This window comes from Cheilinus undulatus, linkage group 10 (genome assembly GCF_018320785.1).
Source record: "Cheilinus undulatus linkage group 10, ASM1832078v1, whole genome shotgun sequence".
Lineage (NCBI taxonomy): Eukaryota > Metazoa > Chordata > Actinopteri > Labriformes > Labridae > Cheilinus > Cheilinus undulatus.
Window position 1 is genome coordinate 33,286,230 of NC_054874.1, and position 122,370 is coordinate 33,408,599.

General features: G+C 39.2%; 4 protein-coding genes across 5 annotated transcripts; 2 read left to right on the forward strand and 2 right to left on the reverse strand.

The window, feature by feature from the left end:
* The first annotated feature begins 2,563 nt into the window (after positions 1–2,563).
* Positions 2,564–48,568, forward strand: gpc4 (glypican 4). 2 transcript variants are annotated; one of them, XM_041797533.1, is made up of 10 exons: positions 2,564–2,799; positions 2,977–3,342; positions 34,710–34,868; positions 42,943–43,340; positions 43,699–43,864; positions 44,202–44,332; positions 44,422–44,568; positions 45,151–45,275; positions 45,377–45,549; positions 45,629–48,568. In XM_041797533.1, the coding sequence occupies exons 2-10, from the start codon at positions 3,186–3,188 to the stop codon at positions 45,844–45,846; spliced, it is 1,674 nt and encodes a 557-aa protein (XP_041653467.1). In that variant the 5' UTR covers positions 2,564–2,799; positions 2,977–3,185; the 3' UTR covers positions 45,847–48,568. The 2 variants fall into 2 exon arrangements, with proteins under 2 accessions (XP_041653467.1, XP_041653466.1); XM_041797532.1 differs by having other exon boundaries at positions 2,564–3,342.
* A 9,227-nt stretch (positions 48,569–57,795) lies between these two features.
* Positions 57,796–92,088, forward strand: brd8b (bromodomain containing 8b). Its single transcript, XM_041797523.1, has 18 exons — positions 57,796–57,898; positions 58,638–58,734; positions 66,363–66,432; positions 66,523–66,572; positions 66,667–66,789; positions 66,875–66,955; positions 68,846–68,910; positions 70,294–70,460; positions 70,822–71,007; positions 71,294–71,387; positions 74,304–74,446; positions 74,602–75,040; positions 75,127–75,164; positions 75,253–75,446; positions 77,966–78,058; positions 78,343–78,411; positions 78,527–78,812; positions 89,480–92,088. The coding sequence occupies exons 1-18, from the start codon at positions 57,880–57,882 to the stop codon at positions 89,537–89,539; spliced, it is 2,274 nt and encodes a 757-aa protein (XP_041653457.1). The 5' UTR covers positions 57,796–57,879; the 3' UTR covers positions 89,540–92,088.
* A 313-nt stretch (positions 92,089–92,401) lies between these two features.
* Positions 92,402–94,074, reverse strand: si:ch211-39i2.2 (uncharacterized protein LOC449866 homolog). The gene is made up of 2 exons (XM_041797662.1): positions 93,699–94,074; positions 92,402–93,239 (listed from the first exon to the last, which is right to left on the reverse strand). Exons 1-2 carry the CDS (start codon positions 93,874–93,876, stop codon positions 92,803–92,805), a joined length of 615 nt encoding a protein of 204 aa, XP_041653596.1. The 5' UTR covers positions 93,877–94,074; the 3' UTR covers positions 92,402–92,802.
* Positions 94,075–108,637: 14,563 nt separating this feature from the next.
* On the reverse strand, positions 108,638–119,765 carry sting1 (stimulator of interferon response cGAMP interactor 1). The gene is made up of 6 exons (XM_041798245.1): positions 119,539–119,765; positions 119,205–119,397; positions 118,702–118,810; positions 115,527–115,768; positions 110,769–110,955; positions 108,638–108,921 (listed from the first exon to the last, which is right to left on the reverse strand). The coding sequence occupies exons 1-6, from the start codon at positions 119,763–119,765 to the stop codon at positions 108,659–108,661; spliced, it is 1,221 nt and encodes a 406-aa protein (XP_041654179.1). The 3' UTR covers positions 108,638–108,658.
* Between the last annotated feature and the right edge of the window lie 2,605 nt (positions 119,766–122,370).

Sequence of the window (122,370 nt, forward strand, 5' to 3'; positions counted from 1 at the left end):
CTGTGACTATTACACACCTTTACCAAGTAACAGATGCTCATCCACAAGTATACAACAAAATGTTCTTCAGTTCCCTTGTGTTTAGTCTCTATTTCTAAAGTCAGCCTGCTTTCTTAACAAGGTCAATTACTCACAGGCCTATACATAACACCTCTGTCAGTGAAAACACACTTCTAAATCCCATTTCTGTGTCCCAGCACTTTGCTGTAACTTTTCACACCCACGCACCTTCAGCTCCCCAGATCCAGAAAAAATGCCATTGTTATCCAGCTGTGCCTTTCTCTCCTGAACTAAATTACATCTTTTAAAATGGAAAGAGGGGCTGATTAGGAAACTAGCAAACGCTGGCTGCAGAGAGAGCAGCAACACACCAAGGATGGGGGGGTGGTTATACTCTGAATGCTAATGCATGGCTGGAGAAAGGGCAAACAGGCCCATTGAAATGCAGAGTTCACATGTTTTCTTAGGGTAATATTGGGGCAATGTTGAAACAGCTTGCATTATTAAAATGAAAGGTCAATTTGATGTTAGTCAGCAGGAAGAGAGAGAAGAGCTGACTATCAGGAATTGTTGCATTTTCTGCCTGAGTGATTGACCCCCTTATGAATATGTATTTCAGCACTATCTCATTGTAACTCCAAAATGTTTGGGCTAGGGTATCTTTGAGAAGTCATCAAACTGTGCATTAGAATTAAAATAGCAATATAATTCAAGCACTTGAGTATGGTCTCCCCATTCCAGTCCAATTTTTAACCAAGCTGAATGTTGAAATTCCTCTGCCAGAAAGAGAAGCCTAAGACATGTCACATCGTTCAATGCTCATTCATGTCTAATTACCATGGCACTGGACCATTTTCTTACCTTTTGTTTGCCCATTGAGTGGAGCACCAGGCCCACGCTCTCCCAGGCACACAACTCCAGCATCCTCCTCCTGCTCCTCGGCAACCCCTGGCTTCCCCTGCAGCAGCCGCAGTCACACGGAATGAATGGAGCCGCCTGAAGAATGTGAATACAAAAGAAGGAATGTCATTCTGCTGAGTGCTACCCCCCAAACTAATGGACGTGTGCACATACAGGGCACACACACAGAAGTGCCCCACATGTCCAGTCATGTTTAAATGTGAAGGAGGTGGGGGGTGTGTGTTAAAAAGTCTTATTTTGACTACTTCAATAAAGGAATTTTTGTACAACATTGGTGTAGTTTGATCAAATCATCTAGATTTATCCCACAGTTATAACTGTGCAAAATGTCACATGCAAAACACACATGAAATGGTTTGAAAGGTTTCTTGTGTTTAACATCATTTCTTTTGCACACTACAACATCAAGATGCCAGCATTGTTCACATGTCAAAAACAGTAACATTTCGACTTTTCAGTTCAGTTCATTAAACTTCACACATTTTTTCGTGGTTGTTAGCTGAATATCTCAACAACCTAAATAGTTTACTGTTTTTACACAAAGGCTCTAGAAATATTGGACCAATCTGTGGCATTCTGTCTCAAACTAAATATACTTACATAAACCCAAATGGACAAGTTAATTAAAAAATTCACTCCCCATAAAGTGTGTAAAGACATCCTTATTCTGTGCAGAACGATATGTCAGTATTTTAACTGTCATATTAACACGGTGTTTATGTGACTTATGGTGTTCTAAGCCAGCCTCAAGAGGACACTCAGGGAACTGCATTTTATTTATTTATTTATTTATTTATTTATTTTTGCACTTTTGCATTGGCCCCATGTAGCACACAGGGTTGCAGCTTCATTTTTCAACTCTGGCTACATGAGCAGCAGCTGCATAGACACAAACTGCCTTGTTGCTAACAACTCACAGCCAAACCTGTGTTTGTGTAAGGAACAGGCCTGTAATTTTGACTCCATGGTTACTGTTACAGTAGGCATGCTTAATCCAAGGGTTTGACACAAACTCTGCAGGCTCGACAGAAATACATTTAGAGAAATTGTGTCTATATATGCCCTCTTTTAAAAGTAATTATCAAGTTTAATAAAATCATAAAGTGATATAAATAACACCATGGCTTAAAAATGTTGTCATTAGTTTAGCATTTCCCAATATGTACCATGAAAATACGTCACTGATGTGGTTTACAAAAAAGGATTAACAGTTTATGGTGTTAAGGAGGTTTTGGAGTGGTCCAACTGCAAAGACAGAGACCTAAAGCATCACTTTATTTTTATTAGCAACCAGAAAGAAGCCTGTTTTTTGAATCTCGTCTGTTATTTCTATAATAACAGTACACAAAAGAAAAAGACCCCTGAAGCTCAGTAGTTTTGTAGTTTGGTGAAAAAAAAAGCCTGTCTTTTCCTGGTGTCATATAAACTGGTAATGAGTCCTAGTTATGCCACAGTGCAGCTCCACCCGTAATTCCAGTCCTGATTTTCAACCAGGGTTCCAGGAGTGGCTGTAGGCATTGCTTGGAAAGAGAGAGAAGGAAAACGAGAGTTGTTTTGAAGTCCCTGCTCCATGCTCCACTCCTGGTGTTCTTGTTTTCCCCGTCTTTGTCCCCGGAACTTGCAATCACTCCTAGGTGTCCACTAGGGTTTTCTGGTCGCATCTGGATCCCAATACAACTAGCTTACAGTTTAATGTCCTGTCGTTGAGAAAACACGGCTAACCTAAGTTTGGAGAGAAAGCAAGACTAGAAAGAAAGAAGAAAACGCGTATTCGGCAACCCCTTACCTCATACTTCTGGCTTACTCTTTGGTTTAAGTTACATGTTCGTCGAAGAGGTGAAGCAGTGACTTTGTGTGGTTCTGAGATTCTTGCTCGGGGTAGGAAAAAGTTTTTCTTCGGTTTTTAAACTGCTTTATGATCCTTCTCATCGTGTTCGACTTAATCGGGACCCTAATATTTAGGTTGAATTTATTAAACCAGAGTATATGCTCGACGTTAAAGAGTTGTTTTTTTTCCATGACCATTTTCGCTGCATTTTTTTTTCCTTGGACTAGACTCTGATGTGGACTCTGAGCCGCTGTGAATGAAGTTTCTGTTGAGCTGAAGAAATCAGCGCGTCTCCATGAGGAAACTCGGCGTGGGAGTCACTGAAACTTTGTCCTAATTATTGACTCATAAACACCTGAGCGAGTCTCGTCTCTCTTTTTTTACTTCGTGCTGATTAATTTTTTTATTTTTATTTTTTTACTTTAACTGACTCAAAATGAAGACGCTATTGGTGCTGTATTTAGCTTGCACTCTGGTTGTTTTGTCTGTGTCGGGGACTGCGGAGCAAAAGTTGAAAAACTGCAACGATGTTCGTGTCGCTTACAGCTCCAAAGGCTTTAACGTTAACGATGTTCCAAACAAAGGAGTCAATGGTGAGTTTTTAAATGTTGACTTTAAATCACGTTTGTTTCCCCTCTCTTCTCTTCATTTGTTTTACCTTAAACACAATAAGCCTCTGGTATCACAAGCGAAGGCCGGGGACGACACAAGGGTCCTGAAAAAGGTCTCTCGGTGGACCGAAGCTAATAGCCTAGTATAAGAAATGTATGAAGTTAGCAACCTAAACACAGCACAGGGCTGTGGCATGGTCAGTTGGACGGGAACTTCTACGTTAGTTATCCGAATGTTTGGCTCTGTAATACAGCAAAGATAGCCAGCCATCTGTGTCAAAAGTCATTTCTGAAAGTTTTCCCTTATGGTATTTAGAAGGTAACACTCTCCTCAAACTTAATTAGACTAAATGTTAAAGCTTTTAGCATGAAAAAAAAAAATGTATAAAAGGCCTTCAACTCACAGTGAAACAGGTAATTACCAAATGAAGAATATGTGCCTCTGACAAAGTTCAGCTATAGGAGGACAGGATCATCATCATACTACCTCGAGGCTAATTCATGTGTTAAAAGTTACAGTGGGCCTACATTTAGTTGGAGGAAAGTAGCAATAAAACGTTGGGTTGATTTTTTAATTCCAACGTGTTACTGGCAATACTCCATAACTGCTCGAGGTAAATAAAGTCCTCATAGGAAATTGTTGTAGGTAATTCATAACAATAAAGAGGTATAATAAACACACACTGGTTCCCCGACTGAAAGAGGCCAGGCCTGTGTTTATATCCAGGCTTCCTTCACATAGACTCCTATGGCTGTGAACTGCAGGCAGCCCACAGTGGTTTAGTACACTGCTGTCATTGCGAGTAAGTCTAAAGGATGTCTTTTTTTTTTTTTTTTTTTAACTTTCTGGAACAGTCTGATTTGCTTGATGTGACACATGCTATGTTAGCACATGTTGCCTTTACACCATTGCTGGAACAGTTGCATTGTACTAATGAAGCCTGTTTTGTAGCAAATAAGAACAGAGGTGAGCAGGCAAATCAATTAAGCTAATGATTAGTTAAACACAAGCAATGGAAACATACAAAGGAGGATTTACAGTGGAGGCTTGTGGGAAAGGAGGAGGGGGTTGGGATTTGAAATTCCACTGTGCCTTGCATACTTTAACCCCCCCCCCCCCTTCAATTTAGTTTTTATGGTGGTTAGAATAAATATGAACACATATATTAAGACCCCTAAATCCACTCAGCTTTAGTATCCAGTTTTCATTTATTTATTTATTTTTTGTCATGGTACTGTTCTGGTATATTACAGAAGTAGGTTCTTCCTAAGATGTTCATTGGCATGTTGTATGTCTGTGTGCTAAATTTTCATGTGATTTCCAAATGCAACTTTATCTTAGTAGACTGAATCATTAGCTTTGCTTTTTTTCTCATCATGAGACTGCAAGTCTTAAGTTAGATAGCCAGAAAGTTAAATTTTGGCTGTGTGTTCAAGGTAGTTCTTGGTCTGACATGGGTGGTCAGTTTGTCAGTGTCCTGTTTTTATTTAACTGATATTCCTTTGTAATGTTCTTGTTGCTCTTATGAACTCTAGAATGTCTATTTCTGTCAAAGCTATAGTCACTTGATTTTGATTTGGATGGACTTTTGCTGTCATAAAGATAGAACATCTGTTCTGACATACCTTTTAGTCCTTTGGTTTCTGTTTATGTATTCATGATACTTAGCTAGACCCTGTTAACATTTTACATTAACATCCATGGTGGATAATCTGAGGCTAAATTGACTGCACATGAATACATGTATTTAACATTGCGATAACGGTAGGTCTCATACAGCTCTACAATCAGAACTCAGTTGCCTGCCCTGTATACACATACGGCTCTCAGGCTTAATGTGGGTTATTAACATTTGTGGAGTCATTTCAATCTAACTATCACCCTGCAAGGTTCACTAACTAAACAGTGTATTTGGATGCATGTTTATGACAAAATAGGAGAGAAAAGCAGTTGAAGGCACCATTAGCTTATTAGCCAATGGCTAGGCGCTCCTGCATGCAGTGTGCACTGAATTCACATGCAGTACAAATGAATGGGGACAAATTAGCCACAAGCTAAGAGGCTATCAGTGTCATTTTAACAGCATTTCTCTCTTGTTTTGTGGCAAACATGCTTTGAAAAGAAATTTGGATATACGTTTTGCAAATGAACTTTTTGGGGCACTGGGGCTCAGTTTAAGATGACAAATGGCAGATGAGGCTGTATAGATGTAGGCAAAACATGCTTTTTGCTTCTGGGGGACTACAGAAGATTAGATCATATGTGCCAGTACCGTTATAATGCCTATGATACCATGCATCTCTTAGTGATTCCTGGTATTTTTGCAAACATTGAGCAGGGTTCTCCTCAATGAACAGCTCTCTTTTTTTTTAAGAGACTGGGTTGGTTCATAGAAAGCAGCCAGGTCTACTGGCATTAGAGTAGACAGTCAGATAGAAAAGCCCTGAACTCTTAAATACTTGATATTGCTGGGAAGGACTTGCTCCAGTTATGTCTTACAGTTCAGTCATGTGTGTCAGAACTCTTTCTGCAATTTGAAATGGGCCAGACTCATACAACATAATGTCTTTTTTAACAATGCAATAGTCAAAACGAATAGGATGTTTCAAAAGTGTTGGACCAGTTATTAACTGAATATATTTCACCGTACAAGTGTTTTTGATCAGAAAATATAAAAATAGCCTAATTATGACCCTTGTGTTCAAGAAGGACTTATTTCACAAATGATTCAGTGCCTTTGTTATGTCTGAGAGGGAGGTTTTTTTAGTTTAACCCTTTTTTGATCTAGGTATCATAGTTAAAGACAGGTGAAATGTGTGTCCTATATTAGAGACACAGGGTTCTGAACCTGCCTTATATCTCTTGACTTGATATTGTCATCAGCCACATGGTGGTAAGATTGTTTGTTACCATTCACATCACAGAAAGACTCATCTGAAGCCAAACGTGAGATTCAGTAAAGATGTTTTAATACAAACCCTGTTTGTTTCACATAGACGGCATAAATTCATGCAGGGGAAGAACAGGCTCAGTGGGCAGATTCCATGTTGATCCCATGGTATCAATCTTTTACTGCTCACGTGGAAGCATTTCAGGATCTCATATCCTCTTCCATGTCTGCTTGAGGATGATTTGTTTCGGGCCTGTGGTTGATAACCACACTTTAACTGGAAAATAAACAATCTTATTAATGACAGCAGCTAAATAATTTCAGTCATCTAATTTTCATATCAGAGTTGGATTTACATTGTAAATCCTTCTGCTAACAGTAGGGAGTGAATATTTTTCTTAATAGTTGCAAGGGGCAACATGATACATGTCGAGTGATGCCTGCTGTGTACTATTGCAGTATCGTCATGGACAAGTATTTCAAACCTAGGCAATAAACAGAGGCAGATCAGTATAAGCCTTATCAGAGGCTTCTGCAAGGGTGGACAAATGCAGTGCTTCCCTTTTTGCAACACACTCAAGATAAATCTGTTTTAGTGTACTTTGGTTGGCTTGATGTCATGCTTCAGGTATGAGACAATAGAAAAGATCAAAGAAATGGGGGTGCCCCCCCCTCCCTTTTAGCTCAAGGAGCATCCCCTGCTCATCATCAGTTCAGTGCATTATTGCTGAAACCCAAAGCTTGCATGACCTCAGCTCATTGGCCTCTGGGTGAGCTTGAGACGATCCGCAGTCTCACACCATGAGAGCTCCTTTCCTTTAAACCAGGCTGCATGCCCTGCATCATTATGGTTTGGAAGATAACAGGTTGTGTTATTGCAATGACAATCAGTAGATAAGATAAGAGCAGGGAACTGGGGCACTTATGGTGGGAAAGAGCTTTTATAGCTCAAAGACTCAAGAACATTTGAGTGGCAGAGGAACTCTGTCCTGGTAATTTAGAAACCTTTAATAATTAACGAATAAACTGGCACTAAAGTGTCTTACTTACCTTTCCAGGTCATTCCCATAAAACTCAAACAGACCTTTCTGCTTTATCTGAAACAATGTGCCACCCCAGCCTTAAAGAATCACTGAGGTGTAACACATGGTGAGGGAATTTCCATTCTTCGTTTTATTTTGGTAAAGAAAATTCTACACATTCACCTCTACATTTTCGGGAAAGGGCCACACCAAGTACAACGTACTTGGTACAACAGTACAACGTAGGCATTTAAACCAGTGATGACGGTGTTGCAGAAATCCATTCATGGCAAAAATTTTACTGGTGACGGTATTAATACCGGTTTACCGCCCACCTCTAGAACAGACTCATGGCCATTACAAACTGCTGATGGAAAATGAAATACTATAATTTTACTTCTCTTCACTGCCACAGGGGGTTTGAAATAAAATAACCAAAATGTGACTGAAGTGTGGACTTCCAGCTCTAATGAAAACACAACCTCCAACTTTAAGGAATTACTGCCATTGTATTCAGAGTACCTCCATTATCAGGAGCTCAAATGTATCTGGAAAAACTAATATAACTGCTAATGTAATGTAATGTAGTTTGTAATACTTTGATGGATATTCCTTTATTGTCAATGACTGGCTGAAGTCTAGAACCCAGTGACATTATCAAACTGAGTTTCCTCCTTGGAGATGTGTTGCCAGACCTTTACTGCAGCAGCCTTTGGTTGCTGCCTGTCTCTGTATCTTTCCACCTTCAGTTTGATCTTTTTATAACTAAAGGTGTCCTATCAGTTCTGCAGTATTTGGCTCAGTGTAAGCAGGGAGAGAATAGCCCTATACACTTCATCATCAATAAACACGAGTGAAACTGTTTCATTGCCAGCAACACATGCCCAGCACTGCTTCTGCTATGTTTGACAGATGATGTGGTATGCTTTGGATCATGAGTTGCTCCTTACCTTTGCCACACAATACCCATCTTTCCTTCACAAGTGTATCTATGTTTCATCAGTGTAAAGAACCTGATTCCAGAACTTGGGGGGTCTTTTACGGATGATTTTTGGTTAAGCAACTATCTGTGGTGTGGATTTGTTCAACTGTTTTAAAAATAAACTCCAAGAAAGGGAAAAATCAGTTGAAGAAGCAGAAATTTTATAGAATATATACTACTTTTAATATGCATTAAGAAGAGGAGAGATTGTGGAAACTTGTGAGATATATTTATTTATTTTCCCCGGTGTTAGAAGGTGTTAGGTTGTGGCTCTTCTCTCTGGAAGTATCCTTAGGCTGAGATAATGGGACTGTTCCTGTTGCTGTCAGCCTTCAATATATGACATCCACTCCCTGCTTGGTGAACCTTCAGGAAAATTAAGTTTAGGTATCATGAGGCTGAGGTCTTACAGACCCAGAGGGAGTCTGGCTGTGGCTTGCAGAGGCCAGATGGAGCCAGATGAGGGAAGGAGGGAGGGAAGGAGGACTGCTACACGTGCACTGCCACTGTAATCAGCTTCCTGCAATCGCAGTGTGGTGACTTTGAGATCATTGGCTCTGTTGGAGTCCTATTCTGCTATGCAATGTCTTTATAGAAAAAGATATCAGTTTGTCTGTTTATTTAGGCTGAAATTTAAAGAATGTCAACAACTGTTTAGTTGCTGATCATCTGTAATCCATCTTTCTGCATTCTTTTATTTGCTTGCCTCCTTAAAAATTGCTAAGTGCGCTGCAGATCAGTGGGGGGTGGATACTGTGTGTGGGAACAATACAGGACCCCTCTTTAAGCTGGCCAGCCCCCCACTCCGCACAACATTCCATACCAGACCAGCAAGACTGCAACAAGGAACCCTAGAGCTGGGAACACATGGCAACAAAGCACGCTAGAGGGAATTACTGAGTCACAGGAGAAAAAAGAGGGGATTTGACTGACAGGAAAGAGTTTTGTATCCAATAGAGCAGATATCTTTGAGAAATAGTCAGGCTGGAACTAGAGAACAACTATGTGTGTCTTTTTTTTTGGGGGGGGGGGGAGGGGTCCAGGGAGGTAACTGCAAGCATGCACTGTGACTCATCATTGCTCAGTCATGCAGGCATGTCCATACAGCCAGCTCTCGCAAGCATACATGTCTGACACAGTACGAGGTTTGAAAGCAGCTGAGCACATTGAGGTAGATCTGTGGTAGGGATGCACTGAGTGGAATTTTGTTGACTGATTCTGGTTTCTGATTTTACCCAGTTTTGACCTGCCAACACAGATTGTGGCTGATTCTGATTTCGGCTGATTGCAGTTTTTCCTTAAAACAAACAAACAAAAAAAATTGGATAGCAGAAAAGGTTCATTTCCTTTAATGGATTTATACAATTTATTTTCATAACAAAATGCTGATTGTTAATTAATTAAATCTTTCTTCAACAAAATGTACAAGAATGCACAACTACTTAAATTGTCCATTTTCATGCAGTAATTTATGGATGAAGTGTTTTTATATGTTAGATATGGTTGTCAACAGTTAACAAATTTTAATTGCAATTAGTTTCATAATTTCTGTTGTTAATCATGATTAAACACATTGTTTATATTAGAGGTTGCATGACTGGAGAATTTTAAAGTTGAGTTTCATGTGATAAACGTCGACTCCGACTAGTCGTCGATGAAATCATGAATGAATCTACAGGAGAAGGGAATAGTTTAAAATAAACAACAATATATATTTATTGCAAATCATAACCCATATACTCCTAACAACAGGCAGCTTACAAACATTTTTTGGTAGAAATGCAAACAAAAGGTTTATATAGTATATAATGTTGAATTTACAAAAAAAAAAAAAACCTGATGCACTGTCTAGAGTGGCACATTATATGTCTTACCTGCCATCTTCTTGGGTCCATTTTTTTCATTTTATGTTACTTTGGCCTTTATTTAACCCATCTAGAGTCAAGGCCACCTCTAAAAGGCCCAAAGTATTGCTCAGATCACTAAGACACACAGATATTTATGGTATTGAGACTGGTTCAGGAGGTCAGCCTTGTGTAGTTAAAAATGATTGGATGTTCCCTGGTATCTTGTATTTGAACTTATTTTGACCATGAGTTTGGTTTTATCAGCATTTAAGAACAAGTTAAGTTTCTGCAGACAAGACTGAAAATCAATTAAAGCAGATTAAAAACTCAAAGGTCTGCTAAATTTATTGACGACAAAAAAATTATGGTGTCACCTGCTTACAATAAAAGAAGCATTTGAAAAGTTTTCACACAGATTTTTGACATAAATAGAGAATAACATAGGTCCTAAGACTGAATCTTAAGGCACACCTTTAGGACCTCCAGAAAAGAAGAGGTGGATCCAGCCATCTGAACACATTGCAAATCAAATAGTTGGCAAACCAAGATGCTGCTTGGTTTGACATGCCAATGTGATGAAGCACATTTATCTGTAAACTGTCTACAGTGTCAAAAACTTAAAATAAATCAATATAAAGAGCTGCACATAGGGCATTGTAAATGCCTAATCTTGTTATGAGTGACTAGTCGACTTCAAGCAAAAGGAGTCATCACACACCAGTATAGACTAGTCTATGCAGCCCTATATTCCATATTAGGATTCCACTATCATGCATTCAAAACTGATTTTATGTCATTGTGGATATCTCTACTGTTTTGCACTATAACAGACTTCCTGTTTGGATACACACCTACTATTATAGGTAGAGCCACAATTTTTACACGAACTTAACCACAGAAAAAGGAAAATGTAATGGATTGAAAGAGCTATAAGGGAACGGTAAGAGGATATGCCTAAAAACACAAGGTGAAGAGGATTTTTGACTTGTCCACTGAGCTGTTTATAGATTTTTTTAAAGTGAATTGAGACATTAAGGAGCAGTGTTAGACTTATTTTACATCACTGTAGCTGCAGGGAGACGCTGACACAGCTTAACAAAAGTATGCTGAAAGGAACAATCACTTAGGGCATTTATTGCAGTTAAAAAAATACTGCACTACTTGTTGAATATTTATCTTGTATAATCTCAATTAATGCAAATAATCCTGACACCCCTAATGTAACGTAAAACTTAAAAAATATATATATTGGATTTTTTTGTCCCAAGCCATCTGGCACTCAGCACACAAGAAAAGATGAGACCAAACAAAATGAGACAAGATTATACACAATTGCATTTTGTATCTAAAAACCATAAAGACAGAGGCAAGCTTGACAAAAGAAAGGCCATATGCAAGATGTGCCAAATGGAGGTAAAATAGTCACGTCGGTACTGATGTGGGGTCATTTTTTAATTAAAACCCTAATCATTTTCAATAATGTGCCTGGTTGGAACGTGTTATTTCCAACTTTTGTTCTCTGAGACTCTCTTAATGTTGAAGCAAAATAGGTTTTGTAAGTAAAACATCCCTATATGACTCGATATCAAATCAAGACAAATTGAAACAAATCAGGACCTTGTCATACAGAATAGAATCAATTCAGGCAATCAGTGGTAATACCAAGCCCTGATTGTTTCACTAATAACTCTTTCTCATCCACTACCAAGATCATCATTACAAATATTTCATTACAAACAATTGCTGGAATCTACAGAATTTATTTTAAATCATATCGTGGTCCTTTTTTCCACATTTGAACTTTGACAGTGTTGTCATGTAATGTGTACAGATCTCATTTATTTAATGCTGTGTGTGTGTGTCTGCTCTGTCTTCAGCAGTGTGTGACAGAAAACAAATAGATTGAATGTATAGATTATATCTCCAGTTTTAGGGATGAACAGAGCACTTTACAGCGTTGTTTTACCAAGTTTACCACTGCAGTGTACAACAGGATGCTATAATACTTCTGATTGATGTCACATGCAGTCCACACCTGTGGGACTGTCAGGCATGATGAGATGAATGAGGAAAAGTCGATCAGCTTTTGAATAAAGTAACAAATATCAAAACTTAATGAGCTATCTCTGTGAAAAATTTTGTGCACATGCATGTACTCATTGAACACTATTCTTCTCACTCTGCACAGGTTTATTAATTTTACAACATGATGTTTAATTTGATGCTGCTTCATGGGCCACATTTATTTAGCTTGTACCGGTGCACCTAAGGGGGCTATGGTTATCCCTTATGCTGGTGCACCTTTTCCTACCACACTTTTTCCTTCCACTCAACTTTCTATGAATTTGCTTGGATACAGCACTCTGTGAACAACCAGCTTCTTTAGCTATGACCTTTTGTGGCTTACCCTCCTTGTGGAGGGTGCCAATGACTGTCTTCTGGACATCTGTCAAGTCTGCAGTCTCCACCATGATTGTGTAGCCTACTGACCCAGACCGAGAGACCATTTAAAGGCTCAGGAAACCTTTGCAGGTGTTTTGAGTTAATCGGGGTGTGACACCATGCCTTTCCAATATTGAACATTTTCACAATATTCTAATTTTCTGAGACACTGAATTTTGGGTTTGCATTATCTGTGAGCCATAATCATCAAGAAGTAAAGGCTTGAAATATTTCAGTCCATGTGTAATGAGTCTGTATAATATAACCTGAGGGTTTCACTTTCTGAAATGAGTGACAAAAAATATTGAACTTTTTCATGATATTCTAATTTTTGAGCTGTACCTGTATATGCCAAAAAGACAAGTATCCTCATTATTCAAAAATCAAAATGGTTTGGAGGAACTACTAGCGTTTTCTCTGATATATATTCCCATCTATTTCCTCAACTGCTCTCCATGGTTAAGCTTTTTTGGCAGGTGAACTCCTTTTTATTATAGTAAGAGCTTGGCTGTAGTTTTTTTTTTGTTCTTAAGATATTTGAGCCTCTGTGTGTCTCCTTTGTGTTGATCACCCTGGTGTTAGTGTCACTCGGCCAGCTGTGAGGAGTGTGGCCGAGAGCCACAGGCTCTGACCCCAACTGCAGGGGTGTAGCTTGAAACCCATCACAGACACAGCAAGGCCTTTATGAACCACTGGAGTAATTTAAGCATGTAGCTGCTCAAGTAAGGTTAATTGCTTTCCAATTAACTTTGTGTCTGTGATGATCGTCCAGATCATCCTCAGGGTTTGTGCAACTCACAAGGGGAACTTATGACTACAGAGAGCTGTAAGGGAGTCAAGCCAGGGACTTGCCTAGGTGTTTGGGGTGAAACCCCAGTTCTGGGTGTAGGCCAAGATGAGTTGTAATCCCTGCTAATTTCTCCCAAGGCCTACATCAATTCTTCCATTGTTGAGGGAGTCACTTTACTTAGCCAACTTTTCTAAACTGCAGTTGGTAAAATTTAGTTTCCTTATATTTATATGCGCTGCTCAGTCTTGGACTTCTTTTCACGCAAGTTCTAATGTTTGATATCAAACCACTGTTTTTTCTTCTTTGCTTTTCATAAATCCTTTTTTCTATCAAACAAAAGCAAACTGCAGATCTTTGGCTGCTTTTACATGCCTTCTGATTTAACACACATGCCATGATAAATGCAGGTGATAAAAACTAGAGCTGCATTATATTATCAGCATGATTTCAGTATCTACAGATATTAGTCTAAAAGTTGATTATAGTATCAGCAGGTATTTGCAACCAATATATTGTAAATATCAGCTGTTTGATGGAGTTGTAAGCAGGACCAACAGACTTGCAACAGCGTCTTACACTAAGCGATTTTAAGCCTTATTTAAGGTCAGATTTGCCTCCCCTGGCGATCATGGGGGCATATTATTATTTTTTATTGTAACAATTATTTGTCAGAATAATCCTTGTGTGTGGTGTCAATATGATTATTTTACTGCATCAATTCACGTGGTAGCCTCCCAGACATTGAATTGATTCTAGGTCGTAAGGCCTCTGAAGGAATACCCACAATGACCAATAAAAACAACTTTACCTTCATTGCAGCTAGGGTGTCCTCCATATTTTTTCCTTGTTTTATGATTTTTGCTGCAGCTGTAGCATATGCTAGGAAAGCCTGTCCATGGTACTGATCATCATCCATGATTGTTTTTATTCTGAAGTCACATTCAGTTACAAAAGTGCAAAAGTCTGGGAAATCCTGTGTTTGGAGAATCTTCACTGTGAAGTTGTTGACATCCCCTGGTGTGTGGTCTCCAGTGGTAAGAAAGCCGGGCTTAGGCCGGCCACACACTAGACGATTTTTTGATCTGAAACCATTTTAAAACCGTGAGAGACCACAGACTTAAAGTGGGGGTATTATGCCTTTTTTCAAAGCTTTACACCATCTCTCTGATACCCACGTAGTAGCTGTACATGGTTTACAGCTCAAAAAACTCCTCATGTTTCTCACACTGGCGTCCTGAAAACCCCTTATTTTAACCTCCATCTGAAATGCTTCGTTCTCGCTGCTGTCTCTTTAACACCCCCCTCCACGGACCTGCTTTCCTGATTGGCTGATTTTCTGGAGGCTGGCTGGCAGCAGGACTCAGTGTTTTGTGCCCGCCCCCTCCAATGTAGCTATATTGCTATGCTAGTAATTGTAAACACTGAATGAACCAGTCCGACTGAGTAAAATATGGCGAATTTTGATATACGTCCATACGCGTTAGACCCAGAGTCTGACCCTGATAGTTTGGAGAGAGAGGGGGAAGAAAACCAGCAGCAGCGAAGGATAGAGCAGGATGTATCTATTTGGTAAGTGTTTAACTACTGTGATACTAAATGGCTAAAAGGCCTTGTGGGAGCGGTCTGTACCGCTTTGCCGGCAGCATGGATGAACCAGTCAGGAGACCCTATTGCGAAGACCTCATCAGTTTGCTCCATCGAAATCTCGTCCTGGGAAGATCTCGGGAAAGATTCCCAAAGAACCGTTTTCATCAGTTTACACTCTAATTCCAAGATAACTGCCACATACGTTTATCTTGCGGTTTGAAAATTTGCATACGTGAAGTATGCACACCCAACATTTTATGTTTTAAAAATCGGAAAAGTATAATAGCCCCTCTTTAAGGACAATATCCAAAGATTTTTGATCTTTAATACTCTGAATGCACACACTAGACGACTCAGCAAGACTGTCAGATCACTGGAGACTACACCTGCCTACAACCTCGCGTGATCACGTGACTTCAGAAATAAAAACAAAACACGGATGTCTGTTGACACCGTCTTGCTGTTTCTCCACAACAGGCTGCCCTGGCATGCGTTACAGGTGCAGCAAAAATCATAAAACATGGGAAAGACTCGGGATGAAATCATGGCTGAAATTAAGGTACAGTTGTGTTTATGGTTGTGAGAGGTAAAAGTACATATGATCCAGCTGTGACGCTACCCCATCTGCTCGCTCTCATTGGTTGTTGTGGGTGCTCCGCCAGCGGCACTATGACCTAGAATTGTAAATATCAAATGTGTTTGATATTTATGATTCAGGAATTTGGAGACTATGACACGATTTGGAGCAGTAAAACAATCATGTTGACACCACACACATGAGGATTATTCAGACAAATAGTCTTTGCAACGAGGCTCCTCTCGGGATACACCCCCACAATCGTCGGGGAAGGCAAATCTTGACCTGAATCGGGCTTAAAATCCTGTTGTGTGTGGCCGGCCTTAGTCATCTAGTGTGTGTGCTCAGAGGATTTTTGAGATGAAAAATAATTTGAAATTGTCTTTATGTCTGTGGTCTCTGATGTTTCAAAAAAAAGTTTAAAACTAGGGATGCAATGATTAAAAATTTTTGGTGTCATGATTATAGTCTAAGAAATAAGCTCTGGTTCACAATTATCACGATTATTTAACATTCCTTTATGAAATTTTATGATTAGAATCACATGAACATTCTTTACAATTTTTACCTTTCTTTATTGCTTCCTTTTTAAATGGAAGTAACAGAATCTAGTGCAAATAATCCAGTGTAAAATAATGGCAATTAGTAGTAGAAGATCTGTCTCTCCTTTTGAGTTGGAGGATTTCTATCTTGAACTTAAGCAGTATAGCTGCTTTCGAAAAATAAGTATTACAGCTACTGTAGTAAAAAGAATTAAAATGAAACATGGTCAACATCACTGGTATTAAATAGAGGCTATTTATTTCACTTATTAAAAACAAGATTGACAGCCTGCAGGAACTGACCTAGGACATTAAGTCACTGCCAAAAACTCTTTACAGTGATTTAAATGCCCCTTATGTGGGGCATAACTGAAGTTTTGTTGACATTAAAATGTCATGCCTATTTTTCTATAATCCATTATTATTGTTGCTTTTGATTACTTTAAGTGTAAAAATATCAGGCAGAGCTTTTATTTTACAGTTTCATTAATTCAGTATTAATACAACATGATGGTCTTCCTTAGTGAACATGCAGCATTTTTGTTGTTTTATTATTTTGTAGTAAAATACTGAATTGTAACTGTAAAAGTAATTGTAATTGACACGTTTCTGTAGTATTCCCCAGCTTGACGTGTAAACATACCATTTAGAAAAATGCCATTCAATGAGTGTGTATTACCTTTACTTCAAAGTATTGTTGTGGATGGTGATCACGTGATCACAGAGATACTGGAACAAGTTTGAGCCTGTCGGGGTAACTTTTTACAGCAGGTTCTGCAGACGGGGGCTCCATCGTCCTGTTTATTTCCCTGGTCATCCTTGGTAGAGCCGTATTGCTCCCACACTGGATACAAACTTTAGCTGCTGTGTCCCTCTAACACAGTAAAACCATGCAGCATTAGCATTACAGCAACGAGCACATTTAGCTGACGCACCAGCTTGTGTCACATTGTTTTGATTCCGTGTGGGTTTTGCCAAAAGAAGTGTTCTGCCCCCAGTATTGGCATACGGGCAGAATTAGGCAGATTTACTTATAAGTCAATCCATCTTTGGCAAGTTCTCATTAAGCTATCATACTGAAAAGACTTTTGAGTCCCTTTAAAATTAGTGCTTTTCTCCCTTCCACCGATGTTGGTGTCCAGTTGCATAAGGTGCAACAGGCACACCATAATTTTGTTGCTCTTTTGTAGCTTTGAACTCCAAGAAACCTGATCATGTACCTGACCTCATTCTGCCTGGGGGGCTTCACTGGGCCATGTCCTGCCTTAACATCTGGTGGGCTTGAGCTGCTTTTGGGTGTCTTTTATGAACATTGTCAGGAAGCTCCCTGTCCTTGAGAGGGTTTTGCTGGCTTTTACTGACAACAGTGTAAATAATTGTGTGAATTGTCTTCTAAAAGCAGTGTTGATTTTGTCGACTGAACCCACAACTTAACATTTTAGTTGGCTTCCCTTTTTTAAGAGAAAGACAGAGACCAAGACTAGCTAAAAACGGATCAGTGTCACAATCCTCACTTCTCTAGTAGGCTTGTGTAATGCACAGATCAAAGTTACAACAAAGGCTAACCAGTTTAGATGTTATTTGCACTTCTTATACCAACAACTTCCAACTACAAGCAACTTATTCCCAGCTCATGCTTTGAGGGTTGGCTGGTATTGACTATGATTCCAAACAAAAGTGAAACTTAACCAAACAGTTAAACATTTAACTTGTCAGATTGCAAAGACAGATGAAATTTCTAGTAATGTGTTTAAAGGGACAAAACACTTTGGCACAGTTTTTCAGTGCATAAATTCTTTCTTAAAGTGTTAGTAGATGTAAGCAATGAGTTTCACTACAGATAGCTGCAGCTACAGCAGAGCAACAGACTTAAAACTTCCACTGATCACAAACCAGCTACACTATTCCAGCTGCCATCAAGGAGATACATTGAAAGTCTGCTAAAGTGCATGACTTTTTCAGAGACTTTGTTAGAAGCCATGGACAACAAAGGAGCCACAGTTTTGGCTGTTTTGCACATACGGGGCAGAGGGTGGGTGATGGTATCAAAATGGTACACAGTGGATCAGAGTTTAAAAACAGTTTCACTGGATGTGTATTTATCTATTCAGAATTGTTTTACAAAGTTAGAGAAGGGTGATGCTGCATAGAAATGGCTCCCAGTCTCATCCTCACAATGAGCTTTGTAGGTCATTAATTCAACACTAGTATTGTATTGGATAGTTATCATCAGATACCTGAAACAGGTATAGGATCGGCATCCTGGTTTATAAAGCTGGTTGGGTGCATCATAAACTCACTGTGGGGGCCAGGATGGCTATAGATGGCCCTGCACCTTAGGTTGAGTTTAAGCCAGGAGAAAAACCCTGCAGTGTTCGTATGGTCCCCCAGTAAAGCACATGACCTTATGTAGAGTGTATTTCATCTTCTCCTTCAAAGTCTGTTTTCATTTGTATGCCATGAGTCAGTGGAAAGATGGGGCTAAAGAAGAGGGACAAGCAAGGAAAGTCTTTTGTGCTTCCTTTTTTCTCCTCCTTGTCTCGTCCCTTTTGATAATCACGCTGTGCTGTAACTTGTCCTTACTGTTTGTTAGATAAACCTCTGCCTGTCTCTACAAATCTCAAACATAACAGGCTTGCTCTGTCTTTCACTACCTCACATTTCCTCACTCTCTCTCTCTCACTCATGAACTCAGATCTGGAATCTGAATTACAAGCACTAGATTTAACTCAGCCACCCTGAGGCACATCAGAAGGGGCTAAAACCTAAGAGAAAGCTGATGAAGCATTGAAATAACTGGCTAGTTCATGTAAATCAATGCTGCCAACTTCCTCTGATAGAAACCACTATTGCAGAGAAAACAATTTTAAGGGTCTTTCAGATCAAACATGATTTAACAACATTTCTTAAAAGTTGTGTTCTTTATGTCTCATATAACTGCACTAAATGATTGAGACAGAATACAAACAAGCCAGACACTGGGGTCTGAAGCTACTGGTGTCAAAATATTTAAACAAGTCTGCCTATTCCTGGTTTAAAGCTCTGTTTTCAGTTATCTTTACTCAAAGGCACACTATTTCTGCTTTTCCCTGACTTTTCCTGTCAGCTGCTGACTCCTTCTGCACTCATGCACCCTTCGCCTTCACTCACAGAGCCTGGTCTGAGTAAAGGTTTGGAGTAAACTGTAGGCTGAATTCGTTGATCTATTACCCACCTGGCAGCTGAAACAGCTACCTTTAATTCAAGAGGTGTGGTTTAGACAGGACTAATCTAGAAATATTAAAAAACGGTGCTATTTACATTAGAAGCACTCATTAATATAAGCCTGGGGTCTGGACTTGGACTGCAGTCTGCCATTGGTGATGCTCAGTGTAAAGACTTTTTAGTTTGTCCTTTATGCTTTCGACAGTTAAAACAGGCATTTGTGTTTAAGCTGAATGGTTAGTTTTTTTTTCTTCAGTCCAAGTGGCTTAAGGGAAAAACACTACTAGTTGTGTTTTCCAGGTGGGAGTAAAGCAAATTCTAGAGTCTGTGAAACATTGTCCAATTTGATCATTTCTCACTCAAATTTAAAATATTATTGCAGCCTTGTTTACTTAAGTCCAGCATCCAGTTTCTCATAGTTAAGAGACCAAAGCTGCACGAATGTTTGGATTGATCTTTCAATTCTATCATCCTGTTTCTAATCTGCTCTTTGCTTATTTCCAACTTCTTCCTGACCACAACTCGTACTGTGTTTAATTTTGTTGTTTTCTAAGATTGTTCAATGGCCACTATTAGAGGTGCTGGGTGTTTTTGCACTGTTTGAGATTTGCAGAATTTCTTAGGCTGTAGCTGTATGCAAGTATCTGATGTTCATATGTGGGATGATATCAGTGAATTTACTTTTGTTTTGTTTAGAAATGGGTAAGAATGGCAGAAAATGCAAATGTATTTATTGATTGATCATTTATTGATGGAAACAGAGCAGTGACATTAGTAAACTCATACCTGCCTGCTACAGATTGAACAAGGGGAGAGAGGACTGCAGACTGAACGTACTTGAGCAGCATGTGTGAAAAATGCATGGAAATAAAGGATTATTCTTGTACATTTAAAAATTAAGACCGAGGTTTAGTACTCATTGACACTGGTGCTGCACTAAAACAAACTTTTGACTTTAAAAGGTTTAAATCACAGTTCCATTATCAAAATAAGGGAACCTTGTGTGAAAGGGTGAAGAAACATGTTATATGAACATGGTAAAACAACTAAAGTGCAGATTTGCATCAACTGCAACAATTTAAAGTGCTGGGTTGGATCTGCCTCTGCTGACGGAAATGTTTTTTACTCCCATTATGTATCCTGTTTGTGCACACTGTGCAAAACACTGTTTGCATGAAGCTCTGTTGAGAAGCAAAGGGCATAAAACTTCAACAGGTAGATTCTATACTTAGCCCAATACAACAGTCTGCTTTTTTGCTTTTGACTCGAGATGCACTGGGATGGCACTGTTTTCATCCTCTGTCTAGATAGCCTGAACTTCGGTCTAAAGCAGGCACATTAAGCAGCAGTAATACAGTGAAAATCACAACAAATAACCAGAAGTACTGAATCATATCTGGTTGCATTACTGCACAACTTGCCCATTATAACTTGGTGCCAGAAAGGTGCATATAGAGACTAGCCTTTACATGCTGAAATTCTATTCCAGCTTTTCAGGATTTCAGACTTGTATGGAGTTTTAACTACTTAAAATTATGCATATTACTGTGCTTCTATGGATCACCCTCAAGGCATTGTAATCGTTCCATTACCACCCAATATCTATCCTCTGATGTGTTCTTTTCTTACTTTTAAAAACAATATAGAATATTTCTGCCTTCATTTCACGATGAAAGGCAACACAGGTGCATCTAAAAATAATTAGAAATATTGTGAAAAGTTGTTTTATTTCACTAGTTCAATTAAAAAAAGTGAAACTCATTTGATTCATTACACACAGAGTGAAGTATTTCAAGTCTTTATTTATTTTAATTGTAATGATTATAGCTTATGGTTAATGAAAACACAAAATTCAGTATCTCATAAGATTAGAAAAATGTGAAAAAGTTCAATATTGAAACTAAAGGTGTATCACTCTAATCAGCATACTAACAAAACACCTGCAAAGGTTTCCTGGGCCATTAAATGGTCTCTCAGTCTGGGTCAGTAGGCTACACAATCATGGGGAAGACTGCAGACTTGATAGATGTCGATCATGATGATCATTGACACCCTGCACAAAGAGGGTAAGATACAGAAGGTCACTGCTAAAAAGCTGGCTGTTAACAGAGTGTTGTATCCAAGCACATTTATGGAAAGTTGAATGTAAGGAAAAATGAGGTAAAGAGATACAAAAATGATTTACAAGCAACACGGATAACTGCAACTTTGAGAGGATTGTCAAGCAAAACCAATGCAAGAATTTGGGGGAACTTAACAAGGAGTGGACTGTGGCTGGAGTCGATGCTTTAAGAGCCACCACTTACAGACATACCAAGGAATTTGGCTACAACTGTCAGATTTCTCTTGTTATGCCACTGTTGAACCAGAGACAATGTCAGAAGCGTCTCACCTGGCCTAAGGAGAAAAAGAAGTGGACTGTTACTCAGCAGTCCAAAATTCTGTTTTCGGTTGAAAGTAAATTTTGATTTCATTTGGAAATCAAGGTCCCAGAGTCTGGAAGAAGAGTGTAGAGGCACTGAGTCAAAGATACTTGAGGTCCAGAGATTCACAGGTCAATGATACACTTGCTGCTTTTCCTTGTGTTGGTATTTGTGTCCAGCTGAGTGATGAGCTTTCTTGTATGAGCATTTATAGTTTTTTTTTCTGTGCAGTGACAGAAGCATGTCATAAAGATGTAAAAGTAGGGACCAAGTTTATCAGTGTCTTTTATCCTTTCTGCCATTGATGACTGCTGCTGCGATACATTTACACTTCCTCAACCTCAACTTCAACACTGCCTCTACCACATGTGTATATTGCATTTTGTGCCCACGCTGCTTTACTTTTTGAGGACATGTACAGGGATGTGTCAGACCAACCCAGGAGATGTGTGGCCTGAGGCAGCCACATAGTAAACTGCAAGTATACAGTGTCGTGAAAAAGTATTTGCCCCTTTCTGATTCTGATTCCTGATTTTTTTTTTTAAATATATACAGTGCTTAACAAATTTATTAGACCACCTGTCATTTTTGTCTCAGAGACTATCCAGCATCATGAAGTGCTTTAATGCTGACTCTTTCATTTTCAGTGAGCTCTCCACGTTTTACCATCTTGAACAGGAATGAGGAATTCCAAACTGAATTCACCTTTTTATACCCAAATCTTAGCTGGATCACTGGGCTTCTCTGAGAAGTCAGAAATGAATCAAGCATAACATTCAACCACTAAAACTCATTTTTCTGTTCAGGAATGCAAGTAAATAACTATAATTTGACATATTAATCAAGAAATAATACTATGCTTTACTGTTTTTTTCAGTTTTTTTGTAAATCACTATATTTAAAAATTCATGGATAACAATAATAATGATATTTTAGCATTAAAAATATCATTCGGGTTAAAGAGCTTCTACATATTGGTGTATTAACCATTGCAGAAACATAAAAAATGATTTTGGTAATTACCAAAGCTGTTAATTTAGGGCAGCTGTGGCATAAACCTTACTTTGGGTGGTGGTCTAATAAATTTGTTATGCACTGTATATCACACTTAAATGTTGCGGATCGTCACCCTTAACTATCATCGGATGATAGTTAACGGGGAAAGGGTTTCTTGTGTGATGGTTGTATACAAGGCCTGCTAGTGGAGCGATTAGCTTAAAATTAGCCAGAGTGGCACTGTTGTCAGAAATGGGCAGCGTTCCTTTATTAAAGCAAGCACAGAGAGCAACACGAAAAGCTTTCCAGGACAGAAAACTATACTGTCACTCTTCTGCCGACCTGCTTTGGCATGAGTATGTCATAGTTAAAGGGGAAGTTGTGAGTGGTTGTATACAAGACCTGCTAGTGGAGTGATTAGCTTGGACTCAGCTGCAGCAGCAGTTTGATCTGAGATGGACGTCTCTTCATGAAAACACACACAGAGAGCAACACTGAAAGCTTTCCATGACAGAAAAGATGTTTTGACTCCACTCCCGGTCTGCTTTAGTATGGATTTCCAATCATTATGATGGCCTTGTCCAGTTTATCCAAGGCCTGCTAGCGTGTTAGCGGTTAGCTTTGATGTCTCTCTAAGAACGCCTGGACCACTTTTCTTTTTAAAACCAGAGCAGAGAGCCACACCAAAAGCTTGTCTTGGCAGAGAAGATTTAGTCCATCCGTTTCTGCCAAAAAAAAAAAAAAAAAGATAACATGCAGTTATATCAATCATGGGTCACAAAAATGCTTCATTTTTCTCATTTCAAAGCCAAAGTGATACTGAATGAAGAGTCATTTAGGAGCCGAAAGAGCCAGTTCCTCTTGCTGAACTGAATTATAAGATCCGGATCTCTGAAAAGAGCAGGAATTAGGATCCTTCAATTCTCAAACCGACAGACATTAGGGCCAGCACAGTTATACACCCTAACAAAAAGTCACTCTGCCAGAACACACAATTCAGTCAGGCATTTCAACAGACACCCCAGATAGATGTGGTCAGCCATATACTAGGTTTTAACCTAGTCTTGTTCTTCTTACAGCAAGAGGTTTCCTATACAGAGTTCATTGGTCAACTTAAGATCAGCCTCAGTCATTGGAATGTGGTTTCTGAGTTGTTGAATGTACTCAAAGAAGTGCAGGAGTGAGCTGAAACCCTGACAAAGCTCTGACCTTGGAAGTAGTATAGGCAGGGAGCTTTTGTGTTTGGGGACAAAGCCAGTGATGCAGGGCCAGGACAGGAGAGGGAAACGGGCAGAGCAAGAGGCTATGCAATGTTGTGGAATCTCTCCAGGGGCTTTTGGGTATGTGTTCATGGATGACAGCGTTTTGGAATGTTCTCAAATGGAGAGTTTTAATTGGCCAGAGGCCCCAACTGGTTTAGTAATAAGAAATGGACTCTAGTGGCTGAAGGCTCAGATTTTTAGATTCCTTTGTGCATTGTTTGTCTCAATGTGTGTCTTTTTGGCATTAGGGGCTGGTGACAAAACTTACTGATTATAGCTATGCTAAAAACTAACTTAGCCTGTTAAGAGATAAACAGGCTAAGTTTTTGCATCACATTTTAACATATTGTTGCAGCACTTCAGTCACATTCAGAAGTCTCCTTACATTTGTTTGATATGAGGGCTGAACAGTGTTATTGGTGTGGCCAAGTTAATGTAAAATTATCTTTGCTTTTTCTGTAAGAGGCTGAAGTGCATCAACAAAGCGGGTGGAAGTCCCAGCTTCATGTTTTTTTACCCTGATCTTCTTTTGATGCATTTTGTCACCAGATCACAGTACACCCATATATAAAGGATATTAATAATACATACAGTGCTTAACAAATTTGTTAGACCACCTGTCATGTTTGTCTCAGAGACCATCCAGGATCATTAAGTACTTTAATGCGGACTCTTTCATTTTCAGTGAGCTCCCCACGTTTTACCATTTTGAACAGGAATGAGGAATTCCAAACTGGACTCACCTTTGTATACCCAAATTTGAGCCGGATCACTGGGCTTCTCTGAGAAGTTAGAAATGAATCAAGCATAACATTCAACCACTGAAACTCATTTTTTCTGTTCAGGAATGCAAGTAAATAACTATAATTTGACATATTAATCGAGAAATAAAAATGTGCTTTACTTTTTTTTTGAGTTTTTTTGTAAATCAGTAAATTTGAAAATTCATGTATAACAATAATGATTATATTTTAGTTTTGACAATATCATTTTGGCTAAAGAGCTTCTACATATTGATGTATTAACCATTGCAGAAACATAAAAAAATGATTTTGGTAATTACCAAAGCTGTTGATTTAAGGCAACTGCCTTAATTGTGTATTTGATGAGTTTGATGAGGGGAAAGCCGGAATACCGTCTGCTTACATTGAGTTGGCACAGCAGGTCCGAACTCTGCAGCGGCTGATCTAAAAACAGCTTGCACCAACAGCTGAAGGTAACGAACCTATTACTAAGACTATAGGAATTATGGCAATGGACGAATTTGCCAAAATGTTGAAGTATCCCTTTAAGTGTAACTTTAATTATTCTTTTTTTAACTAAGAACACGATATTATATTTTACTAGGGATCTGACGGATTAAAATCACTAGTTACATCTTTGCAGGAGAATAATGGCTTTGCAGAACTTAATCACATTTTTCATACAATGCCCATCCAGTATCTTTACTACTTATACCCTAGAATGGGTCACAAGGTGGCTGTATCCAACCCCAGTTGTCTTTGAGTGAGAGGCAGAGTTCAACCTGGACTGATCGCCAGTCAATCACAGGGCTGACATATAGAAACAAGTCACACTCACACAGAGGACATCATGGATAAGACACCACACATCCTTTTTGGAAAAAAACCATCAAGAAAGCAAACCTTTTAATTTACCTCAGTACTCATCTATGGTAAAAATAAATAAATAAATAACACTGAAGGTAAAATCAAATGAACCTCAGAAAGGCAAAGTAATCTGTTGGTTACATGCTGCTCAGTTGTTTTTGCTTGTTTTTTGTGATCCTGTAATTCCTGCATGAACTCATAGCTCTTCTGTGATCTCATGTCTGTGCTTGGCTATGCTCCAGAATCAGATACAGAGGGTGAGATTGTGCACCGTCTGTCGGTCAGAGCAAGACCAACAGACAGTGCAAGCATGCAAGCATCACTGCAGACACAGAGTATGTGGAATTTGTTGGTGATACATGCACAGTGCTTAGTTCTCCAAATACTGATGATGATATCAGACAGATGTTCCTTTTTTTGCAGGTACAAAAAAACTAGAGTTGAGTCGCATGAAATAACAGAAGTGTCAGCATGATGCAGTTTAGTTTACATGACATGCACTGCACAACCTACAGTGTGACTATTGCGCATGTACTCACAGCAGTCGCAATTTAAAAAAAAGATTTCTGTTAGGCTCTAATTTATACACTTGGAGTAAAACAGTTGTAGGATTATTTTGATCAACACTCATATGACCAAAAATGACAAAAATCCAAAAGGGAACTTGGAAGAGACAAATTTCTCCTTCCATCAGTTTTTTTCTGACTAATGAGCCTGTGTTTATACTAGGCAGGAGCTTGATGTGATTGTATAGATGTTTGATACCCTCCCTCCCCCTGCAGCTTGTTCTCTATGTTGCAAATAAGACTGAGCTTTAGTCAGTGCACATGTTTAAGAGGGCTTGTAAAGGGGTCTTGAATCTTGTGTTATAAAGTAATCTATTGGTACACTTGGATTCCTTTTTCTACAAGTAACTAAAGAAGTTTTGCAGTCCAAGTAATTCATTATAAAGTTACTTCATAAAAGTAATTTGTACAAATATTTTATCTTGTAATCATTAACTGTTAGTAATTCTTTTGTTAACCTTTTTTTTGGTGAGCATTATTCTCGACTGTTTTTCCAACTCAAACACCTGTATTGGTATTCCTCACTTTCTCTTCCTGATTTCCTACACTGTTTAATGTCCTGTCCTCTCTAAATTAAAGCAGAAAGCCCCAAAATAAATCAAAGGAATAATCCATGGTATGAAAACATGAAATAAAAAAAATAGAAAATCAAACAATACAACAAAGTTATATGCATATAAAAATAAATGTTAAAATTCAAATAATATTGACATTCAAATGTAGTAGTCTTGCCTTGTCAGCACCAAGTGTAGAGATTAAACAGCCCCTCTACTCACTGACACCCTGAGTCCCTGCTGTGTTTGCGAGCTACCTTTTCCCCATACCTAACACCCAAACTTTAATTCCTTGCCATAACTCAGTTGATCTGGGAGAAAAAATACATCCCATGATCCTTTGACCAGCATTGTGGCAATTCATTTATCGTAATGTTATTGTTATTAACTCATTGAGTGCCAGCCCTATACATATGTATACATCAATGGCACTCAATGAGTTAGATGTTGTTTATATCTTGTTCACTGGCAGTATCGGCAGGAACAGGTGTTAGTGGAGCATTAAGCTCATTGGCAGAGGTACTGCTGCTTGCGGGCTGCATCATGCTAGTAATGGACTGTCCAGGAGATGTGAACATTTCTTTACTCTGGTTTTCAAAACACAGTGACTGATGAGTTCATGGCAATTTCTAGGCTGCACAGAGACCAATGTCACAACACACAATGAGAAGAGTGCTTCGGCAGAGCATTTTTAGAAGCTATTATGAATTATCCATAAAAGCAATAAGAAAGTACAGGGGCACGCACCAGCACTTCTCACCAGTTGCTGGTACGTTGGCACAAGTCCGGATACGTCAAGGGTAGAAAATTAGAAGTGGTGGTACTGTGTACTGGTGTGCACTAGCCCTCTTAAAGCACTGGACTTTTAGAATTATAAAGAACCTGCTGCAAGTGTGTGAAAGTGCTCTGCCCAGGATGTGTTAAAATGTCCCACCATGTGTTTATAAGCTAGCCTGTGATCCTTGTCTGGCGTACACGAGTAGTGTTTTTGCACAAGTAGCCACAGTGCTGGATACTTACTAAAAACTGTGTGTTAATGTCACACACATTTTATAAATCATAAACATGATGTGTTGCTATAAAATGCACAGATTTAACTTGCATTTTACAGCCCATGTTTTTGGTCAGTCAGAAGATGTAAGGTTATTCATCATGTTTTGTTTTCCTCTTCATTGTTTTATTTTTATTATACCACCACTGTTGAAAACGCATCTCTTCTCTTTTCCTTTCATTGTAAGATGAGAATGTTCTATCCAGACAGATTTGACATTACTTTTACTATAACTTTACTATGTTCTATTTAAATTTATTTCACTATTTAAATCTTTTTATTGATGTGTTCTGTTTATAGTTTTACCTTTCAACATATAAATGACTCTGGTCCACCTAGGGGTTTTGCTGTATAAATAAAGTGGACTTGACTCAGTCACAGGCTGAACTAACAATCACAGGTAGTTTTTAATAACACTGGATGGAAAATAATGGACAATACTGATATTTTAACGTAACAGTTTTGCCTATAATAATATCAGTTATTTTTTCATCACTTCTTTTGGTGTCAGACTCATAGTATTCCAAATTTTTCTCACATGTTTGAACATGACAGATCAGAGATAGTCTAACTGGTCACTTCTTCTGCTCAGTATAAAATCTCTTGTTTGATTCTGGTCTAAAGGTGCCAGATGTCTGGATGCAACCGATACACATAGATAACTGATATCTGTTCACTCTGTTTTTTAAACAGAGGCTGATACTGATGTTAAACCAATGAATTTGTGCATTGTTTGAGAAATAAACTATGCAGCTTATTTGCAGTCTTGTTTTAGCTTCAAACCATGCTTCTTTCCTGAACTTGTTCGAGGCTGCTTACAAGATCTGATAAATATGTCTCTAAATTGAGTCATCTTTATGCCAGAAACTTTGAACCTCTAGAGCAGTGGTTCTCAACGTTGGGGTCGGGAGACACTAAGACGGGGTCTCTAGATGCCTTAAAAAAACTAAGAACATTTTTAAAATTACACTGTTGCCACTTACACCAATTTTGCCAAATTTTAACTTGTTTTTATCACTTTTTCCCACCAATTTTATCAATTTTAACCCATTTTTGCAACTTAAAACCCATTTTTTGCCCATTTTAAACCCTTTCCTCCACTTTTGTCTGCCTGTCTTTGCCACTTCTGTACCCCAGTCTTGCAACTCTCTGCCTATTGTTGGCTCTGTTGATCCATTATTGCCACTATTAACCCCTTTGACCACTTTTTAAGCCACATTTCACAATTTGCTATGCCCATTTTGCCCATTTCTGACCTTTTCTGCATCAGCTAACCCTTTTTTTGCCAGTTTATATCAATTTTCCTCCCATGTCACCAAATTTCCACCTAATTTGCCTCTTTAACACCATTTCAGCCACTTCTGAATCCCCTTTTACAACTTGATATGCCAATTTTTGCCACTTCAACCATTTTTGCCATTTATTTGGTTATTTTTTTTGCCACTTTCATCTAATTTTTGCCATTTCTAACCCATTTCTGCTACTTTTAAAATCCAATTTCACCACCTTTCCCACCATTTCTTGCCATTATTAACCCATTTTAGCTATTTTTAATGTATTTTACTTCTGTTTTTAACCAAAAGATTTACATTTTTAAGAGGGCTACTTACTACACAAATGAATTAAAATGTGTTTCTTTGATCAAAGTGGTTAACTTTCAGGTTAGATTTAAAATACCACAGTTTAACTTTACAGTGGACCATGATTTTGCCGGCCTCAAGAAAGACCCCCCCCTTCCGTAATTCTTGAACATGCATGATTGTATTCAGCCACCTTCAGGTACAGTGGGGGTCCCCAGTCTCTGGCACCTTTATTTTGGGGTTCGCGGGCTGAAAAGGTTGAGAACCCCTGCTCTAGAGGAAACGTGTTCATTTAAAGACAATAGGTTTAGCTCATGTGATTAAATATGACAGGTTGAGGTACAGGACAGACAAGAACCCCGTTACCCCTTTCTTTACTGGCAGGACTTTCCTTTACATGATACAGCGGACCCATAAGATCCTGACTGATAGTCAGTCTTTGTATTCATAAGTGTTGCTCTGCATTTTTCATCCCTTTCATCCCATCAATTATGGCCTGTACTGAATTAAGATGCTGGATGCTTGGACCAACTTGGAACACTTTTACACATTTTACATGCTTTAAAGTTAAAGTGCTCCTGTTTTCAGCATTCTGAATTACTTTTATTCCACTAAGATTTAATTTGTGTGTCGACTGACTATTGGCAGCACACAGTTTGTCATCTAATTACTTCAAATGGTGATATCCTGCATGAGAGCACAGTTGTTTTGTTCAGCCACAGACCGTGTTCATGACATGTACCATTTTCTCTTTCATGGCTCCCTGATAAGTTTTAGTGATGTCCAGAGTTCAGAGGTAAAGCTACAGAAATAATCCCGGGCAGCTTTTATGACTAAAGATTGCCATGCATGAGTGTTAGAGATTCTATTTATATATTTTCCATGTGTCTGCGACTTTCACAGCCCCTGATTGATGTGCGGATTGTGGGGGGCTCGTATTGTGTGTTGGTAATATTATTGGAGTGACTGGGGTGTGGTGGGTGAGTTACTGTGTGTGGTGGATGTCCTGGCTGGTGGACGAGGGGGGTCAGAGGACAGGACCTTTCTCAGAGGAGTAGCTGTTAACCCCTGACCTCGCTGGTTAAGCCTGCAGGGTGGTGGCAGTCGAGGTGGAGGTTGGGGCACCCAGCAGTCTGTCTGGTTCAGGGGCACATGATGGCTGGAGAAGGGGGCAGTGAGGTTTCTAATCTGGTTTTTGTCAATGAGGTGTTTTCACCTCCCCCACCATCCTTCCTCTGAGAACAGAGTGTGAGAGGCAGGACAATGTCAAAGGGAAGTGACTTTTTTTATGAGCCCTTTAAAGGGGATGGTGGTCTTACCACAAAGGAGATGCAGAGAAGATGTAGAGAACTGATGAATACCACAGCACACAGTCACATGTTTGTTTACAAGACCCTGCTCTCTTGTTTTGACCAGAAAAAATGGAAAATGTCCTATTCTTTGTATTTATTTTGCTCTATCTCTGTCTTATTACTTCTTAAAGAACGTGGAAGGCTAGAATGGGGAGTGGCCCCTAAAAGAACCCTATGAGGCAAGTGAGAGCCAGTTTATCCATCACACAAAAACTATTCATGCCAGGGATGATAGAGGAATCTAGAACACATGGACTGATGCTGCATATTGTTTAACACTTAGGCTGAAACATGTCACACAAACTCTGGCATGATGTGTTTTTATAGGGTCTAACTGTTCTTGTGAATTGTTTACTCTCTTGCATTCCAGCCAGACTCTTGTCTTCCAGGGGTTTGAGATATTGGCTGTGAAAATGTTTTCATGAAAGTATGCTTTAGCAAAGAATGTTGAGTTTTCAGAGACTTGATCCTCCAGGTTTACAATGGGACATTTGTACAGATATTCTTTGAAGTACTGACCATATCGCTTTTATTTATGTACTTTGGTAACTAGGGCTATTTTCCATATGGACACCAAACCATTCTGAGTGTGTGCTTGTGCTGTGGGCTAGCAGGGGGCCCTACTGGAGGAGAGACTAGCTGTCTGTTTCACCTAAAAGTTTAGTCTGTGTGAGTGTGTGTGTGAGAGAGAGATACACAGAGAGAGTGAGTTGCTCCTTGTAACTCCAATCATGCTGTTACAAAGAGCCATGTGTTGAGAAGTGATGTGATGTGTAAATGTGTTTAGTTAAGGGCTGCCATCTATGCCTGGTAATGTGTGAGTGTGTGCTTGTGTATACATATGAGTGTAGGAGGAAGTTGTGTGGAATGGGTGAGGGCTAGAGGGGGGAGATATGAGTGCGGGGGTGAGCACTGTGAGAGAAGGAATGACTTTGGGCTTATTTGGACCTGATCCCAGACTGAGGGGTCCGGTTAGTGCCACAAGGGTGCATCCCTCCCTCTTGTGCCCTGTTTGGTTAATTGTATTGCTATGAGTAACCTCTGATCCTGTAGTTTAATTTCTGAACTTTTTAGCAGCTGTGACAGACATGCTGGGAGCAAACATGATAGGCTGATAGTTTAATGTTAAGTATACTGAGGCAAAACTAAGCTGGATGTTATTGTTTGCAGTGGGATTGGGACTGACATTTCTACTGGCAAAACCAGGGACATGAAATCTACATAAAACTAAATAAAAATATTTTCTAGGGGTGTGAATCTCTCCTTCTCAAGAAGATTTGATTTGAATCTCGATTCACAGACTACGATTCGATTCACTGATGATTTATTAAATACAGAACAATTCGGCCTGATCCGATTCGATTTGGTTCTGTCCGATTCGATCCGGTACAATCTGATTATAGAATTAAAAATAAGAATAATTACAAAAATTAGCAAACAAAATTAGCAAAAAAAGATTATCATAGTAATATATGTTTATTTGATCTTATTTATAAAGCAGACTAAATGCCAGGCCTCCTATACTAACATTCTGAAATTATGTTTAAGGAAGTTTTCATCACACCCAGGTGCCCAGGTGTCTTACTTTGACATTAAATTGGGAGATAAACATTAAATGAGTTTTTACTGGTACATCTTTGTCCTTCTGTACTTGTAATTCCTAAGCATTATTAATCCCAATAACAGTACAAACTAAATATCAAATTTTCCCAAGAAGCAAAAATTAAAACGAATTTAAAGTCACAAGGAGATTTGGATAGACAGAGCTCTGTGTGTCTGCTAGTACAGGAGAACAAGGGGTTAAAAGAATATTTAAAACAGTCAAATTAAAACAGTTTTCTATACATTTTTTTCCTTTCATAATTCCTCTTAATATGAATATTCAGTCTACATGTCGCAAAACCATCACCATTTCCTTTCTCTGTGTATTGATCGTTCTTGGTTGTTTCCATCCTTGAATTAATTCACTGGAGAACAACTGATCTCCAGCTCAGTGAAGTCCTCTCTGTTTAATATCATATCAGTGGGCTCAGATGTATTGGTTATGTCACCAAATCAATCACTCCCTGCAACACGTTACGGTTGTAAACCCCGTGAATAAAGGGGCTGTTGTTATGGTGATAACTGAAGAGTTTTAACTCGGAAAAGTGTCTCTGTTCACGTCTGTTTGTGCTACATTTAGCATTAGCATCTTAGCTACACTTTAGCTCCGCCGTCTTAACAGGTGAGATTTATGAGCTGCCGTACTTCTTAATCGTTTTTTTCAAAAAGCGTACAGACAGGCAGACATTTTGAAAGTTATCCTTCCTTCATATAAAGTCCACGTGACTTTTTCCTGAGGTGCAGAACTGTAAATGAACGACATTAAGGTGACGACTGGTGAAACACATCCAGCTACCTAGTGAGCACCCAGACAGAATATATGAAAACGCCGCATTGGACAGTGGGCCGTATGTCAACGCCGCCGCCATTTTGCTAGAGGCATTCCTGAGCAAGATGCCTCACTCCTGTGCTGCGTGGGGCTGACAAGATCACATGGAATAACATTTCAAATAATAACAAAACCCTTCATCCCTATAAACTTGTATTTATTTATGGAACGGTCTTGCCTCTGGCAATATGGCAGACACGTTGACGTACAGCGGCACCAGGAAAACACAGTCAATGAGGCGTCTATGTATAATTCTATGGCAAGCACCTACGGCGAACGGAACTCTTGTTTAAAGGTAAAAGGTAAAAGGTCACCGTGGGTCGCGCGAAATTACAGACGCTGAGCCAGAACATGGCGGAACCGGTTATGAGAACACGCAGTGCCTCAGTGAACCGATCTCTGATGTTAAAACCGGTTCGTGCCGCATTTTTAACAATTAAGGGCTCCGTGGTCTGATGCACTTGAACCACTGACGTCAAGATCGGTTAACCGATCCATATCGGGTTATCTTTACACCACTAATATTTTCCCAATTACAAGTAAAGATAAAAGTCTAGAGGAGAAGTCTTACTTTGCAGTAGTTCGATGATGAGTGTTTCATTTTAAACACAGGTATAATGTGAACAACTTTGAAATGCCACAGAAAATGGTTGAGATGCAATAGCTACATTTCAGACCTACATTTAAATCTGTCATTTAGAGTCACCAAAAAGATGGCCCAGAAAAGCTGTTCACAATACACTGGGGACGGTTTTAAAAGGAATGTAAATTACTGATAATGATTAATGATGTAAGACCAGGCAAACCCCTGTGTGTTTTAAATCTAATGTTAACTTTTGTTAGATTGACACGCTTTGACACAGTCTATGTTTGTATTGCTTTAAATTAAGTGGAGTATATAGTAATGCTTTGGCCAATTTAGCCTGGGAGATTGGGTAAATATTTCAGCAAGTGTTGGGATGTCAGACTGAAACCCTGATAGCAACAGCAGCAGCCTATGCATGAACACAGGATTTTAGTCAGTTAATGCTAGCTTGTGGGGAAAAATAAACAAGCTGTTGGTGCCTGAATGTAGTGAGAAGATCCCTGTGTTCTCCCGGATCCCAACAGCCACATGTAAAACAAAACATTATTGCAGCTGCAATTTTGCATCAGTCCTCCCCTGACCTAAATCTAAACTCTATTGACAGAGTTAGCTGTAGCTGTGAAGTCAAAGACAATATTTGGGCTTTAAATAATTGCTATTATAAGAAAGACAACTGTAGTTTGTGTATAATTTTGATTCATTCTTAAACTATGTCTTAAACAGATGAGGACACAGCTGACCATTTAACATGTTCCACAGCAAAATGTTTGTTCCAGGCAAGAATAGCAAAGAGATGAAAGGTATAGCTCAATGAAGTTGAAATACTGGTTTATTTAACTTAATTCACATCTTCAGTGCAATTTTTTCTCAAATTATGCAGACCTAATTGATAATTATTTTAGAAAAAGATCTTGTTCCACAAAAACAAGAACAAGAAAGTGTTAATGGGTGTTGTAAACAAGTTCCAATTAGTGAAAGTGAAGTCTCCATAAGGTAGAAGATTAATGATTTTGATATCAGTGTTCTTAGTCTGTATTCTGCCTTTCTCTTCCAGGAGCTCCCTTGAAAGTGTGTCCGCAGGGTTACTCTTGCTGCACAGTAGAGATGGAGGAGAAGCTGAGCCAGCAGAGCCACACAGAGATCAAAGCTCCTGTCTCAAAGCTTAGCACTAATCTACAATCCACCTTCAGACAGAGGCATGACCACTTTGACAGTAAGTAAACATACTTACACCCACAAACACACAAATGCAATCTACTTTTCAGGCTGCATTGTTCTGCTAACAAGTAAGAAGTTTTGGTGTTACATGATTTTTGATGGACGCTTCCACCTGCCAGTTTTCTGCCTAGAGTGGAGACAGCCCGTCTGTGTTGGTTGGTCTGCTGGTTAGTCTGTCCACCTGTCTCTAAACTTCTCAACTCTCTGCCTCATTTCCCTCCCAACACACACACACACACACAGCGTGGTCCCCCACCAACCAGCTCCCTTCTCTCCAGAGAGGCATGCAAGCTGTGAGACGGACCACACTGATCTTCAGATTTAGTCTTCCCTGTACTTCCTTTTCTTCTGTGTGTGAGCACATGTGTGTATGTCTGTAGATATTAGGATCAGGTTTCCCTGGGAGTGCATGGAAACTCACAGCAGTGCTGAGTCACCAAGGAAGTGGGGCAGCTTGAACAACCCTAAGCCTTCCATCAGTGCCACTAGTCCAGCTCTGCTGGAGAAGGTGCTGAATAAGTTTAACACTAAAGGGTTTGTGTTTTTCTCTACTTTGTTGACTGAAAGTTTTAATTTTAAGTTCTCCTTATTATATCGGTTTATTGTGGGTGGATATATGCATGGTAAAATGCATCAAAGATATCTGCCTATATGCAGGTCTCCCTCCAAATCTTGTGTCTGTGAAAGGGAGTAAGGGAAAGTCAGCAGTGGGGATTGTGTGTATTGCAGCCAGATGTGGACAGGAATGTGACGTGTCGGAATGCAGTGGCTGCTCGAGCTGGCCCACCCCTCCTTTTCTTCTTTCTTTTTGGCCTTTGTCCCCATCTCATGCCTCACTCCCTAAAAGCCTCTCCTTGCCCCTAAAACTTTCTGTTTCTCTGCTACAGCTCATTATTACTGCAGTTCAGTGTAGCATAATTTGTGGTGTTTTTGGACTTCATCTACAGAAAATGTTTACATTGAATACTTCTGTTTATAGAGTGATTGAAAAATTTTCCATATGTCCATCATGTCTTCGAGCGTGTGCTAATGTTTTTCAAATGCATATCATTTAACCCCAGCATTGACACTAGAGATGCTGTCACAGCTGACCTCCATTATCCCTCCCCTATCCCTTGCATTTTTAAAAAAATCAAATCAAATTAACTTAAATCAAATAATGGTTTTGGAATGAAAACAACATTTCTCGCCACTGCATGCTTTGATTATAGATTATCAATGCTTCTGGTAGTGAAATATTTATCAGTAATGAAAAGAAACAGATAGGTTTCTGTGTCATTGTTGAAAAATGACAAGAAGGTAACATTAAAATAACTCTCTGACTTTGATTTTGTGGAACTGACACGAGGACTATATTTGTCCAAAAGTATTTCTCTTATGTATGAAGAATAAAAACCACACCTTAAACTTTTGGTATAGCTTAAAGTTTTCTTGGACTGATATTTAAGGCTACATTATGCCATTATATTTAGCAATCACAACTAAAATCTTTATTTAGATTTTAATACTCTTTAAACTTTAAATGCGTTTATGACATAATTATCTTAACAGACCATGTCTGTAATAAGGTCTATAGTCTGATCACCTACCTGTTTTTAACCAGCAGGGGGCAGCCCTCCAGCCGTTTTTAAACAGAAATTCTGCAATAAAGGTGAAAAGGAATGCCTGTCTCTGTTCCACAACAAGCAATTCACACAAAGGTGTAACAGAGCCGCGCATGCCCGAGCTTACACACACACACCCCGGCGTCCCATAATCAGATGGCAGCCGCTGCCCGAGCTGCTGCTTTCAATGAAACTCGAAACTTCGGATTCCTCAGTTAAAAACATTGTATTTTCTAAATGAAATATGGGGAAAATAACATGAACATTCATTTTGATCAATTAGATCCAATAGACCTTTTTTCCTCCATGTTTCTGAGTTGGATGTCCGACTTTAAGCAGTGTCACAGCACACATATTTACGTCGGAGGTCGGAAACTTCAGAGTACCGAGCTCACTTGAACACAGCATGGAACTTTGCAGACGCTGCTGTGAGCAGAGATGTGTCTGCTCTTCTCTCCTGTACAGAGTGTGATCAGCTCTCTAACCTCGCAGTCTCTCCAGTTAATCCTCATCATTCTTTGTTTTATCCCACTGTTGTTTTCTCCAATGAAATGCCGCTCGATTGAACCGCGCTGGTTTTTAAATCTCCTGTTTATGGAGACAGCAGCGTGCGCTCGCCGTTGTGGAATGCCATGACGTCCTTTCACACTCGTTGCGGAAAAATCTGTTATGGCTCTGATACTACCTCTTGATCCAGATCAGAGGTGGAGCGAGATCGACCCCCCCCCCCCCCCCCATTGCGGAATGATCGCTTTCATACAGAACATTGCAGAACGAAGGCGTAACAGACACGAAAAAGAGAGGCAGTGTAAAGGTAGCTAAGGTCTTCCCTGCCTTTCCTAGACCTTCCTCCCCTTTGTGCTCCTCTTCATCACTGTAGACAAGTAGCTGCTGTGTCTGAACTGTTAGATGTGGGATCTTTTTACAAAGGCCTGCTATGCTCTTTTCCAGCTGGGCCATTAGACCATCTCTCTGGCTGGATACAGTGACAGGCTCAGGTTTCTGTCCTATTATTTCCTATAGTCACACTGAGACACCTAGAAGGAGGCACTTCACATCGCTGAAACTGGCACAGAAAGTGCTCAAAGTTACATTGTTACTGTTACTGAAGAAGATGGTCACAATCGTGATGTCATCCAACTGCTCACAAGAAGTGGGTGCATATTAAATATGATCATTATTACATTTAAAACAGTAATTGTTACTATTTTTATGACTCTTAATATTACTATTATTAAAGCACAAGACATACACCATACATGAACACCAATACTGTCATTGCTCAATAATCCCCTCCCCTTCATTTTTCACTTTATTATTTATTTATTTAAATTAATCACATCCATTCACCCCCTGTCTAAATGAATTAATCAATCAGTCAGACTTTATTTGTATAGTATTTGCAAAGAGGGCAGGTCTAGATCATACTCTTTGATACATTATTATAAAAACTCAACACTATGAGCTTAGCACAAAGCAACATTTAGCAATATTACAGTGGCAAGTAAAACCTTCCCTTTAATTTATTAGTTGAACAACCATCTTCCAAAACTGTGTTGGAGTTGAAAAGGGGTAGAGGGTAGGGAAAAACAAGAAGAGAGAAGAGGGAGATGCAGAGAGAAATGTGGGAAATGAAGAGCTTCAGGTGGGGAAAAGTGAGAACAGGGAGGTGCAGAAAGAGAGAATATCACCAATATCTGTATTCTATCTGACTCATTTCCTCCCCATCCTCTCATCTGTGCATCTCTGAGAGAAACGGGATAAAAAAAATAGGAAAGAGGAGAAAAATGATGGTAAGAATTCTAATGATAATAATAAAAATATATAAACGTCATAAATGTATAAGATTAAATACCATTTTGAAATAACAATAGGCAGATGCAACTTCACCCACATGAACAAACCACTTTCGACTGGGTCTCTGGGATTTTGAGTGACGCCATTAGCCAGCACCCTTCACAGAGCCTGGAGTGACTGAGGTGGGGGTAACTCTACATCTCATAAAAACAACAAGAATTACAAGAAACAGGTTAAAGTCAAATGAACCAAATCAAGAAATATAATTTTTAATTTATTGTACCCAATCTCCTTAAATTTAAATATTCAGTTTCTCCTAAGTTATCTTTAAACCACTTCATTTTTTTGCTGCCCCCCAACACACAAGGGTGCACACATGCCAAAAATAAATGCATGTGCACAAACACTCAAAACACTTAAACACTCTCAACGTAAGATTTTATAATGCCATTGGTTCCTGCTTCTTTCTGTTTTTGCTGTTTTGCCATCTTATGTTTTTTAACACATATTGTTGTGTCTTCCACATAGTATTGCTCTTTTCGTGCCTCTCACTTGTCCTGTACAGTTCTCTTAATAAAAGACACATAAAATAAGAAGTAGTTATGTGGATATTAACACAGCCGTCACTGTACATAAAAACTGAGGCAACAAATGCACTCAGACACAAACTCAGGAAGTGGTGCATGTGATTATGTAGGCTCTCATCATGCGTCTGGAGCGAGGAGTCAAGGCTAATTAAGACCTAGGCCAGAAATAGTTCTCCCCTCTCTCTGTGTTTGTCCTGGCCTCAGCCTGTCTGTCCTGTTGCACTGACCCCATCTAGCAAAGCAAGCCTATGTCTGGAATTTAAGCATTTGGATTAAGGCCCCTTGTCTATACACACACAAGCAACAAGAGACATCCCTCCAAAGAACTGAAGTCCAACAGCAGGAGGGACAAAATCCTATCTCCCAAGAAAAGGGAGAAGCACAGGGACTAATTGTCACAAATAGGATGCAATTATTGCCTGGGCTGGGATTAGGAGGACCCTAGTTTATTGGGCCTTGGGTGGGGGGTGAGGGGCAGGTGAACTTTTTTGAGAGGAAGTAGGAGGGAAGAGTGGACAGAGATAGGTCAGCTCCCCCATTCTTGTGCTGGATTTAGACTAAGATCTGCACTCATAATTGAGTCTTTTGTTTTTGCAACATGTGAACATGATGACGGGAAAACAGGAGGGGAAAAGGAAAAGAGGGACACTCACAGAGACAGGAGTTCTCTTTACTCCTTATGTTTTACTAACCTTGCAAAGCAGTTGGATTGGCCTGATTCCATATCTGCCATCAGGCAAATCCATTTTGAAAAGCTCAAGTCTGAAACATTTGTGCCTGGTCTGAAAACAGACCTGACCAATCAGCATACTTTGAGGAAAATGAGACAGTAGCTATGGGTGGTGTCGAGTTTAGCTCAGCTGTTGCTATGTTATAGCGGCAGTTTTATCAGAACTGGACTACATTTCTTTATAAAACAAAGAGCAAAAAGAACAGCGCTGAAAGCTTTTCATGACGTAAAAGATGTGTGTGGCAGAGGAGATTCATTTGCACTTCTACCAACCATCCTCCACACTGGTTTTATATAATGGCAAGCTCTGTTGTTAAAAGCCTGCAACAGTAGCTGTCTGCCAGGCTCAGATTACTCTTGGAGATGTACAAGCTAACTATCCCATTTCGCCTCACTGCTCTGACTGGCTAGTAATAAATGTGTTGGAACTTTTGTCCATTCACCTTTCGAGAATTCTTTGAAAAGTCCCACCCCACCCAAACACTTGAGAGGTTTCCCAGATGAATAAGGATATAACCCGTGTCACAAAATAGTGCAATCTCCATTAACTAATTGATCAGTGGAATCAAAAGGTACAGAGACTTAATCGGTCATACTTTTTAACCAATAAGGAGGGGGCACATCTAAATGGTACAAATATATAAATGTTAGCAACATTTGGAAAAATGGATGAAAATGGTAATAAGGGAGTAGGTGGTGTTTAAGACTTCTTTTTTCATCTCAATGCTTTCACACGGGTATCCAACAAAAAAATAATCCTACTATAATATGAGCCAATTGTAGTTCCCCTTTAGACTAAGCTTTTTAAAAAGATGATGTAGTCAAAAAGTATATTGCTGGTATTGGCCCTTCTGTTTTTTTTTAGCAATAGGCTTAACATCTTTTTTTTTAGTTAAATTCATTCAACTTTGCTGAGAAAAGTTTGGTGTTACTTTAAAAAACTATAATGTATTGGTATAAACCATACTGTCATACCAATTTTCTTGTCTGAAAATACATTAGCATATCTTTAAAACATGATATGTTGGCCTGCCTCAAATGAAGGCATTGCTTTATGTTTTAAAAATGATTACAGACCCACTGATACACATCCTGCTCAGCCCACTTTTCTTTTAACCATTTGTTTTTTGACTTAATTACAGGGCTTAACTGTTTAGCATACAAGCATTACACCTCTAAAAACTGTAGAAAGGAAATAAAGAAGTTTAGAGTTGTCTTCCTGCTACATGCCTATTGCTCTCCATGGCACCTCCTCCGTCCTTTAACTGACTTTAAACTTGTGGCAACTCTGACATTCCAGGGTGGGGGGTGGACCTTTTGTTTTCATCTCTGTCAATGGAGCGTGGAACTTGGTGCCCTGTCTCCCCTGGCTTTGTGTTTGTATATTTGTGTGTGCGTGTGTTAGAGGAAGGGAGGGGGGCATGATGATGGGGAGGTAAATGGAGGGGCTGCAGTGTTTCCGGTATCCTTGGCAACACAGTGAGGATTTGGAGTTAAAAAAGCCCTCAATTTATCCCGCCCCAAACTGCCCTCACCCCTCCCCTACCTCATTTTTTTCTTTTCAGTGTGTCAGTCTGAAGTGGAAGTGACAGTGCTACCAGGAGACTGTGTGTGTGTACTGGTGGCAAGGAGCATTTAGTGACTCCCTCTGTGAGAGCATGGGAGCTTAACATTTCAAAGCTTAGCAGAGAACACCCAGAGAAACTGCAGTGGGACCAAAGTTTGGCAAGAGAGGAGAATGAGTGAGACAGAAAGATGAGTAAAAATGGGTAAATGTGCATGCCAGGCTGAATGTGAAGCATGTTTAGGATACTATGAGGAATTCTCTTTTTGTACAGATTAAAAAGTTGGGGGCAAGGAGAGGGTGTCTGTAGAAGAGGGGGACCTGGATTATTAAGGGTGGGGAAAAAGTGGGGAGGGGGGTGAAGGGCATTCCTTGGGATGAAGTAGGTCATTGTTCCCTGTCTCTAGTGAAGAGAGCTCGCTGAGGGAACTGATGAAGTGAAAGCAGTAGAGGGAGGGAGATGCAAGCCTGGATGGGGGGTACATGTCCATATACGGGGAGGGAAAGAGGGGAGGAGGTGTCATTATTCAGTAATCCTATTGAAATTGTCTCTGAAGGACAGTCCAAGAGAAGCTGGGAGAAAGGAGGGCGAATGGAATGTGACAACAGAAAAATGCCATTGATGGTGGTCAGTTTGAAGCAGCTTGATGTAGAGAGACATCTCTGCTGAATGGCAAGCTTACAGAGGAGAGCAGCAGCAGCACTTGTTCAGCCTGACAGAGATGCTCTAGCTCCACCTTTAACCCCTCCTGCTTCTGTCCTCTCATCCCATAAGCAACTATTTCTTCCCAAAGAACATTCCTTTGCCTTTCATCTGAGATTTTAAGCTTAAACTGTTTCTGTTGAAATACTGAATGTCAGGACATGGAGGCAGAGAAAGAGGAAGATCCAACTACTAATTTCAAGTAGGGACAGTGGGACAAGGTTTGGGTCTGAAATCAAAACTGCCGGTGTGACTATATGTCAAGATCTTTGGGTTTACCATGTCACATTCAGGTAGAAATATTAAGGGATGTGGTTCTTCTGGAGTTATCTTGAATTCTAGATAGTCTGGTCTGAGAAGGTCACAAACAGGAATCGTAAATATCCATACAAACACATTTTCAAAAAATGTGGGTAATCAGCTGTGAATTGAAATAAGGAGGAATTTAGGACATCTACAGGCCTGATCAGTAGCAGGCATCCATGCTCATGTTTGTGTTTGACTAATATGTAACCTGTTGTTTTAAGAGACAGCTGTCAACTATGTTAGCTGTTTATTCACTCTGCATGAGTTTCATAATTGGACTAAGTTTTGATTTCCATGTAAATGTGTGCAGTTTTGTGAGTGTCTTCTCCAAATTCAAGATCAAAATCAAGACAATTGATCTACTTTTGCTCTTAAACTAAAAAAAGTAGACATATTTTTTCAGTGAGCTGCCTCATTATATTTCTCTTAAACTGATCTCAAACTGTTTTCTTGCGTTTATTTTTTTTACTATTTGTGCAAGTGAACAAATCTAAATTAGTAATACCAAACATTTTTCCAAAGCCAAATAGTGCTACTTGTGCACAGGCTACCCTGAGCAACAGCATTTCTGCAATGTTGCAACTTTGCTCAGACCAAGGCTTTTGTAGTCATGTGAACAGTAACTATATTTACATAAGATTTTTTTAAGTGCGTGTCATTTTACATTTCCTAAATCCATAGCCTTAATGTCACTGAGATATCTTTGTGTATTCTGCTTTTTTGGCAGCTTTTTGTTTAGGCATCACACTAATTACTCTCCTCTTTGTCTTTTTTACAGAGTTTTTCCGTGAGCTTTTAAAAAACGCAGAGGTCTCATTGCACAACATGTTTGTGCGAACCTACGGGATGATGTATGTGCAGAATGCAGAGTTGTTCAAAAACTTTTTTGAGGCCTTGACTCAGTACTACATATCTGGAAGTGCTGCTGTCAACCTGGACTCTATGCTGTCAGACTTCTGGGCTGACCTCCTGGAAAGGATGTTCCGGCTGGTCAATGTACAGTATGAATTCAGTGATTCCTACATGGAGTGTGTCAGCCGGCATACAGAACAGCTTCAGCCCTTCGGCGATGTACCCCGTAAGCTCCGTATCCAACTGACACGGGCCTTTGTGGCTGCACGCACCTTTGTACGCGGCCTGACGCTCATGCCAGAAGTGGTCAATAAAGTTTCTACGGTAAGTGAGAAGTGCTTTTGTCTTTGCTAAGAAATGCCAAAGCAGCTACTTTGCTTCCAATCTCTAAAGAGCTGATCTTGAGTGCCCTGTCCAGTCTCCCCACTAGTCTTCTTACTGCATGTCTTTCCTAGATAAACTGCACTATTACGGTTTCTCATACACCACCTTAAATGTTTGGTATGGCAGGTTTTGTCACTGCAGCAGATCATTCGTTGATGTTAGATTATTCTGCTTTGTAATACTGGATTTGAAAAAAAATGGCAGACTTTTCATTGTGTGTGTGCATAAGGTGGTGTTGGACAAGTGTTAGTGCATTTGTTGCAATAACAGACTGCCAATTGCCCCCTGCCTCCTCCAGGTCAGTGCATCTCCCAGCTGTGTGCGAGCTGCCATGAAGATGTTGTACTGTCCCTACTGCTCCGGCCAAGTGGCCCTAAAACCCTGCCAGAATTACTGTCTGAACGTGCTGCGTGGGTGTTTGGCCAACCAGGCTGACTTAGACACAGAATGGAACAATTTTCTTGGTAAGTGTCACATCATGAGGAAAAAGTCACCGTCTGTAGCCATTAGTAGACTTGCAAAGGCGTAAACTGACAAAATAGTGTACTACAAGTGTCTACTACATGTGTTCTACCAGTCTGCTGAAACTACTACAGTGTGAAGGGTTTCTGCTCCCTCCTCACAGTGCAGCAGCTTTGATCCGCTATCATAAGCACTCTAGCTGGTTAACAATCATCTGCTCTTTAGCATCTGCTTCCCCCTCGTGGCAGCTATTTATATTACAACCACAACTGAAGAGAACTAAGATTTTTTTATTTATGTGCTTGTTTTGATTTTATGTCTTTTTTTCTTTGATTTTAGATGCCATGCTTAGTCTAGCTGAGAGGCTTGAAGGCCCCTTTAATTTTGAGTCCGTCATGGATCCCATTGATGTGAAGATCTCCGAAGCAATCATGAACATGCAGGAGAACAGCATGCAAGTGTCTCAAAAAGTCAGTAATACTTAACAGTGTTTTTAAAAAATTATGTAAGTAAAGCCAACATGTTCAAGTCACTCAACTCTTTTCTTTATTTCTCGAAGGTTTTCCAAGGATGTGGTCAGCCAAAACCAAGTATGGCTTTCCGTTCCACTCGTTCTATCAAAGAAACAGGCTTTACCGGCCGCTTCCGCCCCTACAGTCCTGATGCGAGACCTACTACTGCAGCTGGCACCAGTTTAGATCGATTGGTAAGAGCTATTTACACTTGGTTTTAAATGTTCTTCAGTAAGATCAACACTTACATCCAGGAGAAATATTCACGAATACCTGTTATTCATGGCCTTCAGATTTCATAACATCACTGCTATTAGAGGGTCAAGGTGCCCTGTGCACAGTTAAAACACCCAACCTGTCAATAGTAAGGGCCATATTTGTTTTACATTGGTTGACTATGACATAAAAGAACTAGAAATTTACTAAAATATCTGCACAAACATTTTCACTTTAACCACATACATTAGTGCCCCCTTTTCCTTCATTGAATGCTGACAGAAGGCCATGTTGCTGTAGACTCATTAGGTAACATCATTACAAACAAATCTGATGTGGCTGATTGGGGCCCTAATCACCTCAGCAGGTTGTGGAAGTGAGTGAAAAATGATAGGTCCCTGCTGGTTCCACCTGAATTTTGTGCGGTCCACAGATGATTGCTCAATACCGAAGGACAAATTGTTGAACAGGGTCTAAGAAAATACAGAGCACATTCAGGTATATTTTTGTTAATGTAAATTTAACTGACTTTTGTTTTTTCACTTGTGTTTTCTGTGCAGACAAGTGATGTAAAGAAAAAGCTGAAACATGCAAAGAAGTTTTGGTCCACATTACCTGAGACTGTGTGTGCAGGAGAGAGGATTGCACCTGGGGATGAGTGCTGGAATGGAACTGCAAAAAGCAGGTGAGATAGACACTATGCATATGCAGGATCTGAATTTTATTGTCTGTAAAGCAAGATAAGACAGTTATGTACTTGGTCTCACTGACTCTAACTCTATGTAGGTATGAGTCAGTTGTCATTGGCAATGGGCTGGCTAATCAGGTTTCAAACCCTGACGTGGACGTGGACATCACAAAGCCAGACATTGTGATTCGCAGTCAGATTGCAGTACTGAAGGAAATGACAAGCTGGCTCAAAGCAGCACACAGCGGAGTTGATATCTCCGTTGACAATGGTGAGGACACTAGGACACTCGGCCTTCCTTTAAATTTTTTTTCTTATTGTTACACATCTGAAACTGTCTCTTTTTCCAGGTGAGGATGGCAGTGGAGCAGAGGAGAGTGGCAGTGGTTGTGATTCTCCCTCCTGCAACACCGACCGGGACATCTACTTCTCAACTCCACCAAACCCTGGTAAACCCCGTGTCAATCAAGTGGTGGTGGGCAATCATTCAGCTGCAGTTGCCTCACAGAGGAGCATGGCACTGGCACTCTGTGGACTGGCCCTGGCCTTGCTTCCCCACTTGAGATAAAACTGGCTGTGCAGGGAGAGAAGGGGAAAAACCAGGAATGATGGAGCAAAGGGGAAAAATGTCAGAGACTGTAAAAGACTGCCTTCAGGAGCTTGGACTGCCATTGGGGGGGGGCTCTTCTGAATATTACAGTACCTTCACCTCTACTTATTCGTTAGTATGTTTCAAGGACATCAGTGTACAGCTTTTTGACTTTCTACCCAAGACATCCATCCACCTTTTCCCTATACCCCAGATAATCATTTACTCTTTGGTTCTTGTAGAGCCACAATATGGTTCTACTTGCAGCATAAAAAACATTATAGCATTGTCTATTTTGGCAATATAAATTGATTATTCATAATTGTGCCTTCTTCAGTGATTGCCTTCCAGTAACTGAATAGTAAGCTGGATGTTAGGATAAACACTGAGTGCCTGTGATGGAACATGTCTTCACATTTCTGAGGACCTTCATAATTTTTTTTATGAATGTTAACAATTTATGCCAACCATTGCTGCACATTATGAATGTGCAAACTGTTTTTGTTGCTTTTCCACTTCTACATTCAATCCATCAGAAATTATGAAACAAGCTGGTGAGCTCAACTAAAAAATTATGAACGCTTGTGTTCCTCTGCCTTGAAAAGACATTTAAATCTTTCCGCTTATTTGCATAAATGCAGTGAGAGAAATTACAGCACAGGTATTCGTGTTCAACCTTGGTAGGGAATCATTCTTTAAAACTGCTTTTGATGTGCTCTACCTAGACATGCATATTGCATGTCTGCTTAAAGAATTATTACAACCTGTTGTTAAATTTCCTCATTGTTTTTTTTTTTTTTTTACCTTAATGTCCTCAGCTTAAACATTTCATTAGTAAGGACATACTTAATGCATGCTGTCATTGTCAGTGCAGTCTAGTGGTGTTGAGTTGAAGTGAATTGTCTGGTAGAGTTGAGAAATATGGCTGGCATCCTGACAAAAGATAACTGTTTTGGAAGAAGAAGGACCCCTACCCCCGGCATAAACCCTAAAGAAGGCAAAGCTGACAAGTCCCGAATGCCCTTTTTGGTACTGTAAGCTCAGTTCAGCGCAGAGAATCTGCCTCTGTACAGTCTGACTTGTCTCAAAAGAAAAAGCATTCAAAGTGTTTCACATTTTACTAGAGAAGATGAACAAAACACAGTGCTGTGATCAAACAAAATCAAGAAAGGATTATTTTAATACAGGGTTTTATGTTGAAGATGTTGTAATTTTTGCTAATTTTGGTATGAAGCTCTATGTTAGGTACTACAGTGGATTTTTACAGCTAGTTTTAGGTCGTGGACACTGTGGGCACTTTTGGTCAGTGTGCTAAATTTTCTTGGCTATTTTTTTGCCCACATCCCCAGACACTCTTTTACCTATTGAATGCCCTGTGTCAGTGTAAACTGACTCATCCTGAACCATTTGATTTACCTATCCTCATGTTCTTACTGTCTCAACTTGAGCTAAATTTTCAAGTATTTTCACAAATGCAATGAAAATTAATGCAATGCATGGTGCCTGATCTTTTTTTGTGAAACCTTGGTACATTATTAGCTTCCTCATAAGGTAAAAAAACAGTATATATGTTGTTTTATATCTTTTATCTGCTACAGTTCTCTAGAGGACAAGAGAAATTGTGACAAAATGATGAGCACAACAAAGGATGTTCTAATTTGATAATCAGGTCTTAAAGTTGCATTACCTGATGATTTCATCTCTAAAATGATACTGCCTCATGTAGTTTTTGTACAGTAACTTATGCACATTTTAATTTCATTACAAACATGCTTCTAGAACTGACATAGAATATCCAAAAATAGAATCCACTAAGACAATACACTTCTCAAAGTAATCTATTGAACTGATGAGTTTTGGGGGTGTGTGAATATGCATTATGTAAAATACAGAAAGATGGACTTAGTTAAGTGAAATGTTGTATACTGAGCACAATCTTTTTGCCTCTTTTGTCCTTGATATTGACAGGTTGATTGTAAGCTTGGTGGAAATTTTATTCCAAAAATGTTCCCTATTAGCAGACTTAACATGTCAAATGTATTCAAATAAAATTCTGGTGGTTTTGAACAAACATAAAAAAAAGCCATTTTAAAGTGATAAAGCCTTAAAATAATGACGCTGCTTTGGCAGCTTGGTTTGGAATTGTTTCTGCATGTTACAAGTTCAGTTCTCAATATTTTGTATTCCACCAACATTTCTACAAGGGCTTATGCATATGTTCTTGTCACAAAGAAGAGCTGTAACAAGTGTGAAGACACCCAAATTGCTGAGAACTGTAGGAAATGTTTTGGGCAATGATGGTAAAAGTCTGTGTTTGTGCGCAAGGGCAGCAGCATTTTCCAGCTGGCAGGAATTTTTCCAGCTGCTAAATGTTGTTCATTTGGTCCAACGTCTAACCTGAGTCTAGAGACCTGAGGTTCAAAGGGATCTTTGTTAAACTTCCCTTAGCCTTTGGCTCACAAGAATGGATAAAACTCATCTTTTGATGAGAGTGACTGAAAAGATGAAAAAGTGTAAATAAAGAGCAGCCATCTTTAGATGTCTCTAAAAGAGGCTGTAACAGTAAACCAGATTTTTACTTGTCAGAGTATCTCCTAAATGTTATGGAAAAACAAGATGAGATAGATGTTAAATGTAAGAGAAAATGTATATTAAACAACATTTCTTAGTCTTGTTGAAATAAAGACTACCAATATTTAAAGGTTTGTGAATGGCCTCATTTTATCAGCTCTCCTTGACAGATATGTCTTTATTTGAATGGTCAAATGTATGACAGTTAAAAATACATGAGGCAAAACTGTGTTAAAATGGGGTTGTAATTTTTGGTTGAACAAAATTTTTTTTTCTTAAAAAGGCTTATTGTATTTACGACAGTTAAAAGTGGAGTGACTATGTCTTGGCTTCACAAATTCCACAAAATAACTTTGAAAGCTTTTAATTTAAAACTGGCAGGCACTGACAAATATAACGTGTTGAGGAGGTGTTGACTTTTGAAATGGAATATACAGTATATGTGCCAGTCACTTCATTAGTTATACCTGTTGATCAGCCAGTTAGTTCAATTTAGTGTATTTTTGCAATTTGCTTAGAAAAGTAAGAACATTATAAGGTAGGTAAAGTAAAACATTGTGTAAAAGAGGTTGGACGACCCTAAAGGCTTATACAGATGCATCTTGGGATATGGAACCACACAGAGCAAGGCTGTGCCAAACAGTTTCAGTTTGATACTCCATTCATGGATTCAAATTCAGTGGCTTTCAGACCACCATCATAGTCTTTATTATGGTAACAATTTTTAGATAGGATTTATTTGTCTAAAGTAAAATTGGAATTACCAAGTTTAATTTCTTCATCAGGTTATGGACTCTGAGTCGAAGCATGTAGATATCCCTGTTAAATTAAGAATTTTTAATTACATCAGAGTGACTCAGATTTTCAGTTTTGACTGCCATTTATACCACAGACTTTATTTGCAAGTAGTTTGGCAAGTCATTGTTCTACTTTTTGCATTATATCCTTGTCTTCTTATCCTGAGAGCAACTGATCCTGGTTACAGAGTTTTGGATACTTTTGACCCTGTGTAGCACTCATCCTCTTTTTTTCTGTTTTTCCATGAAAATGGTTTGTTACGGCACTCTGATGTCATCCTAAACACAGAAGAATTCAGCCATAAGCCATTCTATTCCTGGAGACCTGCCATTTATCATTTGTTTTGATACTGTATCAATTTCTGTTCCAGGTAACTCCTTATCAAGTGGGGTTTTGTCTTCTTTGCTTAGTTTTTTAATGCCATCTTTGACAGTTTTTTTTTAAAAGAAAGTCACATTTTGATCATGTTTTGATTTACAAAGTTTACAAAAAAAAGGACAAATTTCATCATGGATCTTTTTTTGGTCTTCTATATTGTTATTGTTGCCATAAGCTTATTTATTTGTCTTTGTTTCTAGAATTAAAAGAATAAGATTTCTTTTTTCCCCTTTTGAACCACTTGGCTCTTGATCTTATATAAGTTGCTTTCGCTTTCACCTGGTATAGCTCATTCATCTTCTGTTGTAAAGATTTAAATCTTATTTTGTTTTGTGTAACGTGTTATCACTGAATTATTTAATCAGTCACTTCCTTCTGTTTTTGTTACCTCTGTATCGGTTTATGTTTACCTGTTCTAATCATTATCTTCTTCACCATGATTTCACTGAAATCATTCCAACTTATTCCTATTAGACATATCTGAATTTTTTACCTCATTACCAAGAGCTTTGACCAGTTTATTAACCTAGCATTTTGGACCAAGTCATTATTAAACTTACAAATGTTAGATGTCTGCGGTTAATATGGACAGTGTAATCATACTGAGATTTCACAGGCTGAAATATACTTTTATGTAATCCATCGATCAGCCAATGTCAATCAATTTGGATTTGATTTTCCCTAATAGTTTCAGCTGACCCCTCCAAGACAGACATGGTCGCCTCTAAAGTCTGGTCCAACCGGCTGTGTCCTGAGCGCTCAGTATGCCATGAGCTGGGTCAGACCTGGGACAGCGTGCCACGTGCCCATAAAAGCACAGCTGCCACTTTTGTATCCAGCAGCTGCCCCATCCCAACCCTGATCTTCTGAGCACCTTAGCATTAGACACATGGCTTGCCAACAGCACCCAAAAATGAGCCGAAGGGAAGTTATCACAAAGGACTCCAGCTGGTGTTTCTGGTAAGTCAACATCCAGGCCTCACAAGAGTATAGTAGGACCAAGGACAGAAAGACTCTGACTTTCATCTGCATGCTCAGATATCATGAGCACCACACTAATTTGCCCTGCACACAATGATACAGTGTTACAATGTCATTTAGCAGACACTTTTATCCAAAGAAAGTACATCTGACAGGTAGACATGTCCCAGGAGTTACAAAACTTGCACAAGGGCCCAAACCAGATATTGATCATGTCCTGACTGGGATTCAAACCATCAGTCTTCCATACCAAAGTCAGCAATGTAACCCACTAAGCAGCCAAGCCTCCAAACCCATTGCTCTGTGTGCAAGGCCATGTCTTCGTTTGATCTTGGCCTTGCAGTAAGCAAGTGATGGATTTCTCTGCCAAGGTAGATGAGCTGATCTACAACTTCCACGCTCCCATCATCCACAGACACAGATTCAATGGCAGCATCCAAACAATCCACCACAGTTCGCTGCACCTGCTATCCACCCCCTTATCCAGTCCCTATAGGTAGGCCTACTGAAAAGCACAGAGACTAAAATGCACCTCTGCCTCAACCCTGAATCAACTGGGAAGAAGTAAGAGATGGAGCCACCACACTTCACTGGCCTTTCTGTACCAGAATATGGGGTAAACATCAGCTGGACAAGGGCTCATGGAATCCAACTGAGCTTAAAAAAGCTGAAAAAAAAACCTATATCAAATTCCTGAAAGCGCTCAGTGCCAAGATGTAAGGTAAGTTTAATTTAAGCACATTTCAACAAGGCAATTCAAAGTTTTCACACTTCATTTGTCCAAGGCACACCTAAGATCAAGCCGAAATCTCAAGGCACACTATATTCATATACACTGCTCAAAAAATAAAAAGAACACATAATCATCACAATGTAACTCCAAGTCAATCACACTTTCAGGTTATCAAACTGTCCAGTTAGGAAGCAACACTGATTGTGAATCAGTTCACCTGTGGTTGTGCAAATGGGACAGACAACAGGTGGAAAGTTGAGGCAATTAGCAAGACAACACCTATAGAGAAATGGTTTTGCAGGTGGTGGCCACAGACCATTTCCCTTTCCTCATCCCTTCTGGGTGATTTTTGGTTGCTTTTGCATTTTTCCAGTGCTCTCACCACTAGTGGTAACATGAGGTGGTATCTGAAACCCACAGAAATTGCTCGAGTAGTGCAGCTCATCCTGGATGGAACATGCGCACGTGCCATGGCAAGGAGGTTTGCCGTGTCTCCCAGCATACCGTAAAGAGCATAGAGGAGATACTAGGAGACAGGCCAGGACACCAGGAGATGTAGAGGGGGCCATAGGAGGGCAATAACCGAGCAGCAGGACCGCTATCCGCTCCTTTGTGCAGGAGGAACAGGAGGAGCTCTGCCAGAGCCCGACAAAATGGTATCCAGCAGGCCACTAATGTGCATGTTTCTGCTCAAACAGTCAGAAACAGACTCAATGAGGGTGGTGTGAGGGCTTGACGTCCACAAGTTGGGCCTGTGCTCACAGTCCAGCACCGTGCAGCCTGATTGGCATTTGCCACAGAACACCAAAATAGGCAGATTCGCCATTGGTGCCCAGTGCTCTTCACAGATGAGAGCAGGTTCACACTGAGCAGATGTGACAGACGTGTGAGAGTGTGGAGATGCCATGGAGAACATTCTGCTGCCTGCAACATCCTCCAGCATGACCAGTTTGGCGGTGGGTTAGTGATGGTCTGGGGAGGCATATCCTTGGAGGGCCGCACAGACTTCCATGTGCTAGCCTGAGGTACCCTGACTGCCATTAGGTAGCAGGATGAGGTCCTTAGACCCACTGTCAAACCATATGCTGGTACAGCGGGCCCTGGGTTCCTACTGATGCATGACAACACTCAGCCTCATGTGGCTGTAGTGTGTCAGCAGTTCCTGCATGATGAAAGCATTGTTTCTATGGACTTTTCCTCCCGTTTCCCAGACCTTAATCCAATCGAGCACCTCTGGGACATCATGTCTCGTTACATCGACCACCGCCACATCACACCACAGACTGTCCAGGAGCTGACTGATGCCCTGATCCAGGTCTGGGAGGAGATCCCTCAGGAGACCATCCGCCATCTCATCAGGAGTATGGCAGATGCTGTAGGGAGAGCATGCAGGCCAAGGAGGCCATACACGCTACTGAGTTTCATTTTGAGTTGTCTTGAGGAACTTCACAGAAGTTGGATCAGCCTGTGCTCTGATTTTTCCACTTTTAGTTTGAGTATGATTCTGAAACAAATCCTCCATGGGTTAATGATTTTGGTTTCCATTGATCGTTCTTATGTTATTTTGTTTTCAACGCATTCCACTATGTAATGAATAAAGATTTTCAACTGAAATATTTCATTCATCAAGATCTGGGATGTCCTTTTTTTGAGCAGTGTACTAGTATATTCATGAAAATCAGCCTCTTCAACATGAGTTTCAGCATCTGTAGTTGTTGTATTGTTGTAGTGATAACATATGTTTGTGCCAATTCCCAAGGTACACCTAGACATGCCTTAACGCACACCAGTGTGCCTCACCACAAGTGTTGGGTTTAACACTTTACTAAATAACGTTACTAGTTAACGCAGTACAGTAACTCCATTAATTTTTATGGTAACTAGTGGTGTAATGCGTTTCTTTTAAAGATTATTAATGCCGTTACAGTTACTGGGAATTCAAATCACTCATTCCTTGTTACTTTTATTTATTTATTTATTTGTCTGTTTCTTTAAAAGGGACAGTGCACAATAATGTACAAACATACGAGGTACATACTGTAAATGTGCCAGAGTTAACAAAAATGCTAATTTACATCTGTTGTCCCTTGGCAGGTTACAAAATTAAACAAATATTAATTCATAAGGCTTAAAATTCATGAATATAGTACAATCAATCAATCAAAAATACAAAGTCCTAGAGTTAAAGTGTTAAAGTTAGAATGCTGGAGTAAAAATTTTTCTATTACAGTGCGTATTGCCATTATATAAGTTGCTTGAAGAAATACAGAAAATCAATAAAAGGAACCTCCATTCGCATATTCATTCACATCACATATACAGAAAAATCTATGAAATACAGGACATATATACATGTGTTTGTATCTGTACTCCATAGACAGTCTACTTAACTGTGGGAACAGAATTGGTCGGTTATAAGCCAGTTTTTGAGATGAGATTTGAAGGTGGTGAGAGAGGTGCATTCTCTTATTTTCTTTTTTTTTTTAAGATTTATTTTGGGGCATTTTTGTGCCTTTATTAGATAGAGCAGGACAGTGGATAGAGTCGGAAACAGGGTCAAGAGTGGGGGTGAGACATGCGGTAAAGGGCCTCAGGCTGGATTCAAACCCAGGCCGCCCTCGTACATGGGGAGCGCCTTTAACCACTAGGCCGCCTGCTCCCCGACAAAAAATAGTTTTAAAAAGGACAAAACAAGCATAAAACCTAATGCTGAGCCATAAGAGACAAATTACTTGAACTAATCATTTATTGACTTTATTCTACCTTTTCTCAACAGTTGAGATTATACAGCATGATGAGAAAAACAGTCACGCCATATTGTTTGTTTTGATTTTTGGTTAAACCCAAATCTCTTTCACAATATTTCAGATAAATGTACCCTTAAAATATGACAAAGTTGTGTCATACTGCATGATATCAATTTCTTTTAACATTTTTTCATCCTAGCTGACAAAAATAAAGTTTGGACTTCAAAACAAAAGGACTTACAAAAAGAAATACCCATTGTTGTAACAGTGGCTTTCAAAAGTATTCATACCCTTGAACTTTTACACATTTTTTCATGTTACAGCCACAAACGTAAATAGGCCTATATTTTATCGGCATTTCATGTAATATATCATCATGAAGTGGCGCATAATTGCAAAGTCAAAGGAAAATCATACATGACTTTCAAAATTTTCTACAAATAAAAATGTGAAAAGAGTGGTGTGCAAAAGTATTCAGCTCCCTGGAATCAATACTTTGTAGAGCCACCTTTTGCTGCAATTACAGCTGCAAGTCTTTTGGCGTATGTCTCTACCAACGTTGCACATCTACAGACTGAAATTTTTGCCCATTCCTCTTTGCAAAATAGCTCAAGCTCAGTCAGATTTGATGGAGAGCATCTGTGAACAGCAATTTTCAAGTCTCGCCACAGATTCTCAGTGGGCTTTAGGTCTGGACTTTTGACTGGGCCATTCTAACACATGAATATGCTTCAATATAAACTATTCCATTATAGCTCCGGCTGTATGTTTAGGGTCATTGTCCTGCTGGAAGGTGAACCTCTGTCCCAGTCTCAAGTCTTCTGCTGATTCCAACAGGTTTTCCTCCAAGGTTGCCCTGCATCTGGCTCCAACCATCTTGCCATCAACTCTGACCAGCTTCCCTGTCCCAGCTGAAGAAAAGCATCCCCACAGCATGATGCTGCCACCCCCATGTTTCACGGTGGGGATGGTGCATTCAGGGTGATGTGCAGTGTTAGTTTTCCACCACACATAGCGCCTTGTGTTTAGGCCAAAAAGTTCAGTTTTGGTCTCATCAGACCAAAGCCCCCTCTTCCACATGTTTGATGTGTCCCCTACATGGCTTTTGGCAAATGAGACTCTTATGGCTTTTTTTCAACAATGGCTATTTTCTTGCTACTCTTCCATAAAGGCCAGATTTGTTTAGTGCACAACTAATAGGTGTCCTGTGGACAGGTTCTCCCACCTGAGCTGTGGATCTCTGCAGTTCCTCCAGTTACCATGGGCCTCTTTGTTGCTTCTCTGATCAATGCTCTCCTTGCCCGGCCTGTAAGTTTAGGTGGATGGCCATTTCTCAGTAGATTTGTAGTTGTGCCATGATCTTTCCATTTTTGGATGATGGATTGAACACTGCTCTGTGAGATTTTCAAAGCTTGGGATATTTTTTTATTACCTAACCCTGCTTTTAACTTCTCCACAACTTTATCCCTGACCTGTCTAGTGTGTTTCTTGGTCTTCATGGTGCTGTTTGCTCACTGATATTTTCTAACATACGTCTGAGACCTTCACAGAACAGCTGTATTGATACTGAGATTAGATTACACACAGGTGAACTCTGTTTACTAATTAGGTGACTTCTGAAGGCAATTGGTTGCACTTTATTTTATTCATGGGTATCAGACTCCAGAGGGCTAAATACCTTTGCACACCACACTTTTCAGATTTTCATTTATAAAAACAATGAAAGCCATGTATAATTTTCCTTCTACTTCACAATTATGTGCCACTTTTTGTTCGTCTATTACGCAAAATCCCCCAAAAATCCCAATAAAATTTAAAATAAAATGTAAAAAATATGTTTACGTTTGTGGTTGTAACATCAAGAAATTTGTAAAAGTTCAATGGGTATGAATAATTTTGACTTTTGACTGTCCTTTACGATTAGCTATACTTGTTAGTTTAAATCAAGTTTGAACTCTTTGAAACCTGCTTGGGACAGTCACAACGCATACATGTTTGGCTTTAAATTGAGAAAATGGGGTAATACGTTGAGTAAATGGAGAGTATGCGCACATACAGCAGCCTATACAGTTTTTCCAGCTACGGGTGCATCTCAAAAAATTAGAATATCATGAAAAAGTTCAACATTTTTTGTCACTCTTTTCTGAAAGTGAAACCCATATATTATATAGACTTGTTACACAGAGTGAAATATTTCAAGCCTTTATGTCTTGAAATGTTGATGATTATGTCTTACAGATAAGAAAACCCAAAATTCAGTGTCTCAGAAAATTAGAAAATTACATAAGATCAATAAAAAAGGATATTTTAAACAGAAATGTCAGGCTTCTGAAAATGATGTTGATTTCTATGCCTTCAATACTCAGTTGGGCCTCCTTTTGCATGAATTACTGCATCAATGTGGTGTGGCATGGAGGCGATCAGCCTGTGGCACTGCTCAGGTGTAATGGAAGCCCAGGTTGCTTTGATAGCGGCCTTCAGGTCATCTGCATTGTTGGGTCTGGTGTCTCTCATTTCCCTCTTGATAATACTCCTCCTCCAGACTCTGGGAGCTAGAAGAGTGGAGAGGCACAGAATCCACATTGCTTGAACTCCAGTTTGAAGTTTCTGAGGTCAGTGATGATTTGAGCTGCCATGGCATCTGCTGGTGTTGGTCCACTGTATTTTCTTAAGTCAACAGTCAACGCAGCCATCTACCAGGAAATTTTAGAGACCTTCATGCCTCCTTCTGCTGACAAGCTTTATGGAGATGCTGATTTCATTTTCCAGGAGGACTTGGCACCTGGCCACACTGCCAAAGGTACCAAAAGCTGGTTCAATGACCATGGTGTTACTGTGCTTGATTGGCCAGCAAACTGGCCTGACCTGAACCCCAGAGAGAATCTATGGGGTATTATCAAGAGGGAAATGAGAGACACCAGACCCAACAATGCAGATGACCTGAAGGCCGCTATCAAAGCAACCTGGGCTTCCATTACACCAGAGCAGTGCCACAGGTTGATCGCCTCCATGCCACACCACATTGATGCAGTAATTCATGCAAAAGGAGGCCCAACTGAGTATTGAAGGCATAGAAATTAACATCATTTTCAGAAGCCTGAAATTTGTGTGTAAAACATCCTTTTTTAATTGATCCTATATAATATTCTCATTTTTTTGAGACACTGAATTTTGGGTTTTCTTATCTGTAAGACATAATCATCAACATTTCAAGAAATAAAGGCCTGAAATATTTCACTCTATGTGTAACAAGTCTATATAATATATGGGTTTCACTTTCAGAAGAGCGACAAAAAATGTTGAACTTTTCATTATATTCCATTTGAGATGCACCTGTATTTGATGAATTCAATTTGTGTTGGTTTGACACTTGAAAACCAAAAAAGGCAATGTCACGTCACCCACCCATTAAATCAGTGCGGACCGCACAAATATTCTTCTTCTTCGGTGGCTCTTCATCTTCTCGTTTTAAGTCGGTTGGTATCAATTACTTTAGTGCTTTACCAACACCTGGTGTTGAAGTGTATCGGCTCTGCCATTAGATTTATCTACACGCTCATCCATAAAGAAAATAATAACTATGATTATAATACAATAATATAACTGAAGTTAGGCTACTTCCTACTGCCCGTCGTCCACCTTTCCCTACAGACTACGATTTGCCATGATATAATCCTGACACCCTACATCAACAGTCTGTTATTTTTTTCTAATCGCATTGCACCAGTTCGGTGATGTTCCGCCTGTGTGTAACACAGAAATCATTCCGGTGGAAGTTGTGATCGCGGCCTTGTCACAAAAGAAATGGCGAGTGGAATCGGCAGTGAGTAGGATTTCCAACTGTCTTTTTTGTATTTTCTTGTGGTTTCATAAAACGAATATCATACGATAAGCTAAAAGACTGCGATTCGTTCAATTTGCTTTATCCCCGTAGCTTGAACAAACAAACCGTTTCGCTGTGTTGTCGTGTGTGTCTCATGAATGTGTCCCCCGTAATTAAGATTGCTAAGCTAACGCTACTGAAATTGCCAAAACAAAATATTTATTTCGGTCTCCTGAAAATGTCCCCCATCGTTTTCACTTATTACTAAATTTATAGATAGGTCAAACAGCAGGCACGAAACTGCGCTTCTAACAAAGGAAGCGCTAAGAACGCGAGGGCAGCTTGAAAGATAATGTAAACAATGTGGGCAATACAAGGTTGTCAGCTAGCTTTAGTAACAAGTAGTTGTGGGCCATTTATCCAAAGGAACTAAGCTATGTTTGTATTTTTACTTAATTTTAGATTTTTAACTGTATGTTTTATATACTTTATAGAGCACCATGTGTCATGACTTTTCCTAAACCATGGTGTGTGTGTGATGCATGTGTATTGTTTGAAGACAGGCTGTGACCAAACAAAGCTTCTGATGGCTCTACTACGGTGAATTTGTATTGCCTTAGCACAACTGTTAAGATTTAATTGCATTGTGACATTCATGTATTTGCAGTTAGAACATCTTAAAATGTACCTGACCTGTTTTCATGTTTCCATGGTTTTGTGTGTGTTTTTTTGAAAACAGAACACAAAATTCTGAATGTGGGACCAACAGAGCCCTGGTCAGTCAGGGAGAAACTGTGCCTGGCCTCTTCTGTAATGAGGAGTGGTGACCAAAACTGGTAAAAACTACTCAACTTTTCACTCACTTTTAAAATTCTTTGTTGTTAAACCAGGAAAGACGCTACCTAGGTATAGTGCTGATGAAAATCTTTCAGCCATCTTTGAAGTTTTACCCTTTTATTGATTTTATAAATCAATCATTGATGGTTATATATATTGGCCATAATATTGTTATGTATGCAGGGCATAGTGGCTATAGATGGGAACATTTTATCCACGTAGTTCAACAAGTTTTACATAAAAATGGGCCAAGAAGATATGTTGGCTCCCCTGTGTGCTGTGTCAAAAATATACAAAGCATGTCATTTCTCCCAAATAAACTCTCTCACACCAAGCTAAAACAAAGAAAATATGAGCAATTTTGACTTGACAGATGATGATGTGCCGTTTACTGTGGACATGAGAGAATGTTTGTATGAACTGGAGTACGCTGAAGAAGAACTTACACAGATGGAGAGTCAGTGGGCTGAAAGAGGGAGAGAAACTTCATTTGAAAGTTTAGAGCAGGAGAGATCCCGAGCATGGGTTCACATTTTCCTCACCTACGCCACCAGACAACTCATGATCTCTCCAGCTCAGCAGCAGCAGGAGACAAATGCCGAAAGCTGCATCCTAAATTAGTGCCTGACACAGAGGGTTTTTTTTTTTTTTTTGAAGAAATAGAGTGCTTTGTATATTTTCAACACAACGCACAGGCAAGGCAACATATTTTCTTGGTCCATTGTTACGTAAAACTCGTTAAACTATGCGGATAAAATGTTCCCATCTATAGCCATTATGCGGCGGATCTCTCTGAGCTCGTAATAACCACAGGATCAACTTTCACAGAAATCATTGAAGGCTAATGCCACTCCTATAGCCAAATACCTCATACAACCAAACTTCAAAAATCCTTAGATATCTCTTTAAGGCAAAATAACTGGCTGTATAAATATTCACTCCCTTGGTTTGTATTTGGTAGTTACCAGTGATGGGAATAACGGCATTAAAATAAATGGCGTTACTAACGGCGTTATTTTTTTCAGTAACGGGCAATCTATCTAATTACTATTTCCATGATGATGATTGGCTAAGGTAGAGTAAGCTTTCATGGTAAGCTAATCAGAGGCGGTGTTGAGTTTGGCATTTTCAAAGTGGAAGTACAGACACTACTTTATTCTCCTTGAGGTAAAAGGCAAGAACGTACATGTGAAGTGTACAGTATGTCCCAGAGCAAGTGTTTGTCCACGTCCGTTGTAAGTAACTCTAATCTAATGAAGCATCTCTCAACGGCACACGCTTGTACAAAACTAGTGGCCAGAAACACCGCTGTTGACACTGTTGATGATGATAGCAGTGTGGCTAACGTGAGCTCCGCTAACAAAGAAGGATACGGAGCCACGCTGTCCAAGCAGCTAAAGCTGGATTTTTCTGTTCCAGCTTCACAAAAACTTGTGACACAGACTGAACTGAATGGAAAAGTTCTGTGTAAGTACCTGCCTATGCAATTCTACTCTATGCCAGTGATTCTCAACCTTTTCAGCCCTCAAAATAAAAATGGGAAAGATTTCTGGAGCCCAGCAAAATCATGGTCCATTGTAAAGTTAAGCTGTAGTATTTTATATTTTTTCTTAATAATAACCACTCTTATCATAAATAAGGGGGTCTAAATAATAAATAAGGGGATAAATAAAGTTCTTGTATTGTATTGTATTATTGTATCAAAGAAACAAATTTTAATTGATTTGTGTAGTAAGTAGCCTTCTTAAATGTAACTCCTTTTGTTGAAAACAGAATTCAAATACAATAAAAAAATAGCTAAAATTGGTTAATAATGGCAAGACATGGTGGGAAAGGTGGTGCAATTGGATTTTAAAAGTAGCAGAAATGGTCAGAAATGCCAAAAATTAGATAAACGTAGCAAAATAACCAAAAAAAGGCAAAATGGGCTTATTTAGTGGTAAAAGTGGATTCAAAAGTAGCTGAAATTGCGTTCAAGTGGCAAAAATAGGTGGAAATTTTGTGAAAACTGGCAACAAAAGGGTTAGCTGAGTCAGAAAATGTCAGAAACTGGCATAAATGGGTATATCAAATTGGGAAATGTGGCTTGAAAAGTGGTAAAAGGGGTTAATAGTGGCAATAATGTGTCAACAGAGCCAGTATAAGGCAGAGAGTTGCAAGATTTGGTTTAGAAGTGGCAAAAACAGGCAGAAATAAGTGGTGGAAAGGGTTTAAAATTGACACAAAAAAAAAAAACGGGTTTTAAATGTGTTAAAATTGATCAAATTGGTGGGAAAAGTGATGAAAACGGGTTAAAATTTGATTAAACTGATGTAAGTGGCAACAGTGTCATTTAAAAATACTCTTAGTTTTTTAAAGGCCAGTTCAGACCAACGATTCACAACGCAACGGTTTTAGAATGTCACCGGCAATAGTCGCAGCAGTCTGAAGCAGCTTGAATGAAGCCGTCTGATGGAGCTGCCAGTGAGGTTGAAGAGAGCGGGTTTAAGAACACAGCAAGCTGTGAAAAGGGAAATATAAATCTCATTTTGAAAGGCTATAGGCTATACGCCTATTTTGTCAGATATTCTGCTATCAATCTTAAAAATATCTCTTTTCTCATCGATCCTCCAGATGATCACTTGTTATCACCACGCAGCACGCCAGCGAAAATTTCACTGCACATTTGAACTCTAAAATGCTTTTCTAGCTCAGTCTTTCTATAACAAAGATATCCGCTGAGAATAATTAATGTTCCACTGACACATTCAGCTCCTACAGTCTTGACTTTCTCATGGATTATCCAGTAAAACGCAGTGCTTCCTACTTATGAGCGCAGCCAAATAAAGTAAAGGAGAATCTTTTCTAAACAATTTCTAAAACAATTTCTATTTCAGTTTTTCACATCTACCTGCTTCTTGCAAACATCGATCTTTTTAATGATTTAACTTTAAAACTTCAGCCTACCAAACTCCTGTCTCCTCCATCAGCTGCACATGCAGGCCTAACAGCTGATGGAGGAGACGGCAGAGTTTTCAGACAGATTTACGTGTGAAAACTTTAAAAAATAATAAATAGGCCTACACAGTCATTTCAGAGGAGCAGATATATAATAAAAGGAATCCTTTCTGAAAAGTCTGCCATTCTCCAGCTGCGTTTTTACGCAGGAAGCGCTGCGCTTCATATGATAATCCATGAGAAATCCAAGGCTGTAGGAGCCTGACTGGTTAGCTGAAAAATAATAGCTTTCAGCAGATATCTTCAATATGACATTAGTGAGCTAGATAAGCACTTTTGTGTTTATATGTGTCGTTTAACTGTGCTGCCGTGCTGCAAACTTCAGCCTAAACTCCCATCTCCTTCAGCAGCTGCATGTCAGTTAAATTCGCAGTTTTATGTGTAAAAACAAACAAAAAGAGGGTTGATGTGATCATTTCAAAGAGACAAAAATGCAATAAATAAATAAATGAATCAAAGGTTAATAGATTATATAGCCTAGTTTGAAAAGGATCTCTCTTTCCTGTGCACGGACAGGATGCACGTGTGCTTTATGAGATAATCCATGAGATTTTAACAGGCTGAATGAGATAAATCTGTCCATGGAAAAATATTTTCTCAGTGGATATGTTCATTATGACATGAGTGTGCTAGAAAGGATTTTTGTGTTTATATGTGCCGTTAAACTGCGCTGCTGTGCTGCAAAACTTCTGCCTTTAAACTCCTGCCTCCTCCAGCACATCAGGCTTAAACACACAGCTGGCAGAAAAAAGGTTCTGTGTATTAACAACAACATAAAGGATCTATGAAATCACAACAGCCAAGCAATATAAAAAAGAATGAAAGGTTAATAAATTATATTGTTTGAAAAGGCTCTTTCTTTCAAGCTGTGCACGGACAGGCGCTTTATAAGATAGGCAGGAGAAATTATAAACTGCACTAAATCTGTCAGAGGCAAAAAATATTTTTCTCAACGGATATCTTCATTATAACAAGACTGATCTAGCAAAGCATTTTAGTATTTATATGTGCCGTGAAACTGCACAGCTGCGCGATGTTGATGACAAGGAGGACTAATCACTCTCGGGCACCCGCATGTGAAATAAAAGCTTAATCCTGAGAACAAAAACACAAAAACTGTGAATATGCAGTTCTTTCCCTCTTTAAGAGACATATTTGCTGGGCACTAACTAAGATAAATCTATTTAAAGTGAGTGACTGTGAGAGTCATTGCCATGGAAAAGTCTCATTTAATCGCAGCAGTGTGAACCGGGAGGTGTTTAGAGCGTCGAGAGTGGAACGTTGCAAGCAGTTGCAAGTTTCAACTCGTTTCATCGCAAATCTTTGGTCTGAACTGGCCTTAAGACATCTGGAGACCCCCATCTCAGTGTCTCATGACCCCAGATGGGGTCCCGACCCCAACGTTGAGAGTCCCTGCTCTATGCAACTGGCTTGTGAAACCTGCTTAGAAAACAATCCAAATTCTTAGACATATTTAAATTTTTTAAAAAGTAACGCAATAGTTACTTTCCCTGGTAACTAGTTACTTTTATAGTGGAGTAATTCAGTTACTAACTCAGTTACTTTTTGGAAGAAGTAACTGTAACTAATTACTTTTTTAAAGTAACATGCCCAACACTGGTAGTTACACCTTTGCTGCAATCATGGCACTGAGTCTGTATGGACGGGTATCAATAAAACTTGCACATCTGGACGCTGCAGTTTTACTCCATTCTTCTTTGCAAAACAGCTCAAGCTCTGTCAGGTTGCACAGGGATCAGGCGTGAATATCCCTTTTCAAGTCCAGCCACAAATTCTCAATTGGATTGAGGTCTGGGCTTTGACTCACCACTCCAGAACATTCATCTTGTTGTCATTTAACCATTATGGTGTAACTTTGATCATATGCTTTGGGTCATTGTGTTGCTGGAAAATAAATCTTCTCTCAAGCGGTAGTTCTCTTGTAGCTTGAATAAGATTGTCCTCCAGGATTTTCCTTTTTTTTTCCATATTAATTTAATCCTCTACCTTTACAAGCCTTGCAGGGCTGGCTGTCAAGAAGCATTCCCATAGCGTGATGCTGCCACCACCCTGTTTCACAGTGGGGTCTCATCAGCGAAGAACTTTCTTCCACCTTGCTGGGGAGTCTCCCACATGCCTTTTGGCAAACTGTAGTAGGGATGCACAATATTATCGGCAGTATATCAGTATCGGCTGATCTGTATGGCCAATAATGTGATGTCATAATTAAGTGCACACGATGACATGGGATGTGCACTAATAACAAACTCAACATGTCTGTGGAAGAATTTTGAGGTGTGGGAACAAAACAGCAAAGTAGCTGTTTGCATCGCTTGTAAAGTACATGTGATGCAAGGAGGACTTGACAACACGCCTTTAACACCACTAGTTTAATTTTGCATCTAAAAAAACTGTCAACCTGATGACTACAAGGACTTTCTTAAGATAAAGAATGACAAGCCAAAAAATACAACAGCAACCACCCAAAGGTAAGGAGCTGAACAGGCAAATCACTGAATTTATAGCTCTTGATAATCAGCCTTTCAGATTGGTATACATGCTTCCGCAGGTTAATAATGCATTTAAAGCCCCGGTATATTATACCTAGCAGGCGCTTATAGCCTTACCTGAACTCCAAAACTTTGTTTCCAGCCATGTAGAGAAGCTCCTCGTTAAAGCTAAACATATTAGCTTCACCACGGAGATATGGACATCAAGTGTCTGTCCTGTTAGCATGTTGATCCTCACTGCTTCAGTGTATAGATAAGGATTCACTCTTAAAAAGCTTGTCCTGCACTCACAGGAGTGCTCCGGTTCTCCCTTATGATAACATGTTCTGGATATGGAAAACAGAGAAAAAGAACTTGCATGTCGTGCTACGTGACAGCGCATGAAACATGCCAAAAGCAATGACAGACTTCTCGGTGCCAAGTCTCCCGTGCACATTCTGCAGCTGGCTGTGTCCTGTCTCCAGCATTGGAGATAAAGGTGTCACTGTGTCGTTTTTGAGACACTCCGTTTTTTGAGAATGGCCTGATCCATGCAGATTCACACATGTGCACTCAGGGGATCCCCATCTCACTAATTGTGAGACTACTAGCATCAATCAGCTGGAACTTAAATAGAGGGGTTGAATATTTATGCAGTCACTTATTTTATCTTGCATCCTTTTGTTTAATTGACATTATTTTGTAGGAATCTGTTCTCACTTTGACATTAAAGAGTTTTTATGTCAAAAAAGCCAAATTATGTTGAACATGATTGATTTATAAAATCAGTTAAAGGGTAAAGCATCCAAGGGAGTGAATACTTTATATAGGCACAGTAGTTTATTACATAACTGGCAACTCTGTGACAGTTGTTACTGACGCTGTGTTTTTCACTTAGTCATCCATATAGTGTGCAGCTGAAGCAGATATATTAGTGAAATTCAGTAAGGAATATTTTCTGTTGTAAAAACATTTAATGTTAATGGAAATATTACAATCCCTTAGTGACTACACTCCCCCTGTATTTGTTATTCTTAATTCACCGGTACACAGCAATTCATGAGTTTTTATGAAGGAAATTATATGTTAATACAGTAAAGCCTCTAAAAAGAGGCTATCTAGACATAAATCCAATTTTCTTTGTCTTTTTCACACATTTTTGTATTTACTTTCAAAAACTGATGTATCTGCGTAAAAAAGCATGAACCTATTGATCCACTTAATGTTATAGTTAAAGTAAAAATAAATCAGGGTGCATAATATTCACTTTTTTATCTGGTTATATTGTGTCTGTTCATAAGGACACGGTGCAAAGACTTAGTTTTGTTTGCTGTCTTTTCTCATATTCACAACTAGAGGTCAGCCTTGGTCTAGTAATGCTGTTTAAATGGTGTCAAGTAGAATCCTTGTTGTGGTTCCTGACTCCGCCAACTATTATGCAGTTTGTAAAAGATGACCTATGCTGATGTGATTTTTTCTTTTAAAGTGCATTGACATCACAGCTCTTTAAAAAATAAGTGACTTAAATAGATTTTATGCAGCCTAGTACAAAACCCAATTCCAAAAACGTGATGGGTGGAAAATGTTAGACTGCACTAGTCAACTGTGGGATAGGAGACAATCATGATACAAAGACTAAGCTTTAAAATTGCTTTTATTTCTTATCAAATGTTTAATGACTTGAGCTCAGCCAATGATCGAGTCCTCCCCACTGGGTTGTCCTGGAGAAGGCTTTTACGATGACAGCAACATCTCAGTTAAAAACATTTCCAGAATATAACCAGAAAAGCATGTGTCTTCATGCCTCCAGGTTGGCATGCAGCCAGATTATCATTCCCTGACCTGTACTCTTCTATCTTGGGTCTTATACTTTGATCATCTAAAGACAATGCCATTTATATTAGAAATAGGTCACAAGTTGAATTTAAAGGCTTTGACTTTTGACTGACACATGCAAGACCGAACATTTCATCCTAACTAAAAGTTCAGTCACGTTTCACACAATGCTCTAGCAGCTTTTGAATTTGGGTTTGTATTTTCCTTTTAAATGACATGTATCAAACTATTTTTCTTAAAAGCCTCACTTCTTTCATTTTTCATTGTCATATTTTTTTACATTGTGTATCATCTCTGTCTTTAAGGGTGTCAGTAAGTAGAGCCATCAAGCCTTTCTCAGAACCTGGCCGTCCACCAGACTGGTTCTCACAAAAGGTGAGAGAGCTACTGACTTACAGATTTGTTTACAGATCAGTACTACAATTTACCACAGAATAACAGCAGATTCTTTTCTCCATTTCTCAGCACTGTGCGTCACAATACTCTGAGTTATTGGAGGCTACAGAGGCACCAAAGTCAGTGAAGACAGACACACACACAACTTTTTTGTAATCAAGGAGAAAGGCTTTGAGAGTTGAATTGAAATGTTTGGTCCCTCCTTTGCTCTAGGCGTAAGCGTGGGGAGAAGGGAGAGGTGGTTGAAACCATTGAAGATGTCATCGTTCGTAGGCTAACTGCTGAGAGGATAGAAGAACTGAAAAAACTACTGCGAGACACACAAGAGCAGTACAGGTATTTTTTGTTTAAAGATCTCTGTTAAGTAGTAATTAATGTGTGACATGAGCCTTTAACCTCCCTGTGCTTGCTTTCCTGACAGGAAATTGAAAAAAGAGGTGGATTTGATACAGACAGGTCACATGGACTCCCAGCTGAAGGAACTTTGGACAGAGATCACACTGTAAGACTTTTCTTCTGCTCCACCTTGATTTGAACTAAGTGTGACCCATCAAATGTGTTATTTATTCATTTACTTTTAGCTCCCTGATCCATCCATTCTCATTGGTAATATAGAAGGTAAAGCTGGACTTGGAATAAGCATTTATTGCACCATAGGATACACACAGGATCAGTATAACCTCTGAACCTCTGGTGTTCTGTAAGAATTGCAGAGGATGTCCATGATTTTAATCCTGTGAGTAATGGCCATGCCTGTGAGTAAAAAGTCCCAAATGCCACAAATACAGCTCCCCCTGATAATCGTTATCAGTCTGAATTGGCATCTTCATAATTTGGATATTTTTTTTTTTACTTTTTTACTCAATCTTGTTTACAGTTCTGAACCTGTACTGTATTGTTTAGCTTTAGATTTCAAAAATTCCCCTTAATAACATAACTCTTGTTTTGAAAGGTGTCACTGAGGATTAAGTTATCACAACAGTTGATCAATGTAAGGACAAGAAGATTGTTGATGCGCACCACTACTATCCCAAATTAAAAGAGTGCAGAATAACAACAGCAGAGAACTGCTTAAACAACAGCTTAAACTAATAAGATCTTACATAATACTTGGCATCTCTCTCATAAATTATCATTGAGGGCTCAACTGTTACAACTACAGGTATCAGGTTTTACTATTATGTGGGTTCTTTGGGCTGGGTAAGCACAGCTTGTTCACCAGTTAACTGTGAATGGGGAGCTAATACATTTTTTATAGATTGAAAAAAAAAGTTTAAAAAAAAGTAAAAAAAAAAAAAAAAAAAAAGGTTGTCAGACTCTGGCCACTCGTGCAAAGGTATTGACTAATATCCACCTTAATCATGTACATAAAGGCAGTGTGCACCATGTTACCTTTTTGCGCTACAGACACAAGGATACATAGCTTGTTTATCATCTCTGCAACACCTCAAAGTTTACAATAGGATGTTCAGTAAATAAAGGTTAACTACAGACATTAATCATTGACAATCTTCCACACTAAACATGGGCATCAGGGGTCCATTCACAAATTTCCACTGATCTTCAGGTAATACTAATGCATTGCAAAAGGTCTGCTTTATTGTGACCTTTTAACAATAATAAAAGATTAAAATGCCAACTTGGACACCACTGCTCCTAATGGCACAGCAAAATATGAAAGTCCACCCAAAATTATTGGAGTAACTTATTCATGAACACACTGAGACCAATTTAAAATGCATGAGTTTTTTTTTAAGAATTACATTAATAAGTTGATATTCATACAAAGCTAAGCAGTCAATCATGATTTTTTTCAGAAAAACGGACAAATTGTTGTGAAATTAGACATTTAACACTCCTGTATAGCTGGAGTGGAGTGATCCTTGTTCCAAAAGCAAGTGTTCGACTAAAAGAGATTGGCAACTGATGGAGACTTTTTTGAATGATTCATGTAAAATTTGTCTGATTGGGGTTAACACAAGTTTGAAGCCTTTAAAATGTAAAAAACATTTAGGTTGTGCTTTAAAACTCTTTATTTGTCTTGAATTACAGCTAGGTTCTACAAATCAAAATAATTTGAATGTCTGGTAGATTCATATTTTAGCCAAGAATACTTTGGCATAAAACCCTATGAACATGAAAAGATAAACTCATTTTTTACAATATCATTGTTTTTAATGTATCCATATTTTGCATCATTAAGAGGAAGAATAAGAGTATACACTAAGATGTGAAAGTGATGATGTTAGAAATGATATGCTGGCAGCAGTTCTGTATTTCAGATACACAACTTAAAGCTACAGGCCCACTGCTGTCATTGTGCCATCAAACCATCTTGTGTAGTATCATCCCAAGGTGTGGATTGTTAATCAGTGTCATTTTATAAACTCAGAAAGAAGAAGCAGGATGAGGAAGAAGCAGAACAGAAGAGAAGAGCCACAGAAACAGCATACCAAGGTAGGTCTGCCTGCAAACATTCTACATTGTGCTAACTATGAAATGCACTACTTTTCCACAAGTATTCAGAAAGTCTTGAGCTATAATATTTTTTTTTATTTGGATTTCATAGTTATCTCTTGTGATATTGTTGCCATATGTATGCATCATTCTGCATGCAAATCCTGGCCCACTATGGTAGGTATTCATTAAAAAGGTACATGAAGTTGTTGTCCACATAGGTTTAAAATCAAACAAAAAAATAGTGGGTTTTTTACCAGCGCAGAAAGGTGAAATCAAAAGGCGACAAAGAGGGGTGACTGGTTGCTGAATATGACTTAAGTGTAAGAAATGTAAAACGAAGTTGGATGTTCTTGGAGAGCAGGGGGAAATAAATTCCTATAAAAAAGAAGAAACCAGTACCCTCCAAACAAGAACAATGGACAAATGAGAATGCAAATACTTAAAAAAAACATTATGAAAATGGCCAAATCAGATCAATATTAATATGAATCAAGGAGAAAAGAAGAAACCAGTACCCAGATAGAAGCCAGATGAGAGTCTTCAACCAGGGTTTGTCAACAGCCTGTTAAATTACTTCTGTGGGACATAGCCTCAGTCTGATCAATAAAATCAGCTTCTTTGGTCACAAATGCAACACAAGTGCTAAAATTGGCTGTAAGGAATGTTTTTTTAAGGTGATAAGGTTTAACAGCATCACCTCTGAGGGTAGTATTACGTGATGTGCTGTTTCTCAAGTGAGTGGTGTGCAACTGTCCCTCAATGTCTTTAAAAACGGTTGAATCTGAAGAGTTAATGCTGTTCTGTGAATAATCACCAGGCAATTTAAATGTTTTCTATAATGGCATTTAATATTTATGGAAATCCAATAATTGAGTCATGCTATCATCAAGAGGCCACACCATTATGACTGAGCTGTGAGCCCTGGATGAGGGCTCGCACCTGGCTTCTTTCCCTGATTCATGTGACTTGCCTGTCATTGGCTGGAGTTCATATGGAGGTGTGACCACACCAAATTGTTTGTTTGTTAGCCCTGATGAAGACTTACTTGGTTGAAACATGTTTGCTTTATGTATGATTTGGCCATTTATGATAAAGGCGTTAAGATTATTTCCATCTTTATTTTTCTAGGTTGGAGTGCCTGGTTTCCTCTTTTTTATATACTGAAATTCAAGAGATTAGTGTGTTTGTTTTGAAATGGTTTTCATTAACTCTTAAGACAAGAGATCATCTCTTTGATAGGTTTAGGTTAAAAAGACAATATTATCACCTGATGCCTTCCTCATTGATTTGATGTTATTTGTGTAATTTTTTTCAGATTTTTGAAAAAATCAATTTCAACATACTCATTGATTCTTGCTCACTGATCTATCCCAATCCTAGTTCGTCAGGCGGTGAAAAATACCCCGAAGCGTCTACCAAGTGTTACTGTACGCTCTCCTCTGGGTGCAAGCCCCCCAACCGTGGACTCTCAGAGTGACTCTTCAGTCCCCACACCACCCATGGATACTGGAGGTGTGGCCTCTGAGGACACCACTACCCACTCACTTGTAAGAAAACTTTTAAAATGATTTAGATGTTTCAGTGCAAAAATTCTACATATTGTATCTATAAGACATAAAGGTATAATCAAGGCTTTACTTTAATAGTTTTAGGGTTTTAAATGATACTACTGTTCAATGTCAGCATCATGCTTGCTCTTGATACAATGTTTGGTGTAAGTTAGTTTTGGGTTAAAATTATTGATGACTTCACTGTTGACCTCTCAAATCTTGGGTTCCGATTTTATTTCAAAAATTGTTAATGGAAAAAGAACATCATACAACTTGTATATGGCAGTCTCTGCTCCATCTGTAGAGAAATAGAAATTGCAGCTCACTGTTCCATGTGATTTTCTACTGCCTGTCCCAGGCCCAGGGGGTTGGAATGTTTCAGTCAGAAGCTCCGGTCCCAGGTCCCAAAGATGGAGGGTTGACTGCTCTAGTAGACGATACACCACAAAAAAGGCTCTTAGCCCAGAAGGCCACACCACCACCATCACCTCTCCTGTCAGAATTGCTGAAAAAAGGCAACCTAATCTCAGCCAGCCCCCGTTTGGTAAGAAATACCTAAGCTTTGATTGTTACACCCAAAACAACATACAGTAGCTACAGGAATTGAAAATTGTATAGATAATAAAGCAAGGCAAAAAGGCTAACTTTGTTGAATTGAGCTTTAAAGTTCAGTCTCTCTCAGTACTATGGTTTATAAAGAACCACTGAAGAAATGTTTCTGTAAAATTGAGTTTTAGAATTACTTTTGAAATGTATGTGTGCATTACAAAAATAAATTATGCACTAAATGTAAACCTCTTTTATGTTATTTTTATACTGTTTGATGTCAGGTTGGGGAAGGAGACTGTACTGGAAGCCTTACTAATGGAGTGCAGACAGCTTCTGCAGCCACTGCTTTACCAACCGGTCATGAGATCATCACAGGTGAAATGGAATAAGTATTACTGATTGTTGATGAACATGGATTGCGAACGCTTATTGTGTCTTCTTTTGTGTGCAGATTTATGACTTCAAATATACTAGTAATTCTGAGAATAATTTAACATGTCTGCATGGCACTTGGACAATTACTACACTTAATTAAGAACCAGAAGTGGACAACAGAGGCTGTATACAGATGCAGCAGATTTGCAGTTATTTTGAAGAAAAAAAAATATCATGGATGAATCAGTTCTCATGACTATGAAGTTATGTGAGCTGATTGTAGGGAGGAGGTACAGAGAAGTCAGCTGGCATTTTATATCCTGTTTATTTTTTATACAAAAAAATCATAAAAGATAAGTATTGTGCTTTACAGATGTCACCCCAACAGATAATAAGTAACTTTTGAGCCTTGTATTTTTCTACTGAAGATAAGATCTAAAAGTAAGGGTATTTACCACTTTAAAACACAGTGAATTTCATATTGATTTTATCAGCTTTGTACAGCTCACTTTGAGAGGTCTACAGCTGAGATGAATTGTTTAAAACTGCTATGCACACTAAACAAGTTAATGATTGTGAGTAAAATTATTAACTTAAATTTGTTTATTATAGCATTCAGCATTTTCTGTTGGTTATGTCTTGCTGCAGCTGAGTTTAACCCTCTGGTACCCCTTGTGCCAAAATTCACACTTAGTTGATATTTTTTTAAAAACTTGGTCATCTTTCACAATTAATAATCTCGTGTATTGATTTTTTTTGTCATTTTTGCACAATTTTTTTCAAAATTCTGTCCCAGCCACAACAATCAGCCCAACATAAATAAAGTAAACCTTTTTTATAGCGATAATATCCCTGGTGTGCAAAAACTGTGCATTGAAACCCATTCAAACCACTTCTTTTGATCTATACACCATTAAGGCATGAATCATGCATTTTCTGGTTTCATTTGAGAGTTGGGGCTTTACATTTGCACTTGGACCATTTCTTTACCTTGTAACGTCACTTTTGCCATATATGGGCAAGGGCAGGAAATACATGTTTTTTCCACCAGAATTCAGTGTTATACTGACCTTTGCTCCCCTTCTCACTAACTCTCTGAGGTTTTAAGTGCAGATCAGTGTGTGAGTCTGTGAGTGTGTTTGTGCTATAATCAAAAATAAGTTATCTAATTTTCATATAGTAACTTGCAAAAAAAAATCATTTTTTGTGTATTCTGCATCTAAAAATGCAGTGACATCATCAATGAAACATGGCCTTTAAAGGGTTAAAAAAATTAGAATGAATGAGTATTTGACATTTATGGTTAGGGGTGACCTTAAATGAGAAAAATATAATTCAACTAGAAAAGCACTTGGAGAACGCAGACCTCCGCCATTAGCCCTACCTCCCAATAGTGAAGAATCCTTTAAAAATTCCTGGAGCCGTCCCCATGTGCCCCCCACCACGGCATTCACTGATTACTCCCTCCCCGGTGGAGTGGACAGATGCACTGACAGTCTCACTCATGGTCTAACTGGACGACTGGAAGTCATGGCAGAGGGTGAATATTCCTCTATTCCTCCCAGCATTGTGAGTATTCTTGCTACGATTCGCTGTCTTTCACTCTGTTACACTCTGACTCGTCTCCTCAACCGGGCGTGCGTCTTTCAAAGTCCATAAACTCCAAAACTTTGAATAGAAACACACCCAAAATGCTGCTGGCATGCCCACCATCTCCTGGTGTAAAGTGGTAACAGCGCAGACCTCCACCATTAGCCCTATCTCCCAATAGTGCAGAATCCTAAAAAATTCCAGAATCCAGACGGTGATCTGGATCAGTCCCAAAATCTAATCAGTTCATCCTTATGCCATTTCTGACATTTCTTGAAAATTTCATCAAAATCTGTCCACAGCTCTTTGAGTTATGTTGCTAACAAACTGACAAACTAACTAACAAACTGACAAACCCATCCAATCACATAACCTCCTTGGTGGAGGTAATAATAGAAAAACAATTTTGAAATGTATGATATTTATAACATGATTTAAAGGTGTGCATTTTTTGCAGAGAAGGGTGAAAAAACGTGAGTATTTTAGAATAATTGACCTCACAAAAAAAAACTAATAATGCATTTTAACCAATGTTGCTACTAATCAATGACATATGCCAGGCTGCAATCATCCATAACTAAATTATTCACTTTCAGTGTAGTGTCTTGAAAAAAAAATCAATTTGTGTTTTTTTTCATCAAAAAAATTTGTTTGTTTACATTACAAACATGGCAGTCAAAGGGTTTAAAGATATGACAATTATTGAGTATTTGGTATTTTTGTTAATGGCACAAGTTGATGAAACAAGGAAAAAATTAAACAATTAAAAATAAACCACTATAACTTTTTTTATTTACAGTAATAACACATTTTTTGTGCATTTTTTGCACACTAGGAGGAAAATGAGGCAGCAATTTGTAGGGATACCAGAGGGTTATTGTTACTAGTGTTTGTTATTGTTGTTTATTGACATAGTTTTATCTGATCCAGATAACCAAAAGATAACCTGTATTTGTTTGATTATCTTTGATGTTAAGGCTTTGGTAAAGGATTGCTTTGGTTGACAGGTTGATGTGGTATGCCTAGTAAGGCAAACCCACCAATTCTTAAGAAAACCCTGCTTCATCACCAATTTTACTCTAAAAAAATGTATACATAACATTACTAAAGGAAAACAATACTTTAACATACTCACAACCAACACCTGAAACCATACACTACTTTGAAATGTTATTCTCTTCATGTAATCAGCTGTTGAGTAAAGTCTTGTTTACTTTTAATGTCGTAAAGAACGCAGTGAGACTTGGATCAGACCAAATATGACAAGACCTGATCAATGTGATACTGCAGATTTAACACATTTCCGTCCTTTGTGTATTTGTGCAGAAAGTGAAGCTGAAACTGCAGTGAAAACAGAGCTAGGAGATGAAACTGGATTAGTAGAAGAGGACCTTGTTGCTGTTTCATACATGGGAGATGAACTGGATCTGGAGACAGTGGGAGGCATTATTGCCATCATTGAAGAGAAGGTGTATATTGTGTTTAAAAATGCATTTTTCTTAAGCCCAGAGAGGAATTTTTCCAGAGGTTTTGTGTTTTTGTGTTGTGTATGTTGTCATTTTTCAGCACAAAATAAATGCGCTGTATTTCCCTCTTTCTGTCTTCCTTCCTTGCTTCTGCCCAGGTCGATGACTCAGTAGAGGCTTTGGATGCTGCAGCAGTGGAAGCAGCTCTCTCCCTGTGTGAAGAGGCTGTCTCTGAAGGCCACACTCTTCCTGGACCCTGGGAGACCCAGGAGCTGAAGGCGTCAGACCCAGCACCCACTGTCCAAGAGTCTGATCCTACACCGGAGCCTCAGGATGTGACCCCAGTGTCGGCCTTGATTCCTTCAGGTATAGAGACCTATAATCAACCAGAAAGTAAAAAGGAAGAACGGCTCAGGGGAAACTATGAAGGACAGGAAATGACAGGAAGTGATGTCACTTCTTCAGTCAACTCTGATGAAGGAGCAACAAGGAATGAGATTCTGGAAGATGGTTCAACATGTAGGGAAGTTACTGAAGCAACAGTGAAGAATGAAGGAGAAGAATGGAGCCAGCCAGAGCCCAACCCGCCTTGCCTGGGTGGGTATTGTATTTAAATGAAAAAGCAGACAGCAATCCTTCTTTATTCATGTTTTTATACTCACCTTCTTATTTTTGTCGCACAGACTCTGAGGACAGCTCAGTGTCAGGGAAAGAATCCAAGGTAACATACTCATGCACACTTGCACACATAGCAGACACAGATTGTGTCAATCCTGGTTATTTTACTCTGTGTCTGTTCCTGAATCCAGGAAGTAAAGGAGGAGGAAGCAGGGAGTGAAGGTGACCCAGAAGAAGGGATGGAGCTGAAGGAGGAATGTGGCGAGGGTCCTTATCTGTCTGAGGTGGAGAGGGCAGCCAGCGAGAGTGAGGACGGCTATGGCCCTCCCTCCCAACGCTACACTGCAGATTCTCTAGCCAGCAGCCCAGCGTCGTCTTCTCAGCTGTAAGTGTCCATGTTAGTTCATATATGCTGAAAGGTCCATAATAATGGGGCTCTTTTTGGCTGACCACCAGGCTAGCGCTACACATCTGTATGTGTCTGCCTGCCTGCCTGACTGACAGAGTGCCTGAGTGGGTGATGATACTTTCAGAGTTGCAGTTGCAGGGTTAAGTTGTACTCAAAGCCTTTCATAACTGCTGCCTCCATTGCTGGGATTACCTGGGATGCAGCTTTATTTGAGTTAAAATACCCCCCTCCCTTGTTCTCTGTGCATAATAATTTATATAAGCTCTTTACCCTATTGTATGAGGATAAATGAAAATAATCCACAGCTATTATTATAAAGTATCTAAGAATGTGAGGCAATGTTCTGTGTGCTTTAAAACATATAAAGATTGGTCTTAATTATAACTTAAATCCGCGTTGCACAGCCTGGTGAGCTCCGTCTTGTGGTGAGCTCCCTTTATAGGGAGCTTATAAAAGGTTACAGACTACTTTGGAGCCTGGAGTAACTTAGAAACATCAATGAACTTAATCTACATTTCACAAAAAGGGGGTTAAGAAAAGTTTAGATGTTTTTAAAAAACTGTTGATGGTTTATGCTTGACTGTTCATCAGTTCAAACTCCAACAGTTAAAATACCTTTCAAATTATTGCAATATAAATGGCTTAGTAGACAGTATATTACTCTTGCAAAGTTGCTCAACTTTAACCCAAATACTCCTGATATGAGCATTAAATCTTGTGAGCAGAGGGGTCTCTGTGTCACTGCATGTGGGAGTTTTCATTAATATTTTGTTTTCTGGAAAAGTGTTCTGAATATATACAGCAAAATTATTGGTAAATAGGTTCCTCTTAACCCCAAATTATGCATTCTTAATATCTACCTGGATTACTTTGTAATTTCAAACAGTTTAAATTCAAAGATTAGTTTATGCCTCCTTGAAGCTAAAAGATGCATTGCTTGCTTATGGAAACAATAAACTCCATGTGGAGTGTCTTAATGCTTGAAAGGAATGACTTTTTTATCTTGCTTGAAAGATCAGCTATTTTACAAAGAACAAATATGAAAAGTTTTGGAATGTCTGGAATATTTTGTATAGATTTCTTGACAGTATTGGTGCATCAAAAGAGGCTTGACCTGATGAAAAGTTCTGAGGGCTATAGGGTTGCTGTTCAATGTTTTGTTTTGTTTTACTTTTTATAATTTACTTTCTTTCTCCTTAAGAAGTCTGTGGTTTGATATTTTATATGATGTGTGTTCTCTTTTCATGAAAAGACAATAAAGACATGCTTAAGAAAAAAAAATTGTACCGACAGTCAGACGTGGTGGTGGTAGTGTGATAGTCTGGGGCTGCTTTGCTGCTTCAGGACCTGGATGACTTTCAGTAAGTGATGAAAACATGAATTCTGCTCTCTACCAGAAACTCCTGAAGGAGTATGTCCGTGACCTCAGGCACACTCGGGTAATGCAGCAGGACAGTAATCCAAAACACACCAGCAAGTCCACCCCTGAATGGCTGAAAAAATTAAAAACAAAAACCAAATGAAGGTTTTGGAGTGGCCTAGTTAAAGTCTGGACTTACATCTGATTGAAATGCTGTGGCATTGCCTTAAGCAGGCTGTTCATGCTCAAAACTCATCCAATGTGGCTGAATTAAAACAATTCTGAAAAGAAGAGTGGACCAAAATTCCTCCACAGTGATGTGAAAAACTCATTTCCAGCTATCGCAAATGCTTGCTTGTAGTTTTTGCTGCCAAGGATGGCACAACCAGTTAATAGGTTCAGGGGCAATGACTTTTTTCAACATACGACCAGGCAGATTTGGATGGCCTTTTTGCCTTAATAAATGAAACCATCATTTAAAAGATAGATTTTTGAATTTATTTGGGTTATCTTTGCATAATATTAAAATCTGTTGGATGGTCTGAAATGTTCAAGTGTGACAAATATACATAAAAGATTATTGTAAAAAAAAAAAAACACCAAGTGTCTCCTGTACAAAGAGTGGTGAGTCAAGCAGAGCTAAGATAAGAACAGGGAAGTAGACAGTCTGGTAAGGGTTTTTTTTTTTTCATTTAGGGCTTCATTTAGAATGTTTAGGGCTCACACTGCCTTGACTGTGTGGTGACTTACATAACTATCTATACCTGGTGGTACACTTATACTTTTTGCTCATATTTAATGTTGCTAATATCAGCAAAAGGTTCACATCTGCTGGTATTTAACTCTTTAAGCTACTATAAGCAGACACCATTACCATGCCAGTAATATTTGTGCATCCCTATCAAATAATGCTACTTTTATATTTGATAAAGTTTAGCTAGTGTTTGGCATGTTGTGACCTCTACAGTGGATAAGGACTCTCAGAGCTAAAAAATGTTTTTGCTGCTGACATTACAGTTAAAAAAAGTTTAAGTGGTTGTCCCTGTGATTACTCTTCCACCTCCAGTTTTCATATACTATGGACTTTACAATCCTCTTTTCATTCCTTCTGTTTTCACTTCCTACCTTGTAATAGGTCTACATGTGGTGAGGATCAGGAGGCTGTCCAGGCCCAGAAGATCTGGAAGAAAGCCATTATGCTGGTGTGGAGAGCTGCAGCGAACCACAGGTGGAAATTTTTGAATGCTTAAACAATGCGCAACAGTCAGTGTCTTTTTGGCCAAATTAAAAAGCAGTTCCTCACCTCACCTCGCATACAGATGTGATACTTAAAATTACTGTAACTCCAACACCCAAACTGAAATTCTCTGAGAAATGCACGCCTAGTTCCTTAAAAATATCAGTTAGTTTACATGTTTTTAATTGTAACTGTTAGTAAACAATAAAAACATTCTCCTACCCCAGTGACAGGTAGTAAGATGAATTACAGTTTCTAATTTATGTTCCCTTCAGGTATGCCAGTGTCTTCCTGCAGCCTGTGTCAGATGACATCGCACCTGGTTATCATAGCATCGTACACAGGTAAGACCAAGGTAATAAACTTTAATATGCTTTTTTTTTCTTTTTTTCGGATTATGCTTCTCTCCTTAACACAACCTCTGTCTGCCTCCTGCTCTCAACATCTGCCCTGATGTAGACCTATGGACTTGTCAGCCATTAAGAAGAACATTGAGTCTGGCGTGATCCGTACGACGGCTGAGTTCCAGCGTGACATCATGTTGATGTTTCAGAATGCTGTCATGTACAACTCTTCGGACCATGACGTGTACCATATGGCGCTAGAGATGCAGCGTGACGTCCTGGAGCATGTCCAGCAATTCCTGGCCACCCAGCTCATCATGCAGACCTCTGAGAGTGCCATCTCCGCCAAGAGCCTCCGTGGCAGGGAGGGAAATCGTAAGCCAGGAGAGCCTGCTGAGAAGGTGGGTTGGGGACTTGGTCTGGGTGAAATTAGATATTATTTAATCTTTAATGAAAAATTTTCAATTTTTTTTATTTTATTTGAAATGTAAGAAACTCAACTCTGCCATTATTTTGTGAGTGCATGTGTGTGTGGTTGGGGGGGGTACAAAATCATGCATTCTCAACTTTCTCTTGTCCCCATCTACCTTTCACCTGAAAAGAAGTCCAAAAAGCAATACAGGTGCATCTCAAAAAGTAAGGATATCATGAAAAAGTATAGCCAGTACTTGGTTGGTGCTCCTTTTGCATAAATAACTGAATCAGTGCAACATGGCATTTAACCAATCAGTCTGTGGCACTGCTGTGTAGTTAAAGGAGCCCATGTTGCTTTGTTAACAGCCTTCAGCTAGTCTGTATTTTTGGCTCTGGTCTCATCATCTTCTTCTTAACAGTACTGATAAAGATTCTCTGTGGGGTTCAGATCAGGCCAGTTTTCTAGCCAGTGAAGCATAGTAATGCCATGGTCAGCAAACCAGCTGCTGGAAGTTTTGGCATTGTGGACAGGTGCCAAGTCCTACTGGAAAAGGCAGTTAGTATCTCGATAAAGCTTCTGAACAGATGGAAGCATGAAATGCTCTAAAATCTCCTGGAAGATGGCTAACAACGTTGACTCTGGACTTGATAAAGCACATTGGACCAACAGCAGCAGATGACATGGCCAGACTCTGCAACCTTGATTTCTGAATGAAATGCAAAATTTAATTTCATCAGAAAACAAATTTAAATTGGTATTAATAGTAAGAACTGTAAGTATTTTACTAAGTACAATTAATATATTAACCAATAATGTTGGAGCCCCCAACTCAAGCTAAAGCAGCAAAACCACTAGAAAATCTAATGTATACATACATAAGTGTATTTATGTCAAACAAATATACTCGATGTGATAAAAGCAAAACAGTATTTCATAGTAATATGTTTAACAACTGTATTATAATTAATAATGCGTTAATGTTTTCATCACTTAAATGTTACTGATTGTTAAGATGGAGCTCATTTAGAGGGATATCTTGAATATAATGAAACATGAATGTATTTGTAGACTTTCATATCAATAACCTGAATCAGCGAGTTAACTATTATCTAAGTTATCTATATCAGTATTTTTTATATAAAGCAGTATTTTACCCTTTCAAATATGGTGGAGTAAAGTGGTATACAAGTATGCATTAAGTACCTGTCAAGTCCCTCAAATCTTACTACTATAATTGGAGAGCTGTCTGTCTGGATGTCTTGATTTGCAAACCTCCCTGTTGCTCCAATTGTCATTCATACCTCTCAGAGGACTTCTTGGATATACTGGTTCAAAACTGGAACCACTGGACAATCTGTCATAAACATGTATAGATCTTCTGTAGAATCCAAAATTGCAGCCCCCACCCCCATCTATCAATACGACTGACCTGCTGACGTACTGTGAGCGTATTGCGTCACTTCCGGTTTGTGTGGTTACTCTGTTGTTGTGTTTCTCTAAGTGTCAATTGAGCCGAAGTTAGTTTTTTCACTCTTTCTACTACTAATCACTTCTGTTTGATAGCTGTTGTGCATTAGTATTAATATTAACCAAACATAGTTTACACAAACTTCTTCACAGAAGTGAAAATACACCAAATTAATAATTTGACTTAATTCTAACATTAAAAATTATACTATAAATAAAAGTTGAATAGAAATTAACGACAAAAAAATTAGCTACAAATATTTGCAGATGATCACAAATGAGCCTGTATACAATTTGAAGCAAAAATACGTTTTGGCCTGTCCAACATCAAACCCTTTGCAAAAAGTTACAGCTACACAGCACTGTTTAAAAATATATATATGATTTTAATATGAAAAGTGTAACAACTTTGTTACTGTTTTTAGTATATACAGGTCTGTGTGTATTGATAGTATGGTTGCTAGATGTATAAAGAGTGCAAGAATGATGACTTGGCATGATCAGAAGCATTAAATATGTAAGGGTGTCAGCAGCTTTACACAAGATTAGCTCATTTAACACAGTTGATCAGGGAATGTGCATATGAGGTGAGGGAGCCTTCTTACAGTATCTGAATAACAGTGAAAATATTCATTACTTCAACATCTGAGTACAGTAAATAGATTAAATTAGTAAGCAGTAAGGTAATAGATAGGGGAGAGTGGGGTGAGTTGTGCCAGTTTTTACTCAAAGTGACTTTAAAGTGAGGCAATGACAGTAATGCATCCAACTTAAGTATGTACATATATTTCAGGATGTGGTGCACCCCTGGGAACAATAATTTTAGATCTGAAATAAACTGTTTAAGAAATGGAGCTTTTGGAAAAAAAGTGGTCTCATTGCCCCTGGTGCGGGGTAAGTTGTGCCTTTGGGGAGAATATGTTGGGGTAAATTGTGCCAGTGATTACTGAAGATTATTGAAGTAAAACAGAACATTTGAATCTCATAAACTGTAATGCTATAGAAGCAAGACAAATTCAATACAAAATTACTCTTTTAAGGTTTATTTAGACGTCATCACCCTATTAAACTATTGGCATAAGTCATATTTTCTAGTTTTTGGGAAAACACACAAAAACTTAAATACATATATGATATTTGTGAATCATTTCAGGCAACAAGTCTTTGGCAATAGATGCCTGTTGACATACATAGGATGCTGTCTGTCAATTATATAACATATACAAATAAAGTGATTTAGGCCAGTTTCTGAACATCTCATTATGACTTAGGCCACTTAACTGAATAAAACTGCTTTTTAATAACAGTGCAAACCCTAAACTGAAATCAGTGTTAGCTAAATTAAACAAATGGCAGGTTAATCGAACATTGATGAGGCATCCCTGTCTCCTCACTTCTCCAGCTGTTCTTGGCCATTCTTTGCTGGGTTTTAGGTGTGTAGGCTTCAGTGTGTGGTTGTGTGAATTTGTTAGGGTGTGTGTGTTGGTGTGTGTCTGGGTGTGTGGGTCTGGATGAGAGGGTTGTGTGGGTCTGCATGTGTGGGTCTGGATTTGTGGGTATTTGGGTCTGGGTTTGTGGGTGTGCCACTGGCACAACTTAACCCAGGCCCTTTGGCACTAATCACCCCAGCCCCACCATTTTGACAAGCATGATTACAGCATGATCCAGCAGTTTAGAGCTAACATCATGCTAACTGTGTAGACTCATTGTGTAGCCTACTAAAGCACTAAAACGTGTGAAATGTTTTCAAATTTGTCTGTAATTGTTCAGACACAACAATCAAAAAACCTTGATCATAGAAATTTTACTTTGAAAGGGAAAAAACAGTTTTTTGAGCTAAAATTTGCTTACCTTTCATGCCATGTGTCTCTCTTTTATGTCGGATGAGTAAAATGGATGGCTCTTCAAAAATATGTGATCAAATGACCAATTTCTTCTATGGTTTTCTAGAAACAAGGGGTGGCACTACTTCCCCATTGGCACAAATCACCCTACTCTCCCCTAAATTGGTGCAAATATGCATTCGGGATGAGTCATTTTACCACAGTAATTTATGTTACAGTTAGTAGATACATTTTGCAAATGTGTATGTGAGATGAAAGAGATGCATTCCTGGGAGTAGAGAAGTCAGTGACTTGGTGAGGTGTAGTCCTGAGAGTAGAGAAGTCAGCGACATAGTGAGGTATAGTCCTGTGACTAGAGAAGTCAGCAACTTAGTGAGATGTAGTCCTGTCACTAGAGAAGTCAGGAACTTAGTGAGGTGTAGTCCTGAGACTAGAGAAGTCAGTGTCTTAGTGTGGTGTAGTCCTGAGAGTAGAGAAGTCAGCAACTTGGTGAGGTGTAGTCCTGAGAGTAGAGAAGTCAGCAGCTTATTGAGGTGTAGTCCTGAGACTAGAGAAGTCAGCGACATAGTGAGGTGTAGTCCTGGGGTTGGAGATGTCAGCGACATAGTGAGGTGTAGTCCTGTGACTAGAGAAGTCAGCGACATAGTGAGGTACAGTCCTGTGACTAGAGAAGTCAGCGACATAGTGAGATGTAGTCCTGTGACTAGAGAAGTCAGCAACTTGGTGAGGTGTAGTCCTGAGATTAGAGAAGTCAGCGACTTAGTGAGGTGTAGTCCTGTGACTAGAGAAGTCAGCAACTTGGTGAGGTGTAGTCCTGTGACTAGAGAAGTCAGCAACTTGGTGAGGTGTAGTCCTGAGAGAAGAGAAGTCAGCGACTTAGTGAGTTGTAGTCCTGTGACTAGAGAAGTCAGCAACTTGGTGAGGTGTAGTCCTGAGAGTAGAGAAGTCAGCAGCTTGGTGAGGTGTAGTCCTAAAAGTAGAGAAGTCAGCAACTTGGTGAGGTGTAGTCCTGTGACTAGAGAAGTCAGCAACTTGGTGAGATGTAGTCCTGAGAGTAGAGAAGTCAGCGGCATAGTAAGGTGTAGTCCTGAGACTAGAGAAGTCAGCGACTTAGTGAGGTGTAATCCTAAAAGTAGAGAAGTCAGTGACTTAGTGAGGTGTATTCCTGAGACTACGGAAGTCAGCGACATAGTACGGTGTATTCCTGAGAGTAGAGAAGTCAGCAGCTTGGTGAGGTGTAATCCTAAAAGTAGAGAAGTCAGCGACATAGTGAGGTGTAGTCCTGGGGTTGGAGAAGTCAGTGACGTAGTGAGGTATAGTCCTGAGAGTAGAGAAGTCAGCGACTTAAGCTACTGTCACGCTGCCTCTCTTTTCCATGTCTCTTACGCCTTCATTCCACAACGCCGTTCTGTATGAAACAACTGTTCTGCAATGTGGGGTCAGTCTCGCCCCACCTCTGATCTGGATAGTATCAGAGCCGTAACATACTTTTCCACAACGAGTATGAAAGCTCGTTACGGCATTTCGCAACAGCAAATGTGTGCTGCTGTCTCCATAAACGGGAAATTTAAAAACCAGCGCGGTTCAATCGAGTGGCATTTCATTGGAGAAAACAACAGGGGGATAAAACAAATAATAATATGGATTAACTGTAGAGCCTGCGAGGTTAGAGAGCTGATCACACTCTGTACAGGAGAGGAGAGAGCAGACACATCTCTGCTCACAGCAGCGTCTGCAAAGTTCCATGATGTGTTCAAGTGAGCTCGGTACTCTGAAGTTTCCGACCTTCAACGTAAATACGTGTGCTGTGACACTGCTTAAAGTCAGACCTCCAACTGAGAAACATGGAGGAAAAAGTCTATTGGATCTAATCATCCAAAATGAATGTTCATGTTATTTTCCCTGTATTTCATTAAGAAAATACAAAGTTTTGATCCGAGAAATCCAGAGTTTCAAGTTTCATTGAAAGCAGCATCTTGGGCAGCTGCTGCCATCTGATTACAGGACGCCGGGGTGTGTGTGTAAGTTTAGGCGTGCACGGCTCTGTTACACCTTCGTGTGAATTGCTCATTGCTGAACAGAGACGGGCATTCCTTTTCACCTTTATTGTGGAATCTCTGTGTAAAAACAGCTTTAGTGAGGTGTAGTCCTGAGAGTAGAGAAGTCAGCGACATAGTGAGGTGTATTCTTGGGATTAGAGAAGTCATCATAGCAACTGCGCTGAGGAATGTGGGGTTTTTCTGAAAGTCAGTGTAGAGGACTGTAATGTTTTTAACTTCAGAAATAACCACTGTACTTCCTTGTCAGAGTGATACAGAGGAGACTCCCCTTGGTGCTCCAGCCTACTCATATTACACCTTGGGCTGCTGTTTTGATTGGGTAGAACTCATGGGATATCTTAGCCAATCAGATAGTGTTGTGGGCAGGACATTAGGTGTTGTAAATGAGAGCTTAGCTAAACAAGAAGAAATGCATGCAGCAGAGCTAAAGTAGTGGATTTTAAAATCAATCATATTGGTGATCAGTGGAATTATACACTGATAGTGATTATCGGCAAAATGCCAAATATAATCACGGATTTGCACAGATAATCAGCAAATCCATTTTTTGGTCAGCCCCTACTTTGGACCACTAAGCAACTGTCCTGTTCTTTTTATCCTTAGCCTGGTGAGATGCTTATGGCATTTGTGGGTGTAGCCCATTTCCTGGACACATCTGTGTCTGGTGGATCTTGATACACTGACTCCAGCCTCAGTCCACTGCTTGTGAAGCTCCCCTAAATTCTGCTTTGTTTGACTTGTTCACTTTTTTCCCCTTCCAGCTACCTTTCCATGAAAATGCTTTGATACAGCCATTAAGAACAGATTGCTCTTCCAGCAGTGACCTTCTGTGGCTTACCCTCCTTTTGGAGTGTGTCAATGATTATCTTCCGGACAAGTGTAAGCCTCCCCCATGATTGTGGTTGTGTGCACTGAACCAGAGTGAAAGAATAAAGACTAAGGAAACCTTTGCAGGCGTTTTGAGATAATTAGCTAAGAGCTCTTTTCAGGACTGAACTGACAAGCAATTGTACTTTTCCAGAATATTCTAATATTTTAAAATACTGTTTTTTATTTCAATGTTTTTTTTGTTAGCTGTCAATCGTAATCATCCAATTCAAACCAAAACATTTTTGAAATATTTCACTTTGTGTGTTATACAACCAGAATATATGTATGTAAGTGCAACTTTTGGAATTAAATTGTGAGGGGGAAAAAACGACTTTTCCACAATATTTAAATATTTTGAACCAAAGTTTAGTTTGTTTTTTTTTGTTTTGCTGTAAGTCTTTGGCTGTAATCATCAAGGTTTAAACCAAAATATGAAGGATATCCAACATACCAATATTTACAAAACAATTAGAGCGGAAACTGATATTGATACCGATATTTAAATGTAGTTCAGTCCTAAAACTACAGACCTTAAAATATGTAATTTAAAGTTTAAGGATGACCAAATTAACAATTTTCAGTCCTTAAAACACACTTTAAAGTGTAATGAATGATGATGTATTAACAACAGGACATCAGCTTTAGCAGGTCTCTTGTTCCAGCCTACAACTTCACAAACATATTTGTTTGTATGGCCAAAATTTACTGTTGAAATAGCCAGATTTGGCAGAAATTTTTATATTTGCTGATACTGATAATTCACTTTATAAACTGATTTCTGCCAATACCAATATCATACTGATAATATAATGAATCCCTACAAAATACCTTTGAAATGTTTTGTGTGTGATAAATCTAGAATATATGTAAGTTTAACTGACTTTTTCATGATATTCTAATTTTTTGAAGTCCACTATATATAACTGAAAATACCTGTGATGATGATCAGGGCTTTGATTAGACAAATTATTCAAGGTGTTAAACATATCACAAGGGGAAAATACAATTTTTTAAATTAAATTTATTATCTCGACAGAAAACACCACATTTATATACCTCAAAAGGTCTTGTTTAAAGGATTTACTACATTTAATTGAAATATTTGAGATTTATGGCCAGAAGTTGATGCTGAGAGAAGTTGTTTTGCATCCTTTGAAACTATAAATATGAAAAACAAATAACCACCTTGAAACAACACCTTGTTAGGCAAAGTGTTAACCAATACTTGTTTTTTTATTTTGTTAGTCCATAAGTGTGTTTTGTGTAATAGGTGTGTTATGAAGATGTCAAGACAGAAACTCTCTGCTATAGTTGTAGACTCACAACTGTGTTAAAACGTTTGAATAGCAGTTCTCAAAAAATGTCTGAGTTCATGCACCAAAGATCATCAGATCAGATCATATTGATGCATCATAACTGACAGAATTTGGATGTCTTTAATGGAGGAGGGGTATTACAAATTCTGGGTCTCTGAATGGACTTTATTCAAACTCTTTTTGCTGCATTAGTGTTAAATCATATGTTTGATCAATCACCTCTGATGAAGAGGGTGTGTTTCTTCCTCACTTGAGTATGAATTGATTTGCTAACTGTTAACTGCCTGAAGAAGTGAGGACAGAATGTTTTTTTCTTTTTTCTTTGTCTGTATGTGTATGTGAGTTTGCAGCATAGCGGTCTCTTCAAGTTTTGAAACTGATTATTTGTTGTACATTGAACATCATACATGTTAAACATGCATTGTAGAATACATGTCTTTCCTCTCTACTCACTACACATGCTTTAGCAGAATATTTCCTGGTCTAGACATCCCAGCTGGTATATGTCCTGCATGTTGGCTGCAACTCTCCTCTGTGGCTTCTGTCTGCCCGCATCTGCTTGTCATTGACTCAGCTTTGTGGCAGCTTTTGTCTGTAATGATTTTTTTTTTGTTGCTTATTTCATGTATTAGGGTGTGTGTGTGTGTGTGTGTAAGCGAGTTTGTGAGCATTATCTAATGATTATTTGAGTCTTAAGCAGGTTTTGTTTTCTAAAACCTCAGGGTATTTTTGGTCAGGGCATTTTTGAAGTATTGTGGAATGTAGTAAAATCTGTTCTAGGTAAGAGAACATTTAAATTTTCCAATTGACATCATAAAGCAGATTGGTGTATATGAGTCATCTTGAAGTTGTGTATGTGCCTTGTAGCTGTCAAATGGACACTTGTTCCATCGTGTTCTCTTGTGCTAAGAGCACACTTGTATAAAACTTGCTCTCTCACGCACGTATGTTTCTCTCTCTTTCTCACGTCAATGTTTGTCCTCCTACAGGACAGTGTCCCAATGGCCTCTCCTGCTTTCCTTCTCTCTCTCTTTGTAAGTATTCAGGTTCTCCCTCAGATTTCACCAGATCCAGGCCACGCTCCGCACATGCTTGTGTCAACCAAGCACATACACAGTGTATCACATTTCTGCACACATTAATTTTTTTCTTCCATCTCCCTTTTTCCATTTTTTCTGTGTTAGTGGCATTTAAAGAAGCCAAACACACATAAAATATGGACAAAAGTATTTGGCCACACCTGTTTATTATTGAATTCAGGTGTTTTAATCAGACCCGTTGCCACAGTCAGCTGTAAGTGATCTAATGAGAAAGTTGAAGCACTTCAGGAACAATAGCTTCTTAGCCACCAATCGGGAGACGCCACTCTACTGGTTCCATAGCTGAAGAGTTCTGAGCTTCCACTGGCTTTAATGTAAGTTCCAACAACTGCAGCGGGGGCTTCATGGGTTTCCATGACCGAACAGCTGCATGCAAGCCTCACATCACCAAGTCCAACGACAAGCGTCGGATGGAGTATAAAGCACATCAACTGTGGAGCAGTGGAAACATGTTCTGTTGAGTGACAAATCATGCTTCCCTATTTGGCCGTTAGATGGGCGAGTCTGGGTTTGGTGGATGCTGGAAGAATGTTACCTGCCTGACTGCCTTGTGCCAGCTGAAGTTTGGTGAAGGAGGAATAATGGTATGGGGTTATTTTCAGGGTTTGGGCTTGGCCTCTTACCTCCAGTGACGGGCAATCTTAATGTTTAAGCACACCGACATTTTGGACAATGCTATGATTCAAACTTTGCGGCAACAGTTTGGGGAAGGCCTTTTTCTATTCCAACATGACTATGCCCCAGTGCCAAAAGCAAGAACTATGAAGACATGGTTTGAGGAGTTTGGCTTGGAAGGACTTGACTGGCTTGCACAGACCCTGACCTCAACCCCATCCAGCACCTTTGGGATGAACTGTAAAGAGATTGTGTGCCTCTTTAGAATGAACACGCACAAATTCCCACAAAAACACTCCAAAATCTTGTGGAAAGCCTTCAAAGAAGAGTGGAAGCTGTCATTGCTGCAAAAGAGGTGTGAAGTCCATATGAAAGTATATGAATTTGAATACAATGTCATTGCAGTCCCTGTTGGTGTAATCGTCAGGCGGTCAAATATTTTTGTCCATATAGAGAAACAACCTCATGTCTGTCAACAGTCAGAGAAGGATTCATTTGGTTCACCAAGTCATTCAAGTATGTCACCTCATCTTTTCTTTAACAATGTTTTTTTAATTGTATTATTATTAATTGTCTTAGCCAGACAAAATAACAGCTTATTTACTTTTGAAGGGGGAGATTTTGGGCTGTTACTATGGGTTTTTTTTTTTCCTCTTTTGGATAAAAGAATGATTTAGTGTTATAGTTTTGCAAATGGAAGACAGTGTTGCTCCACTTTTAGGGCACATAGCATCATCAAGTACTTTGTGACAGTGAAGAAGAAATAAGACAATCAGTTCACAGTAGTCCTTAGCTGCTAAATTAAAGAACATTGTAAGCAGCCTCTCTGGCTCCCAACTCTTTCACTCCTTGATGGTTTTGCAGCGACATCTCTGATAACACTGTTGTTACAGTTGGTACTGTTGTTACTGTTGTTTCTTAATTTTACACACACAAAATACACACACACAGGCTCCAGTGACCCCCTTGAAAATTAGATGTAGCATCTCAAGGGGCTGTCCTTCAACTTTTATCACCAAAGATTCTATCAGCCTTATGTTTATGACCCCATGCAGGTATCCTGTGTTTATCTATTCATGTATGATTGTCTCTGTCTCTGCATGCTCTAAATTCCTTTCTCCTTCTTTTTCATTTGATCTTCCTTTTTTATTGTCATTTACTTTTTGGTCTGATTTATTTTTATAATGTGTTTTTATTTGGGGAGGAAGCCTTCCTAGGTGGAATATGCTGTGATTTTTGTGCTGAGCTCAGTCGCATGAGGAGGTCTACCTCAGAGCCTACGTTCACTCTCTCCGGCTGGCCTTTGATTTCGACACCTTTGTACTAATTACTTTCCCTGCTCTCTGTTGTTCTCTTTCCCTTTTGTCTGTTTTTGATACAGGACGGGGGCACCAGAGGCCGCCGCAGTGCCATGGAGGCCGACCTCAAAATGAAGAAATAGAACTGGAGTTTGTCGAGAACAAGACACTTTGAGAGACAAAGCTGCTTTTTGAGTCAGACAGTTGGAGCTGAATATGTTCAGGTCACCTTAAGTTGTTTTCTTTTAATGAGGTTTGTGTGTGCGTGTACATGCGTATGTATATATGTGTGTGTGGGTGGGTGTGTGGGGGTGTGTGTGTGTTGGTGTATAACATCATTCATGTTGTTAGGCATAGGTAAGAGTTTGTCTTTTGACTTGTGTTAGAGAGCTTCATTAAGCCTCCTCTTAAGTTCAGTTTAGATGGTAGGTTTTATGTGCAGCATACAACTTTCCAGTATTATCATTTCACCAGCAAAGGTTTTAGTTCATCATTTCCCTTTGCTGAAGAGTTACGGCAAAGAGAGAAAAAAAAAAAACTTTTCACCAGCTAAATTTTGTTTGGGATTAAACGAGAGAAGGCATGTTATTAGATCTCTTTGAATCATGAATTTATCAAAGCAACAATATGTAACTCCCCCAGTTTAAAATAGTTTCAAAGTTGATCTCTTAGTACAGTCATTTTCCACAGGAAGAATCTACAAACCTACTTCAAAGAGTGCCTGCTTTTAGCACTATCTAACTTTGGCAGAAGCCTACGGATCTCTTGCAAGAAGTGCCTAGGTTTCAAGACTGGTTCACACCAGCTTTCAGCTTAACAGCAGTTGGCCTATCTTGATACTGTTTCATACAGTAGATGAGGTTAAGAGACTAAAGAGGACAGTGAAAGGTAAAACTATGAACAACTATGAAGATAAAAGAGTGGCAGTCCTTAACATGTCTAAGCTTTTTTAAACTGTAGGCTGCCAGGCTGACACCGAGCTGTCTATATTGCTGTTGGATGGTTGCAAACTGGTTGTCTCGTTGCTAACAGGAAAGCAACAATCAGCCTGGAGAAGTTTACATCCCTGCAGATATTACTAGTAACAGATTGCAACACACCATTAGGCTGTATCATTATCAGGGTAATCGTTTTGAGTTTAGCATATTTACTGGGTGGAGAAAGTCATCTAGCTGAAGTTATGTCTCAGGTTTGCATACAAACAAATAGATAAATCAATCTCACAGAAATAAAGTACTCTTTCATCGTCTATCTACAAGTTCACTTTTTAAGCTTGGAACCTTGAAAACCTATCTCAGCCAGCATCTAGTACTAAAATGTGATCTTTAAGCCATAGACTATAGACATTATAGCAACCTTAGAAAACACATACACAAATAGCGTATGCAAATAATTTGCAAACATCAGGCTGTTGGTGCTTTTTTCACATTTGCACATGGTGTGGTAATACTACTGTTCCTTGTCAGATGCCATGGCTCTTATGCTGGTGTCACCTCACTCTGTCTCACTCAATCTACAAATGCACATTGTCTTAAGACTGATAGGCACAACAGCACGGTGTTGCACTCTCTTGTGGGTGGCAAAGTGCACCAAACTGAATTTCTACATATTGTTGCTTTGAAACTTAACCTGCACCACATACAACCTGTGTACTGAATCTGTCAGTTTGATCACAAATAATGTGAATGTAAGATCCACATACAACTTAAAGAACTGGATTTTTTTGCCTTTTTTTTAGAGGCGATGATGTGTCAGAGGCAAGAGGCATCAATGCCATCTGTCTGGTGGCTTTTGTATAGTAACAGGTAATGTCCCCGGCATCACTGTAATAGCCCAGTTTGCAAATAGTTTGCAAATTGCATTCATATTGCTACAAACTGTTTTCCAAATTTGTGCATGAACTACCTACCTTCATATTGCCCAAGCTTCAATTTAAGCCAGAACTGAAGAATATTCACCTTGAGAGATCAGCCTCATGACAAGTAGAGATGTGAGGCTGCAGGAGATATGAATCAGTCAATTTGATTCACGTATTAGTCAAAGTAAAAACAGTTGTGAACTACATCTTTTTCAACACCATTTGGTGTAACAGTGAAGTACACCTAGGTGTCTTAAAATTTCAAATGTATGATGTCCAAGGGCAGAATACAAGTTTACTACCATTACTGACATGTTTAAAAGGATAATGGATTTGTTATAACTAGGGTCACTGTTGGACAGCAGACATTTGCAATCTCTGAACAAGAGAATTTGAGTAACCTCAAATCTCACTGAGGTGATCTATGACTTGATACAACAATAAAGATGTAACCCTGAAGAAAAGCACGTTTTCTCAAGAACCTGATCCTAATCTTGTTTTATTTTGAAGTTGTCCTTAACTAAATGAACACCAACTGCTGTTTTTAAAGTTAATGTTCAAAAAATCAGTTTAAAGCCCTGAAAATTTTTCTTGTACTATACTCATTAGTAATCTCAAAAACATTTGTTTAAATGGGCAAAATAAGATGTGGAGATTGTTGTTTTGCATTATATAGATGCATCCTTACTCATTGCTTAGGGAGTAGCCACTGTGCTGATTATAAAGCATAAAGAACATGTTTGTACTGATATAAGGGAATACAAAAGCAAGATTTGTGACTGTGAGATGGATTAGATGTATCATGTTTTCTGATGTTAATTTGTGAAATAAATAGGCTAATTTGAGTTTAACCTAAAGCATAGGCTTCATTTGTTTCAATGTGTCATTTGGTTATACTGTGTATCAAAGCACCACACTGTGACTCACCTCATCATTTTACGGCACAGAATTCTACTATAAGTTTTATTCAGTTTTGGAAGTAGACTTTCTGAAATAACCTGGCATATAAACCTTGTGCATTTATTAACCTCACTCAAATCTTCAAATGTATTCAAGTGATTCTTTGATATCGTGCCCTTAACTGTTAACAGCAGATGTTACTCACTGAAAATGACTGAAAATGCAAGCACATGACAAAGAAATTAAATAGTGTAAAAAAATGTATTTAATGAATCCATAAATAAAATTACAACACACTCAGGAGTGAGACCTGCCCATTCCAAAAGGAAAGTAAATAAAAGTAAATGCTACAGTGTACACTTTTAACATTCAGTTTGTAAGTAATGTGCAAAAACTGATAATGTTGTCAACTAAATTTTGGGAAAGCAGTAGGTTTACCCTCTGCTCCAAGTTAAACTATAAACACACATAAAAAACAACCCATCCTCTTCTTTAGAGCGAATTATAACAAGGAAACACTTGCATTTTCCAGTGCAGTACAAGATCAAACATTGACTTAGTAAAATAAAAGATAATAAGCGAAGAAAATATCTACAAACTGAAAACAGGTGAAACATGAAGCAGAGGTTTACTTTCTGAACTTGAATTCTAGTTGAAATCATGAATGACAGGACTAGCAGAGGAGTAGAGCTTTCTCTTCACTAGCCTGTACTCAGGTCTCAGCTTTAACACTTTGGTAGTATCAAAGATGTGCTGAAGTGTTAACCAGCCATCATTTTTTTCTGCCTTGAAGATCACAGACAGTTCAAACGTCGAGGTGATGCTTGGGTCTGGGAAGATGCTCCCCACAGATTTCAGGCCGTCCTTGGCGTCCACATAGACTTTGATTGAGGCACCCCGAAGCCCACAGGGCTCATCAGCAGATGATTGCATCACATCCTGGCCTACCCTGGAGGTCATGTGCCGAGGCAGTAGCAGTACCTGGCAGTGAAGGGTGGATCCTTTGGCCTCTGTCAGACAGCGCTCTATCTGCTGGGCCATATCCTGCCTTTCTTCATAATCCACACCTGCATCCAAGTTTTCAACTGTAGAGAGAGACCACACTTTTGTTAAAAAAAAAAATACTTGTTTCAGATTCTACATCATCATAGAAGGGTAAAAAAACACATTTGCTAACAGTGATTAGATTTAGGTTGCCTTTTAAAAGACACTAAAGTAAAATACTCTTCCAGGACATCAGGTGACGCAGGAGTTTGACCCTTGCGCCATTTTACTTTGTCAACATGATAGAACTCGTAAGTTTTGTAAAATTATTATTATTAAATCGGTATTTATTTACTTTCACCAGCTGTGAGGAAAACCAGTGTGAACAGCTCAGCTTCTAATCAGCTGATGCAAGCCCAGGATCAATTCTGACGGACAAGTTCCATCCGATAGGTGAGCCTATTTCTAAGGCATTAACGTTTGCCGACTGTTAATACAAAGTTATTTCATCCGCTTTTCACCATCCGTAAAAAAACGTCCATCACTTTGATACTACTTACAAGGCGAACTGTTATCCGGCTCATCGCAGCTTTCGACGCTGCCCCACCGGATTGATTTCGTCTTTTGACCCGGAGATGTGAGTTGAGCGAAAAATTTCCCCATCATGTCCATGACGTTTCCTTTCTCTGACATGACGGCCACTCCGTGTCCGAAAAGAAAAGCCGTAGTATACACCATCCTGATTCCTTTTTGTGGAGCGCCAATATCTCCTCCAGGAGTTTCGTCTGTGTTCTATCCATGTATCGAGCTGGTTGAGCTGAGCAGCTTTGAGAGAGAGGCACAGAGCTTTTTAAGGACTACTAGTTGCATCAGCTGAGCTTCTTCGGGTGTGGGCGGGGCTAACCGGTTTAGTCGAGAGATTTCCTTGTTTCCTGGCTAACGCAACATGTCTGGGCATTGCATTGAGCCAGAGCATGAAGCAGGAGGCCAAAAGCTGAGGTGACGCCTTTCACGTCGAGCTCTCGACCTTTTTTTTTTTAAAGTAACAGTAGGCTGTTGAATTATAAAACAAGTGTGTTTTTTCCCTAGGTGTACGGCAACACTTAAAGAATTCATGGTCTTCATGTTTTTTTTTTTTGTTTGTTTGTTTTTTGCTTTTTTAATGACAGCTGTCCAATAACAAGTCTATAAGTGGCCGTATCTGGTTTCCTCTCACAACTGCCTGTTTATTCTTTCATAATAGTCATGAGGTCTTCGTTCATAATGACTTTACTTAAGGTGTTATTCTGTGTTTTTAAATGAAATCAGATCTTCAAAATCTTTCAAAGTGAGAAGTTGTAATACTACACCTGACCAGTAAAATTGTGAAAATTAGACTTCTGTTGGTTCAATTACAATGTATGTTGATCTATTATACAGAATGATACAACAAAAATAAATAAATGGGACATGAAAGAGTTGTAATGAATTCTGAAATAACAAAAAGCCAACTGTTATAAATGCAGTAGCTACAGCATTCACAAATCAACTTACAGTTACTCAGGTTTCATAAAGTTTGTGTTACCTTATGGCAATTTTTAATGTTTTTGTCTGAGATCCTCAAAGAAGATGTTGCCCAGTATCAGGGCAGCCATGGAAAAAAGCTAATTCTGTTGAATGTTAAGCCATGACAGCAGGACTGACTGAAGTGACAGACCTGATTTCTTAATTATTCAAGAGAAGTTGCATCATATGTCAGGCTTACAATTCATTAACAAGATGAATAAGATGAGCATGCTATAAAAGTACTGATACTAAACAAACATTAACATACTCCATTATTCTATTACTAGGTAGATCTTTATGACCTTTAACAAACTAGTGCAGACTTAAATAAGTACAATACATTTCACTAGTTTTCATTGGCTGTGTACTATTAATATTGATTAATAATCAATTAATAGTTTTTTTAATTTGCCTCTGAGCTCACTGAGAGATACCAATTAATTCCCAGGTTGGACTGTAAAATGTCATGCTGTACGTCAATTTATCATATCAAACTCTTATGTCTCAGTCAAGCATACATTGGTTTCCTGACAACCTTCAAGTCTAGACAGTGTGGCATGAGCACAGCTTAACTCACAGGTGAGTAACACATTCTGACTCAGATGCATGGGCATAGCATGGGGGGGGGGGGTGTACTAATTACCCAGGCCTGTAGAGGGGAGGGGCCCTTGAGAAGCCTGCAATGAAAATTGTGTTTTTAATTTTTTTCATAGTAATTAGTGCCAACATTCCATCAAAAGCAACTAAATGAATCGGTCAACAGGCTGAAATTTATATCAAATAGAGTAAAATACAATACTGGGGGGGGGGGCTTCTGCTCCAGTAAAACAATGCAAGTACATTTAATTTACCATAGTAAAATTATTGCTCATAAATGGGGAAATTATGATTAAAAAATACATTAAAATGCAGAGATAGTTGTGAAAATGATGCAACATTTGTTCCTTGGCTAACCGGTTTAGGAGGGCCCTGTGTAATATTCTATCTGGGGGCCCAAAATCCCCAGCCAAGCCCCTGCTCAGATGCACACACACACCTGAGGAAGTATCACACTGGACCATATATAATCTATTAAGCCTTGTCCAATATTCTCAGCTGTTTAGTCAGCTGTGGATATGGGATGAAATTGTCATGTCTTCTGTAAGCAACAGAGGAGGAGGACTGAGGGAAGAATCTTTCTGTCACTAATTTTATAATACCCTCTTAGTTGTTCCTTTTTATACTTATTTTTTCATTAGACCTACCATGATTATTTCTTATTATCTCATTCTTTGCCTGAGTCTCACTTCTCCTCCATGAGAGCCAACAGTCATAAATGTATACATAATAAATAACATAGGAAGACCTAATTATTTCAATGTAGTCCATCCATCCATCTTCATCTGTTTATCTGGGGTCAGATCCCGGTGGCAGCAGGCGAAGCAAGTCAACCCAGACATCCCTCTCCCCCACAACACTTTCCAGAACCTCCTGAGGGATTCCAAGGCACTCCCAGGCCAGATGGGATACATAATCCATCCAGAGGAGGAGGGCAACCCAATGTTTTGCGGCAGAGGACCATGGCCTCAGACTTGGAGGTGCTGATTCTCATACCAGCCGCCTCACACTTTACCACAAACTGATCCAGAGCCTGTTGCAGGTCCCCAGCTGAGGACCACATCATCTGCAAACAGCAGTGATGAAACCCTGAGCTCCCCAAACTTGAAACCCTCCTCCCCCTGACTGCGCCTTGAGATCCTATCCATGAACATCACAAACAGCATCAGAGACAAGGGGCAGCCCTGGCAGAGGCAAACACGCACCTGGAATGTGTCCGACTTTGTGTTAAGGATGCGGACACAACTCTCGTTTTGGAACTCAATGGCTCGCCACAGCGACCTTGGTACCCCATATTTCTGCAGTACCTCCCACATTACCCCTCAAGGAACACAGGAATAAGCCTTCTCCAAGTCCACAAAACACGTGTAGACTAGTAATATTTATAGAGTTGTTTTTACTCTAAAAAGTGTTTTCATTTAACTCTAAATGATTATTATGTACTCCATAATGAGCTAAATAAAAACAACTCTACAGCAGTTGTACTCATTACAGAGTAATACAGATCTTAGTTTACTCATCATAGAGCTGTTTTTTCTTAATACTAAGTGGTATTTAGTCCTTTTAGAGCTGTTTTTCATTCCTTTTAGAAATGTTTCCTACTCATTACAGAACGATTTCTGCTCCATTTACAATTGAGTAACTTATGTAGAACTGTATCTTCCTCTTTATTAAGAGCTACATTTCCTCTTAATAGATAATTCTGCCTTTCCACATAAAGGGCATGATAACAAAGGAAGTTTTGTTTTGCTTATATGTGACCGAAGCCAGATAAAGTTCCTGTAAGTCGGCATTCCGGTGGTTGAGGAAAAATGGATACAAAGTAGTTTTCTTCAAAATGATCATTCTTCATTTTTTTTCCTCATTTTATGCAAGTCTGACATTTAAACTACTCATTAGATGAAAAAAGTAAGACAAATGTGATATTTAAACGCGTTAACTTTGTGTTTTAAAATGCCCTGTTTTTTGGAGTTGCTGCAGGGAGATTGAGAGGAGGGGAAAGCTAAACTGCTGGGTGGTAACTGGCCACTCACCCTGCCATTGTTCCCTGTTTTGCCCATTGAGATGGACAATAACAAACACTGCATGGCTCAAACGCCACCCCTCCCCCGGCACATAAATACAGCTGTTTCTAGTTATCACCTTTATCAGCAAGCCTCAAGATGCACCCTGCAGTGAAAAATGTAGAAGAAAACGCCAAGAATTATCAACAGACTTGGGACAACTTCAGGATCACTGGAGTCGACAGTGAAAGTTTGATGAAGGTGGATTTCCTATGGGAAAATTTTGATGAGCGTCTCCAGTCCGATTCAGAAGCTTGGTTTGGGTGGACTCTATGTAAAATGTGGCCCTATTGTTCACTCCCATTACCTGGCCTGCCTGAAGGTATGAAAAGTCCTGAAACTTTGAGCCTGGTTTTTGTAGAACAAACAGAAAATATAAGCTAACATTCAAATGAGCATATCTTTGTAAAAACTACAATTTAAAGTTGATTGACTACAAAATTCGCAACTTCCACTTCGTGCGTTCTCTGTGTTGTTATGTGCTGTGAATGCTAAAACATCAGAGATATGAGCTCATTAAGATTTTTATATCCTATCTCTTCAGGAAGAGGAACTGTGAACATCTAGAACATCAGAAACTCTTCTCTTAATCTGAACTTTCTACTAAGTCAATACAACGAGATGAATAATGTTCAAGTCCTTTTGTTTCATAACAGTATTAAATACTTTTGCTTTATTCCCTACCTAATCATTTTTTTCTTTAATTCTCTCGTCTCTGTTAAATTTATTACAGTCTACTCTGATTTCATCTTCCTTTCAGCTCGTTCTGTGAAAAGCTCTATAAATTGCGTCTTTCCTGCGTAATTATGATGATAAATATAATATTCACAATATAGCAACATGCCGACTTTATCACTTTAGTTGGTTGTGATTTACAAACTTAAAATGTTTCATATTTCAAAATAGCAACACAAATACAGTTTAAAATACTGACTGATCGGTTTACTATTTAAATAAAATGGAAATGAGAAGAAATGAAATCGTGATCATAAGTTGAATGATGTTTTTCATGTCTTTAATATTTCTCTGTTCATCCCTACTGCCTTCTGTTTATCACGTGTATTATACGTTTGACTGAATTTTACGGTTTAAATTGGGGTTAGTAAAGTTGTTCTAGTTATTCACTTGTTCTGATGAGTGGTCAACAGGTGCATCACTTTAAATGAAGTTTACGCAAAGCATTGTGGGTCGTCTTTTCATCTCTCCTTTTGTAAAGGATGGTCCAGTGTTTCCTAGGCTAAAGGAGATAATAAAGGAAATAATGAAGCTCATTTCCTTACCATTTGGAGAATTCGAACAGTCCTTATCATGGCCGACACTTAAATACTTCGGGTGGTTTCACTCAGTTAGGAACCTTCCTAAGCAAAATTAAACTTTTCAAACGCACCCCCAGAGTCTCATCTATACCTGGCGCCTTGCCACTGGGGAGTTTATTGACCACTTCAGTGACCTCCGCCAAGGATATAGATGAGGCTTCCCCCAGATCCTCAGACTCCTCCTTGCAGAACATGTTAGACGGGTTCAGGAGTTCCTCAAAGTGTTCTTTCCTCCATGTTCTACCGCTCCATGATGTCCCCAGTCTGGGTCAGCAGTTCTCCACCCCTGCTGGTAACAGCTTGAGCCTTTCCCCTCCTGAGTCACTGAACAGTTTTCCAGAACATCTTTTGGGCCAACACACTCCTCCCACACCCAGATTTTTGCTTCCATTGCTGCTGCCTTTTGAGCCATCTGGTACCTATCAGCTGCTTTCAGAGACCCTTGGGCTAACCAAACCCAAAAGGCCTCTTTGTTAAGCCTGATGGCTTCCCTCACCACTGGTCAGGGGCGGTTTTAGTGACTTGGAGGCGCCAGGCAAAGATCAATGTGAGCCCCCCCCAATATCACTCACCTTAACTTCTTTGATGACCGCCATATGAATGCGATTTAACAAAAGCAGCACAGTGTGCAGTGCACCACTAAAAACAAACTTAACTCCATTCAGTGTAATATAATCTGCATTATAACCAACATCTGTTAGGTTAAGTATTAGTGAATAGTTTGTTACATCAAGCTGGACAAACTGTATCCACCTTGGACAGAGAATAAAAAAACAAATGTAAATCTGATGTCTCCTCCAAAGAGAAATGACAATAAAGGGTCTCTGTACTTACATGTTTTTTTGCACAAACTAATTGCTTTTCTTTATCATTTTCTAAAGTTCATTTACTCTCCTGTTCTTAGGGTTTCATGTTTTCAGATACAATATCTTAGTAATTGTATATGGCCCAAGGTCCCATTAAGGACTTAATGCAGTTAATTTGTATTTCTGCATCAAATCAGTTGTATTACATGGGTTTTTATTATGTTATTAAGATAAAATACAATAGACTCTATTTTCAGTATTTTTTTCATCTGAATCATACTGAACTGCAGCAAAACAGAGGTGTCAAGCTCGGGGGGCACAAATTCTCATAACTGATTCTATTCTATCTATGTTTGCCGGTTAATAACACAGCTAGTTTCACTTCAAAACATTGCTAAAATACAATTTCACGCGCACAAGACACTGTGCCACAGCTGACATGGAAGCTACAGTTGAAACCAGAAGTTTACATACACTATATAAAAAGGCACATAAACTTTTTTTTCTCACCGTCTAACATTGAATCAGCTTAAACTTTTCCTGTATTTGGTCAATTAGGATTACCAAAATTATTTCTATTTGCTAAATGCCAGAATAATGAGAAAAGGATTTTTTTAGACAATTTTTATTACTTTCTTCAAAGTCAGAAGTTTACATACACTAAGATTGCTATGCCTTTAAACAATTTGGGAAAGCCCTGATGATGATGTCATGTCTTTGGAAGCCTCTGATAGGTTTATTGACAACATTTGAGTTAATTAGAGGCACACCTGTGGATGTATTTTAAGGCACACCTGAAACACACTGCTTCTTTGTGTAACATCATGGGGAAATCAAAAGAAATCAGCCAAGATATCAGGAAGAGAATTGTGGACTTGCACAAGCCTGGTTCATCCTTGGGTGCAATTTCCAGATGCCTGAAGGTGCCACGTTCATCTGTTCAAACAATTATACGCAAGTATAAACACCATGGGAATGTCCAGCCATCATACCGCTCAGGAAAGAGATGGGTTCTGTGTCCCAGAGATGAACGTGCTTTGGTCCGAAAAGTGCATCTCAACCCAAGAACAAAAGCAAAAGTCCTTGTGAAGATGCTGGCTGAAGCTGGTAAAAGTGTGTCATTATCAACAGTCAAACGAGTCCTGTACCGACATGGGCTGAAAGGCCACTCTCCCAGGAAGAAGCCATTACTCCACAAGAAACATAAAAAAGCCACATTACAGTTTGCAAATGCACACAGGGACAAAGACCTTAATTTTTGGAGACATGTTCTGTGGTCTGACGAAACTAAAATTGAACTTTTTGGCCATAATGACCATCGTTACATTTGGAGAAAAAAGGGGGACGCTTGCAAGCCTGAGAACACCATCCCAACTGTGAAACATGGGGGTGGCAGCATCATGTTGTGGGGTTGTTTGGCTGCAGGAGGGACTGGTGCACTTCACAAAATAGATGGCATCATGAGGAAAGAACATTATGTGGAAATACTGAAGCAACATCTCAAGACATCAGCCAGGAAGTTAAAGCTTGGGCGCAAATGGGTTTTCCAAATGGACAATGACCCTAAGCATACTGCCAAACTGGTTACAAAGTGGCTGAGGGATAACAAAGTCAATGTTTTGGAGTGGCCATCACAAAGCCCTGATCTCAATCCCATTGAAAATTTATGGGCAGAGCTGAAAAGGCATATGCGAGCAAGGCGGCCTACAAACTTGGCTCAGTTACACCAGTTCTGCTGGGAGGAATGGGCCAAAATTCCTGCAAACTATTCTGAGAAGCTTGTGGAAGCATATCCAAAACGTTTGACCCAAGTCATACAGTTTAAAGGCAATGCTACCAAATACTAATGAAATGTATGTAAACTTCTGACTCTCAAGAAAATAATAAAAATTGTCTAAAAAAATGATCTCTCTCATTATTCTGGCATTTAGCGAAATAATTTTGGTAATCCTAATTGACCAAAAACAGGAAAAGTTTAATCTGATTTAATGTTAGACGGTGAGAAAAAAAAGTTTATGTGCCTTTTTATATAGTGTATGTAAACTTCTGGTTTCAACTGTACGTCTCTCTCTCTCTCTCTCTCTCTTTTCCCTTCTCTCCCTCTTGTGCACACATAGCTATGCGCACTTTGGCACACCAACATTTGAAGTAAACATCAAACATCATTCAACATGTAAATAACCATGGGTTTCATGGATTGCATGTCTAGCAGTCAGCACACTGGGCATTGCGGCTAGATGCGCATGGTATTTTGATAGAACGCACTGTATTGTTAAGTTTTCTTTGTTTTGTTGAGATTTTTCTGTTGGCTGAAAAACTCTTTGGCGACCTCAAACTCAGTCTCAATGACAGGTGATCAAGTGAGGTTCATTATGTGCTTAACAGCTGTTGCATCAAGAAAGTTCTCACTTTCAGGATTCAGCGCCACAAGTACATTGGCCAGCTGTGAGTTGCGCTCGCTGATGCTTGAATCCATCTCACCAAGCACCGCATGGATAGTGCTGAAATACAGCCTCCGAAGATCTGTTTTTTGATCATCCTCCTCCCTGTGACCTGTAGTTCCCAGAACCACATACATATCCAGGTTTGTGTTTGCTTTGTGTCTCCATTTGGGCACTGCAGTTGTAAGGATGTGCTCACACTGGCAGTGAAGGCCATGTCCCACACCTTACTGAAGGCCTGTACAGTGGGTGGAGTGGTGTGGGGGGCACAGTGGCTCGTGGGAGGGGGGGGCGCAATGGCCTGAATGCCCCCCAGGGACGCCGATACAGGTGGGATTAAATCAGGCTGGAGATTGAACCAAGTAGTCGTTCACCAAAGCAAGAAATGATGTCCGTGTTTGTGGCGTTTGTGCCAGCCGGGGGCTTATGATTATCCCCACGCCTGCCAGGTGCCTCTCACCCTGGGCAACTCCAAAGTAAAAGAGCATCCAGCCCCTCTCCAGGAGTGTGCGTGGAGGAGAGCTCAACTATATCTGACTGGTAACGCTCCACCTCCTGCACCAGCTTCAGCTCCTTCCCCACCAGAAAGGTGAAGTTCCACTTTCCTAGAACCAGTCTATGTTTCTGGGCGGCAGTACTCCTGGGCCTTCGCCCTTTCCTGCCAACCAGTTTCCATCGCACCGACCCTCATGCCTATCCCTGGGGATGATGAGCCCACAGGGTGGCGGCTCCATGTTGTTCTTTTGGGCAGGGCCCCTCAGGGCCCCATGGAGAGAAGACACTCACCGTCATAATGTAGTCATAATTTTTAATTCAATAAAAAGCAGTCTTGCAACTATAATTAGTTATGTGGTTATGGTTCTATATACTGCTTTAACTTTTTAATCATCACCATGTATTTCTTTTTATTTTCCTGTTTTCCTGTAAGTGGGATTGGTGATGATAAAATAACTATGCCTAGATTTGTAAGAAGGAGAAAGAAACAAAGTACAGGACTTATTTTATATATCATATACAACAATAAGAACAGTAATGATAATATTAGTAATAGTTTATATTTTTGTTAGCTTTTTTATTGTTATTATCTTATGGTAGTTTTATAGCACTAAGGAAAAGTAAGCAAATTATTTATGCCAAGAAATAACGTAATGTAATCTAAATCTGTGAGGTTAAAACTGTCAAAATAATACACAGAAAAATGTAGTCCGTAGTGTCTGCCTGTAAAGCAACCCCTTCCTGGTGATGTAAGACAGGAGGAAAGCATTGTTTTTGCAGGTTGCCTTTCTTACTATGTTGCGAAATCCCCCTCTGACATCACAGCTGCTAACCGAATAGCAGCAGGAGGAAGTGTCCTTTTGTAGAATTGCAGGGGAACTCCAGCATCATTGCTCAAGAATTACCGAATAATACCTGTCTATTTTTACTCGAAGATTACAAGACAGCAATTGTCTAGTGTTAGTTAAGCATTAAATAAATCTGTCTCCTCCATCAGTTTTAAGTGAAATTTTTACAAAGAACAGCATTGAGTTGTTTTCTTTTCAGAAATGACACAAGTCGGGTACTGACGTGTCTGTAGTTTCCATGGTTTGTGATATGCAGTTCTATATGGAGTTAACTCCTTCAGTAGGGGTGCAGCTCGGTAGCTGCTACGTCACGTTTTGTTGCTCTGATTGGCTTGTAAAGATGTGACAGAATGTTCATCCAATCACCCTCTGAGTTTTTTTTTTTTTTCAAAGGCTCTGCCCTTTCCCAAATACTGTCTATGAGTGGTTTTCCAGATGGATCTGTGAAACAAATCCATCTGGTGTGCCAGGTTAGGTTACAAGCAGACAAAATAAGATTCCTCAGGAGGGTGGCTGGGCTCAGCCGTAGGGATAAGGTGAGGAGCTTGGACATCTAGAGTGATCTCAAAGTCTCAAAAGGAGCCAATTGAGGTGGTTTGGGCATTTAAATGCTTGCCTCCTTATGAAGGTCCTCCAGGCACATCCAACTGGGAAGAGACCCTCAGAGACCAAGGACTCACTCATCTGGCCTGAGATATCCTCAGAATCCTCCAGAAAGAGCTAGAAGATGTCACAGGTGAGGGGGATGTATTGTTGACTCTCTCAGCCACCATACCAGGGATGTTGCTTGCACAGAGCTATCTTTCCTCGGGACCCCAAACTCAATGCAAAAAACATGACATATACGTATATAGATCCTCATACTGTCCCAGTCCTTATCAATACCACTATCAATACTTTGTAAAGGTTGGTGGAAAGACAAAATAAGGGCAAATATTTAAACTCCAAGTGGTCTTAGCTGAGTATTGCTTGAGTTTAAAAGCTATGATTCAGGCTGTCACATCTATTGTATATCCTACAAATATAAACAAATATTCACAACTGTATTTATTCAAGTTTCTCATCAAAATCTAAACCGTCCAAATTTTATGTGACATTTAAAAACACTTAACATATACAGTACAGTCGTCTAATTTACCGCGGTTACCTGAACGCATCATATTTTCCATTGTCTGCTTGTAAAGTTCGCTAATTAACTTCAATTTTGCCGATTCCACTTCGGATTTCTACACTGGATTAATATTGTTAACAAACAGGACAATCTCAAAGCTTTGGAGCACTTTGTAGCATTTATCTGAGCAGCTGAAGAAGAAAACTGTCCTGAAGTAAGTGAGAAGAGTGGTCTGACCATTGCTTGATCCCATGTTGTTGTTAATGTCTTTTCTAACATTATCAAAGATGTGCTTTGCCCGAAGGTGGTACTTAAGACTTGTTGTGCTTCAGTGTAAAGACAGTTCATCACTGCAGCATGTACGCACAATTTTGGTTTTACCTCAACTTCCATTTGCCAGCTTTAAAAAAGAAAATTGGCATGAAGACCTGGGTCTGCCATTAGTGGATATGTCTGACCCACCTCTCACCTCCTCACCCCCAGGCACCTAAACATCATCGCTGGAGGACTACGGCAGCAAGTTGTGGTCAGACTTAGTCATATGATTAAATTGCATTTTTTTAATGTCTTAAGGTTTCAAGATTAATCACAAGCGTTAACACGTTAATGTTAACAGCCCTCGTAAAAATAAAATAGGCTATGTAGAACACTGCGAACAAAGTTATGACACATAAATCTTGTTTAAGTACTTTCCTTTCAGTTTATCTTCACAAATAAATTTTGTTTGCCTAATTTATTGTAAACTCTTTTGTCGAAGCGTAGCTTGCATGTGCTCCACTGCTCTCTTATAATGCAATGTGCTACTGCTCTGCCCCAAAGAGCTTCTTTTTTACGTATGCCTGATTGTGTCTGTACTATCTAGCCTTACATTCATGAATAACACGATTTAAGTTTTGTAATGTGTCACTCAGTATTTACTGACTAGGCTAAAACAGCTGATCTGTGTAAGGTGGACTGTTATTGGTGTGTAACACAATCCAAAATTAGAGTTCAGAATAACACCTACAGTATCCGCTTCAGAAAACAATCACTGAAAAGTCTAATATTTGACATTAGACTTCACTTTCATTCATGAACGGAAAGATCAGCTGCTGACAGGTGATAAGAGAGCTGGGGGAATTGAAATCATTTATTGATCATGGTTTGCTACAACTTACAGAAATAAAAATAAGTCAGAAATGTGAAGGAAACAAAGGAAATGTCACCTGCAAACGCCATGTTGCCTTTTTGTGTGGAATTAAAAACAAGAATGTACTGCACATTTTTAATTGTAGATGTCATGCAGTGCCTCCATGTTTTTCACCAGAATTGTTTGTAAATTCAAGTATACCACAATTTATGCCATGCCAATGCCAAACACTAAAGTGAGGAGGTCATGTTTATCAAAGGTCTCCATGTATTACTAATCCTGTGTAATAGTTGAATAGGCTTACTTAGCTAACATACTTTAAAATGTATACCAAAAACAGGATAAATAAACTAGTTTAATAATGTGAATATAAATATGCCTTTATCATAAGGGCCCTTGAGAATGCTCCATGTCCACCCCCTTGGGCAGAGAGTGTAGCTCCGCCCCTGCTGCCAACGCTCCTGTTTTTCCGAGAGGGACCTGGATGCAGCGAGGACCTCCACTTCATACCGGAGGTCGGACGAGTGCCGCCATATCTCTTCTTCCGGAGAAATACCAGAAGTCATTTGAACTGAACGTCTCCTTCCATTGTTTTCTTCATGTGTCGTTGCCATATTAATAGAGGCAGGTCCACCGCATAAGGAAATACAAGTAGACGAAAAATACATGAGTTTTGGGACTAACAAGCACAGTGATTAAATTAATGTTAATGAATTGATTTATGATCCAAATTCACGTTTCACTGAGCACAAACATAATATTGATTGATTTGTTATATTTTATATATATTACATATCATGATTTATATATATTCAAAATGAAACATTTCTATACATATATGAAACTATATTAAAATATTTTATTCTAAATCATGGAGTATATCTTCTCATTTAACTGGGAAAATACATGAAAGCAGATTCTGCTTTTATGTTTTACTATCAGTTCTTATTTTAATATAGATCACTGATTATAAATGATTCATTAAAATCAATTTAATCTCATCGTTTGAGCTTTTTTATTCTAAAAACTTGCACATTCTGTTGTCTACTTTTATTGCATTACCTAGCAGACCTTCCTCTGGCAACATGGCAGCGACGTCAATATCTGGCCAGCCAGATAATATCCAGTTGCATATTATGTCTCTGCTCAGTGGTACATGAATTTGGATCATAAGTTGATTCATTAAAACTAATGTAATGTAATCACTGTGGTTGTTAGTCTGAAAACTCAAGTATTTTTGTCTACTTGTATTTCCTTATGCAGCGGACCTGCCTCTATTAATATGGTGGTAACACACAAAGAAAACAATGAAGAAGAAGTTTAGTTCAAGTGACTTCAAGATGAGGTATGGCATCGATAGTCAACTTCTGATGTGAAGTTGAGGTCCTCGGCTGCATTCGGGTACCCTTGATTTTTCCTGGGTTTTTTCCGTATTTTTGGTTTTGAGTTTCTGTGGTTTTTGCTGTGGCATTATTTGACTGTGAGTGGTGACACTAGTGTTAAAATTCACGTGGGAGAGAAAATCAAGTAATTTAATGACAAAAAAATGCATAAAAACATGCCTGAACACGTAAAATGAAGTGCTAAAACTCCAAAATTTTCTGGGGGGATGGGGGTGGATGGATAAATTACACAATGTATCTTCATGTAAACAGACAATACAAATTGAAAAATGATTGTCAACAGGGTAATCTACAAAGTCAGGCCTAACTGAGAGAAAGTGAGACAAATCTTGGGAAAAAAATCTTGCTATCTAGATGGTGCACAATCTGGGCACAAACCCAAGGACTGGACAAAGTGGCTTGATTATACATGGGTATGTTTAGAAGGGACATGAATCAAACCAAGAGCATCAGTTCCCATTCCATTTAAAATCCGGGCTGCACCTGCCAAATGGGGTACAAAACTGTAATTTGTGTGTAATGGAATGGTAAAATGGTAAATGGACTTTTGCTTGTATAACAATTTTCTAGCATCTGACTAATCAAAGCACTTTTACCCTGCAGATCACACTGACCCATTCACGCTTTCACTCCCTTCACTCCACATTCACACACTGATGGCAGAGGTTGCTACGGATGGATGTGCAGAATTTAACATTACAATGAGTCTGCCAAGTCTCCACACTGATTTTTGGTGCTGTTTCAGTAATGTATAGGAATTATCAGAAATTGAACACTTTGATGCATTATGTCATCTTCTAGAAAGAACGTAGGGTGGAGCAAGCGTGCATGGAGGAGGAATTATAAACAAACAGAAACAGAGACAAAAGGTCCCTGTCTCTCAGCCTTCAGTCCCACTGAAAATTTATTTGAATTTTTAACAAATTCACAGATTTTAAGTGGAAAATGTGCACAACCTGTATGCGTACTGTAGGTTTTTTGTTCAAAAAATACTTTTGGTTTGGTTGCCATTGTGGTTTTGATTGTAAATCATCTAAATGCATTATAAAGTATATCGTGTTGATTGCTTTTGAATTTTGAAAAGATCTGTCTGCCTCGTTGAGATGACAGACGAGCTGTCAACATATCCGATGCAACCTCACCCAGCAATTTAACCTGCTGCACCGAAGGTCACGAGGTACGTGTGTGCAGGTGTGTGTGTGTTAGGGGAAAGAGAAAGAGAGAGATAAAAGATAAGATAAACCCTTATAGAGAGAGATGCCGAGAAGCAGGCTTGGTTTTAGGTGTGTTGTGACAGTTTTGCTAATACAGAAAAGTTTTCTTGACTTAAATCTCATAGGAGTTCTTGTAACGCCGCATTATGTAATAAAACCACATTATGTAATATTGTAATACATTTTCCATCCATCATATAATAACACCGCATTTTCTAAGCCACTAAGCAGTTAGGGTTAGGGCAAGGTAGTAGGGTAGGTGTTTAGTCTAGAGCCTTGAAGGGGGGTTAGGTTTAGGCATAAGTCACTAAGTGGTTAGAGTTGGGGCAAGGTAGTTGGGTAGGGCATACCTTGAAGCCCACACTAAGTCATATGGTTAGGGTTATTACATAATGATGCGTTATTACATAATGTGGCTTTACAGTTCTGTTTTTCTATTTTCATCTTTTATAAGTCTACAAATACTCTTATTTCAATAATAATGAAAATCCACATTTCCTTCAAAATAATTCTCTCAGAATTTGAGTGGCATTTGTTTTGTGTGTGGGGTGTTTATTTTATTCCTGGATAATCGCTGATCTCAACAGGCATCCTCAGTGACTGTGGTCCCTCAGAGCTGATCATGAGTGTTGGCTCCTCGCTTATTGGCTCAGGGTGCAGGTTGACCCAATTCTCAGGTGTAGCTCTTAGGTTGTAACTTCCAGGAGTTGCCTCTTGATGGGGAGGTGGGGTTAGACAGAACTCCTCCTTCTCTTGCTGCTGGAGGTGTCTGAGGATCGCCTTGGACAGGAAGTGAGGGTCATCGTCATGCTCGTCTACGATACAGACAAATAGGCATGAGCTGTGGCCTGATGAAATACTCTGCCCCTATTACTATCTTTTATAGCACACTCTGCTTACTCAAGACAGCCCTTGTTATGACATTGATAAATACATAACTTTGCAAAAGCATTGAAAGTGACAGCTGGTCTTTCTGTCATAGCAAAGACACATTTAAAAGCCCTAAAAACTGGACCTACTGCTAAGTCATCCAAAAATGGACTTTCTGAATTTCTAAAACCTTTTATCAGTTCTTCTGTTTTTAACATGATGCTTCTCAACATCAACAAAAATGTATACAAAAGCAAATGAAGTGCTTAAGAAGAAATCCAAAGTGTAAAAGTTTACATCTGAACAGAAGGGCCCCCGTCTCATACAGTCGGACGAAAGTATTGGCACCCCTGGAATTTTTCCAGAAAATACACAACTTCTCCCAGAAATTGTTGTAATTACAAATGTTGTGGTATACACAAGTTTATTTCATTTATGTGCATTAGAACAACACAAAAAGAAGAAAAACGCCAAAATTGACATGATTTTACACAAAATTCAAAAACTGGGCCAGAAAAAATATTGGCATCCTTTTAAAACTGTGGGTAAATTATTTTTTATTTCAAGTATTTGATGCTCATTTAAACTCACCTGTGGCAGTAACAGGTGCTGGCAGTATAGAAATCACACCTGAAGCCAATTAGAATAAAAGTTGACTAAACCTTTGTGTTGTGTGCCTGTGTGTGTCACACTAAGCATGGAGAAGAGAAAGAGCTGAGAATTGTCTGAGGACTTAAGAAGCAAAACTGTGGAAAAACATGAACAATCTCAAGGTTACAAGACCATCTCCAGAGATCTTTAAATTCCTTTGTCCACTGTGTGTAATCAATAAGTTTATAACCCATGGAACTGTGGCTAATCTCCCTGGACGTGGACCGAATAGAAAAATTCAAAAAGCCAGACTGGAGTTTGCAAAAATGTACCTGAGTAAGCCTCAGTCCTTCTGGGAGAACATTTTGTGGACAGATGAGATTAAGGTAGAGCTTTTTGGAAAAGCACGTCATTCTACTGTTTACAGAAAATGGAATGAGATCACAAAGAAAAGAACGCAGTACCTACAGTCAAACATGGAGGTTCAAAGATGTTTTGGGGTTGTGTTGCTGCCTCTGGCACTGGGTTTCTTGACTGTGTGCAAGGAATCATGAAATCTGGAAACTATCAAAAGATTTTGGGCCGCAATGTAGGGCCTAGTGTCAGAAAGCTGGGTCTGCGTCAGAGGTCATGGGTGTTCCAGCAGGACAATGACCCGGAACATACCTCAAAAAGGACCAAGAAATGGTTGGAGACAAAGTGCTGGAAAGCGCTGAAGTGGCCAGCAATGAGTCCAGATCTAAATCCCACCTATCGAGAGATCTGAAAATTGCTGTTGCAAGAAGGAACCTTTCAAATCTGAGAAACCTGGAGCAATTTGCAAAAGAGGAGTGGTCTAAAATTCCAGTTATGAGGTGTAAAGAAGCTTGTTGATGGTTATAGGAAGTGATTGGTTTCAGTTATTTTTTCCCAAGGGTGTGCAACCAAATATTCAGTTGAGGGTGCCAACAATTTGGCCGGCCCATTTTTTGAGTTTTGTGTAAAATTATGTCAGTTTTGGCTTTTTTTCTTCTGCTTTTTGTGTTGTTCCAATGCACATAAAGGAAATAAACACCTATGTACCAGAAACATATGTATTTGCAGCAATTTCTGGGAGAAATGGTGCATTTTCTGAAAAAATTCCAGGGGTGCCAATACTTTCATCCATGACTGTATGTGTTTAATATGCCCTAAAACATACACAGATTTTTTTTCTTCATACCATTAAGCAGGATGAGTCTGTAGTGGTTGCGACATTCAAGTGAGTGCTCCAGTATGTCCTTTAGGGTCCTGTAGAAGAGCAAAACTTGCTGTCTGCGTTCAGGCTCCCCAAAACCAGCACTGCTCTCATGGGACATCCTGTGAAGGGTCAGCAGAGGAGTTGCATACTCCACTACACACTCATAGGTCTGTTTACAAAACCACAAACACATGCAGCCACATATTAACACAACAGAAACTCAGAGAAAGACATTTATAAAATTCTTTGAAAGCCAGTGATCCCTAGTGTCAGGCATCTTTGATTTCTACATTCTCCAGGTAGATGGTGCTGTTGCTGTTTATGAGCAAAAAGTTGTCCAGCGGTGGAATTTCATGGGAGTAATCTTACCAACACTCACAATTATCCAGGGGTTCTTCTGTAATATTAAGCCATCTACTCCCCTTTTGTTTATCACCTGGGACACTCCTGCCATTTTTACAGGAGGATCATAGGGTCTGGGGGATCTGCATCCAGAAAAGTTGTAATAAACAAGCTCTGTTGTGATGCCTCCTTGTGCATTCTGGCACCTTTTAGATTTTAAGTGTATGTCTTGGTCTTTCGTTTTTTTGTCTACTCATGTAAAAACTGCAACACAGAAAAACATTTTTCCCCAATTTAATCACGAATGATGTAAAAATATCAGCAGTTAAATTTAATAGGATTTATAAATGGATAAATCTGCTCCGTTTTTCTTCATAAATTGGAGCGTAAGAGTCCCTTTTGGCTCATTCACACATTTCCAGATGAAGTTCATGTGTAGTAGTGCTGCACTGTTCACATCTCGACACTCTGCTGCACTACAAAATCTGTCACTTAGATATAACTAAAAAGTAATTGTACTGAATTTATTCTTGTTTTGTGTTGGGGAAAAATTATGATAACATAATTTCATGTCACAAAATTAAACAGTGACAACAAGAAAAGGCTTAAAAATTGAGTTACTAAAGCTGAAGTCATCAGCATTTTCACTAGAATGAACTAAGATAATTCAAATTTAATCAGAATATTTATTCAAAAGTATATCTAAAACTGACTCAAGGTACCCTATTTTAGCAGTTCTGACCAATTTTACCCTTTGTTTTTAAAAGTATAATGTACTTAAAAAGAAATTCAGTTTCCAATATTTAGAAAAAATGTTGCCACATAAAAACAGTGGTGATGATTGTAACAGTATTTAAAAAATGTGAGTACATTATTCAAATGTTTTAAGATCCAATTATCAACCTTCTGTGACTTCTTAATTCAGCTGATAAATGCAGCATTACAGTACTATTGTTTATTGTCTATACAGTGCAGTGCTCCTACTGGCTGTTTCAAAGAGGCAGTTATTGGCTAATAGGAGTGCTGCATCCATACAACCAATGGAAGCGCTGTTTTGAGACAACTAATAGGATTCATGCTGCTAAGAGTACTGCATTCACACAGGCAACAAGACAACAGCATTCATACACAATACTGCTCTATTACAGCCAACAGGAGTGCTGCAGTTATCTAGGCATTAGTGGACAAATCATCAATTACTCTGCTTTTTTGTTGGTATGGGGGGGGTACGGCTAAAAATGTCCATGAGGAACTGAAAATGCACAATGCGAGGATCTATGGTTGCTGATGCAGTACATATTATCCAGGAAATTCTACTGCTTAACGATCTGGACATCTGACAAAAAAATGCATCTAACTCACTGGTGCACCTCAAATCTCTAAACCTGAGAGGCCTTTTCAAGAGTTTTTTGTTTATTATGAGACATGAAGCATTGTGTAGTAAACCATCCTCAAATTCATGAGCCATAAAAGCAGGCCTTTCGCCTTAAAAGTCAGACATAAGTGACAACACCAACCTCTCCAATGGCCCTGATGTAGAGCTTGAACAGAGGAGACTTGAATAGATTTTCCAAAACATTGGAGCACTGCAAGACCAGGTTTTATACTAAGTTGTGGTTAAGAAATTTGGTATGTTAGTTGATTATTGTGAAAATGACTTGGACACTAAGAGATACCTATTTTAAGTTTTTCCATTTTAAATGCATTTATGAGCAAAGGTAAGATGATCTTTTGTGAAAACTGTTCAAGTTCAAGGAGGCACAAATTCTGGTTTTCTACGGTATCTCTGTCATGGTTGGGAATATAATATGAAAAACATGTGATGTTTTTTTTCTTCTCTCTTATTTGTGGCACAAGTTATATCATCACTAATAACATCAGATGATGCATTAGTTCACTGATGGAAGCAGTGGTGAAAAATGACCCCTTAAACTTTGATGTTTACATCAGAAGACGCTGTATTGGGAAGATAATCTTCAAAGGTTGCGTTTTATAAGATAAGAAAAGAAGTTCCTTAACCTAATGTGTTGGTTGTAAAAGGTAGTACTGTAATGTTGCATTTTATCAGCTGAATTTAAAAATCCTAGAATATGCTGTGTTAATTGTTTTATCCTAAAACATTAACTATTAGGGATAAAGTAGCAAAAAGTGGCTGAAGTATAAAGATACCTTTGTCTGGATGGTTAGCCACTGCTTAATCAGTATTCCTGACTACCATTATACCATGAAGACCAAAAGAACACTCCAAGCAGAGAAGGGTTATTTAAATAAGGCAGGGCACTGATACAGATATATTTCCAAAGCAATCTTATACCATTGAAAAGCCTGTTTATTACCCTTTTAAATGGTGCCACATTTGTAAGGAACATGCATTTGTGGGATGAGCAGCAGAAATGAGTATGTGGGTTGCGCTCATGAAAATCTTCTCTGCCAGTGCCAAACAGCTGATTCTGCCATTGGCTCTTGTTTGGTGGATTGGGTGATTGAAGTTTGAAGAAATAAGACATATTGGCAATTTAACAATTTATTCATTTAACAAACAGGAGCCTCAGTAGCGTGTAGTGTGCCACAACAGCCTGGCACCTCCTCCTCATGCTGGTCACCAGTCTGGTCACACACTGCTGTGGGATGGCATCCCATACTTCAACCAGCATTAGTTGCAAGTCGGCCAGTGTGGTTGTGTTGGTCACTCTGGCACAAACAGCACTCCCAAGCTGATCCCACAAGTGGTCAATGGGGTTGAGGTCAAGACTGCTGCCATCCTCTCCAATTCCAAATTCTGGAGGTAGTCTCTGATAAACCCCACACTGTGGGGGCGAGTGTTGTCATCTCGGAGGATAGAGTTCGGTCCCAGACTGCGGAGATATGGGATTGCCACTGGTTGCAGCATCTAATCTCGATATCTCTCTGCATTGAGATTGCCTCCAATGATGACAAGAATCGTTTTTCCAGTGAGGTAGATGCCGCCCCACACCATCACACTGCCTCCACCAAAAGATGTTACTCTTTCAGTGCAACAATCAGTATAGCATTCTTCGCATCTTCTCCACACTTTGACACTATGATCCAACTGCTGTAGGCAAAATCTGGACTCATCGCTGAACATAACATTCCTTCACATGTTCAGGTTCCGGTGCAAGTGTTGCCGACACCAGTACAAACGGTCCTGACGGTGATGGGTAGTCATTGCAGGCCTCCTGGCAGCCCCATGAGACCGGAGATTGGCTGCGTGCAGTCTGTTCCAGATTTTCTGGGCAGGGAGTTGTCAGCCATATTGTCCTGTAAACCTTGACTGCAAATCTGTAGAAGACAGCCTACGGTACCTAAGTGCTGACAGGGTAAGGAAACAGTCTTCTTGGGGTGTTGTCATCTTGGGGCACCTCCTTCGCGGCCTGTCTCTGACATTCCCCGTTATATGGAACTTGGCCTTTAGATTGGAGATGGTACTAGGGCTCACTCCGAAAAATCCCGCAATTTGGTTTTGCGGAACACCAGTTTGAAGTTGCCCTATCACACGGGCCCTATCCAGATCAGTCAAACGTGCCATGCCGGTTCTTGGAGCAGACACCTACTGACCACTGTAGCAGGGCCCATGCTCACAGGTGCTGCCAATCAATTGGCAGCAACTGGGGGTACCAGAAACTCAAAACAAGAGTCAATAGCAACAGCAAAACAAGCTGTTTGGCAATGGCAGAGAAGATCTGGCAAAATAATCTACCAAACCTAAATTACCTTACTTTTTGCTTTTTTGTTTTAAGTTTATATATATACATACATATATATATATATATATATGCATACAGTGCTTAACAAATTTATTAGACCACCACCCAAAGTAAGGTTTACACCACAGCTGCCCTAAATTAACGGCACTGGTAAAAACTGGTAAAACCAAAATCTTTTTTTATGTTTCTACAACGGTTAATACACCAATATGTAGAAGCTCTTAACCGAAATATTTTTAATGCTAAAATATAATTATTGTTGTTATCTATGAATTTTTAAATTTACTGATTTACAAAAAAACTGAAAAAATAGTAAAGCACATTATTATTTCTTGATTAATATGTCAAATTATAGTTATTTACTTGCATTCCTGAACAGAAAAATTTGTTTTAGTGGTTTAATGTTATGCTTGATTCATTTCTGACTTCTCAGAGAAGCCCAGTGAGCAATTTGAAATTCCTCATTCCTGTTCAAAATGGTAAAACGTGGAGAGCTCAATGAAAATGAAAGAGTCCGCATTCAAGGACTTCATGATGCTGGATGGTCTCTGAGACAGCTGGTCTGATAAATTTGTTAAGCACTGTACACATATATCTTGTCATATATTTTCAAACTAATTGAAAAGCTAAATCCACATAAAGTTTTCCCTTTTTATTGTAAATCCTCACATACCTTCCCGTGCTCATCCATAACTCTGTAGACACTGTGCTTGTAAACCCGCCCACGAACTCCGGCTCTGTCAATCTCAGTGTTGGGGAGGTTGTCATAGAAGTGGATGTTGTCATCTTCATCTTCCAGCTTGTGAGAAATATTGGCACTGACTGGTATAAGGATCAGAAGCTTCCGGGATCCACGACCTCGGAAGCGGCAGGACTGATGGTTGGCACAAAATGCTGCAATGGAATCCTCCAGGTCTGTGGTAAAATAAACTCACAGTCATTTATCAGAAGATTTATTTAAATTAGGATTGTTACAGCTGCTGCCGTACCTTGAGTATTTTTCCTCCCTCCTTGAGTGTTGTGTGTGTGTGCTGTGTGATTGTTCTGGTGTGAGTGGGCGTGTCTGCCCCTACTCTCAGGCTACAGCTGCTGTAGAGAAGCTGATCGCGCTGATTCTGTCCACCTGTGCAGCTGCTGATTGGCTTGGAGGTTCCCCATCCCAAACTGACCAATCAGAGGGTAGAGCGCTCAAAAGGAGCAATAAAAGAAGCTGTCAGACCTTCGCTCAGGAGTAGTGATGGGACTTGAGCCTCTTTTCAGTGATCCAGCTTATTTGGCTCGGCTCAGCAAAAAGAGTCAGCTCTTTCGGCTCCGAACGGCTTTTCATTCAGGTACCAGTTTGGCTTCAGTTGACCTGCCAATTTTTGCAGTGTCATAACATATGATTGATATTTGGGCAGGTATTTACCCCAACTATGCTCAATTTTTAAAAATGATGAAAATATCATGTAATTATTTTTTGAGATGTACTGTCTCCCCAAAACACATTGTAGGTCAGATGAAATCTGCTCACTGGCTGGGATTTATGACACACCTGACATTAAACATTAATGTTACACCATCAAACATGAGTCCTTAATGCATGGTGTGCCTGTGGTAGAGGATGAAAGATCATCCCTACTAATCAATCAAATAACACAGACACACACAATCTATTTAAAATGATGATAATAATAATAATATTAATAATAGTTATTAAAATATAAAACGGCTCTCTAACAGGATCCAGCTCTTATTGTTCACGTGAAAGAGTCGGCTCTTTGACCTATCACTACTCAGGAGCAAGCTGTAGAAAGCCGTGCTCTGTTCCTCTTTGTGATCTAGAGAATACTAGACAATCGTACTCGGCTGAGGTACTAGTCCTTCAGGGACCAGTTAGTTCATTTTTAGAACATATTGCACACACACTTACTTTATTATTGCAGGGGTTCTCAAAACTTTTCAGAGCTAGGTGCCCTTTACAGGGCAGAAAATTTTCCAAGGACCCCCACATAACCCTCACACCGATTAAACATATGTCAACTGTCATTTGTACTCCTAGATGCTGTATTTTAAACTCTTCAACCTAAATACAGGCTCTTGTCCAGTTAAGTGTGGCTTCTCACTTTCTGCTATCCTTTGAGCAGCCAAATAAGAAGCCCTCTGTGCTTTTTCTGAGGTTGTGGTCAGGTTCAACATTTGTGTTTTCTGGGGGATGTATTCCTCACCCTTTTGTCGGAAAAAAAAGAATTGTTTTGTCCTTAAACTCTGCATGCTTTGTTATCAGATGAGGCTTTACACACATAAGGATTTTCAAAATCTTAAGAGATCTTTTATCTGTTAGAGACCCCACACATGAAGATAAAAAATAAGGCATTGAACAGTTTTGATCGTACTGTGTGTGGTGTGCTTCAATAATCTCAACACAGCACACCACACACATCATGATTCTGTCCCACCATCGGTCTAGAATCTCCTCCGCCAAGCCAGAAATCTCGCTGATCACACGTGATCTAACAAAAACGAAGACAAAGAAACATAGCAACAACAGGAAAACACAACACGCAACATGGAAGAGGACATACAAGAAGAGCGAATTATGGTGTTCTTGGGACTATTTTTAATGAAAAAAATAACTTTGTAATGCTTCAGCAGGTCAGCCATGCTTGTTTTTATTTACGCCTGCTTCCTTGTTCCTCAGTCAGCTCGCTTCTTGATTGGCTACATTCCGTTCCACATCACAATTCAGGGAGTCATGGCTTGGGAGTCGTCGGCTTTCCCCACAGACGAAGATTTTTGGTCGTAAATATTGAACAAGTTTAATATTTACAATCATCGACCCCGACTGTTTTTGGAGCTGATTATCGGGACAAATTCACTCTTAACACACCTCAGACCACAGGATAATCTTATAGGATAATCTTTTAAGACATAAGATAATCAGGCGTTTGCTGTCCTTGGTCGGGAAGGGGGAAAATCGGGACAAAAACAGCCCGATTATCTTCATGTGTGTACCCCGCTTTAGCTTGGCGGACTTCGTGGCTTCATTTGCAAACACATGAAGACACAACACATTTTGGTCTTTCGTTGCTGTTCTCAATAAACCAAACTCTAGATAGCTGTCATTATATTTTCTCAGTTTAGCTGATTTGGGCCTAACAACACTTTATGAAGTGGACGCGCTTAAACATTTATCCATTGTTGCTGGTTGGACCAGCAAAGTGACTGATGCATGACGAGTGATAGATTTACGTGATATCTCACAATCATATCCGAGTTTTTATTGGCCCAAAGCTGGCTTATGCGGGAGTCATTGGTTTAGTATGGTTGTTTTATGGCACTGTGGTCCCTATATGTATTCTTTTGCTTTTTAATGACATGGCATTACTTTATTGATTTATTTCAGGAACCCCCAAGCTGTTGCGCATATACTCCTGGGGATCCCCGGACCCCAGTTTGAGAACCACTGTATTATTGTTAGCCACATCAGTTTAGGGGTGCTGTTTAGTTAATTGCATTTCCTTTCAATTAGAGCACTAAGCCAGTTTTTGTTTCTACTTCTTTTGTTTAAACCCAGCCAGTAAGCTTGTAGAACTCTAGGTTAGAGTTTCTCTTTTTGTTTTCTTATTTTGTACAGCACTCCTCCAGTCCTTATATTTGCTACGCCTTTGCTATTATTTTGAAAACCCTTACTTTCGTTAATAAATAACTTTAACCTTATAACATCTGGTTTTATGTTAATTCCCTTACACAATGGAGATATTGTACACCTAGCATTAAAAATAACATTCAAAGAAGGTGGAGCAGATGCTGCTAAATAACTGGACTTGTGAGTGTGTGTATGTGTGTGGTGTTTTACTGTTGCTCACATGGCAGCACCAGGTGCAGGTAGCCCAGGTAAAAGGACCAGGCCAAGCCATGGGCTACATTCATCTTTCGTCCCTCGCAGATGTCTGACATTTCAACCTCTGAAGGACCCTGCATACCAACAGAAACAGCCAGAAAGAAGTCACAACACCTCACCTCTGCTCTGAAGGTGCCTAAAACTTTCCTGAAGCTGTGGGGCAGAGGAGAAGGGCATCCCTTTACCCAAGCCGCCCTTTCCTATGTCAGACAAAAACATTTTTATACATACATTGGTACAAAGTCAGGGGACACTGAAAAGAGCTACACTGATTCTAAGCTCTGTTTGAAATTATGTAGCATTTTTGAGGGCACTGTGATGACTTTATTCATTCTTGCTGATGAAGAATTTCGCAAAGCATGCAAAGCATCTGATGCTTCAGGAAGTGTTGTCATATCAAAACTGTTCTTGTTGAAGTATGTTGAAATGCAAAGAAAGTCAAGTTTGCATTCCCTGTCTGAAACTTACCATGACCCCAAGGCTTTTCAAGAGAGCATAAAAAACTGAGGCCATAAAGAGGAGTTGCCAGCACTGCCATTTGTCAGGCAGAGGATGTCCAATCAGGTAGAGCAAAAGGCCTGCCAGTGCTGCAGCCAACAGGGGTTTTCCTCCCAAACCACAGGCTGGCAGTACATGACTCAGCAGCCCTTTGCCTCTGTATCTAGAGAAACAGGAGTGGTGCTGTAATGGTTTAAGTGCTTCACCAATGAAAGCTTACTTCAGTATTGTAACATCGATGGTACATTTCACGAACAAATATCACTTCTTGTACTTGATTTGACATGAACACCTTTACTCTCACCTTGTATTTGAATGATAGAGCATCTCCTCTGCTAACAGACAGAGCCCATGCAGCAAAGGGCCAAGGGTCAGGAGTAGTATAACCATGGCAACCCAGCCAAAGAAACTTTCAGGAGACACAAAGAAAATGCCTCCAACTGTAATGGCAGACAGGGCCACAGCACAAACCATAGGCAAATTCCCACGAGGCCAAGGGACAAGAGCTTCCTCTTCTCTATGGTAATGCATCTGTTTGGGAATAAACAGTTTTAATGTTTTCATAGGTTGCAATCACCTTTCTGTTGGATTTGTACAGCAAGCCATGGCAGAAATAGTGCAAGTTGAAGGAGTTGAATGAATCTTATACTTTTTTATGCCACCTCTAATGTATTATTTTTAACCAGCTGAAAAAATATTTTTTACACAATTTCTTGAATTAATTGAGTTTTGTATTCTTTGAGCTCTTTTTCAAACTGTTCTAAAAATATACTCCACCCCATAGTTATGCACCTAGTCTTCATTAGTATTTTCAAACAGTGAAATAAATCATAGTTTTGGTTTCTCAATATCAACCTTTCCTCTATAAGCTGAACACATTCAAGACACAAGTGCTAAAATCACAAAGGTGTGCCAAACATTCATTATACTTAAATATTAAAAATGTAAGAAAAGAAAAGCCCAGGTGATTTCATCTGACTGGCTCTTAAATGGAATAGGAAATATTGCAAATTCATGTTTCCATTTATGAATAGTATTGTGTGTGGTGTGTTGCACTTTTAAAGGGTGTCAATAAAGTGTCTTACTCCAATTAAACACAATAAAATTTCTGTCAGTGATTATAAAAATTATGATCAGGATTAAGCACCGGACACTTGGTCTATTATGAGAATGAAAGCAGTAAAATTAAGAAATATATGTAACAACTCACCTTGGGAATGTTCGGTGATCCAAACGCGGTAGATTTCCTTTCCCCTTTCCTTAGGTTTTCTTTCTGCCTTTCCTGTCATCTCCCGCCCATCAAGTATTGCCCAGTACTTTCAGTATTGGTTTCAGGTAAATTGGCTTGTACTGGAATAACCGGCATAACAAGGTAAAATAAGGCGGGGCCAAATCAAAACGAAAGAAGAAGCTCTCGCCTTAAACTCTAAATATACACTGTATTGCCAAAAGTATTCGCTCAACTGCCTTGACTCGAATATGAATTTAAGTGACATCCAGTTCTTAATCCAAACACACGAACACGCTGGCCGAGCCAGTCACGTGGTACAGCCGAGCACTTCCTATAACTCGACACACGCTTCAGAGCATCGGCACAGCACGTAACAACACTAGAAATGCAAGTTTGGAAGAAATAAGAGAAAAGAGACGCTTTGCACCATATTCTGCCTCTGACTTCATCACTGAGATCCAGCCGCTCATTGGTCGTTCTTCACAAGTACTAATTTTAAAATGTACTCAAAAAATATATGTACATGAAAAACGATTCAATTACAGTAACTTAAGTAAATGTAAGTAGTTACTTTCCACCCCTAAAAAAATGTAACCCTTTAAATGCTCTAAGTATAACTGGGTAAATAGTTTACTTTGGCATTGCCACCAAACACTTCCACATAATAACTTAGACTAGCAGGATTAAACTTCCTCCTCAACATAACTCAAAATCTAGAAAGATACCCTGGAAAAGTCCCAGACTTAGACGTTTAAAGACTAAACCAGTGACACATTAGTAGGCCGCTTTCACCATTATCTTAAAATTATCTTAAGAATAAGATTTTTCTCATATTTCTTCTAAAGAAACTTTTTAAGAGAAACCTACATGGGATATGTGACACTTTCTTAAACAGCATGTGGTTAGAGGACATCATTGAAAGGCTGGATTGGGGTCCAGACATTCTCTTTGCATGCGGCCCAAAGGCAACACTTAAAAGTTAGACCAGAGGTGAGAGAGGAATCTGCAGTCGTCATGCTTGAAGAAAGAGTTACTGTCATCAAAAACTATGATCAGAAGAGGAGTTGAGCTAGATTCCTTTTGGGTACCTGTAGGTATGCCACCAGAATACAAAGCAATAACACACACAGCATGGTAGTGTACACTAGCAGCAATCCCTTTGCTATCAGGCTTTGCTTCAGAAAAACACAGCAGGTGGATTAATTTTCTCTATTACACCAACGCCTAGTAAATTCTTCTACTGAATCCTTTGAAGCAATTGAAACTAAAATTAATGAGGTGACCAGAACTGTGCTGGAAAACAGACGTGCTCTAGGCATTATGTTGGCTGATAAAGGGGGATTAAGTACTTTTATAAATGCAGATGAAGGATGGTGTACTAATGTGAAAAAATTATCTGACATGTTTAATATCACTCGTTCTATCCAAGAAATGAAAGTCCTCAGTCGGGAGTTTATCGACATTAATGTTCAGCTGAGTCAGGATTGGTTTAAAAGATGGATGCACAGGACTTTTGGTCCTATTTTCTTGTATAATTAGGTCTATTTTCCTCCCTGTTGCATCAGTTATTGTTTTGATATTGATGACTTGTACGTTTATGGGTTGTGTACAACAATGACTTACAAAGTTAATGCTTGTGTGTACTCCTGATATTTATCCTGTACCAGGTTGGGAGAAGCCAGTCTGGGGGGCATTATCTGAGTCCTCAGATGATGAGGAGGAAGACAGAGGAGGATTGTTTGCTTTTAATGTGTGACAACTTCCAAGAAATTACATGTACATATCTTGATTTTTCCATTCCAGATTGTAAACTGATTAGGGACCGGGGTTCTAAGTAGGTTTGAGTGATAGCCGTCAGGTCCAGCAACAACTGTGAGGTTCCCTGGGTTTGAAAAGTTGAATTGT

Bases quoted from the DNA above. Each gene is read 5' to 3' on its own strand.
- gpc4 (XM_041797532.1), top strand. From the start codon at position 3,186: ATGAAGACGCTATTGGTGCTGTATTTAGCTTGCACTCTGGTTGTTTTG. The intron at 34,869-42,942 runs GTAAGTAAACAT...TCTTTTTTACAG, and splicing joins GAGGCATGACCACTTTGACA to AGTTTTTCCGTGAGCTTTTA. The intron at 43,865-44,201 runs GTAAGTGTCACA...CTTTGATTTTAG, and splicing joins AGAATGGAACAATTTTCTTG to ATGCCATGCTTAGTCTAGCT.
- brd8b (XM_041797523.1), top strand. The intron at 78,059-78,342 runs GTGGAAATTTTT...TGTTCCCTTCAG, and splicing joins AGAGCTGCAGCGAACCACAG to GTATGCCAGTGTCTTCCTGC. The intron at 78,412-78,526 runs GTAAGACCAAGG...GCCCTGATGTAG, and splicing joins TATCATAGCATCGTACACAG to ACCTATGGACTTGTCAGCCA.
- si:ch211-39i2.2 (XM_041797662.1), bottom strand. From the start codon at position 93,876: ATGGTGTATACTACGGCTTTTCTTTTCGGACACGGAGTGGCCGTCATG. The intron at 93,240-93,698 runs GTAAGTAGTATC...CTCTCTCTACAG, and splicing joins GCCGGATAACAGTTCGCCTT to TTGAAAACTTGGATGCAGGT.
- sting1 (XM_041798245.1), bottom strand. From the start codon at position 119,765: ATGCATTACCATAGAGAAGAGGAAGCTCTTGTCCCTTGGCCTCGTGGG. The intron at 110,956-115,526 runs GTATGTGAGGAT...TTTTGTAAACAG, and splicing joins TTATGGATGAGCACGGGAAG to ACCTATGAGTGTGTAGTGGA. The intron at 108,922-110,768 runs GTATGAAGAAAA...TCTGTATCGTAG, and splicing joins CAGACTCATCCTGCTTAATG to ACGAGCATGACGATGACCCT.